This window comes from Mercenaria mercenaria, chromosome 15 (assembly GCF_021730395.1).
Source record: "Mercenaria mercenaria strain notata chromosome 15, MADL_Memer_1, whole genome shotgun sequence".
Lineage (NCBI taxonomy): Eukaryota > Metazoa > Mollusca > Bivalvia > Venerida > Veneridae > Mercenaria > Mercenaria mercenaria.
This window is the reverse complement of record NC_069375.1, coordinates 30,573,106-30,680,184: the sequence shown is the minus strand read 5'-3', so window position 1 is coordinate 30,680,184 and position 107,079 is coordinate 30,573,106. Positions and strand designations below refer to the sequence as shown.

General features: G+C 35.8%; 2 protein-coding genes and 2 long non-coding RNA genes across 4 annotated transcripts; 2 read left to right on the top strand and 2 right to left on the bottom strand.

Annotated features, from left to right (window-relative positions):
- Positions 1–11,634: 11,634 nt before the first annotated feature.
- LOC123550153 (alpha-mannosidase 2-like) lies at positions 11,635–16,321 on the bottom strand. Its single transcript, XM_045338594.2, has 2 exons — positions 15,155–16,321; positions 11,635–14,877 (listed from the first exon to the last, which is right to left on the bottom strand). The coding sequence occupies exons 1-2, from the start codon at positions 15,986–15,988 to the stop codon at positions 12,514–12,516; spliced, it is 3,198 nt and encodes a 1,065-aa protein (XP_045194529.2). The 5' UTR covers positions 15,989–16,321; the 3' UTR covers positions 11,635–12,513.
- Positions 16,322–22,955: 6,634 nt separating this feature from the next.
- Positions 22,956–25,510, bottom strand: LOC123560815 (alpha-mannosidase 2-like). Its single transcript, XM_045352975.2, has one exon. It carries the CDS (start codon positions 25,418–25,420, stop codon positions 23,183–23,185), a length of 2,238 nt encoding a protein of 745 aa, XP_045208910.2. The 5' UTR covers positions 25,421–25,510; the 3' UTR covers positions 22,956–23,182.
- A 5,396-nt stretch (positions 25,511–30,906) lies between these two features.
- On the top strand, positions 30,907–38,446 carry LOC128548686 (uncharacterized). Its single transcript, XR_008367233.1, has 3 exons — positions 30,907–31,020; positions 33,409–33,513; positions 38,304–38,446. It is a non-coding gene; the product is annotated as an uncharacterized LOC128548686 (long non-coding RNA).
- Positions 38,447–39,475: 1,029 nt separating this feature from the next.
- LOC123560807 (uncharacterized) lies at positions 39,476–97,511 on the top strand. The gene is made up of 3 exons (XR_006688284.2): positions 39,476–39,615; positions 91,668–91,844; positions 92,678–97,511. It is a non-coding gene; the product is annotated as an uncharacterized LOC123560807 (long non-coding RNA).
- Positions 97,512–107,079: the final 9,568 nt, after the last annotated feature.

Here is a 107,079-nt window from a genome sequence, read left to right as displayed (position 1 = left end):
CTACGAATATTAATGATTTCACAGTATTACCAAAATTGTGAAGCAGAAAGGACTTTGTATTTTAGTCCAGTTCATTAATTTTAACAACTTAACTTCTTTTTTTTTGGTTTTAAATGAGACAATGAAGAAAAACTATTTTATATGTTTTATACAATCATTTGAATCTCAGTTAATTGTATTTGGTGCTTTTGTTTCTGTTATCTTATTGAACAGTTTGTCTGATAAGCCTTAAAATGCACATTTTTGTTTTATTATAGCTGCTTTTCTATGCTCAAGGAGCTTTCCTTGAATAAAGTGAAACACTGCTTGCTCTGGCATCTATTACTCGAGCACGTTGGCTTACTTGAACAATTCATGTGGTCATTGCTGTTTGCCATTTATTTTCTGTATGAAATTACTGTGGCTGGGTTGAGCATCCTTGATCGCTCGAGCATGAGACTTGGTCCTAATGTATTAATCTATTCTTTGTTGCTACCTGAAAGTTGAGTACAGGTTTCAAAAATGTTAGCCCTTTCAGCAGTTATATCATGTGAAATATGCTCTGTTTGTATCTTGGTATATTTTTGAGATGGTAATGAGGCTGTTTATTGATGAAAGTTTAAGAAAATGTTCTTTGATAAATAATTGATCAGTAATCATTTGCGTGAGATTAATGTAATTGTGCAGTTACAAATATATTTATTACATCCTTTTATTCGGTGAAACATCTTGGTTGTTTTTACATGTGTATTATTAACAAATAGCATATAGAAACGTCTGTCATTGACGAGACCTATCTAACACATCCTTTGAAAATTTTGCAATGTGTTATAATTATACATCACCGTTTCTGATAATGAAAATTGGTAATCAAACTTTAGTAATCTCCTAAATTGGTCAATGTTTGAGTCATTAGAAAACATGGATAACTTATAATAAATATTTTGCCCAGTGCATTGTGTGCTTCAGGGATCCTTGTTTTACTGTATAGTCATTGATTGCTTTATGCTTTCGTTAAAATTGCAGGGTTTAAGATGTTACAGAAATTCTTGTAAATTCTGTAATTATCTAGAGCTACATGTTTGTTAACCAGAAAAAAGACACTATGTATTTGAATACTATTTATGTTGAATATTGTAAAATCATTAATTTCATGGGGGACTACTTTTTATACGCCCGTCTCTGAAAGAGCGGGGCGTATTATGTGAACACCCGTGGCGGGTGGGTGGTCGGCATCCAAAGCATATCCGCTCTCTAAGTCGAACAGTTTTCATCCGATCTTCACCAAACTTGCTGACAATATTTGTGGGCATAATATCTCGGCCAAGTTTGATAACCACCCAAATAGCCCCAGGCAATCTTGGGTTATGGCCCTTGAATTACTCAAAAAACTGCAAATTTAGCGTTGTCTGCTCTCTTAAGTTGAACAGTTTTCATCCGATCTTCACCAAACTTGCTGACAGTGTTTGTGGGCATAATATCTCGACCAGGTTCGATAACCACCCAAATTGCCCAAGGCACTCTGGGATTATGGCCCTTGAATTAGGCCAAGTTTGATGACGGGTGTATTTTGTGACAGTCTGGCACTCTTGTTGTGGATTTCTTTATACCATAATTACATGAAATTAATTCCCAGCAAACAAATAGAATTACCATTTATTTCATCTTCAGAAGTTGAAGGGGAGAAATTCACATCCCCATGAAATTAAATGATTTTACAGTAGTTCAATATTTAGAATATTTTGATGGGTTTGGTAGTAGACATTTATATTGTTACTTTTAAAGTTATTGTGGATGTAAATATCATGTTTGTTTTATTTATTATTGTATTTATTTGAATGTTATTTCATACACCAACACTGGAGCTTGATATAACTGCTATCTTTACATCCAGACTTACATAAAATGGAAAGTCTGCATACTGTAAGAATCTTTCACTGGTTGAAGGTGTGGATGGAAATATCTTTCTTGAGGGTAACTGTTTAGGTGGTAACGAGTCTCTGCCGAGTTATTGCAAAACAGTTACCAAGAGCCAGATATTTCTATCTGCACCTTCAATTAGTGATGGAATCTTTTTCTTGCATGCCGTATTCTTTAATTAGTATAAGAAATGAAGTATAACAAACGTTTTTCTTTTGAGCACTATTTGAGCCATGCCATGAGAAAACCCAACATAGTGGGTTTGCGACCAGCATGGATCCAGACCAGCCTGCGCATCCGCGCAGTCTGGTCAGGATCCATTCTGTTCGCTAACGGTTTCTCTAACTGCAGTAGGCTTTAAAAGCAACCAGCATGGATCCTGCGCAGATGCGCAGGCTGGTCTGGATCCATGCTGGTCGCAAAGCCACTATGTTGATTTTCTCATGGCACGGCTCATTTTATTATTATAATAGTAGCATATGAATTTACGCATTTATTCATAAATTGCAGTACATGAGCCATCATACACCCGTGGTGTAAGACGAGTTTTTCTTGCACTGGCAAGAATATTTAACCACACACAATAATGCCCGCATAAAACTTAACTGTGGTAAATCAGACGATGAACGACAAGAAGGCATTGTTTGTTCTCATTCTGAGAAGCTCTTTAAAACTTGATAGTAGAAATTAACCTGAACTTCTCTGTTTGACATAATTTACATCATAATGTTCTCTCACTGGTCAGGAGGTCAACTTTTGTTTATCGCAGAATAACACTGGACTTCTTTCTTGGTTTAACTGACAAAAAAATGGAGCCATGTTAAAAATTGTAATAGATTCATGATTTTTTATAATGATCAAGTAAAACAAGGAAACTGTAGAAAGTTTTTTATTGTATTTTGGTAAATCTAAGGTTGATCGATTGAACTTGTTTCTCCGACCTCTTTTTTGCATGTTATTGTGGGACCATTTTCATTACGTAGCAATGACATGTCAGTAAGTCTCGGAATAGCATTTTTATTTCACGCTTGTGTAGATTTTAATATATATGCTTGTTAAATATTTTCTTGATTCAATCAACGTATTGTGGAAATAAAGATATGTACAATGTATATACAGAATGTGATTCTTTCTACTAAAACCAGTTCATAATTGGTCCTATTTGCCAGTTAAATAATTAGCATGAAAAAAGATCACCAGCTTTAGTCAATTGTCTTTTCCCAAAATTATTTATATATAGGAAGGATAGAGGCTATGAAGAGAAATTGTCAGCATAATGAACTGGAAGGGAGGAAGCATAGTGATTAGCCGGTTTCTTAATACAAAGATATCACTACATAGCCCCTGTCTGACTTGGTGCTTTACCTGTTTTTTAGCTCGACTTTATGAAATTTTTCAAATAGTAAAGCTTTTGTTGTCACTCTGTTGTCTGGGTCTCTGTCACAAAAGTTTTGCATGTAAGCAGGTTTCTGTAGAACTACTAGGTCAGCTGCATTCAAACTTCACAAGCTTATTCAGCATCATGAGGTGATCTCTCAGGACAAGTTACATAACTCAAGTTTTTATTTTGCCAAAGTAATGCCCCTTTTTCTCTTAGAAATTTTTAATGTAAGCTGGTTTCTCAAAATAATGTCCCTTTTTCTCTTCAATGTTTTTATTCAGGTTTTGAATGTCAGCAGGTTTCTCAGAACCTACTTGGCCAAATGCTTTCAAATTTTTCACATGTCTTTGACATCATGAGGTGACCTCACAGAGGAAGTTATATAATTCTTGTTTTTATGCCCCAGAAGGGAGGCATATTAGTTTTTAACTGCCCATCCGTTCGTTCGTTCGTCACAACGTTAACTTTTTGCATGAAGGCACTTTACTCACGAACCAATGCACCCAGGACCTTCAAACTTCACATGCTGATAGTACTTATTGAGTACACGACCCCTACTGACTTTGGGGTCACCAGGTCAAAGGTCAAGGTGCTGCGGGGGCATTTGTCACCATTAGTGACAGCTCTTGTTATTTAGTGGGAGTCTACTGTTAATGAAAGGTATAAAACATTGGATGTTTGTCATGTGTGTCAAGTCTTGAAATATTCTACTCTAGCTTTCATTTTGTTAAAATTATGCCCCTTTAAAACACAGAAATTTTGTGGAAGTTTTGCATGTAAGCATGTTTCTCAGGAACCATTTCACCAAATGTTTTCAGATCTTCCATGTGTTTGGCATCAGGAGATGACCACAACTGAAATATGTGACAAGTCTGGCTTACATTTTGGCAAAATTATGCCCATTTTTCAGCGTAGAAAATTTTGCTGAAGCTTTTGTATGTAAGCTAGTATAGGTGGAAGGACTTCAGATAATTGAGCGAGCTGTCATTAAACAGCTCTTGGCATGTGTTTGGTTGGAAAGTAGGATAAATACAAAACAAATATAGTGTTAGGTGCAAGAACTGCGAAAATGATCTATGAGTGACTGTCTTTGATTGGCCTAAGCTAGTATTACCACATGTGCAGCTATTCTTAGATCATTCTCATTTATTGTGAGATATACACCTAAGTAAAAATAGAAATTTAAGCCAGTTTACTTTTAATAATTGATGATACCATTTAATACTTACAAATCCTCTAAGGGATGAGATTCTCATGTTTTGTACTGTGTAGGTCCATCAGGGATTGTAGTGAGTCATGCATCAACTTTTTTTCAAAACCCTACAACAAATTTTCATCACAATAAGATGATATGACACAAACAAGACTCATGGTCCTGAGCTCCAGTGTCACCATCTCATTTATATAATGTCCAACCTAAAACTGATTTAGCATGGAGGGATTTTGTGATCTGTGGAAGATGACATGTTGACACCAAGACCCAGGGCCTAGATCCATGTTCAAGGTCAGGCATTTATTTATTTATTTGGGTTTTACGGCGCACCAACACAGTATTGGTTATATGGCGCCAAACAGGACTACAAATTTTGGTTTTACATCTCATTTACATCGAAATAAAAACATGAGGTATGGAATCAAAATTTGTATACCTGCTGGAATCACAGAGTTACAGCAAAACCAAGTGTTAAGACCCTATTAGTCGCCTCTTACGATCATGCAAGGGTAAGGCAGTGGTTCCAGTTCTTTTCATACACAGATCGTCCCAGAACCACATGGGGCCAAGGTCAGGCATACACAGAAAAGTCATGTGTCATTCTTCATGTTTGATCACATTATATATGGAGTGATTTTTAGCTCACCTGAGCAAAAAGTGTGGACCTCTGCTTGACATTTTAGTAGCATTTTCAAGGAGATTGTTTACATTTGTAGGAATATAAACAAATCTGTTTACACCTGTGTTCATATCCACATTTTAGCTGTCAGAATGGAAGATGTTCCATAGTGTTGACCTGTCGGACAAAAAATCTCTCTTTAAAGGTACATGACACATATTTTCTGTCATTTATGAACATGAGGTTAGTAATTCTTTTTCAAAATGGGCCTGGTTATGTGTGACAGCTCTCAGAAGGTTGTTTATTTTATACAGAACATGTAGCAGATTTATTTACTACTGCCCTACCTACATGTATATTGCTTTATGGAAAACTTCAAAAATCTTCTCCTCTAAAATTACTGGTCCGATTTCGAAGTATTTGACAGCAGCATTCCTTGCGTAACCCTCCACCAAATTCCTTCAGATCATTCTGTTTCATTAGAAATATAGCTGCCTAGGTTTAGTTTTCTCTATATAGCTATAAGTGCTGGCCTGAATTCGAAATAATTTCACACAGATGTTCCTTGGGTGACTTACTACCATTCCTTCTCCTTCAGGCTGCCACACCCAAAGTACCCCCTCACCTGCCACACCCCTCTGTTTTAACTTTTATATTTTTTGTTGTCTCTTAGTGTCAAGTCATCAGCATTCTGCCCACATTACCCACCCTCACCCCTCTCCATCTCCCACATTACAGTACCCCCACCCCACCCCCGAAAAAAAAACTGCTTTTAAAGAAAAGCTTTTTATGACCCAGCACCCTAGTTCCAAGGTCAATGTCTCAAGGGTCAGAATCATCAAATTTTGTCTGTATCTGTAGTCTTGTAACTTGTGCATTTAGGGACTTTAAAGTCACTTAAAATATACACATTCCGATGAATTCTCTGTGATAATTGATAACCATCAGATTTTTTTTATATAGAAATAAGGACATGCACACATTTTACTTAATGTAGAAATACTAAACATTTAAAAATCCTTAGGTGCTTTAGGCTTATCTATGTTCAACACCTTAATCAGATACTAGTTTTAGATAAATTTTGTCATACAAAAATGCTATCTTTTCATCTTTAAATTTCTTGTACTTTCTTGACAAAATGTTTCAAAACTTTTTGTGTAAAGTTTTATTAAGGGGACGCATATTGCTACATTCACAGTTCATACAGCAATGCGGAAGGAGTGCATATTCAAGAAATCGATGGTGGGAAAATAAAAAACATATTCCTAAACTGATATAATACTGATGGACACCTGTAATATTCAGTATTTTGTGGATAAGGATGTGGTACTATGAATGTAATAGGAAAACAGAGGTCTTTGTGAAAGTACATTCAACACAAAATATTAAGCTTTTGTATAAGGAAAATACAGGTTTTTTACAATAACAGTATTCCATATAATGTTGAAGGGATGAGATTTTCTTTCTAACACACCAGGTTTGCTTAAACATGTAAAAATTTAACGCCATGTCTGTTCATCTCGGGATGGACGCCATATTTCTCATTGATAAAAAATGTAAACAAAAAAATCAGAGTGGGATTAGCATTGCAAGGGCATAACATGACATTCTACACAATGAATACCTTAGAACAGATATCTAAGATGCTACACAGGTCAGGCGGGTTAAATGCATAATGTCGATCACTTGAAATTCATCTTGAAAAGGTGGTTAATTTTAGTTTGTTTACATGGTTTTTAATTTTCCCACGACTTCTCGGCGATTCACTGCAAATGTATTACTGCGCCGGACGAAAGGTAACTCTAATAAACAACGGGAGACAGCTTAGGTGTCAGCACGTGTACGATTTTTAAAAAAACATGTCGATGATTATAATTTCTTATAAAATAATGAATCGTATTCAGATATTCGTCTTTAATATTAGAAAATTATTAATTTCTATGGACATTTGTCAAATAATATTACTTACAGTGGACTACTTTGCGCATCAAACTGGTTTCCGCTTCAGTTGTGAGGCACTTCCGTTATACTTTTTGACAACAATAACAAAACACAAAATGAATCAATAAAGTCACTTATAAACCGACTGCTACTTAAATCAGTGTAAGTAAAGTTGTTGCTACAACATTATACATGTTCGTTACGATATGAGATAAAGTTTATCTTGAACTGCATAATCCATTAATTACGTTTAGATGATACTGCATTTACAACTTATTTGACCCGTTTTTTTTACGTGAATGACAGCATTCTCGTGCAACTCGTGCAAACAGAGTTATGAAAAGTATGGTGGAGAATTCAAGGACAAATTATAAATGACATTAAAGTGAGGATAACTGTATATTCGTCCAGTTTTGATCATTGACATTCCTGCTGTTTATTAGTAACTTTTGTGAACAAGATTAGAATGTTGCTTTTGCACATATACACATTGATTGGACCTTTCAACCAAATTTCATACCTTATTTTAGGGATTTTTAAGACAATACGTTTTCAAAAGTTTGTTAAATGTGTTTTGATATTTAAGTGCATTGTAGTTCATGAATAACCAAGTTAAAGATTAATAATGGCAACATTTCTAGGGCCTTTATTGTAAGCCACTAGACTTCTGTAACGATAAATGTTTAATGTATTAAGGGGAATATACTCTTTTAGTTTTGTAATGTGGCATTCCTTGACCACCGTATCTTTTCTTATGCACTACTTTGTAAACAAACTAAATAATGTGTTTTAGCTCACATATGCGAAATGAAAAGCAAGACAGTGAACTTATTTCACATTCTTTCTTTAAATTAGAATCTGTAGGACATTGATAAATGTTTAGACAAAGTGAAGCACTATTATTTTCGCACCAAAAAGTCTTAATTGTTGACTTTGAATGTACACAAGAAGTCTTACGTAATTCAACAATAACTTTCTTGTTTCAGTTTTTCTCATTTTTATTTTAGTGAGCAATCATTTGTGTACTTATAACAGTTGAAACAGTATTCATTTCATTTACCAAAACCTTCTACTTTTTTGCAGGAAAATTTTATAATACCCCACCCACTTTTTTCTAATTTCAAAGTATGCGTCCCCTTAAAGGTATGTTACACCTAAGTTTCATATCTGAAAATGTTAACAATTACTATATATTGTTTATGTAAACATAAAATTAACAAGTTTAAATGTATTAGCTATAACAGTACTATGTATACATTAGATATGAAATACTAGTACATGTGTAGTTAAGTGCAGCATAAATTGGTACTTTCACTAAAAAAAACTAGCTGTACATACAGAAGAAGTGAAGATATTCGTCTTTTAACACTTATCATGCTGGACACGATTGATTCTGCCTTTGCGACCAGTGCAGATCATGATCAGCCTGCACATCCGTGCAGTCTGATCATGACCTGCACTGTTCGCCATTCAATCAGTATATTTTTGGTATGCACCCCTTTTAACAGTTAATGGTACTTTCCAGATTGAAAGATGGACAACTTCATTATAGAAATTTAGCAGGGTATGGGTTAATTAGATATCTTATGTATGTATTTCAGATTTACGCAAATTTTTTGGTCACATATTCTTCTAGTCTGGTCTATAACTAGTACAGTGTCATTATGCACAAAAGTATTTTGAACATTATTTATTACAAATTACCAGGGTAAGATGATGGCATGTAGACTCGATGCATTTAGGTCTAGTTTTTACCCGGACTCATAATTTCCATAAAATGTAAACACCAAATCCTATGATAGATTGTCAATGAAGTTTAGGGTTTTCTTTGGCAATATGAATTTATTTTACTTGTATAGTTCTTGCTTTGCATTGTAAAAGTTACCAAAAATTGTGTACTTGAAATATAAAAGCAAACTTTAAAAGGTTAATTATTTGTTTTTTCCTTAATCAGATGGCTTTTAGGTCTTATAAAGATACATTACAAAATGATTTGAAACATACGAAAACGTATCAGTTATCGCCATGAGATGAGAATAATATTGCGAACGATCATGTAGACCAATGCACAACGCGTCCAATCGTTACTTTGAAAAAAACCGGATCAGTAACGCATGATCTCGGATCAAATGGAGTGGTTTTGGTGATTTTGGGTAAGAAGATTGTATTTGTCTGTTATTTAGAAATCATTGTCAAGGACGGCGTACAGCGCAAGATGTGCTCCGAAGATTGTGGAATACTCGTTGCTATTCGTTTTCCGGCAAATGTAAGCACTTCTCTCATTTACTTTGCTATTTTCGCATGGTTTTCCGAAATAATTGAGAAAAGTACTTAGATTTGCTGGAAATCAAATAGCAACGAGTATTGGACGGGGATTTGTTACCGGTATCATAAACTTCAGAAGGCTTTTGCTAAATTTTACTACAGTTCGTCAAGTATAACACAAACCTTAAAACACTTCTAAAACTTGGTCTTGCACACCCCGTATACTATGGGGATGTAGTTTATAAACTACGGAAAATAAAACATAATGATTATTTCAATCTATTTTTTTGGTAAAATGTGTTAGTAAGTTTATCAAAAGAGGATACAATGCGAAAATCGTAAACACTGTGCATGAATGACTGATCCCTCTACAGTTAGTCGCTACGCTTTCCTGTTTGTTGGTGCGATGACAAAGTGATGGTTTTCTCCTAAATCCTACTAAAACGGATGGAGGGAGTGTAATGTTGTCGTGAAACTCTTAAAAGCTAGGCTCTTGGTGATCTGACTTCAGACAAGTTGTTGAGTACATAGATGTACTTACACCTGAGATTGACCCTTTTTACACAATCTGGTATCTTGTCACTAATGTTATAGCCTTTCTTAGAAAGGAGTTATTTTATTCACACTGTCTTGTCTAAATTGTTAAAAATAGGGCAAGTGCAGGGTTGCAAAATAGGGCAAGTGCAGGGTTGCATTAAACGCGTTTAAACCCCAGCTTCCTTTGTATTGGTTACTGACCGTTCCAATGCGGTGCCTTCAACTTGCATTTTGTCAGCTTCGTATTATATGTTATGTATATTGTCTTGTTTGTTGGTGGTGTTTCTTTCCTAACCCCCAAACTCGCCATCTACTTTTACGCCCCACCTCTCCCTTTGCTACGAGTGAGGTAAGGTACCCGTCATGTGCTCACTGGGGCTCCCAGCTTTTTATTTTCCACCGGCCGTCCATGAAAGGTGTCCCTATGCGTTGTTTTGTCTGGGAAAAGATCATGTGTGACCCAACTAATTATGTTTGTAAATAACCTTGTCAAATCAGTGTACAACAAACAACAGGTTGACCTGATCCTATGAGATTTTAATAAAGCATTTGATGAAGTGAGCTATGAGAAAGTCGTACTACGGTATACGTGGAAAAACCCTAAAATGAAATAAGAGCTGCCTTGACAATCGGCTTCAATCCGTAATCCTGAACGTTACAAGCTCAGAGCCCATACCTGTCTCTTCCGAGTTCCGCAGGTTTCCATGCTTGGGCCTCTGCTCTTTCAAGAATACATAAATGATCTCTCCCCCTCTCTCCCCCCAACCCCCCCCCCCCCCCCCCCCCCCCAAAAAAAAAAAGTCTAAAACTTGCCCATTAGCTGATGACAATATACATGTTATTTACTTCTATCAAACAATCAAGGTTCTAAATGACCTTAAAACAGTTGGACTGGGATATGGAATCCCCCCAAGTGTTAAGTTATCCACGTTACAAGGAAACATCCAATTCTCTCACAATACTACCTGTAGAATATATTACCAAAACCTGTCACTTCAACAAAATACGTTAGCATGAATATTTCAAACGATATCTCGTGGGGCGCCCACATAAATAGGTCAGCCGAAAACAAGGCAAATCAAACCCTAGGTTTCCTTCGCAGGTTCAAAACCAATAAAGTCCATGGCATACCAGAACCTCGTCAGACCTCAGCTGATATATAGCTCCGAAGTTTAGTCCAATACACACAAACCCAAATTGACCTAATAGAAGCTGTTCAAAGACGTGCAGCGTGTTGGCCTATGTTCAGCTTTGGCCATACTTCCAGTGTCACTGAAATGCTATACAGTCTAAAATGGCGCAGCATAAGGACTTCCGACTTCCACTCATGTACAAACTTTCAAATCGACTGGATGCAATCCCCGTAGAAGATTATCTCATCCCCTAACAAGGATATCACGCCATTATCATCCACTGGTCTGCAGGTTAATCTCTGTGACCACTGACTATTACAAATACTAGTTTTTCGCTAGGACTATAGTCCAATGAAATAGTCTCTCACCTGATATTCCCTTCCCTCCAAACACATAACCTGGCTTATCTTTTAAGGCATACAGACACTAAAAAGAAAAATGGCGCGAAAAAAAACGGTAGTCGCATAATGGCGGATACAAATAGTCCACAGTTTTTTTTGCTCTGTAGAGCTATTTTCCTTATTTTCTTGGAATTTGTTTTGCTAAAATCACATGACAGATCTATGCTTGACATGTAGGTAGCATTTTCATAATGAAATAACAATATTACAAAATTTTTCATGGAAACTTAGATCATTATTATTATACCACCAGTATAATTTGGGGTCTCATTTTTTAGCTGATTTTGCAGTTTGTGTGTTTGACTGAAATTATTTTTCTTGCATAAAACATGACCCCCACTTTTCTTTTGATTTTTAGTTAGTACTGACAATATTCTTCAAGAAAATGTAGGTTACAGACATTTAAAATGGGTCCTGATGTGTGCTGCGGTCATTGGAATTAGGTCAATTTTATATAGAATAAAGAACAACAATTATTTAGTGTGTTATAACCTATAACCCAAATGCATGAAAAAATACAAGGTTTTAGCTTGATATCAACAGTTTCCAAGTTTTTATGGCATTTTCAGTACCATAAGACAAAGCGTCAGATTTTGTCAAAAATAGCTGTCGCGACATAATTTTGAAGCAGTTACCCTAAATGCAGCCTTGTTTTGCCCTGTTCTGACATTTTCTGCTCTGATCTGCATGCAAATTACACATTTAAACTGTTAAATATGTTCACTTATACCTCTGATGGCCAGAAAATAGCAATCAGTAGGCTATAAATATACAGTTTTTGAAAAAAAATACACTCAAAACAGTGAAAATGTGATATTTTTGGGTTTTATCCTCATTTTCAACGAAATTGCAATAAATTTGTCATTTTCTATCAAATTCTAATCAAAGTAGCCCATTTCCACCATCATCTGGCCAGATTTCAATTTTTACCAATGTCATCTTAATTTAATCAGTAACGTATTTTCCTTTCCCTTTTATTTGGCCCGAGTTCATTTTATTTCAATTAACAATCTTTGTGGCTTGACGTGCACGGAAATGACTTACGTCCCGGTAAGAAGTTAGACAGTAAAGGAAGAAAGAGATAGTATTATAACTTCACATGGAAAACTGTGTACATCAATAATTTATGTAAATAGGAATGTCTTCATATCCATTTCTTCAAATGAAACGTTTTCGTTTACAGAAAGCGTTCTCTTTAATTTCAGATGTGTTAAGTACATTTCTTTGACCGTCCAATTTTTTCTTGAACTTTTCTCAAATAAGTTGTCTGGACTAAGCAAGGCATATTTCGATTGTACACCACAGTGCGTTGCTACTGTGTTACAACCTGATGTTGACCGACGAAATAAAGTTAAAGAAACGCCATCAAGTTCATATTTATCGTCAGTCAAAAATTTCATGTTGGCTATAACCATTTCACAAGGTATGTTCTTTTGTACAAAGCTGATGGCAGTCTTTTGCAAAGGGTCTTTCTCTCTGGAATAAAAGCTTTCAATAGGATGCTGAACTAGATCATTTGTTAACATGCTATCACGTGATGGTATCATGACGTCTGATTTGCTGTCCGGTTTAATATTTTCACTTTGCTCAAAATGAAGGAAAAGGTTTGTCAATGTAGGTTTGTTATCCGTTACTTTTTGATTGAGTCCCATTTCCGTTCGAAGAGCAACTCTGTCTATCATAACATCTAAAGTACCTGGTTCCCAACCAACCACACCGTGCGGTTGAACTGAGTGTATATTAAAGATTTGAGAATCGTCTTTAATGGCGGCCATAGATGAAATGGGATATACGTTAGCAGAGAATGGTAAAGACTTCCTAAATTTCCGTTTAAGAAGTTGTAAACTGTTTGAATCTGTGTAAAAAGTGTCGCCGTTCCTTACTTGAGTAACAACCCTCATGGCAAGTTCCCCGACAAAGTTCCCGGAGTTAGCAGGTGAAAGGTCGGTGTGAACATTCACTTGAAGATAACGTCCATTGACACCGGTTGTATTTTTCAACATGTATTCAACCTTTATCAATTTATGAGATACTTCGACAACACATTGCTTACTGCCTGATAGTTTACGTATGTTTAAACGAGATGTTAACAGATTTTTGCTTTCGCTGCTTAATGACAGAGTATATGCTCCTCCGGTCTGTATGAAATGACGCCAATAGATTTTCAACTTTGTGCAGAAATTTTCACTTTTGTAACATATTATTTGCGGTGACCCATCATATGAAGAAAACGTAATATTCACTTCACTATTTTCACATTTTAAATTTCCTGTGTCGCTCGTGTCACGCGTATCATAATTGCTGACATCGATTGCTTTTCCAGACACAGAATGATGTGATTTAGAAATTTTGAAAGAAGAAATACTTAGTGGTGGTAACCTGGTTTCGAAATATATTTTTGACCGTTCTCCTTGCCGAAAAAAATCAAAGCTGAAATTTGCTCCCGTCGGACCAGTTATTACTATATATGGACTAGATACTGAAAATGCTACAATTTCCGACCTTTCTTGAGTAAAATCATTGTACAAAATTAAGTTTGTATCTTTTTCTATATTCTGAGAACGGCCAACATCTGACTCTTTTTTAATCATGTTTTCAATGGAAGTAGGTACAACCGATTTGCCACGCGGGCTCTGAAGGATGTCTCTTTCAATATAGTTTTCATTGGCAGCATCACCATTCTCCGTTTCTGTATCAGTGCGGCTTCCGTAGATAATGAGCTCAACAAGAGATGCCATGACCTGCTGTGACGTAAACAAAGCAGATAATAGTCTTTTTTCGTAGTCCTTCACGACGCGTTCAGATGAAGTGCCCGTTATGGCGTCATGGTGCTGAAACAGATCTAGCTCTCTTCTAGCGTCGACTAGTTTACGTAAAACTAAAGGGGCCTTTTTCAGAGACATTTCAGGAACTTTACCGCTCAAAACAAGTAGTGCAGCAAGAATGTCTGCAGCTCGAACGGATTCCTGAAGTTTGCGGCCGAGTCTTTTTAAATATTGCCTCGTTGTGAAAAAGCCACTCCAATAGTAAAGACCCTGTGTAAACGGTACAAAATCTCCACTTATAATAGGATATTGTAACCGATATATCTCCGACCTCGTTTTTACTTCCGCAAAGTAGTCCTTAAGAGTACCAAATTCCATTCGTACGTTGTATCTTTTATTTGAATTGATGAATTGCATTAAAGCTTTCGTGTTTTTGTACTGCCAGTCCCACTCATCTGCTGTGTTATACCTAAAGTCATCACCATGTGGCAACAGTAATACATTATGCAAGTATCCAGAACTTTTAAGTTTCAGCTGCTCTACAACTCTGTCTGCAAATGTAGACAGATTGCTGTAACGGTGATGGAACAGTCGTATTGGTTTATCCATTTCCAGTGAACCCGGACCCGGAAGTTCAATATCATGACCCAGATCGAGGTCTGAACATATATCTCGAGATGGACCGCAACTGTCGGGGAAACTTAGCCACTCGTATGGTTCAATCTTTAAAGTACAAATTAATATGTTGGAAAATATAGCATGTTGTTTCCCCAAGTTTCAACTTACATTACACTGAATGAATAATTCTACATGTGTTTCAAGCATTTATTGCAGCAAGCATTGTAAAAAGCAAACGTACTTTTGAGATATAAGGTTTATGTCAAGGAAAATTAATAGAAATATTCGTTAGATGTAACTTGATTTAAAAAAGTAAAGTATATTTTGAATAGCTTCTAAATTACTCTTCATTAACCCATTAACCCAGAATAAAATATGTCACCTGTACAAATAACGTTTGATCCGAAGGGGTTTTCCAGTAGAAATTCATCAAGTGGTGTTTCATAAAATAGTCCTTCATACCTAGGTGTATTCTTTTCACGACCGCAAATTTTATGCCAGCTTCCTTCATCAAAAATCGGACCGAAGAAGATAAACTAAACTGGTCCATATCAAACGTTGCAACGGGCTTAACGCCAAAATGTCGTTTAACCCAGACGTGACCTTCTATCATCTGATCCAAGTACGCAAAATAGTGCGGCGTAGCTTCATCCGGAATAACCCATGCGCCGGAAGTCAGTTCCAGCCGACCTGACTTCACTAAATATTTAAATTTGTTCCTTATCGTCTTATTCTGATTATTCCACCACTTTTCAATGAAGCAAATTTCCGGCCAAACGAAAGTCATGTCATGGTATTTATACAGTTTTTCAACGACTAATGACAAGATTTTACTCGTTCTCCTGGTGAAGTATTCAGAGAAAGTTTTCTTATACCCGGGATCATTATGTGAATGTGGAACGACAATGACCTTCAATGGTTCTGTGCTAAAGTTGCGCTTTGCGGGATTCCTAGTGATATTTAATTTGTCAATACATTTACTACTAACAAAATGTCCATGACGTTCATGTATTATGTGATCAAGAACATCATTTACAGTAAAATCAATAGCTATTTCTGGTTTAGAATCGTTCATCAAAATTTCTTGCTTTAAAACGTCTGTCATTAATTCTGTTATATATATATGACTCATAAATATAAATAGCAATGTTAATACTCCGATATATAAAATACACAGTCGAAATAAGCACTTTCTAACTGAAATCATTTTGTTCATTAAAAAAATCTCAAACTTTATTGGAATGCTAAGGTGAGCAGATTTGTGGTATTTTTTTTACAGTTGGATGTAATGTAGACATAGAAATCAATATAATAATTGCCCAACTGTTACCGATCAACTCTGTGTTGTATTATAAACATGTTAAACATATGTTCCTTTCATTCGTACAAAGTCATTACTGCCTTTTTGATGATTTTCAATCAATAAACATCTGCGTCAGGGATTGAATGTTCAGATGACAGATTGCCTTAGCAGTCAAATACAAGTACGAAACTGCAAGATGCAGCAAAAGGAAACTCCGCGCCAAACAAAGCAGTGTATGTAGTCTGATAGAACAGAAGGTGATATAACGATGCTGGTGTCTTGGTTGTAGACCCTTCAGATAAGATAAGATATGATAAGATAAGATTTATTTTGAGTCGGCAAGACAATTACAAGTAACATATATAAGCTCTGATGAGCTTTTTTAACCGACTATATAACAAGTGTAGGTTAACAAAAGTAAATAGGCTACAAATAAGAAAGGATAATTTACATCATAAAATCTATGAGAAACATGCTAATCCTACCAAATTTGGTTTAAAACTGCTTAAAAGAAGAATTAGTTACAAGGTGACTAGGAATATGGGGCAAAGGTGCCATAGTTAAAAAATATCTTAAAAAAGCAGAATATCACTCAAATCAGACTTGGCAAACAGACAGTCTGATGGGGGTTCTTGAATGTTGGAGAAAAAACATTGCTTTTGTAGTGTGAGCAGGATTTTTATGGTTGTATTTAGTGACCTACTTATTGACTGATCATGACCCTCATATGCGAAATTGACCTTGATAAATTATTTTTAGTTTCGGTATATGGAATGAAATGTACATGTATTGTGTGCACAAGGTTGTTCTTAAATTCAGTCTTGTGACGTATTTGTTCATCCGAAATGACTGGGTTACAAACTTAGCTAAGATGTTATCAAAACCATTATTTACCAATCGTTGAGCTAATTGCAGATTGGTTATTTGCGCTGTGCAATTTACAAAACGCGCAGATTGGGTATTTGCGAAGTTACTGCCAATATTATTACGCAATTAAACGGTGATTATTATAACACACAGAACAAAACATTTGGATATGCTTACATTTAAAATGATATTGGTAAGATTGTGTGCTTGAGAAATGCACATTCACATGTTTTAGACTTTATGGAAAAACACGCTCGTCAAATCTATTTCTTTCTGGCGCATTCTTCAAACTAAAGACGAAAGGAATTTTCCACGTGATGTCCGACAAAAATTGCTTTCTTTTCTGCTCTTTGATTTCTTTCCTGGTTCTTTTCTCCTTGTGAAACTTATTTTTCTCGTTTGTGTTTTTAACTCTGATGCCATTATTATGGGCCAGGTCAGACATTAAAAATAAAAATCTGAAATTTTGCAAATCGAAAGGACAAAATCGTCATTTACGACATTGCACTCACATACTCCACGCCTGTGGGCGCGGAGAATTATATATACGAGGGCACTGTTGTCCACATGAAGATTAACGCCGCGTCTTGTATTTCTTTGATAGGTCAGCTTTGGCTCGAGATAAAGAGCACCGTACCCGCCCAACAGTATATTATGTAGCGAACGTGTTCCATATGTTGTACGTGACAGCTTGAGTTTTATTCCCGAAAACGCAGACAGTAGACAAGTACCACGTTTATGTCTAACGAAGCGTAATTTGGACGTATTTTTGTGAAATGAAGACAAATTTGACTCTCAAACATTGTTATATGTTTTCATTTTTAAGGATGTCCGACGATATTTCATTGAAAACGGAGAACATAATTAAAATGAGAACATTCGCACCTATGATTTTATTGGAGAACATCCACACTATATTTCCATTATTTCAAGTATGCCTCATAAAAGGTGTCTCTGGAATTACGCTGTTCAACGACACACATTGTCTTATACAAACAGCAGGATAGCTGTATACGTGTATTTTTAGTTTGTAAATATTTGCTTAATAACGGTCCATACGCCCTTTTAGGCGCAGTGTAGTCTTTTGCTATGCTGAGTGCGGACCGCCTACATGTCACAGGGCGTGCCGTTAAAGAGAATTTTTTAAACTAAGAGGTGAAGATGATTTACCTCAATTTATATAGAGTTTAAGCCTTTTTAAGGATTAATCGGGACATCGACGCCTGCACCCCAATTTAGTCTACATCCGTCTATGCTCTGTGCCATCTCCGTCACATGCACACTCTGGAAGTTTGGAGGAGATGTAAACGTGTAAAAATAATAGTTTCTTTTTTTCAGTTATGCGATACTTTCATAATGTAAGAGCAACTGTAACGGCCTTGGCCCGTAGGTATGTATTACATTATGTTGTCGTAACACTGACTTATTAGCCAATATGATTCCGCAGTTGCTGAATTGTCCATATTTCTAAAAATGTATAATACTTAAATTATAAAATGTGAGAAGGAATTTAGACATTTTTAACTGATTTATATTTCGCAACAGTGTTGTTTGACTGCTGGTCATGCGATATTACTTATGGTAAAATAGTCGGCTGGCAATGTACAACTGCCGGTCGTGTAACTAACAAAATAAACAACATTGGAACCTGTCGGTTTACAAAAATTGTCCGCAAAACAACAACATGCAAAATATGAAGTATCTCTGGTGGACTGACACGAAAAAGATTCAGTGTGACAGAATTTGTTCCGCAAATTATGGATGGATCGTAATTCATGACAAATCATTAGAAAGATATTTTAAATCTCTGATTTACTACACTTGTAACTCGTATCTTGTAACTTCTCACTTTTTAATAGAAATATTTGTTTATGGTGCCCGTTGTCTCAAAATGTTGTAGTTCTACACCAATGATTAGCTACGAATAGTATGCACGTTCTTCAAGAAAATCGTTAGTGTAATTATCATCAATTTAATATTCTCCGTTTTCAATGAATATCGTCGGTCATCCTTAAAAATGCAAAAGTGAAATAATGGTTGAGTATTATGCTAGTCACTGATATTAATTCAAAGTTAAATCTGTCTTTGAACATTGCACGAACACTTTTTTACACATCGTCTCCCGGTTTAGGGCAAAAACATGCCGTGTACAATATGGAACACTACTTAATGGCGGATCTTCTTCATTCCGGTCCGTCACAACGGGTCTGTAAAACGATAGAGTCGTTGTTTAAAAACAACGAAAAAACGAAGGGAGGCTTTGTATTGTTTTCGGTGTTTTTTGGTACCCAAGTGTGTTTTAGTATGATACGAAAAGCCGGGAAGCTGCCGCAAACCGAGATCTTCAGTGATTGGTTGCAGGAACAAGTGACCTGTGACGTAACTGCGCAATGCGGAAATATTGGAAGTTTTCCGATTGCAGTTGCTCTTTTGTTTGTCTATTATTAAAATGGGGGTGTACAGCATTGTAACAGCAATATGAATACAACTATAAAACGTATGTCTGTACGATAAACTGACAACTTCTCAATTTTTGACGTTTACATTATATTCATGATTGAGTTTACATTTATTCATTGTAGTAATTGTTAAAAAGATTAAACGGGCAGTTGTGAAATTTGTTAGAGAACCCCCCCCCCTCGTAAGCATGTAACCTGCCAAAAGGTGTCTCAAAAGATATTTTGCCGCCAATTTTTGACAGGACAATTATGGTTGGTTCGATTATTGTTGTAGGGGTGTTATTAAAACAAGTTAAGGAAGTAGCTCTGCAAGGTATATTAAACCAATTTTTTTCACAATACCACCGTATTTTGTATATCAGTGTTTATATTTCTGTGTTCGTATTGTAATTACTGGTGAATGCCACGGCAAATCTGGGTTGTTTTTCGTACGTGCACCCTTTTGTAAGGAATAGACCATTATGGTTGGTTCGATTATTCTTATTATTGTAGGGGTGTTATTAAAACAAGTTAAGGAAGTAGCTCTGCAAGTTAAGACTGGCGATGGGAACAGCAGTAGAAAATCGCAATCATGTTTTGCATTGAATCTTATGTAATGATCCCTACCCCCACTTGTCCAGTTATGTAGACTATGCCAAAACCAGCCAAGCCTTTCCTTTTTAAAAGGAAACTTTATTACATTTGCAAATGAATTGCCAAGCTGAGAACTAGCTATATAAAAACCCAAAGAAACTCTTTCTAAATGAAAGTTGTGTCCTTTTTGCGTAACTGGTCGATGGTATACCAGTGTATGTACTTCACAGATCTTCACAGATCTTTCAGTCTCAGTTATATTGAACATTATCATAAACGGGCCGATTAGGCAGACTAGGTTTTACAAAAAGCTCTCACTGTTTTATATAAAATTGAGATAGTTTCACTGGCTGCAGCACACATCAGGACCTATTCAAAATGTCTCTTGAAGAATATCGTCAGTGCTGAATATAAATTAAAACTAGAAATGTGTCCATGGGACACAGATGCCCCCACTACATGACATTAAAATGACAATTTTTTCCCAGGTCAGGGGCCATAACTCCTACAATACTGAATGAATGCGGACACGAAACCCCAGGTGCACAACTGCACATGCTGACCAACTTTCCTGTAAACTTTGGTGACTCTAGGTTAAATACTTTTGGAGCTACGTGCGACACAACATTAAAATGACCAATTTTTTACTAAGTCAGGGGCCATAAATCCTACATGACTGAATGAATCCGGACGCGAAACCCCAGGTGCACAACTACACATGCTGACCAACATTCCTGTAAAGTTTTGTGACTCTGTGTCATATACTTTTGGAACTAGGCGCGACACAACACTAAAATGACCAATTTGTACAAAGTCAGGGGCCATAACTTCTACATGACTGAATGAATCCGGACGCAAAACCCCAGGTGCACAACTACACATGCTGACCAACATTCCTGTAAAGTTTTGTGACTCTATGTCAAATACTTTTGGAGCTAGGCGCGACACAACATTAAAATGACCAATTTTTTACTAAGTCAGGGGCCATAACTCCTACATGACTGGATGAATCCGGACGCGAAACCCCAGGTGCACAACTACACATGCTGACCAACATTCCTGTAAAGTTTTGTGACTCTATGTCATATACTTTTGGAGCTAGGCGCGACACACTACTAAAATGACCAATTTTTACAAAGTCAGGGGCCATAACTTCTACATGACTGAATGAATCCGGACGCAAAACCCCAGGTGCACAACTACACATGCTGACCAACATTCCTGTAAAGTTTTGTGACTCTATGTCAAATACTTTTGGAGCTAGGCGCGACACAACATTCTCGGAAGGACGGACGGACGGACGGACGGAAGGACGGACGGACAAGAGCAAATCTATATGCCGCCCCCCCCCCAAAGTGGGGGCATAAAAAGTGGGGGTCATAATGATGCAAGAAACATTTTTTAGTCAAACACGTGCACAATAAAATCAGCTAAAATGATAAGACACCAATTATAGTGCATGACGTATGTTTCCGTGACAACTTCTGAAATGCAATTATTTTATCAAGAAAAAATAAACTGACAAATGTTTGAATCCGTCATTGTATACGACCACATTTTTTGCGCCATTTCCATATTTAGCCGGTTTACCTTGAAAACCCTATTTCTACTACTTGTGTTTCATCACCGCCTTCATATTTGACTAGTAAAATTTATTTTTCACACGGTAAAGATCATGTTACTATAGGCAGGCTCGATTCTTCCAGCACCGGGCTATCCCAGTCACTTGATCGGTACACCAAAATGCACCGTTTTTCGATCGGGCTATTTGGCATGTCCGCAGGTGTACCGAGTCGATGCGCGTTCAACTAGCCCGACTGACACGAGTACAAATCGGGCGAAATCGATGTACCAAGCGAAATCGGGTAAAACAATCGAGCCCACCTAATGTGATTTTTACTGGATTTATTAAAATCAACTGTATTTTTATCGGATGGCAAATTACAACTTAACGTAGACTGGCTGCTGTTTTGGCTGTTTTATCTCGAGGTTGTTAATAGATTCTCTTGTCTCATTAGAGCAACCGCAATGGGCCAGTGCTAAGACACCTGACTACATCATCCGGCAGTTTTCGGTAGGCGGCAAACATTTTCCCACTATGTAAATTGCTTCTTACTAATAAAACAAATAAATATATCAGTTAGTAATTGTTTGTCTCAGAAAAAATTATGTATTTTATATCATTACCATTTAGCACTTGAAAAAAAACGAGTATATAAACGACAAATAATGGATAGTTGCAGAGTAGGATATCTCTTATGTTACAATTCTAGGGTGAAATGGAACAGCTGTTATATAGGCTGCTCGCTAAACACTGAAGCAATTGCTGCGAAACATACGAAAGACCCGTGGTGACATTTCAACTTCATTATTTCACGATTTCTGCTTCCTGAATTCACGATTTCCACTTCATGAATTCACGATTTCACGATTTCCACTTCATGAATTCACGATTTCACGAATTCACGATTTCACGAAAAAACTTCACGATTTCTTGATTTCACGACTTCATGATTTCACGATTTCTTGATTTCACGATTTCCACTTCATGAATTCACGATTTCACGATTTCTGCTTCCTGAATTCACGATTTCCACTTCTTGAATTCACGATTTCACGATTTCTACTTCATGAATTCACGATTTCAACTTCATGAATTCACGATTTCTACTTCATGAATTCACGATTTCACGATTTCCACTTCACGAATTCCCGATTTCACGATTTCCACTTCACGAATTCACGATTTCCACTTCACGATTTCACGATTTCAACTTCATGAATTCACGATTTCCACTTCACGAATTCACGATTTCAACTTCATGATTCACGATTTCACGATTTCCTACTTACACGAGATTCAACGATATTCAACTTCACGAATTCACGATTTCCACTTCACGAATTCACGATTTCACGATTTCAACTTCATGAATTCACGATTTCACCATCGTGAAATCGTGAATTCGTGAAGTGGAAATCGAGAATTCGTGAAGTGGAAATCGTGAATTTATGAAGTGGAAATCGTGAAATCGTGAAATCATGAAGTGGAAATCATGAAATCATGAAGCAGAAATCGTGAAATAATGAAGTTGAAATGTCACCACGGGTCTTTCGTAGAAACATGTTAGAATACAGAGTAAAGCACATACTAAATGTATTAAGCATAATTATCTACCTTACATGGCAAAATTGTGTATACAATTCTTTACTCAAACAGAAATGTCTTCATATCCATTTCTTCAAATGAAACCTTTTCGTTTGGATAAATAATTTTCTTCAATCTCAGATGGGTTAAGAACATTTCTTTGACTGTCCAGCTCCTGTTTGAATTGTTCTTAAATATTTTATATGGACGTAGTAAGGTGTATTCCGACGGTACATTACAGTGTGCCGTTGCGCTGTTGGAAATTGATGCCAACCGGCGAAACAAAGTTAAGGAAACACCAGCAAGTTCAAAGTTATCGTTAGTTAAACATTTCATGTTGGCTATAAGCACATCACAAGGTATGTTCTTTTGCACAAAGCCGATATTTAATGGTACTTTCTCCACGGAAAAAAAACTTACAATTGGATGTTGAACTATATCATTTGTTAGCACGCTTTCATACGAGGGTACTAATTCTTCTTGTTTGTTGTCATTTTTTAAATTGTCACATGCTTCAAATTTAAGGAAAAGTTTGGACAGGGTAGGTTTGTTATCATTTACTTTTTCATGGAGTCCCATTTCCTCTCGAACAGCAACTCTGTCTATCATAACATCTAAAGTACCTGGTTGCCAACCAACCACACCGTGCGGTTGAACTGAGTGTATATTGAAGACGCGAGAATCGTCTTTAATGGCGGCCATTGATGTCATTGGATACACGTTAGAAGAGAACGGTAAATACTGTCTGAACTTCCGTTTAAGAAGTTGTAAACTGTTTGAATCTGTGTAAAAAGTGTCGCCGTTCCTTACTGGAGTAACAACCCTCATTGCAATTTCTCCAATAAAGTTCCCGGAGTTAGCAGGTGAAAGGTCGGTGTGAACATTCACTTGAAGATAACGTCCATTGAAACCGATTGTATTTTTCAAAATATATTCAATCTTTATCAATTTATGAGATATTTCGACAACACATTGCTTACTGCCAGATATTTGACGTATGTTTAAACGAGATGCTAACAGATTTTTACTTTCGTTACTTAATGACAGAGTATATGCTCCCCCAGTCTGTATGAAATGGCGCCAATAAATTTTCAACTTTGTGCAAAAATTTTCATTTTTGTAACATATAGTTTGCGGTGATCCGTTATATGAAGAAAACGTAATATTCACTTCACTATTTTCGCATTTTAAATTTCCTGTGTCGCTCGTGTCACGCGTATGATAATTGCTGACATCGATTGCTTTTCCAGACACAGGATGATGTGATTTAGAAATTTTGAAAGAAGAAATACTGAATGGTGGTAACCTGGTTTCGAAAAATATTTTTGAGCGTTCTCCTTGCTGAATATAATCAAAGCTGACATTTGCTCCCGTCGGACCAGTTATTACTATATATGGACTAGATACTGAAAATTCTATAATTTCCGATCTTTCTTGCGAAAAAGCATTGTACAAAATTAGGAAAGAATCTTTTTCAGTATTTTGAGCGGGCTTACTGTTTGTGACTGACACTTTTTCATTCATGTTTACATAGATAGGTAAAATAGATTTTCCACAGAGGCTCTGACGGACGTCTCTTTTAAGATGGTGTTCGTTGTCAACATCAGTATTCTCTGCAGTTTTTGTAGTGCAGGTTTTGTAGATAATGAGTTCAAGAAGAAGTGCCATGACCTTGTGTGAAGTATATATAGCAGACGATAATCTTTTCTCATAATCCTTCACGACGTAAGCATATGACGTGCCCGTTATGGCGTCATGGTGCTGAAACAGGTCTAGCTCTCGTCTAGCGTCGACTAGTTTACGTAAAATAGAAGGAATACTTTGCAGGACAGGAACTTTACCGCTCAAAACAACCAAAGCAGCAAGAATGTCTGCAGCTCGAACGGTTTCCTGCAGTTCGCGGCCGAGTCTTTTCACATATTGCCTCGTTGTGAAAAAGCCACTCCAATACTGAAGGTCAAGTGTAAATGGAACAAAGTCTCCACTTACAGTAGGGTATTGTAACCGATATTCATACGATTTCATTTTCACTTCCCGGAAGTAGTCTTTAACAGTACCGAAATCCATACGGACGTTATATTTTCCGTTTGAATTGATATACTGCATTAAACTCTTTATGTTTTTGTACTGCCTGTCCCAATCATTAGCTGTGTCATACCTAAAGTCATCGCCATGTGGCAACAGTAATACATTATGCAAGTATCCAGAACTTTTAAGTTTCAGCTGCCTCACAACTTTGTCTGCAAATGTAGAAAGGCTGCTGTAACGGTGAAACAGCAATCGTATTGGTTTATCCATTTCCGGTGTTCCAAGAACCGGAAGTTCAATATCATGACCTAAATCTAGATCTGCACATACAGCCCGTGATGGACCGCAACTATCAGGAAAGCTTAGCCACTCGTATGGTTCAACCTAGTAAGAAAGCATAAATAAAGAGGTATAATTTTTCTAAGGTACATTTAGAGGTATATGGTAAAAGATACTGTGTTGTATCTAGTAATGTCTCAAAGCAATATTCATTAATTAAAGTATCTAAGGTATTTTCTGAATAAAGTATAAATTATATACGCTACCTGTATGAATAATCCTTGATCATAACTGTCCGAAGGGACTTTCCAGTAGAAATTCATCAACTTGTGTTTCATAAAATAGTCCTTCATACCCGCGTGTAGCCTTTTCACAACCGCAGATTCTATTCCTGCTTTCTTCATCAAATATCGGACTGAAGAAGATAAACTAAACTGGTCCATATCAAACGACACAGTGGGCGCAACGCCAAGATGTCGTTTAACCCAGACGTGACCTTCTATCATCTGATCCAAGTACGCAAAATAGTGCGGAGTAGCTTCATCCGGAATAACCCATGCGCCGGAAGTCAGTTCCAGCCGACCTGACTTCACTAAATATTTAAATTTGTTCCTTGTTGTCTTATTCTGATTATTCCACCACTTTTCAATGAAGCAAATTTCCGGCCAAATAAAAGTCATGTCATGGTATTTATACAGTTTTTCAACGGCCAATGACAAGATTTTACTCGTACTTTCGTTGAAGTATTCGGAGAAAGTTTTCTTGTACCCGGGATCATTATGTGAATGTGGAACGACAATGACCTTCAATGGTTCTATTCTAAAGTTCACTTTTGTGGAATTCCGGATGAAATTTGGTAATTTGTCTGTAAAGTTGCTTTTCACAAAATCCCCATGACGTACATGTACCAGGTGGTCAAGTATATCATTTACAATAAAATCAGCAGTTATTTTCCGTTTTGAATCATTTTTAAATCTGCGATCTTTAAACAAATGTTCTTCCTTTAAAACTCGTGTCTTTGATTCTGTTTCAAACACGTGATTTATGACTATCAGTTGCAGTGTAGATACTCCGATACATAAAGCACCAAGTAGAAATAAACACTTCCTAATTGAATATTTTTTATTCATAACATAAAATATAGTAGATCTAGACATTATTGGTGTGATTGGCTAAAACAAACAAGTAAGCAGATTTTTAAATTTGATCCTCTTAGTAGGTAGAAATAAAATCCTATCAGTGTAACATTAGTAAGTATATTTTAAATGGTAATCAAATTTACGATCGATTTGGTAGGATTTCACTATTTAATATATAGTAGGTCATGAACCTTAGTCTCCCCATGCACGTTGGTAAAAATTATGGCCCATTTTATATTTAGAAAACTGGTGAATTGGTTTGCAGTGTGAAAACCCTGATTTTCTAGTAACTTCCCAATTAAGTCTCTTGTTTTCTAGTATATTCTATGTTAAATTCATACGCATTACTTTCTCTCAATTTTTCATTTGTTTATTGCATTTGTTATTTTCATACGTAATTTTATTTAATGTAAGCTGCTAGTTCTTAAAATATGAATTAAAACAAATATTTCTTTTTGTTTATTCCATTTTTTTCTTATTTGTATAACAGTCGGTGAGAGGTATTTCTTGCACTGGTTACAAATTCTTTACAACCCTGAGATTTTTTCTTGTTTCTTATTTTCTATGTGATGACAGATAAGTGTTTGACTGTGAAAGTTTTATTTGGTAAGTTTTTTTGTAAACTGTTTTCATGTCAATGTAAGTGATATATATAATAGAAATGTAGCAAATAATGTTATTCCCAGAATTAAATATTTTTTATCTTCATGTTGTCATGCCATCATTGCAAAGGACCTTGGTGGAAAGAAAAGAAGCCCTTGGTAATGGCTACATGTAAATGGAAGCAATTTGTTGATGTTTCATGAATGATGCTACACGTACCGTATAACGGGTATTTTTTACCTGCTGCTAATTTTTACTATTTTTTACGACCAAATCAGATTTGTAAATATTGGCCTCGTATAAATTCGCCACATAAATTCAAATAAACTGTAGACTTTGTGATTTCGTAAATTTTAAAATCGTATAAAATAAAATCATGTGTTTTTACCCCAAATCCGTAAACTTTTACAGCAGTATAAACAAGTGAATGAAGTATTGCCATGCAATACAAAGTCCACTACTGGAAGGCACCCAATTTTCTCTACTGCAGTATAACATGACTGATATATCATCACGGTCAATGATGCATAAACAATATTGTACTATATATACAATACGTTATAACAAAACACTTGGATTAAAATTTATATATATAAAAACCTACAGTTGTTTTCATATGGCATTTTTTGGCCGATTATCAAAAAATGTGTCATAAGTTATTTATAGTAACCAAGAAAGGGAAATTAATCCTTTAAAAAAAAAAAGAAAAAAAATCTATATAATATAAGCCCACAAGAAACTCTTTACCAGGTAGAGATAGGTCAAAATGCTCCTAAAAATTGGATGTAACATGAATGTTGTACCACAGAAAACTGGTCTCGATTTTTCCCTATGGCCAGTAATAAGTAAGTTACAATATAATCCATTTATAGTAAAACAAAGGGAAGTAATTCTAAAAACAAGGGTGCCTCACGGTGGTGAACATTTGTGCCAAGTTACTTCAAAATCCCTCCATGCATGAAGAAGAAATGCTCCGAACAAAGACATTCTTGTATCTGACCTTTGGCCTCTATGTGTGACCTTGACCTTAGACCTAGGGACCAGGTTCTTGCGCATGACACTCCGTCTCATGGTGATGAACATCTGTGCCTAGTAATATCAAAATCCCTTTACGGATTGTTGAGTTACAGACTGGACAGGAAAAAAAGCCCATTTGGCTTTTGACTTCCAAGTGTGACCTTGACCTTGCAGCTAAGTGCTCGGATGTTGCGCACAACACATTGTCTCATCCAGGGGAGTATTTGTGCAAACTGATATTTAAATCCTGTTTTGCATGTCAAAGTTATAGACCGGACAGGAAAAAGTCCCATTGACCTTTGATCTCGAAGTGTGACATTGACCTTTAAGCTAGTTCTGAGTGTTGCGCTTGACACGTCGTCTCATCATGGGGAGCATTTATGCCAAGTAATATTAAAATCCCTTGATGGATGACAGAGTTCTGGACCGGACAGGAAAAAAATCCCTATTAACCTTTGACCTCCAATTGTGACCTTGACCTTTGAGCTAGGGGTCCGGGTTTTGCGCATGTCATGTCGTCTCATCATGGGGGACATTTGTGCCAAGTGATATTAAAATCCCTAAATGAATGACGGAGTTATGGACCGGACACGAAACAGACCCTGGTCATGCTACGTAAACATTTGACTGTTAAGCGTGGCCTTGACATTTGAGCTAGGGTCTGAAAGTTGTGCACGACACATCGTCTTATTATGAGGTACATTTGTGCCAAGTAATATTAAAATCCCTTCATGGATGGCATAGTTATGGGCCGGACAGGAAAAAAAAGCCCTGTTGACCTTTGACCTCCAATTGTGACCTTGACCTTTAATTTAGGGGTCCGGGTTTTACGTATGACACGTCGTCTTATTATGGGGAACATTTGTGCCAAGTAATATTAAAATCCCTTCATGGATGACAGAGTTATGGACCGGACACGAAATTGCAGACGGACGGAATGACGGACGGAAAATTGCATTCCTACAGTCCCCGAAACTGGTTTTCAACCAGTTGGGGATTAATAACCCGTTATGACATTGACTAGTTGTTACTTCTTGTTTGTTGTACCAAAAATCTAGGTATGTCCGACAGAGATGAATAGAAGCGCCTGATTATGTTTCTTCAGCGTAACGTTGCCGACCAAAATATTTTCTGTGTCTGACTATCTAGTCCCTTGCCGAACGACAAATGATAAATGCTGTCTAGCACCGTAGACATTCACATAAAGATGTAAGTTTCGTTGCTGGAAGTGAAGTTGAGCAACAAAGAAATGAGAGAAAATAAAGCGATTTTTACTGCTTTATAACATGACACCAAAACAGACGTGCATGGTCATGTGTGCGACGTCATAACTAAAACGTTTCACTTATGACCAAGAAAATAATAAGAAATTCATGACGGCAGTAACTTCAACTTTAACACGATATCAAAATCATACGTGGTTTATTAAAAAAAAATACAAAGTGTGACGCGACTTGAGATGGCGCACAATTTGATTTAACAACAAGCACCTACACTCCGGCTTGTAGTACTGACAACGCTATTTGGCGTTATTTTACGTCCAGAACAGGAAAAAGATCCAGCTGTTTGCACTTTTTTTTAAATATTCAGTATTGCCACTTCATCATATACGAATTAATGGTCGACCGAAGCTAATTAATCTGTTCTTCGTTAACAGTATCAACTAATAGCGTCGGTGCATGTCCACTTCACCAAACCATCATATTCAAAGAATAGCGCTTTATTTGTATCATTTATTGTCAGAAGAAAAAAAATGGGTTACGAAAACTATACACTTTATTTTGCATGTAAACTTTACAAACAATCAGTTTTAAAGCAAAAAATACTCTTTGCAAGTTCTCGGTAGTGTTACGTACAGTATGGATGTATGTTGTTCATCCACCTTGACGGCCAGTTATTAATGTAAAGCTATAATGAATACTATACTGAAATGTATACCATAACGAACACGTCTTCATTAAAGAGATCACAATTATAACAACTGGTGTTTTAGCTCTTTTTAAGAGCGAACGCAGTGGACCAGTCGTAAAAATGTCCAGCTACGAAACAAGGGGTCGTGAGTTCGGGTTCCGCTCCACCAACTAAGACTGGTAACATTAGGATAAGAATCCCGGTAATGGGTGCTTTACATCTGTTAGGCTCAAGAACTAGCCTAAGGGAAGTTTCTGGAATTAGAGTGTCTTTTGTATCTTGCACTATCCCTGAACTAAAGTTTACTAACAGTTTTCTGAAGGAGTCGCCCATATGGGTTTCGGAAGTCGACTTTAAATTAGGAATTATTTGCGTCAGTATAGTATACGTAATATATGCAAAATGTATGCGAAAGGCGGATTGTATACCACATTCATGGTGAGACTATTCACTCAAGTCACATGTTGACATTATATCCGGTATCTCGATTAATCTGCCCATTATAGAATTTTTAACTGTTCTTATAGTGCGTATTTTCTGACCTGGCGAAGATATTTTTAGTACAGGCTTTACCATTAAAATCAATAGGTAACTTGGTGCTTATCGGATTTATCCGACGTAATAAAACGAAATCTAATGATATAACCGATTACCCTAAACTCAATGATAGAATGGCCCATTTATGACCTTTCTATAAATATCTCCGCCAGGTCAGAAAATATGCACTATACTGTAATTTTAACAATGAAATCACGGACTAAGAGATCACGTGACAATATTACAGTGTTGCCGCCATTTTACTGCGTAAAAAAACCCCCTGTTTTTACGTTATGGACAAAAGAAGATGGTGTTTAGGGCTTTGCAGCAAGAAATAAATAATTGAGCGTCGTAGATGTGTAATGTTCAGACTTTGAACGCCAGGTTAGTTGTTTTAAAATGATGATGCACCCTTTATTGCCTTGTTCACCGAGTAAATGCAGATCATAGAGAGTCGGGGACAGAGGTGGCAGATGGGTGGGGAAGGGGTTTGCATGGTGTACATAGTTTAGTTGGGTATGGAATGATATTTTTTTCGCATACTTTATATGAGCATTTAAAGATTTTGCTGAATTTGGTATATGAATTTATTCAACTTTTTTTCATAAAAAAAAGAAGAAAATTTTGAAGAGTAAATATTCCCAAATTAGCCTAAGTTTACTGATTGTGTTCACTAACATGTCTTTCAAACCAATACAGGCTTTCAGTGCTTCACCAAATAGGAAATTTTAATGTAGAATCATTTTTAGCTCGACTTTTAGAAGAAAAAGTAGAGCTTAGCTATTGCACTCGCCCCAGCGTCGGCGTCGCTGTTGGTTAAACAGGCTGGTAACATTGCCCGATCGGGCTTACGACACAAAAAGTAGTATTTCTTGAAAAATAATGAAGATATTTCTTTCAAACTTGGTCCATTTATCAAGCATAACAAATAATACAAATTAGAATAAAAATAACTTGGTTGCTTTCAGGTTTGGTAGAATTATTTCCCCTTTTCAGATATTTATGTCGCATAATCTTTGAAGTCCAAAAAAATATGTTCTAATCCTAAGTTTAAAACAAAAAAGGGTTCAATGGCTTTCTAATGCTCTAAATTATTGCGCTAGTAAATGAATGTATACATTTTACTCTGCTTTCATTTACAACATTATTGAGAAATGTTAGTTCTAAAAACATTGCTCATACATCTGCACTAGAAACAGAGTATTTACTCTAAATACATAGAATAAAGGTATTGGCGCACAAGTTTGGAGCAATAGAAAGCCACTGAACCTTTTCTGTTTTAAACATTGCATTAAAACATATATTGTTTGGACTTCAAAGATTATGCATCATAAAATACTGAAAAAGGGAAGTAATTCTAACAAAACTGAAGGCAACAAAGTTATTTCTATCTTGTTAAGCATTATATGGTATGCTTAATAAATGGACCAAGTTTGAAAGAAATAGCTTCATTATTTTTCAAGAAATACTACTTTTTGTGTCATAAGCCCGATCGGGCAATGTTACCAGCCTGTTAAAGTTTTTGAAAAAGTCAAATATCTCTGTTGCTATCAAAGCTATTGACTTGAAACTTAAAATAGTTATTTACTATCAAAGTCTACACCAGGAGAAACAATCCCCGTAACTCTGATTTGAATTTTGACAGAGTTATGTCCTTTTTTAACTTAGAATTTTTTGGTTAAAGTTTTTGAAAAAGTCAAATATCTCTGTTACTACGAAAGCTTTTGACTTGATACTTGGAATATTTATTTACTATCAAAGTCTCACCAGGAGAAACAATCCCAATAACTCTGACTTAATTTTGACAGAGTTATGACCCTTTTTAACTTAGAATTTTTGTTTTAAGTTTTTAATAAAGTCAAATATCTCTGTTACTATCAAAGCTTTTGACTTGAAACTTAAAATAGTTATTTACTATCAAAGTCTACACTAGGAGAAACAATCCCCATAACTCTGAATTTTGACAGAGTTGTGCCCCTTTTTAACTTAGAATTTTTTTGTTAAAGTTTTATAAAGTTTCTTCTGGCAAAGCTCTAATCCAGAGTCAAGCACTGAGAAAAGTCGAGCGCGCTGTCATCAGACAGCTCTTGTTGATGTGCCTTTGTCAATTTTTTCTAATTTTGGGTAAAAAAAATTCTGTAAAATTGTATCTACTATTCAGAATGCTGTTAATGAGCAAACTCTGATATGCATTTATCTGTTTATGAATTTCCTCTTCAAAAAGCTTTGTTTATACTAACAGTCAAGGTCATTGAAATACCTATGGTATTTTTTTTTCTAAAAGAGTGCTAACATGCAATTAAACCGTTTAAATGCCTTATAAGCTCCGATGAATGATTTGTTTAGGTTCATGGTCAGTGGTTCCTTTTTCTTTCAAGTATTTTGTTTCAAAAGTCAGGCTTGGTAGTCAGACCTGGATATATAAATAAAATCTTGTCCTTGATTACTGGAAAAAAACCAGCCGAGGTAGGATGAAATTTCTGCAGGCAAACAAGTCAAAATACTGTCCAAAGGAGTATGAATGTATGATGTACATATACCTGGCTGTACATATTCTAGAGCTGAAGACATTTATTATATTATCATACCACATTTGTATAGGACTCTTTTCATGCACATGTATACACGTTCAAAAGTGCTTTGCAGATTAATAAATAACAATAATAATTTATGCAGTTTTATAAGTTTTAAGTGAAAAGTTATGTTCTGAAGTAATACTCTTTTCTGATGTATCGAAACAAACATGTATATCATTATATCTTTGTATTTCAGGTATGATGACAAAATTTGTGTAAAAGCCAATAGTCGATGTATACCGAGACCAGAAATGATGCTAAGACAGAGGCAGATACAGTGCGGGAAGTCATGTGACAGATGGTAAGTCACAGGGTTTTAACCCTTAACCTGCTGAATTTCTATAATGGACTGATCTAGCATTCAATTTGGGCAATACCTTTATGATTTGAAGGGGTGTTCACTGAATATTTACTGACTGAATAGCGAACAGTGCAGACCATGCAGGCTGATCTAGCTTGGTCTGCACTGGTCGCAAAGGCAGAATAACTTGCTGCCAGCAGGCTAATTTAGGGTTTAAGTCATCAGCTCTGTCAGTATATAGTAAAAAATCTGAATAAATAGCAACTTTAAGAGGAATAACCAATTATTATAACTTGAAGATGGACATAATTATGCAGGTTCTCTGCTTTGCTGGTTTTCTGAGAAAAACATGGTAGTCGGCACATTTCCTGACGTTTAATTTCAGTCCTAGAACTAAATATTTCTGAAATGGATGGATTTGCCTTTGTTCATGTTGATATTGTTGCCATAGCTGTTTAGCAGGAGTCCTTTTTTGTACCCCCCCGACAGCAAAGTTGTAAGGGGGGGTATACTGGTTTCAGGTTGTCTGTCTGTCTGTCTGTTCCTCTGTCTGTCTGTCTGTAGACACAATCTTGTGCGCACCATCTCTCCTCATCCCCTTGACACAATTTAATGAAACTTCACACAAGTGATCAGTAACAACAGTAGTTGTGCATGGGGCATGTTAGGTTCTTTCAGAAAAAAAAAATTGCAGAGTTACGGGACTTTGTTTTTTGTTACTATGCTATATACATAGACACAATCTTGTGCACACCATCTCTCCTGATCCCCTTGACACAGTTTAATGAAACTTCACACAAGTGATCAGTAACAACAGTAGTTGTGCATGGGGCATGTTTAGTTCTTTCAGATTTTTTTTGCAGAGTTACAGGACTTTGTTTTTTGTAACTATACTATATACATAGACACAATCTTGTGCACACCATCTCTCCTGATCCCATTGACACAATTCAATGAAACTTCACACAAGTCATCAGTAACAACAGAAGTTGTGCATGGGGCATGTTAGGTTCTTTCAGAAAAAAAATTTGCAGAGTTACAGGACTTTGTTTTTTGTTACTTTACTATATACATAGACACAATCTTGTGCACACCATCTCTCCTGATCCCCTTGACACAATTTAATGAAACTTCACACAAGTGATCAGTAACAATAGTAGTTGTGCATGGGCATGTTAGGTTCTTTCAACAACAAAATTTGCAGAGTTAAGGGACTTTGTTTCTTATTAACATACTATGTACATACAGTCTGCATATGCAATCTTGTGCGTGCCTAATCTTCCGAACCCTTGCACACAATTTAATGAAACTTCACCCAAGTGATCAGTACCAATCCTAGTTGTGCATGGTGCATGTTACGTTCTTTTAGGTAAATATTCTGCATAGTTATGGGACTTTGTTTTTTGTTACTATACTGTATACATACAGTCTATATACATAAATTCCACATAATTATGCAATCTTGTGTGCGTCAAATTGCAATGTACTGTGTCAGTGCATGCAGGGGGTACATTCATCACCTTTAGTGATAGCTCTAGTTGCATCTTGATTTTAGAATTACATTTTTGAGCTCACCACAGCACAAAATGCTCAGGAGTGAAATATTGTGGTGATCTCCCTTTGTTTATAATCATGTGTTTGACCGTCGTTTGTTTGTCTGCTTAATAACAATGTTATATTTTTACAATGATTACTTAGGGGCCTGAACGGCTGTGTGGATAAGATCATTGATGCCAAATCTCTTGCCCCTCACAGAATTGTTGGTTGGAAATCTTGCATAGGGTGTAGAATTTTTCATGTGAAGAAGCTATCCAGCAGGTTTATGAAAGGAGGATGGTCATTCTGCTCAGATGCTCAACCATGCTTGAAACAAAGCTAATAGGGGCAGATGCACTGATTACTTCATTTCCAAGAAGATTTATGACCCTTACACTAACACCCCACAGAGTAGCAGAGTTATGACCCTTGAATTAGTCGTAATTGTCTTACTTCACTTTGTTACACATTTAAGCATTAACCCTTACCCTGCTAAATTTCTATAATGAACTTTTCCATCTTTCAATTTGGACAGTACTATTAACTGTTAAAAGGGGTGCTTTAACCAAAAAGATACTGACTGAATGGTGAACAGTGCAGACCATGATCAGACTGAATGGATGTGCAGGCGGATCTTGGTCTGCACTGGTCACAAAGGCAGAATCACTTGCTGCCAGTGGGCTAAGGGTTAATGTAGGCCCTCATGTTTAGAGTACAGTATCCAGGCTACAATAAGTCTTCGAATCCCCTGCAAAAAGTGATGGTATAATTATAAGTTTAAGCATTGGCTGTGTTTGTGTCTGTTCTTCCGCAGCCATATCTTAGTAACAATAAGTCAGATTGAATTGATATTTGGTTTATATTATACTTGTATTCACATCAAAGCTGCTTTGCTGTAAATTTTTTAAAAATCAAAGCAGTATGACCAACACCTGGTTAATTAAAAACTGCTGTGCACAGCCACATCTTGATAATAGACAATTTCACTTGATATTTGGTGTGGGTGTGTTTGTATTCAAGCATTCTAAGCTACTACTATGTGTTTAATATTAGAGTTATTGCCCCTGATTTGGTTTCTTTTCAGCAAATCAACTTCGACTTACCATATTTACACCATAGCTACTTCCCTTAAATTAATTATGAGCCAAATCTGGTCGAGTTAAAATGTGATTAGTTTTATATAGTTGCCGATACATCACAGTAGATGCCCAAAGTTCTCACTTGTCCTATATTGACAGTTATAGCCTGTGAAATCACTGCTACAGGAAAACAGCTTTTTACCTATAAGCCTGTCTTTATGTAAATAAAATACTTTTAGCTTGATTGTACAAAGTATATATGGAGAGCTGTCTTTCTTGCCCCATTTTCCATGTCGGTGTCAAATGTTGATGTACGTTTACCTTTATATCTCTGTTGTTACTTGATAGATTTGCTTCAGACTTAAAACAGTTATTTCTTATCATCACCCACATCATTTGACACAAGGGTCTTGACTCTTGCACAAAAATTATTCCCCTTTTTATCCCCCGCCAAAGGCGGAGGGATATAGTTTTGGCATTGTCCTTTCTTCCATCCGTCCGTTCGTCCGTCCGGAGCCATATCTAGGAAGTCAGGTTGGGAATATTTAAATAAAACTTCATATACATGTTCACCACTATAAGGTTATGCGGCCTGTCAAGTTTCCGTCAGATTGCCCAAGTAACACCAGAGTTATGGCCCTTAGAAGTTTCTAGTGTTAACTATATAGGGTACTTTAAATATGGCAATTTCTGCTTCATAACTTGTGATATATTTGACCTAGAACTATGAAACTTAAATTGAAATTAGATCACTATAATGTGGTTGTGCACACACAATTTCATCAGGATCTCTTTAGTAACTTCAGAGTTATTGCCCTTTAATTGTTTAAAAATCCACATATTTGTACATAACAAACTTACCATTTGGTAGAATTTCATTAAACTGCTTTCATTCTTTTCCATGAACATTTATTATAAACATGTGAAGTTGTGTACCCACACCAGGTCACTCCCTTGCCTTGGTCACACACCCCCCCCCCCCCCCCCCCCCCCCCCAAAAAAAAAAAGAAAATTTTTTTTTTTTTTTTCATTCCTTATTTTAAATTTTTTTCAAACGTTCCATGATTATTCATCAACTTGCAAAGTTGTACCCTTCCTCCACCTGGCTCCTCCACCACCCATGTTCCAGATTTCTAACGTGATTGTGCTCTCTTTAAAGGACATCTGTTCTTTTAAGTTCAGATGTACATGTTAAACAGCGACACTTGGTGCCAAACTGCTTGAACACAATATTTCAAGCTCACATTTCAAATAACTCCATATAATTCTAAAAGCAAGCTTATTACAGTAAACATATTCCATTCAAAATAATTTCATTAGTCAGGATCAAAATGTAACATACATTTATTATGTACACTTAAAACATTTGTTTTCTGTTAAATTAATCCTAATGGAATTATTTGCTTCTTTAGTAACATTCTTAACTTTTTCCAGATATATTTCTTTGCCATTCCTCACCACAAACCCATTCGGCGGGGGATACCAATTCATCGAATTTGCTTGTTTACTTCGAACTGTTCAGTTAGAGTTTTGATGCACTTTTCACTCTATCTCTGTTATTACAATTAAAACTAAATATAAATATTCCACATCATCACCCACATCATGTGACACAAGGTCCATAACTCAAATTTTGCATGAATTATAATGCTCCTCTTTACTTTAAGAATTGTGGATAATTTGATGCATTTTCACTATAACATCATTGTTATTAAAAAAGATATTTGATTCATACTTAAAAGAATTGTTCCGAATCATCGCCCACATCATATGACACAAGGGCAATAACAGTAGCACAAATGTTTCATGAATTATACCCCTTTATACCTAGAAATTCAGGATAATTTTGATGCACTTTCTCTATATCCCTCAGATGTTACTAAAAAAGATTCAATTTGATTCAGACTTAAAATATTCATTCCACATTATCACCCACATCATATGGCACAGGGCAGATAACTCTGACTGTATATTAAATAAATTATGCCCCTTTTTACTTAGAATTTAGGTTTAATGAAGTAATTTCAGTCTATCTCTGTTATTAGTGAAAAGATTTTACTCGCATACGTACCCTCATATGATTTCATGGTTTTACAAAAACTTCACAATATATGTTAGACTTACGGTAGTAATTTAGATGAAACAAAGAATCAACATTTTCACTTCTTTTTTTAGGCTTTGACGCAGAATGTTATTGTGGTGGCTTGGTCCAAGTTATGTATTCTGACATAAATGGTAAAGCAGAGGCAGACAGCTAGTGTGTGGCATTCATGTAAATTGCTTTACTAGAAGCCTTGCACAGACAGAAATAAAGCAAAGGTATGTAGAATGCAGACAATTTTGTACACATCAACAACAACTAAACATGCAGTACATACTGTCGAGACAAACATGTCCAGATTTAAGTTTTGATCAATGCCTCTTATTCTGACTTTATAGTATCACAGCTACATTATTAACCCTTAGCCTGCTAAATTTCTAAAATGGACTGGTCCATCATTCAATTTGGGCAATACCATTTATTATTTGAAGGGGTGTTTGCTGCAAATTTACTGACTGAATAGCGAACAGTGCAGACCATGATCAGACTGCACGGATGTGCAGGCTGATCTTGGTCTGCACTGGTCGCAAAGGCATAATCATCTGCCGCTAGCAGGCTAAGGATTAAAGTAGCATGGTTAATCAACTCAACAGTTTGCTTCCAGCAGAAATGAAAATATTTAATTAATCTTTTATTCTTTTTTTATTTTTCTTTAATAGATATTAAACAAGACCATTCATATTATACATCATTAAAAAGAACTCCAAGAATGGTAATAGGAACTTTTTACTTTTTCGAAATACCCTGAGAAGTTTTGAGAGATATGTGCTTATTTTCTCCTTCAAAATAAATATGTCTTAATTGTTAATATTAATTTTGTTTTCTCTTTTCAGGCATGAAGAGAAAAAGGCAGTTATAGAAGTTCAGTCCATGAAAATAGCCGAGACAGTCGGCATATAGATAGAGACAGTTGAAAAGGCCCGGGCAGAAGTAAAAGTGGAAAATGGGAGTCTAAGGGACAGAAAGCAGACAGTAAAATTAAAAGGAGACAGTAAGGACTGTATAAAACTTAATTGAAGGGAGAAATAGAAGGCTCAGCAGAAGTAAAAACAATTATGAAAAAAAGTTGCTGAAAATGACTAGAAAAACAACAGAACAATGCAAGAACAAATTAATAACCTATATCATCGAGAATAAAAACTATGAAAGAGGAAAAATATGTAATAAATTTATGAATTATGATTCTATGTAGAATTAAAACATCGGAAGAAGCGTAGCAGTAAAAGCCCAAAAGATACCACAAGTTGAAAACAGAAACATTTATCTAGAAGTGATCATTGAGTATAGCACATGTCAGAAGTAAACACATGTATAGAGTAGAGGAAAAGTCAGTATACATGGTAGAAAGCATGTTTGAAGCAGAGGAGGGCTACGTTTGAGTAAATGGTAAGTTTCATTTTTTAATATTATTGTGTATAAGAGGAATATAAAGTAATGGGTTAAATTCAAGAGAAAAATACTAAGACTAGTAGAATTAAGTAGTGTTTCGTGTATAACAGTGATTGAAACCTAAAGCATCATGAGGTTGATGTTGGGAAAAAAATTAGATAAAAAAAAAAGCCCTAAACGTTAAATCACATTTCAGATAAAAGTATTTCCCAGAAAACAAGTTAATTTCATGTACATTTTCATAAAAATATACATACTAATTATAGCTCCATTGAAGTAGCTGGTAAATTTGGTAAATATAGAGTGCATCTAACAAAAAAGTCATTTAAGTTTTCACTGCAATGTTTCTTTTAAATAGACCATATTAATCTGTTGTTTATTAGCTATTATAACAGTTAACAAAACATAACAAAATTAGCATATTTTAAGTTTGATAAGAATGTATGTGATATCAAGCCCTAAGGGCCCGTTCATACTTTTAAGGCAATCATACTTTTAAGGCAAATACTTCGCTCTCTCTCAAAAATTGATAAAAATTAATGTTGGTGTTGTGAAAGTGACCAATGGTACAAACTGATTGACATACAAATTTTGCATGATATATTAACCTTTACCCTACTAAATTTCTAAAATGGATTGGTCCATCTTTCAATTTGGGCAGTACCATAATTTATTATTTCAAGAGGTGTTGACTGAAAATTTACTGACTAAATGTTAATAAATTACCAAATTATTGTGCAGAAGGGCATTAATCTAGTAGTTTAGTCAAAACTTGAAAAGAAATATGAAAATTTATTTCTGATCTCATGTAATAAAACACTGAGAAGCGTGCCAGTCAAAAGTCAAAACTGTTTGCCCTCAGTCCTTCAGACCTCAGGTAGTAGTTTTGACTATTGACTGGCAAGATCTTCAGTAAGTGTGCTGACTAGTAAACCTTTTCATAAGTGTATTGGTTGGCAAGCCATTTGGTAAGCATATATTGATGAAGTCATGTGTTACAAATTGACAGTAAATTTTGATATTACATCAGGTGCAGAAAAATGTTCTGTGAAATATATTGAGTGATATAAATTGTGAAGAGAAGCAAATAGTCAACAATCTCATTTATAAAGTTCACACTTCCTGATCTAGGCGCATGTTGCTAACAGGTAAATTAAGCTTAAATTTTGGATAAAAACACTCTTCATATCAAAGGCTACATGTATCTAGATTTTTACTTTTAGTACCATTCTTATCTCGTGCTGATGAGGGATTATTGTTTTATTTATGTGTCTGTTAAGAAAAACTTTGTTTACTTAACCTTAAATGGCCATACAAAAAAAAGCTTTCTTAAAACATACTTTTGGAGGGCACTATTGATTTTTGTCAAGCCGGCTTGCGTATGCAAAGACATAGTTGTCCAAATGTGCGTGCGTCTGGATTTGTTTGTCCGGACCTTAACTTTGACATGCATGGAGCAATCTTGTTTATATTTGGCATGAATATTAACCTCAGTGAGATGGAGTGTCATGCACAAACCCCATATTCCTATTTCAAAGGTCAAGGTCACAGTTGGATGTCAAAGGTCATGTCAGATCTTGTTCAGCCTATAACTTTGTTATGCATTGAGGAATCTTGTTTATATTTGGCATGAATATTAACCTCAGTGAGACAGAGTGTCATGCACAAACCCCATGTTCCTATCTTAAAGGTCAAGGTCCCAGTTGGATGTCAAAGGTCATGTCAGATCTTGTTCGGCCTGTAACTTTGTTATGCATTGAGGAATCTTGTTTATATTTGGCCTGAATGTTAACCTCAGTGAGATGGAGTTTCACAAACCCCATGTTCCTATCTCAAAGGTTAAGATCACAGATGGAGGTCAAAGGTCATGTCTATTGTCAGATCTTATCCGGCCCATAACTTTGACATGCATTGAGGAATCTTGTTTATATGTGGCCTGAATGTTAACCTCAGTGAGACAGAGTGTCGTGTACAAACCCCATGTTCCTATCTCAAAGGTCAAGGTCACGGAGGTCAAAGGTCATGTCAGATCTTATCTGGCCCATAACTTTGACATGCATTGAGGAATCTTGTTTATATTTTGCATGAGTGTTTAACTCAATGAGACTGACTATCTCAAAGGTCAAGGTCACAGTTATGGGACAAAGGGTAGGATCAACATGTGGCCCGTGGGCATCTTGTATGGTTTTGTTGACTCAGCTCCATAAAAGGTGGATAATTTTTATCTAGAATTGACTTTGTTGACTGAACACTGTATTTTTTTGAATAAATAGTTGTTTATCAACTAGCATTTGATGTAATAGAAGAAAGTAGCTTTTAGCTTGTATGATTTTTGAAAAAAAAAATCTAGGAGGTATTGCTGTCACTTGATTGTCAGCATGGGTGAAAAGTTTTGTTTAGGTTCACTTTTCCTAAAAACTGTTAAGAGCTATAGCTTTCAAACTTTGCACACTTGTTTATGATCATTAGATGATTAAAAATGCCAAGAACCATAACACTTGCTTGCATTTTGTTAGAATTATGGCCCATTTTAGACTTAGAAAATTTGAACTTCCTGGTAACAATTTTTGTTTAAGTCTTCTTCTCTTGAATACTATAAGAGCTGTACCTCTGAAACTTAGCAGGATTGTTCATCAGCATTAGTTTTGTACATTGGCCAAGACCCATAACTCCAGCTTAGAAAGTTGGATGTTTTTGGTTAAAATTTTTGTTAAGGTCCACTTTACTTGAATACTGTTAGGCCTTATGCCAAACATTTACAAATAAGGGTTGGCTCCAACAGGCTCTGTTCTTGTTTCAAATAAAAGTTAACAAGTGATACCAGTTGAATTCTCTGAGTTATGATAAAGAATTTATTACCCTATGTGAAAAAATAGCTTCCATGTCAAAATCTTTACTAAAAAATAGTCAATTAAATTACTGGTCAGTATACTCTGGTCTGTAGTATCCTTAGAAGGACTCCTGTCAAGTTTGTTCAAATGGTTCTGCTTGAATGCATTTGGGGGCCAAAGCTGCTAAGGATATAAAAATCTGTAAATAACTTCTTCTCATGAATCACTTAATTGATCTTTGGCAAAATTTATCTGCAGAATCTTTGGATAATCGTTTGACTTGACTATATTTAGTGATCGGCGGAACAAACTTTTAATTGTCCATTTCTGCAAAAACTGTAAAAAGGATAATTGCCAAACTTGGTCATTAGCATCTCAGGATTGACCTTTTTCAAGCTTCTTAAAATAGTTCATCTTGACTTCACTTAAAGGCCATCAGATCTAACAACAGAAAAGTGCTAGGACTTATTTCCATCAACTGCTTGTTGGACATTCATCAAACATGGTCAGAAGCATTATTGCATGTTCCTATTTCATGTTTGCTCATATGGTCCCACTTGACTGCACCCACCTTGGGAACACCAGAGCTAAAAATTAAAAAAGAAACACTAGCTCTTAAAGACTTCTTACATAGTATATACTTAGACTAACTTAATGCCCATGTCATTTATTATGAGGGTGGGTGGTATATTGGCCAACATATTAACCATAATAAAAAGCTGTTGTGTGCAAGACTGGGATCCCTAAGCTCAAAGGTCATGATCACATGTTCAGGTAAAAATATTTTTCTGTCCTGTCTATAAATGTGTTACTTATATGTAGATTTTCAAATAAATGACATAGTAACAACATTTGCTAAAACAGTATGACATTTTGTATTGTCAAAAAAGTGGGATAACTTACAGGACACTCTAAGTTCTCATTTTGGGAGAGGGTGGACTGCAGTACACCTAGCTAAAAATAGAAAACCCTGGGGAGAAGCATCTTGCATCTGTAAGCCTTTATCAGGTCTGTTCAGATTAATTTACATTCATTGCTCAGGTGCATCCTTCAGCTAAACTTGCTCAAATGGTCAACTAGACTTTATTTGCTAAAAGCTTCTTCTTATGAAGCTCTTGATTGATCTTTATCAAACTTGGTCAAGATAGATCATTTTCAGATTTGTTCAGATGGTTCTACATGAATGTTAGAAGGTGGGTGGCATACATTAAAGTTGGTCACTCTCTAACTTGAGCAGTTCTTATCCAATGTTGACAAAACTTGGTCACAATGTTAAGGGGATGATAACTCAGTCAAGTTCAACAACAAACTGGATTGTTCCAGTGGCTTTAGAATTATGGCCATTGAATTACTATAAACTCTGAAAATAATTATTGACAGTTTCCGTTCTTTAACTTGAGTAGTTCTTTTCAGATGTTCACTATACTTGGTCACAATATTTATGGGTATAATATTTCAGTTAGATAACCAGATTGATACTCCCATCACTTTTGAGTTACAGTACAATCGCGATCCTACGAAAAGCCAAGGGACCGGCCGTTTTTTTCGTAATATCGCATTTTCGTTCGAGCGTAGCATAGGAAATTTCGCTATACAGCACCTTAATATCTACACGTCGTAACTCGTGATATTTATACATGTGATTTTCGTATCGGACTACATGTATACCAATTTTATATGTACATCTGGCTTTACTACAAATCATATTCGAATCTAAACTCAGATGGTATGTAGAATGTAGAACGCGTTTTTTTCTTCACTTTTTATTCACTGTACATAAAACATATACAGGGTACATTGTTGCACGAGAAAAAAATCGCAGTTGCATATTCAGATACCCTCAGCTACCCTTAACCGAATTGTTTGGTATAATAAACCAACAATATACAGACGATCAGGCCTTAAATGTTGTTTTATTTTCTTTATGCTGTGATTCTTTAAGACATATAGATATCGAAGCAAGTGTGTCTTGTATGCCATCCGATCTGATAGTTATAGGAGAAAAAATTAACCACTAACTTGTGTCATAGTGTACAGCGTGTGTTTTGAATTTAATTACTAAGTTTTCACGCTTTAATCACTTTTTACGCCCAGCTAAATGATAGTGACACTTTCCACTCTAAAGCATTTTCACGCCGTTATGGAAGGTGTGAAAACTTAGACTATGCATTCGTAAAATCGCAACTAAAACAAGTTGAAAACAGGCTTTAAGGGGATAACAATACATTCGTAGGAGCGCATTTTTCGTAAAATTGCATTTTTGTAAAACCGCGACTTTGTTACATAGAAATGAGAAGGAAAGCTGCCGGGACCACAACACCTTTTCGTAGTATACCGGTATTTCGTTAAATTGCGATTCGTAGCATCGCGAATGCACTGTATATAAAATTTGAAAAATTGACAGTGCCAACTTAATGCTGTGGACATATTATCTTCTCCAAGTTCCATAACTAGGCAGATAGTGGCCCTAGAATAAGTTGAAATTGAGAAAATTGAGTTATAAAATAAATTATTGTGACAGGCCTATATAATGGCATCTGGCACTTTGTTATTTATATATATGTACAGATCAAGGGGTGTGAGTTTGATCCGTCACAATTTGATAAAAGATATTGTGTCTGTACTCCTGTTGTCCTCCACCTCTCATATAGAGACGTTGGCAGTTACTTGTATTGAAGAACTGGTCAGTAGTCATGGGACTGAATCTAGAAACATGTTAGGTTCACTGCTTGCTGTTTCATAACTGAAATACTATTGAAAAAATGGCACAACCCCACTCCTCCTTCACCCAGCATTCCTACCCCACTGCCTGCAGGGACCTCAGTGGCCGAGTGGTGGTTAAGGTTGCTGACTTCAAATCACTTGCCCCTCGTCGATATGGGTTCAAGCCTCTCTCAAGGCATTGAATTCTTCATGTGAGGATGCCATCCAGCTGGCTTACGGAAGGTTGGTGGTTCTACTCAGGTGCCCGCTCGTGAGGAAATAATTTACAGAGGGGGACCTGGGATTTCCATCCACCATCAAAGCTGGAAAAATGCCATATGACCTATAATTGTGTAGGTGCGACGTTGAACCCAACAAAAAAAAATACCCCACTGCCTGCTGTTACATCACCGAAATACTGTTGAAAATACTGGTGCACTTAGACCCCCTCCCACCCTGCACCCAACCTCCACCCTCAACCTCAGTCAATCTGCCAACTGTAACATTACTGAAATACTGTTGAAAATGGCACTAACCTTCCCCACAAACCCACTCCCAACCATTACATTACTGAAATACTGTTAAAAATGGCACTAACCAATCCTCCCAAACCCACTGACAACCATACAAAACTGAAATACTGTTGAAAAATGGCACTAACCCCTACCCTAAAACCCACTTCCACCCATTAAATTACTAGAATACTGTTGAAAAACGGCACTTACCCCACCCCTTAAACCAGCTACTTAAATACTGCAGAAAAATGGCTCTAACACCTCCCTGCAAACCCACTGCCAACCATTACATTACTGAAATACTGTTGAAAAATAGCACTAACCCCTCCCCTCAAACCCATTGCCAACCCTTACGTTACTGAAATACTGTTGAAAAAAAGGCACCAACCCCTACCCTCAAACCCACTGCCAAGCATTACATTACTGAAATACTGTTGAAAAACGGCACTTACCCCTCCCATTAAACCCACTGCCAACCATTACATTACTGAAATACTGTTGAAAAAAGGCACTCACCCCTCCTTTCAAACTCACTGCCAACCATTACATTACTGAAATACTGTAGAAAAATGGAACTAACCCCTCCCCTCTAACCCGGGGCCAACCATTACATTACTGAAATACTGTTGAAAAAAGGCACTTACCCCTCCCATTAAACCAACTGCCAACCATTACTTTACTGAAATATTGTTGAAAAATGGCACTTACCCCTCCTTTCAAACTCACTGCCAACCATTACATTACTGAAATACTGTTGAAAAATGGAACTTACCCCTCCAGTCTAACCCAATGCCAACCATTACATTACTGATCGAAATACTGTTGAAAAAAAGGCACTGACTCCTACCCTCAAACCCACTGCCAACCATTACATGACTGAAATGCTGTTGTGAAGAAGGCACTAACCCCTCCTCTCAAACCCACTGCCACCCATTAAATTACTAAATTACTGTTGAAAAATGGCACTGACACCTCCCCTCAAACCTTCTTCCAACCATTACTTTACTGAAATACTGTTGGAAAATGGCACTATATTATAACCCCTCCCCTCCACCCACTGCCAACCACTACAATACTAAAATACTGTTGGATAAAAGGCACTAACCCCTCCCCTCAATCCCACTGCCAACCATTACATTACTGGAATACTTTTGAAAAATGGCACTAACCCCTCCCCTCAGACACACTGCCAACCATTATATTACTGAAATTCTGTTGGAAAATGGCACTAACCTCTCCCCTTAAACCCACTACAAACCATTACAGTACTGAAATACTGTTGGAAAAAAAGGCACTAACCCCACCCCTCCCCTCAACCCACTGCTGATCATTTCATTACTGAAATTCTGTTGAAAAATGGCCCTAACCCCTCCCCTCAGACACACTGCCTACCATTACCTTACTGAAATACTGTTGATAAAAGGCATTAAACCCTCCCCTCAAACCCACTGCTATCCATTACATTACTGAAATACTGTTGGAAAATGGTACTAACCCCTCCCCACATACACACTTCCAACCATTACATTACTGAAATACTGTTGAAAAAAGGCACTAACCCCTCCCTTCAAACCCACTGCCAACCATTACATTATTGAAATACTGTTGAAAAAAGGCATTAACTCCTCCACTCAAACCCACTGCCAACTATTACATTACTGAAATACTGTTGAAAAACGGCACTTACCCCTCCCATTAAACCCACTGCCAACCATTACATTACTGAAATACTGTTGAAAAAAGGCACTCACCCCTCCTTTCAAACTCACTGCCAACCATTACATTACTGAAATATGTGTGAAAAATGGAACTACCCTCCCTCTAAACTGGGCCAACCATTACATTACTGAAATACTGTTGAAAAAAGGCACTTACCCCTCCCATTAAACCCACTGCCAACCATTACATTACTGAAATACTGTTGAAAAAAGGCACTCACCCCTCCTTTCAAACTCACTGCCAACCATTACATTACTGAAATACTGTAGAAAAATGGAACTAACCCCTCCCCTCTAACCCGGGGCCAACCATTACATTACTGAAATACTGTTGAAAAAAGGCACTTACCCCTCCCATTAAACCAACTGCCAACCATTACTTTACTGAAATATTGTTGAAAAATGGCACTTACCCCTCCTTTCAAACTCACTGCCAACCATTACATTACTGAAATACTGTTGAAAAATGGAACTTACCCCTCCAGTCTAACCCAATGCCAACCATTACATTACTGTTGAAAAAAAGGCACTGACTCCTACCCTCAAACCCACTGCCAACCATTACATTACTGAAATGCTGTTGTGAAAAAGGCACTAACCCCTCCTCTCAAACCCACTGCCACCCATTAAATTACTAAATTACTGTTGAAAAATGGCACTGACACCTCCCCTCAAACCCACTGCCAACCATTACTTTACTGAAATACTGTTGGAAAATGGCACTATATTATAACCCCTCCCCTCCACCCACTGCCAACCACTACAATACTAAAATACTGTTTGATAAAAGGCACTAACACCTCCCCTCAATCCCACTGCCAACCATTACATTACTGGAATACTTTTGAAAAATGGCACTAACCCCTCCCCTCAGACACACTGCCAACCATTATATTACTGAAATTCTGTTGGAAAATGGCACTAACCTCTCCCCTCAAACCCGCTACAATCCATAACAGTACTGAAATACTTTTGGAAAAAAAGGGACTAGCCCCTCCCCTCAACCCACTGCCGACCATTTCATTACTGAAATTCTGTTGAAAAATGGCCCTAACCCCTCCCCTCAGACACACTGCCAACCATTACATTACTGAAATACTGTTGATAAAAGGCATTAACCCCTCCCCTCAAACCCACTGCTAACCATTACATTACTGAAATACTGTTGGAAAATGGTACTAACCCCTCCCCACAAACACACTTCCAACCATTACATTTCTGAACTACTGTTGAAAAAAGGCACTAACCTCTCCCTTCAAACCCTCTGCCAACCATTACATTATTGAAATACTGTTGAAAGAAGGCATTAACCCCTCCACTCAAACCCACTGCCAACTATTACATTACTGAAATACTCTTGGAGAAAAAGGCACTAACCCCTACCCTCAAACCCGCTGCCATCATTTACATTACTGCAATACTGTTGGAAAATGGCACTAACCCCTCCCCTCAAACCAACTGCCAACCATTATGTTACAGAAATACTGTTGAAAAGGAAACTAACACCTACCCTCAAACCCACTGCAACGATTAGTGTACTGAAATACTAACCCCTCCCCTCCAACCCACTGCGAACCATTAATAACTGAAATACTGTTGAAAAAAGGCACTTACCCTTACCGTCAAACCCACTGCCAACCATTACATTACTGAAATACTGTTGAAAAATGGCACTAACCCCTACCTTCAAACCAACTGCCAACCAATATGTTACAGAAATAGTGTTGAAAAGGAAACTAACCCCTACCCTCAAACCCGCTTATACAGTTAGTGTACTGAAATACTGTTGAAAAATGGCACTTAGACCCCTCCCCTCCAACCAACTGCCAACCATTACATTACTGAAATACTGTTGAAAAATGGCACTAACCCTTGCCGTCAAACCCACTGCCAACCATTACATTACTGAAATACTGTTGAAAAATGGCACTAACCCTTACCGTCAAACCCACTGCCAACCATTACATTACTGAAATGCTGTTGAAAAATGGCACTAACCCTTACCCTCAAACCCACTGCCAACTATTACATTACTGAAATACTGTTGAAAAATGGCACTAACCTCTCCCCTCCAACCAACTGCCAACCATTACATTACTGAAATACTGTTGAAAAATGGCACTAACACTTACCGTCAAACCCACTGCCAACCATTACATAACTGAAATATTGTTGAAAAAAGGCACTAACCCTTACCCTCAAACCCACTGCCAACTATTACATTACAGAAATACTGTTGAAAAATGGCACTGACCTCTCCCCTCCAACTGACTGCCAACCATTACAGTACTGAAATACTGTTGAAAAATGGCACTGACCTCTCCCCTCCAACTGACTGCCAACCATTACATTACTGAAATACTGTTGAAAAATGGCACTAACCCTTACCCTCAAACCCACTGCCAACCATTACATTGCTGAAATACTGTTCCAAAATGGCACTTACCCCTCCACTCAAACTGTATGCATTGCCAACCGTTACGTTACTGAAATACTGTTGAAAAATGCTCTAACCCCTCCCTCAAACCCTGTTACCCTCAAACCCACTGCCAACCATTACATTGCTGAAATACTGTTCCAAAATGGCACTAACCCCTCCACTCAAACTCTATGCATTGCTAACCGTTAGGTTACTGAAATACTGTTGAAAAATGCTCTAACCCCTCCCCTCAAAACCACTGCCAACCATTACATTACTGAAATACTGTTGAAAAAGGGCACTAATCCCTCCCCTCAAACCCAGTGCCAACCATAATGTTACTGAAATACTGTGAAAAATGGCACTAACCTCTCCCCTCCAATACTGTTGAAAAATGGCACTAACCCCTTCCCTAAAGCCCACTGCCAATTAACCATTACAATACTTAAATACTGCAAAAAAATGGCTCTGTCCCCTCCCCTCAAACCCACTGCCAACCATTACATTACTTAGATACTGTTGAAAAAGGGCACTAACCCTTACCCTCAAACCCACTGCAACCATTAATGTACTGAAATACCTTTGAAAAATTGCTCTAACTCCTCCCCTCAAACCCCCTGCCAACATTACATTACTGAAATACTGTTGAAAAAAGGCACTAACCCTTACCGTCAAACCCACTGCTAACTATTACATTACTGAAATACTGTTGAAAAAAGGCACTAACCCCTCCCCTCAAACCCATTGCCAAACATTACATTACTGAAATACTGTTGAAAAATTCATGTACCCCTACCCTGAAACCCACTGCCAACTATTATATTACTGAAATACTGTTGAAAAATGGCACTTACCCTTCCCCTCAAACTGACTTCCAACCATTACATTACTGCAATACTTTTGAAAAATGGCCCTAACCCCTACCCGCAAACCCATTGCTAAAAGATACATAACTGAAGTACTGTTGGAAAATGGTGCTAACGCCTACCCACCCCCACAGTTCCACTGCCAACTGGTACATTACTAAAATACTATTGAAAAATGGCACTAACCCTTCCCCCTCGCCAACCCATTCACACTGCCAACTGTTAAATTACTGAAAAACAGTTGAAAAATGGCAGAAACCCATCCCCCAACCCTACTGGTAACTTTGAAATTACTGAAATACTGTTGAAAAATAAAACTTATCCTTCTCATCCGCTCCTCAAAAAATCTTTCTATACTTTTAGAGCAAATAAAATGTAATAAGCATTAACTTGTCTTAAAGGCCACTTTGGTTTTCTCTTGACAGACTGTATAAGACTTAAGTTTGATTGTATATAATTAGTCTGCTACTGGTGGAACACCTGAGGGGACTGTAGGAATACCTTCCTTCCATCTGTCAGTCCATCAGTCTGAATCCTGAGATAACTCAAAAAGTATTCAAGCTAGGTTAATAAAACTTGGTATGTATAGAGGACAATATGTAGATTATGCACATACATGACTAATGCTTGTAGCTCAAAGATAAAGGTCACTATTGAAGGTCAAGTAAAGATTGTTTTTTCACTGTTAGGTGACTTCTGTATTGCCACTGTAGGGGACTTCTGTATTGCCACTGCAATACTCGGTCACTTGTTTACACTGTTTTGTAATAGGTACATAGTAGAAGTTAAAGAGTGGAGTCTAAGGCACTCAGGTAAATAGTTTAAATTCCAAAGTGGTGCTTATGCCACTGGATATTCCAAGGCAGTGCCTTGCTGTGTTCCTTCTTCATGTATGTTTGTGTTTGTTTATTGCTTCGATGTTGTTGTTGTTGCATTCATTTGTGTAAATGTGTACAATAATTGTACTCAGCTGTTGTGTATGTATAAACTTTGACACATACCCTTATTACAATGTTGAGTGCTGTATGAGTGGCTGTGTTCTTTAGATGTAGCTTTTTCTGTTGAAGTTTCATCCTCCATTTTTTCCAGAGCAGTTTTATCTCTTGAAGCTAAATTTCTATCCGTTTAGCACAAGCCAAGCAGATTTTAACCTTAGCTTCATCTCTCAAAGCTTTCTATCAGGGCAACCTCAACCTTTGCATCCTGTCTCAAAGCTTTCTGTCAGTTATGTGCTTGCCAGGGCATTTTAAACCTTGTGTTATATCTCAAAGCTTTCTGTCAGTTAAGCTCTTGCCAGGGCGACTTCAACATTTCCTTTATCTCTCAAAGCTTTCTTCACTTCAGCTCTTGCCAGGGCATCCACATCTTTAACATTTGCTTTATCTCTCAAAGCCTTCTGTGAGTTAAGCTCTTGCCAGGGCATACTCAACATTTGCTTCGTATCTCAATGCTTACTATAAGTTAATTTAAGCTCTTGCCAGGGCATCCTCAACATTTGCTTTATCTCTCAAAGTTTTCTATCAGTTCAGCTCTTGCCAGGGCATCCTCACCATTTGCTGTATCTCTCGAAGCTTTCTATCTTTAAAAAATCAAGGACAAAATTTGAAGAGGAAAAGCTACATTTAAAGAATGCAGTTGCCCATACAGCACTCTACTTGGTAATATGGGTATGTGTAAATGTATGCACATTCACATTGGCTGAGCATTATGTACACATGAACACACATTAATGCAAAGATAATAAACACAGAAGTAACAAACAGGTACAAACATACATAAAGAGGGAACACAGCAGGACATCACCTTGGAATGGTCAGTGTCAAATACAACACTGGGAAGTAACTGGTGTCAAACCTCACTCTTAAACCAATACCATGTTCCTGTTTCACAAGACAGTTTAAATGAAATAAATCCCTGCTAAATGAATCCTTTATACCCATAACAGTTTATGCTAGGTTTGCTTCATCTCTTGTAACTGTCTGTAAATTAAATCTCAATCCAGCATTATCTCAACCTTTGGTCTGTCTCCTTTTCATATTGGGTCAAAATCATGATCACTAGAGAAAAGATTGACTGATTGCAACTTAGCCTATAGGTAGCTTGCATAGAGATGGATTTTGGGTCTGCATATGTTGTCACTAGGTTCAAAGTCAAGGTCAGTGTTTATAAAAACAGAAAAAAATGGTTTCTGCTCAATAACCCAAGTTTGCATTGATGTATTGACATTTAACTTGGGCTTCAGGTAGATTTTAGAAAAAAATCAAGGTTTGGATTAACTAGGGTCAATTTCAAGGTCAGAATAACTTAATTAATCTGTATTCTTAGAAAATTCCACCACAGGCTCAGATCCAGAGCTGCCCCCCTCTCCCCCCCCCCACCACCACCACAGTTGGCTGAGATATACTCGTACTATACTCATCAAAGTTGCACCCAACTATTTTGGCAAAGGAATAATATTTTCTCAAAATTAAGACCCCAAAACACGCACTAGAGATCGCGACCACCATTTCATACCTGTATTTTAAAATTTTCCATGGGGAGAGTGCCCTAACCCCCGTGAAATGAGGATAGTACCCCCTCCAGTACCTAAAAAATTAGACAATAAAAGTGCATCAGAGACCATCATTTCATACCTGTATTTCAAAAATTTCAATTGGAAGAACCCCTGACCCCCCCCACCCCCCTAAATTGAGGGGAGTTCCCCCTCCAATACCTCATAATTTAGACCAAATAATGCACCAGAGGCCACCATTTCATACCTGTATTTAAAAAATTTCCAAGAGAGGGGATGGGACAACTTGACCCCCCCCTTCTCCCCCCCCCCCCCCCCACCCAAAACAGGCAGAGGCCCCCTTCCATACTTACCCCCTCTTTGCACTAGGTGCCTCGCCGATGACAACTTATTCTAAACTAGTGTCGCCCCAATCAAGTATTTCTGGATCCCATGCTAGTTTTTAGCTCGACTATTCGAAGAATAGTCTAGCTATTCTACTCACTCTGGCGTTGGCGTCGGCGTCACACCTTGGTTAAGTTTTTGCATGCAAGTACATACAGCTATCATTTAAAGGCATATAGCTTTGAAACTTATTTATTCTTTTTCTAGGTCAATTACCAACCTCACTGGGTCAAGTTCCATAACTCTAACATGTATTTTGAGCAAATTATGCCCCCTTTTGGACTTAGAAAATTCTGGTTAAAGTGTTACATGCAAGTTACTATCTCCAAAACTAATGCAGATATTGAATTGAAATTTCACATGTGTCTTCGGGGTTATAAAACTACGGTAGTTGATAGCACCAAGTCCCATAACTCTTGACATGTATTTTGGGCAAATTATGCCCCCTTTTGGACTTAGAAAATCCTGGTTAAAGTTTTGCGTGCAAGTACATACAGCTATTACCAAAAGGCATATAGCTTTGAAACTTATTTATTCTTTTTCTAGGTCAATTACCAACCTCACTGGGTTAAGTTCCATAACTCTTAACATGTATTTTGAGCAAATTATGTCCCCTTTTGTACTTAGAAAATTCTGGTTAAAGTTTTACATGCAAGTTACTATCCCCAAAACTAATGCAGATATTGAATTGAAACTTAACATGTTTCTTCGGGGTTATAAAACTAGTTGATAGTATCAAGTCCCATAACTCTGATATGTATTTTGGTCAAATTATGTCCCCTTTCGAACTTAAAACTCTTTTGATATTTAACATTTTGGGTAATAATTTCCTGCTTCTGTGACAATATTTCGAATAGTCGAGCTTGGCTGTCTTACGGACAGCTCTTGTTATGATAAAACACTGTCCATTGTGACTTCAGTCCATGCAGGTTTCCGTAGTAATGTGCAAAACCCAGGTGACCTCAGTCCATGCTCGTCTTTTGCTGGTTTCTATAATAATGCTAGCCTACCAACTAAGTTCAATATGAGGAGTGCAGATCAACAGATCATAGAGTCCAAAGTTCAGTCCCCAAGGGAAGCCAGGGGAAGGCGAATGTTTTGATAAAAGACATTGCTTCTGAAGTTATTTAATCCTTTACCTTTGATTGAAACTAAAACCAAAACAAAAGAAAAGCCATGAATATATTTTGGGCAGGGTTACCAAAATCTAAGTTAAAATTTGCATCTCCTGTTAATAATGCTTGGGGTCCAGTCAGTGCTGCAATGCATTTGTGGTTTTCTGTAAATAATACTCTAGGTAGGAAAACTCCAGTCCTGTGACTTTATATGAAATAAGTTCATCAGCCGTTGCTGCTTTCTAAACTTTAATCTCATGAAAGATGGCCATAGCCTCTGCTAAATCACTTGTAGCATTCTAGAAGTTAAGTTAATGTTAGGAATCATGAACCCTTGCTTCATCCCTTATAGCCAGTTGTACAGCTGGACCTCATCCATGACCTCAACCATGGCTTTATCCAAGCAAACCTAAACGTTAACAGCTCCATGTTTTTTTTATACATGTGTGATCACCTGCAATGTGCAGTCGGCAGAGTCCTTTCAAGTTGACTTGAGCAGTTCTTATCCTGATCACTTAAGTTGGCCACAGTGTTATGGTTATAACGTCTCAGTCATTTCTATAACCATGATAACTTAAGCTAAATTGTCCTTGGGGCTCAGGAAAAATGCATGGCCGTTGAATTACCAAACATTGTGAAAATGGACAGTTTATACTGCATAATTTTTGTAGTTATTATCTTATCTTTATGAAACTTAGTAACAATGTTTATGATTAATATATCAAGTTCAGAATGCACAATGATCAAGATAGTCCTAATTGATCTGGAATTATTGCATTTGAATTACTAAAATTGTGAAATTTAACAGTGTTCACTCTCTTCTTGAGTAGTTCTTATTCAGTGTTTACCAAACTTGGTCATAATATATATGGGCATAATATCTCGGCCAAGGTTGATAACCAGCTTAACTTTCTGTCTTTTTTGGAGTTTCCCAAAGTTGTAAAAATTGGCAGTGTCCTTTCTCTATCTTAAGCAGTCCTTAACCAATGCTCACCAAGTAGGAATGGTTATGGCTGTAATATCTTGGCCAAGTTCCATAATTGTTGAGTTTGTTTTTGTCATTATACAAGTTAAAACCCTTGAATAAAGTCAAAATTTAGAAATTGGACAAAAAGTTTGTTCAGTCAACAGTTAAATTGCAGTGACAGGTCTATATTATGACAGTTTAGAACACTTGTTATTGATATAATTTTTACATGAGCATATTTGTGTTTTACAATGTTTTCAGAAGAGGTCATTCAGAGGTTTATCAATTTTAGCAGCCCCTAAATACAGTCAAGTGAAACCAAGTTCCATAATTATTGAGGTAGTCTTTGTCATACACAAGTTAAGGCCCTTGAATAAAGTCAATATTGAGAAAAATGACAGAAAGTTTGCACAGTACAAGTGAAGCTATGTTTAAAAGTCAACAGTAAATTGCTGTGACAGAACTGTATTATAACCATTTAGAACACTTGTTATTTATATAATTTTTACACGAACATATTTGTGTTAAATTTTACACTGTTTTCAGGAGAAGGTTTTTCTTCTTTGGCAGCCCCTAAATACAGTCAAGTAAAACATTTCAGTACACTTTTAGAAAGGGTTGTTCAAGGATATACATTCAAACATCTAAAATTGAAGTAAGTCATATAAAGGATTTTTATTTCAATCTTTGGCCAAATATAGTCAAGCAAAACTAGCTGAACAAGCTTGAGAAAGGTTCATCCAAGGATGTTTCAGACCAGGTTTGGTTTGGATCCACCAAGCATTAGTTTACAGGTAATTCTAATTTTAGTGACTCCTAAATACTGGGATAATCATATGTTACACAGTCTTGTAACAGAAACATGGTAGGGATTAAAGGGTAGGGATTGGTGCTGGTGCACTATATATATAGCTTAAACTCCCCAGTGGTGTTTTTGCCACTGACTGTTCCATGGCAGTGCCTTGCTGCTTTCCTTCTTCATGTATGTTTGTATCAGTTTGTTGCTTCTGTGTTATTGTTGTTGCATTCATTTGTGTTAATGTGTATATATACACTCAGTTGGTATGTATATGTATACATTTACATATACCCCTATTTCCATGTGAAGTGCTGTATGAATGACTGTATTCATTAAATGGGGCATTTCCTTTTGGACAGTTGCCTTATTCCTGGAAGCTTTCTGAGCATTAAGCTCCTTCCGTTGCAACCTAAACTTTCAGCTTTCTACCACTTTAAGCTCTTGCCAGGGCAACCTAAACCTTTGCTTTATCTGTTGAAGCTACCTGTCCTTTAAGCTCTTGCCAGGGTGACCAAAACCTTTGTGCTATCTCTCAAAGTTTTCTGTCTATTAAGCTCTTGCCAGGGCAGCCTAAACCTTTGCACTATCTCTCAATGCTTCCTGTCCATTAAGCTTTTACCAGGATGGCCTTAACCTTTGCTTTATCTCTCAAAGCAAGGACAAAAGTCAACAGGATCAGCCATGTTCAAAGGATACTGCTGCCCTTACAGCACTTCATATGGAAGTAGGGATATCTTGAATGTATACACATACACTGTGGCTAAGCAAATGTACAAATCAATACAAATAAGTGCAGTTATAATAACATAGAAGTAATAAACAGGCACAAACATACACGAAGAAGGAACACAACAGGGCACTGGTTTGGAATGGTCAGTGGCAAAAACATCACTGGGGAGTTTAAGCTAGTGTGCAAGCACCAAACCACACTCTTTCATCCCTACCATGTTTTTGTAGCAAAAAGGTGTAACTACTTTCTGCATTTGTGGGTCACTAGAGCTAAAGTTAGAGCTATCTGTAAACAAATGTTTGGTGGATCTTCACCAAACCTGGTCTGAAACTCTGAAACATCCTTGGGTGTACCTTTCACAAGCTTGCTCAGCTAGTTCTGCTTGACTGCATTTAGCCAGAGCTTGAAATAGAAATCCTTCGAATGACTTCTTTTGATTTTAGATTTTTTAATGATTAATCCTTGAATGGCTGTTTCTTAAGTTTTCTGAAATGTTCACCAAAATTGGTCGGTATCAATATCAAAGGTCAGGAGAGGGAATTGGTCAAATATGGGCTTTTTGTATTTATTTAGCTTTCTGAAACTCGAGGCCCATCTCGCATTTTATTATCTTAAGTTGAAGGTTACTCTTAGAAGTGAAAGGTAATATTATGGAGTTAATGTCTGGGATGTAATTTTGACATGCATGAAACTGTCTTTTTTTTTTCAGAAATGTTTGCTTTAATGAGAGGGAACATCACATACCTCGAGGCACGTGTTTCAAAGGTCAAGGTCATACTTGAAGGTCAAAGGTTATTTTAGACCTTGTCTCAGGTGTAACTTTAACATTCATGGAGCAATCCTTACTAAGTTGGCAGCTTTGCCTTAATTGCAAACCAGTTAAGCCAAGGTCACACTAACTCTTACCATGTTATATTTCTATAATGAACTGTTCCATCTTCCAATTTGGACAGTACCATTAACTGTTAAAAGGGGTGCTTACCAAAAATATCCTGACTGAATAGCGAACAGTGCAGATAATGATCAGACTGCACAAATGTGCAGGCGTATCATGATCTACACTGGTCGCTAAGGCAGAATCATTCGTGTCCAGCATGGTAAGGGCTAAGGGTTCAGTGGTTTAAGATCTTGTCTGGCCATAATTCTGATATGCATGGAACATTTCTTTATTATTATTTGGCAGAAATATATCACCTCAGTTTAGACAGAGAGTTGTGTGAATTATCAAAATTCGTACTTTAAGGTCAGTATCAGACTTTGGGTTCAAAGGTAATTTAAGAGCTTGTCCTGGCCATATCTTTGACAAGTATGGAGCAATTTGTAGATTGAATTTATAATCAGTTTTAAGCAAAGGAATTAAAATTTGATTCTTTTATGGTGTAATTATTCCTAAACAAGTTGTTAAACCTAAACAATCAATATTTTCTTAAACTTTTGTGAGAAAGTGTTTAATCAAGTATGTTTTTGTTCAAGAAGTGTGAATACACAGTAAAAGTTTTGCCAAGTATTGTATAATATATAATTATATAAGATAAATGTTATCAAAAACTTCAAAGTGGAGAAAGTAAATGGTCTATTTAGACCACAATAATCCATAAATAGCCAATTGCAAAGCAGACTTATACCCGTCTATTTCATACACAACAGTAGTGTTGTATATATATCAGCGGAAACTTGGGCAAAAAACGCGTGAATTACGTGTCAATTTACCATCTAACAATACAGGCTCACGCCGGAGTTAAATGACCTTGCAATATTCTCACCACCCGCCCGCTTAGCTCAGTAGGTAAGAGCGTTGGTCTACGGATCGCGGGGACAGGTGAAGAACAGGTTTGTACTGGTACAGAATGCAGGAACACTGGTTAGGTTAACTGCCCGCCATTACATGACTGAAATACTGTTGAAAAAATGGCGTTAAACCCAAAACAAAACAAAAAAACACCAGTTATCAATGGGATAAAAAATAAGATTGAGTTGGAGGTAAATTCAGTTGACAACATCTAAATATCAATATAGTAAAAATGACCCTATGTTATTGGATATCAATATAAAAGGGTTCACATGACTGATATACAAGAGTGGAATAACTATACATATAAAATCAAATTGAATTATAAGAAACTCCATACTTGTAATGTAGAACCAACTGAGTAAATACGTAATATACACATTCACTGAAACGTTCCAGCTGTTGTAACTTTCTATGTTCACTTCTTATAAAATAGACATGTCAGCACGATCCTTACATTTGCAAACAACTGGATCCATTGTTCGAAACTTTAACAGTCGATTGAGCTAACGGTCAATTAACTTTATTAGCATATTTCGACAGTTTAGAAAACTTAGAAAAACAAATGTACTTGTTAAGGATTATAAACACTAAATCATCTTTACAGTAAAATTAAAACATCATACTAGTGTTTCCCACTCACCAAGACTAGTATATTGAATAGAAATTTAACAGGCGGTTAGTTTAACAGCTTAATGCAGGGGTCGTGGGTTCAAGCATCATTGGGGTTACGACCATGACTACTCATATGACCCCAGTACTAGTTTTCCCAGGAAACAGACTCGAGAGTGGTTACAACAAGCTTAAGGTATAGGTCCATGTTTCGGAGAAAAAAGTTCGAACGTCATCAAATCATAGAAAGAAAGCACTGTTTTACTTGAAAATTTAACAGCGTATAAAACATTTATATTATTCTACAAAACCATTGTCAATTTACTGATATATGTATTGAATTCCGGAAAGGGACTGCATGAAGGGGCCACACTTCTGGGCAGTTCAGCGCCTTTAAAAACTCGCCATTTTTTAAAAGCTGTTACACGTCTTTGTTTTGATGCATTTGCAACATCGTGCGAGTGTTTAAACTTTACATAACTGGGTAAAACATCGTTTCTGACAATTGTTTACATTTATTTCTTTACAAATGGCATTCTTATTTAAAGGGGGACAACTCATTAAGAATATTTTAAGTATCCAACTCTGTGGGACAGAACAGTAAAACATGTATTGGACAGATAAGTTGTGTGTCAAGATGCTGTTCATTCGTTAAAAAAATCTGTTGTTTTGTGATATACTGCTAAACCTTAAAGCTTTCATCACAATCAAGCTAAAACAAATTAGTATAAACTAAACTAAACTAAACTAAACTAACAGCCCGAAAAAGTTTCGAACAACTGGGCCCATGCATGGAGAGATTTTGATGTAACTTGGCACAAATGTTCACCACCATAAGACGGAGTGTCTTGCGCAAGAAACAGGTCCCTAAGTCTAAGGTCAAGGTCACACTTAGAGGTCAAAAGTCAGATACAAGAATGACTTTGTCTGGAGCATTTCTTTTTGATGCATAGGGGGATTTTGATGTAACTTGACACAATTGTTCATCACCATGTGATGGAGTGTCATGCGCAAGATCCTGTAATTACTTCCCTTTGTTGTTACAATAAATAGCTTATATTTGTAACTTTTATTATTACTGGTCGTAGGGAAAAATCAAGACCACTTTTCTGTAGTACAACATGCATGTTACATCCAATTTTCAGGTGTATTTTGACCTAGACTCTACTGTTGTGGTTTTTTGTGTGGACTTAGAATTTTTTTAATTTCATTTTTTTGAGTCGGCTAAAGGCTGAAAGCCTTTTGACGAGTCCTTGCTGTTCAGTGATTCTCTAAATGGACCGAATAACACGTGAAGGGATGTAGTTCCATTAGATTTCTCAAACTTCAAACAGTTCACTGCATGAATAAAGTTAAGTTGTGTCAATTCCCTTTGCTATGACCAATATATGATGTAATCTGTCATATTTATGACTTGTAATTGTGCAATACTCGAATGTAACTCATTAAGCATAAATGTGCATTTTAAGAATTGCGCAGGCTTACAAAGCTTGGGTAACATCCAGCGAAAGACAAAAAATAGTTCCACAGGGCTCCAGATAAGATGCGTAATAGCGTAAATTACGTATAGAAATAATGCAAATACGCATGTCTAATAATTTCTAAGCATTTAAAAATAAAATCTGAATCGTCTGGATGCGTTAGGTAACATAGCTGATCAGCCTTAATTCTCCCACATTGAACGTAAACACGCATCGTATGATTTCTATAAACTTTGCGTGGGTTGAATTTTGCAGTCAGTAAACGGATAAATTATCGGAAGAAGAACCTCTTACTGGTTTGTTTAGTTACTGCTGATATTAAAAATGATTTTAATTTTTATTTTTCGAGAAATAAACAAATCGGCGAAACATTAAATTGTATTTTCTTGTAGTTTTTGAAATCGAAAGTAGATCGTCTATGTTTGGCTGCTTTCACGATACGAAACAACTTTATGAAAAGATTTAAATAAGAGGTAATTTAACCGTAAACTTCAATGTCAGATACTGCCAATTGCTGCTAAATGTCTTCGTATCATCACAATTTGTAAAATATATTGTTGAAAACTGGAGAAAAGTGTAATCGTATCCGGATATAATATTTTGGGTAAATATCGAGCTGTGTTATGAAATTTTAAGAAAAAAAACTAAAAACAAACTGAAACTGGTAGACTTTACTGTCAGTACATCAATCATTAGCCGACTCAGGCCCTTCAGGCCTTTGATTTAGATTTACATTCCTTTGTTATACGCCCGAAGGGAAGTTTTATGTTATGACGATGGTATCTGTCCGTCCGTCCGTCCGTCCGTCTGTCCATTAGCAATTTTGTGTCTGCTCTGTAACTCTTGAACCCCTTGAAGGATTTCAAGGAAACTTTACACAAGTGTTCACCACACTGAGACGATGTGCAGAGGCCATGTTTTGGATGTCCCGCTTCAAGGTCAAGGTCACACTTAGGAGTTAAAGGTCATATCAGTTTGTTTCGTGTCCGCTTTGTGACTCTTGAACCTCTTGAAGGATTTCAAAGAAACTTGACACAAATGTTCACCACACCAAGACGACGTGCAGGGCGCATGTTCCGAATAACTTGCTTCAAGTTCAAGGTCACACTTAGGGGTCGAAAGTCATATCAGTTTGTTTCGTGTCCGCTCTGTAACTCTTGAACTGCTGGAAGGATTTCAAAGAAACTTGGCAGAAATGTTCACCACATTGTAACGATGTGCAGAGCTCATGTTCAGGATGACTCGTTTCAAGGTCAAGGTCACACTTAAGGGTCAAAGGTCATATATGACTTTGCTTTGTGTATATTGCTCTGCATTGCAGTGCTCTTGTTTTTATCTGGCAGATCTCTTTTTAGCTCATCTGATTTTTTGAAAAAAAAATGATGAGTTATTGTCATCACTTGAGCGGTTGTCGGCGTCGGCGTCGGCATCTGCGTCGGCGTTGCCTGGTTAAGTTTTATGTTTAGGTCAGCTTTTCTCCTAAACTATCAAAGCTATTGCTTTGAAACTTGGAATACTTGTTCACCATCATAAGCTGACCCTGTATAGCAAGAAACATAACTCCATCTTGCTTTTTGCAAGATTTATGGCCCCTTTTGTACTTAGAAAATATCAGATTTCTTGGTTAAGTTTTATGTTTAGGTCAACTTTTCTCCTAAACTATCAAAGCTATTGCTTTGAAACTTGGAATACTTGTTCACCATCATAAGCAGACCATGTACATCAAGAAACATAACTCCATCTTGCTTTTTGCAAGAATTATTGCCCCTTTTGTACTTAGAAAATCAGTTTTTTTGGTTAAGTTTTATGTTTAGGTCAGCTTATATCCTAAACTATCAAAGCTATTGCTTTAAAACTTGCAACACTTGTTCACCATCATAAGTTGACCCTGTACAGCAAGAAACATAACTCCATCCTGCTTTTTGCAAGATTTATGACCCCTTTTGGACTTAGAAAATATCAGATTTCTTGGTTAAGTTTTATGTTTAGGTCAACTTTTTCTCTTAAACTATCAAAGCTATTGCTTTGAAACTTGCAACACTTGTTCACCATCATAAGCTGACCCTGTACAGCAAGCAACGTAACCCCATCCTGCTTTTTGTAATAATTATTGCCCCTTTTGGACTTAGAAAATCATTTTCTTGGTTGAGTATTATGTTTAAGTCAACTTTTCTCATAAACTATCAAAGCTATTGCTTTAAAACTTGCAACAGTTTTTCACCATCATAAGTGGACACTGTACATCAAGAAACATAACTCTATCTTGCTTTTTGCAAGAATGATGGCCCTTTTTAGACTTAGAAAATCATGGGTAGGACAATATTTCTATTATACAAAAAAATCAGATTAGCATCAGCACCCACAAGGCGGTGCTCTTGTTTGTACTTACAATAATATTTTTTTTGAATTACTTCCCTTTTATGTTACTATAAATAGCTTATATTGAAACTTATGGGCCGTAGGGAAAAACCGAGACCACTTTTCTGTGGTACAACGTGGATGGTACCTCCAATTTTAAGGTGTATTTTTGCATACCTGTACCAGATAAGGATTTTTTTGTAGACTTTAAGTATTGTTTTTTTGGACTTAGATTTGTTTTTTGAAGTTTTCCTTTTGTTGTTCCAGTCCTTTGGGGCTACGACAGTCAAGTTCTTAAAATTTGGCTCCCATCCTATGATGTAAGCCTTCGGGCGTATATTGCCCCGCATGGCGGCGCTCTTGTTGTTACTTTAAATAACTTATATTATAACTTTTTGCAATCTCTTTTTTATTTGGCATAAATGTTTGCCTCAGTGAGACAAGGAGTGTCATGTACAACTCCCAGTCCTTTTGACAGCTGGCGGGCTCGACATATTGCCCGTGGGCATCTAATTTGGCAGCCCCTTAATGCAGTCAAGTGGAACCATTTCAGTACACTTTTAGAAAGGGCTGTTCAAGGATATACATTCAAAAATCTAGAATCAAAATAAGTCATTTAAAGGATTACTATTTCAGTCATTGGCAACACCCTGTCAAGCAGAACTAGCTGAACAAACTTGAGAAAGGTACATTCTTGGATGTTTAAGGCTAGGTTTGGTGAAGATCCACCAAGCATTTGTTTACAGATAATTCTAATTTTAGTTCTAGCGCCTCTTAAATATAGGGAGTAATCATATGTTATACTGTCTTGTAACAGAAACATGGTAGGGATTAAAGAGTAGGGGTTGGTGCTGGTGCACTAGCTTAAACTCCCCAGTGGTGTTTTTGCTACTGAGTGTTCTGAGGCAGTGCCATGCTGCTTTCCTTCTTTATGTATGTTTGTATCTGTTTGTTGCTTCTGTGTTATTGTTGTTGCATTCATTTGTGTTAATGTGTACATATACTCAGCTGGTATGCATATGTATACATTTATGCATACCCCTATTTCCATGTTGAGTGTTGTATGGCTGGCTGTATTCATTAAGTGGGGAATTTCCTTTTGGATGGTTGCCTTATTCCTGGAAGCTTTCTGTACATTAAGCTCCTTCCAGGGTGACCTAAACTTTTGGCTTTCTACCAATTTAAGCTCTTGCCAGGGCAACCTAAACCTTTGCTTTATCTGTTGAAGCTACCTGTCCTTTAAGCTCTTGCCAGGGCAACCAAAACCTTTTCTTTATCTCTCAAAGCTCTCTGTCCTTTAAGCTCTTGCCAGGGCAACCAAAACCATTTCTTTATCTCTCAAAGTTTTCTGTCCATTAAGCTCTTGCCAGGGCGACCAAAACCTTTGTGCTATCTCTCAAAGTTTTCAGTCTGTTAAGCTCTTGCCAGGGCAGCCTAAACCTTTGCACTATCTCTCAATGCTTCCTGTCCATTAAGCTTTTACCAGGATGGCCTTAACCTTTGCTTTATCTCTCAAAGCAAGGACAAAAGTCCAACAAGATCAGCCATGTTGAAAGGATGCATCTGCCCTTACAACGCTTCATATGGAAGTAGGGATATCTTGAATGTATACACATACACAGTGGCTAAGCAAATATACAAATCAATGCAAATAAGTGCAATACTAATAACATAGAAGTAATAAACAGGCACAAACATACATGAAGAAGGAACACAGCAGGACACTGACTTGGAGCAGTCAGTGGCAAAAACATCACTGGGGAGTTAAGCTAATGTACAAGCCCCAAACCACACTCTTACATCCCTACCATGTTTTTATTACAAGTCAGTGTAACATATAACATTTCCCTGCATTTTGAGGTCACTAGAGCTAAAGTTAGAGATATCTGTAAACAAATGCTTGGTGGATCTTCACCAAACTTGGTCTGAAACATCCCTGGATGAACCTTTCTCAAACTTGCTCAGCTAGTTTTGCTTGACTGCATTTGGCCACAGCTTGAAATAGAAATCCTTTAAATGACTTCTTTTGATTTTAGATTTTTGAATGTTTAATCCTTGAATGGCCCTTTCTTATGTGTACTGAAATGTTCACCAAAATTGGTTAGTATCTATGACTGTCAAAGGTCAGGCGAGGGAATTGGTCAAATTTGGGCTTATTGTAATTATTTAGCTTTCTGAACTCAAGGCCCCTTTCTCAGTTTATTATCTTAAGTCCAAAGGTTACACTTAGATATGAAAGGTTATTATGGGGCTTGTTTGGGATGTAATTTTGACATGCATGAAATAGTCTTTTTTAGCAGAAATGTTTGCCTCAATGAGAGGGAACATCACACACACCCAGGCACCTGTTTCAAAGGTCAAGGTCATACTTGAGGGTCAAAGGTTATTTTTGAGTTTGTCTCAGTTGTAACTTTGACATTCAGGAAAATCCTTACTATTTAATTTGGCAGCTTTGCCTAAATTGCAAACCAGTTAAGCCAAGGTCATACTAACCATTACCATGCTAAATTTCTGTAATGAACAGTTCCATCTTCCAATTTGGACAGTACCATTAACTGTTAAAAGGGGTGCTTACAAAAAATATACTGTCTGGTCGCAAAGGCAGAATCAGTCGTGTCCAGCATGGTAAGGACTACAAGGGTTCAGTGATTTAAGATCTTGTCTGGCCATAATTCTGATATGCATGGAACATTTCTTTATTATTCTTTGGCAGAAATATATCACCTCAGTTTAGACAGAGAGTTGTGTGAATTATCAAAATTCATACTTTAATGTCAGTGTCAGACTTTGGGTTCAAAGGTAATTTAAGAGCTTGTCCTGGCCATATCTTTGACAAGTATGGAGCAATTTGTAATTTAGAATTGACAGATTGAATTTATAATCACATTTAAGTAAAGGAATTAAAATTTGATTCTTTGATGGTGTAATTATTTCTAAACAAGTTATTAAACCTCAACAATAAATATTTTCTTAAACTCTGACTTTTACAATTAAAATGCAGTCACTGTGAGAAGCATTTAATGATGGAGTAGGTTTTTGTTTGAACTAATGGGATCAGGAAGTGTGAATATACAGTAAAAGTTTTGCCAAATATTATATTTATAAGTTAGATTAATGTTATCAAAAACTTCAAACAGGAGAAAGTTAGTGGTCTATTTCATTTTATTTCTTATTATGTAAGTCTAGTGCAGTATTTTAAGTAAGAATTTATGTAAGGCAAAAAACTATACACTTACTGTAACTGAAACTGAATAATTTGATTAAATGCCTATTTCTATACAATGACATATTCAATGGTGTTGTACATAATAATAATAATATTAACAGTAATAGTAACTACAATAATAATAATAACAGTCATAACAGCCTTATTTAAACAAAATGTCAGGACCGCACCCTTCCCCCTGAGGTTATTTTACCTCTATTGCGTCAATACCTGAGTGCTTAAAGCCTTACTTGGTATGCCCAGACGGGCTGCATATAGAGGTTCAAATCCCCTGGTTAATGGTGCCATCACAAATTATTCGAAAAAAAAAAAAAAAAAAAAGAAATACTGCACACTACCCTACCCATACAGCCTGTACCAACAATTACGTTTAATTAAACAGACCTTGAAAATATAAATGTTGAAATGTAAAACCTTTTACAAAAATTTAAAAACTATCATCTGCTGCTGTAGCATATAAAAAAGTTATAATTTTTTTTTAGAACAATTATATGAAGTCTCTGATAGACAGTGTCTTAAGATTTTTTTTTGAATGTGTCAAATGATTTACTTTTGCTTAGTTCTAACGGCAGTTCATTCCACAGTTTTAGACCAATAGTACAGACACTTCTTTCATTGAATGGTTTTTGGTCAATAGTCAGCACTATTACCTGAGGGCCAAAGAACCAAGTGCAGAAAGGTTTGACTATAAACCTGCAAGCCATTCAGTAGCTGTTTTATTACATGACAACAGAAAAAAACAACAACATAATTATTGTTTTCTTCAAGTTTTGACTGAAGCCCAGCAAAATTTAGTATTGAACTATAGACCAGTCAATAGCATTAACCATAGACCAGAGATTTATATCAGGAGTCATGTAATAATGAGAGTTAATGGGAGCAAATCCTTTAATGTGTCTGTTAGCTCCATGGATAAATTGGGCAAGTTTCAGGCTAATTTTGCAGCTTCGTATAATTAATATAATCTGTAAAGGCTAAATGGCAGCTAGTTTGTAATATTTTATCTGTATTTTCTCCATATTGAATAAGCCTTTAAATTACCTCAAGTTAATGACAATCATTTAAGCATTTATTTAACAATCTGCAGTCAGTTTTAATAGTTTTAAAATTGACTGGCAAACTAACATAAGGACTGATAATTAAATTTGTTCTAGGGTTTATTTTTGTCAACTTGATAAAGCTTTTTACTTGAAACTTTCAAATGGGAAATTCCATCCCTCCCTTGCACATCACACTTTCCTGTACACCTTTCACTGCACTAACATGATCATTTCCCATTTGAAAATTTTCTAAGGAAAAAGCTTATTAAGCAAATATCGACTGGGGTTCAAATATTTTTCCTTTTAAAAACATTAAAGAATTAATATAAATATCTAACCATTTGAATATAATTTTGGTAATTCTTCTTAACAACTAGTTTGAATATTTAACATACATTTTCAGTGTAGTTAAAAGATTATAGAGTTCCAAACTGTTACTATGGAGAAAATACAGATGAATGTAATTATTCAGGATAATACTGACAGAGGTCTGGTATATATTGACCCTTCAGTATATATATTGAAAAAGTATATTGTGAAAGAATTAAGTCCAATATATGTTGACAGAAGTCCATGCAGTACTTTTGACAGTGGTCCGGTAAACATTGACCTCTCAGTATATATTGATGGAGGTCCAGTATAATTATATTGACCTCTAAGTATATATTGACAGAGGTCCAGTATATGTTGACAGAGGTCTCATATATTGACAGAGGTTGATCATATATATTGACCTTCCAGTATATATTGACCTCTCAGTATATATTGACAGAAGTCCATTATATATTGACAGCTTAAAGGTGTATGCTAGAATTCCCTGTATATGAGGGAAATGCCGTTTTCAAGGGCAGATAACTCTTTTTCAGTACCGGTGACCTATGATTTTTACTGCATATTTTTGTTTCTTAGATGATTGTCCTTCAATATCCAAAGTTTGAAGAAATTCTGTTATTGGGAAAAATTTCGCCCCAAATTCTAGCATTGTCCTTAAAGTGTCTCTTCCGGTAAACATGTATATTGACAGAAGACCAGTATGTACTGACAGAGGATCAGTATATATTGACAGAGGTCAAACATATTAAATCATGTAGTATAAAGTAATGCATTTTATTTTCAAGGAATTTAAGCAGATGGGCATGTTAAGCCTTTTAACCAGGTTTTCAGAGTTATTAGATTGGGGTATGTCGTTGGTCGGGCAGGCGGCGGGCGGCGTCAAACTGGTGTTTCCGGTCAATAACTTTTGTTTCGGTAAAGATACTTGAATAAAACTTGGTATGTATGTAGCTTATATCAAGACAAAGGCTGGGATTGATTTTGGGGTTTCTGGGATCAAGGTCAAGGTCACTGTTAATTAAAATAGAAAGAGGGTTTCCGGTCAATAACTTAACTTAGGAATGAGCTATCATGATGAAACTTGGTGTATAGAAAACTTATATAAAGTTGTAGCTTGGAATTGATTTTGGGGTTTCTGGGATCAAGGTCAAGGTCATTGTTACTATAACAGGGTTAGGGTTAGGGTTGTGCTTTAAAGTGGTGCACTGTGATTCAGTATACTTTTTTATTCTTATGAAAAGTGTTGAAAACCTGGTTTCGTGGCATTGCCGCGTTTCTTGTTATATGCATTTTCCTCATTATCTTTCCTGTAACAATATAATAATGTAAGGTCAACGAAAACCTTTATTCCAGTACTCAAGACATTGCAAGACTTTCAGAGCATTTTATTTCTAAGTAATAAATTGTGAAATGATGTGCTATACACAGAATATTTGACATAATGGAATTCATATGACATCCAGTTAATAATACATTTATTAATAATATTAGCATTTCTTCTGCTTAAGTCATGAAATACATAGATTTATTAACCCTTAGCCTGCTAAATTTCTAAAATGGACTTGTCCTTCATTTAATTTTGGCAATACCATTTATTATCCAAAGGGGTGTTCTTGATAATTTACTGAATGAATAGCGAACAGACCATGATCCTGGCCGCAGCCCTGGTCGCATTTTTATGCCCCGGAAGGGAGGCATATAGTTTTTGAACCGACTGTTGGTCTGTCAGTCTGTCCGCAATTTTCGTGTCCGGTCCATATCTTTGTCATCGATGGATGGATTTTCAAATAACTTTGCATGAATGTGTACCACAGTAAGACGACGTGTCGCACGCAAGACCCAGGTCGGTAGCTCAAAGGTCAAGGTCACACTTAGACGTTAAAGGTCATTTTTTATGATAGTGCTTTCGTGTCTGGTCCATATCTTTGTCATCCATGGATGGATTTTCAAATAACTTGGCATGAATGTATACAACAGTAAGACGACGTGTCGCACGCAAGACCCAGGTCCGTAGCTCAAAGGTCAAGGTCACACTTAGACGTTAAAGATCATATTTCATGATAGTGCGTTGATGGGCGTGTCCGGTCCATATCTTTGTCATTCATGCATGGATTTTAAAATTATTGGGCATGAATATGTAAGACATAAGAAGTAAGATGACGTGTCGCGCGCAAGACCCAGGTCTGTAGGTCAAAGGTCCTAAACTCTAACATCGGCCATAACTATTCATTCAAAGTGACATCAGGGGCATATGTCATCCTATGGAGACAGCTCTTGTTGAGGCAGAATGGCTTGCTGCCAGCATGCTAAAGGTTAAATAACTTTTATAACTAGAACAAGTTCAGACAATACCAGGATAAATAAGTCCTCTTTTTCAAAAAAAAAAAAAAATGGGCATACAAGGCGAATAATTTATGATAGTAATGTCAAGAATTATTTTTCAAATAGTCTGAAATGAGCAGTTATATTTATTTATGGATTTGCCATTTAGAAATGACATGATAATGTTGTACTGTTAGTTTTTGTATCATATTACATCATCAGTACTTTCAGTAATGCTATATTAGTACATATTACACATGTCTCTTTATGGAGGGTAATAAGGAGTCTATCTACTTTCTGATTTGTTAAGGTATCTTGATTATTACTAGCAAATTTTAATTGACTTAAAAACACCTTTTGTTTTAAAGAAAAGATCTGAAATTACCACTGTCTGTAACAGTGGTCCTCCTAAGGTACAGCTCTACTATACATTATTTATTTAACAAAATAAAATTTAAAAAGAAATAGCAATTAATATTTCCATGAATAATTTCAATAGATGCATTTTTATATAGAAGTCTATTTAACACTGGTTACAGCTTAATTGGTGTACATATTAAGGCAGTGCTAATCAACAACATGATATAATTATGTCTCCCAAAGATTAAAGGAGAAACATTTTGTTTTTAGCTCAAATATTTGAAATAGCTCTTGCAGGCATTAGCATCCATGTCAGAAAAGTTTTGCATGTAAGCAGGTTTCTCTAAACTACAGCTAAAATTTAATGCTTTCAAAATTCACAATATATTTGGCATCATGAGATAAACACATAGGACAAGTTACATAACTCTAGCTTTATTTTGTCAAAATTATATCCCTTTTTTTTTAACTTAGAATTTCAATTAAAGTTTCACATGTAAAAAGGTAACTCAAAAACTACTAGGCCCATCAATGGTCAAGACTGCATAGTAACAAGGATTGATTCTTATATAGTCTTAGACTGCTAAATTTCAAGGTTCACTTCCTAAAGGAAGTGCAAGTTAAAAATTAGAAAAAAACTTTTAACAGCTCCTTTCATAAACCATTTAATGACTGTTGCAATAATGAAACAGTATGCAGAACATAACTTTTGGTCATGCAGGGTCAAGGCCACAAATAAGGAATATTCTGTATCATTTTTCCACTGAAAGGATTTATAAATTACTTCTGTTGATAAATTATTTTTAACAAGTTTTAGGCATAGGATATTTTATGGGACAGTATGGGGAACTCAACTTGCATCATATCAGTCAAGGTCACAAGGTGAGAAAAAGGTCAAATAGTTAATTTTCTGTATCTTTTTACTTTCTAGTTCCTACAAGAAACAACATACAGAACAAAACTTTCTGTTGTGTCATTCAAGATCAAGGTAGCACTGTGAGATCAAAGGTTAACATTGCATCTTTTACCCTTGAAAGGATTTTTAATAACTTGCCATAATTGTTAACTATTGTGAGAAAACAAGTCATGCAGAAAGCAACTTTTTGTTACCTTGATCCAAGGCCAAGGTTACATTTTGGAGTTTGATTATCAGATGGTTGCTCTTTTTACATCCTGCAAGGATTTTCAGCTTATATGCCATTATTTTTAACTATAATGAGACAGCTAGAAGTCTAGCAGAACACCACTTTCTGAGGTAAAAGGTTAAAAGCTAAAATAGGAATTATGAGTTAGACCATTCTTAATTTTCATTCATCTGCATGTTGCTTAAAGTAGTACAACTATTAAAGAATTTCTTCTCATGACTGGCATGATGGAGATTTATTAAAATTTCAAAAAAGTAAACATTAATGGAACAATGTACAGAACACATCTTTTGATCATGTCATATTAATGTCATAAATTGCAAGCAAAAGTCAAATAGGGAATATTCTGAAGGTTTTAACCCCTGGAAGGACTTTCAAATGACTTTCCGCAACAGATAATTAAAAGAAAACAGGGGACAATATTCAGAATGCAACTTTTTGCCAAGAAGGGTAAAGTTCAAGGTCACATGATGTGATGAAAAATCAAATTGCGGGTAGTTTTTTTTTTCTTCCGTAAAGGATTTTAGACAACTTGACACAACTGTTAATCTTAATGGGAGGATGTCAAGAATGTTGCATTTGGATAATATATTTTCAAGGTCAAAGTCACACAGTGAGATCAAAAGTCAAATAGGGATTATGAGACAGACCTTAGGTTAAACTTGACTGCACTTTGAAAGCGCCAGAGTTAAAAATGGGACAAGCCTTTTTTGGATTTTTTTTTCCATAAAATGCTGTATAGATTTTTATTCTCAAGATAGTTTATATAGCTGTGCTTGACTGTAGTAAGGGGCCACTAAAGCTAAAAATAGAAAACAAAGTAATTACTCATTCTAATGAAACTTGGTCAGAAGCATTCTTATACAGACCTTCTTCAGTGTAGTTCAAATGGTTCAGGTTTACTGCACTAAGGGGTCACCAAGTTTACTTTAAACATCCTGTCTTAATCAAACTAGTCAGAAGCATATTTTTATTGACCTTTCTCAATTTCATTAAAAAGAATGCACTAAAGGGTCACCTGAGCTAAAAATAGGAAGGGCTCTTACCAGCTTCTTATGTGTTCCCAAAGTTAAGAAGCATGCTTTCATGGGGGCTATTTACGTCTGTCTTGCCTCCTTCTTGTCTGTTTTTAGCTCACCTGAGCAATGCTCAGGTGAGTTTTTCTGATCGCTCGATGTCCGGCGTCCGGCGTCTGTCTGTCGTCTGTCTGTCTGTCAACATTTAGCTTGTGTATGCGATAGAGGCTGTATTTTTCAACTGATCTGCATGAAACTTGGTCAGAATGATGACCTTGATGAATTCTAGGCCGAGTTCGAAAATGGGTCATCTCGGGTCAAAAACTAGGTCACTAGGTCAAATCAAAGACAAATCTTGTGTATGCGATAGAGGCTGTATTTTTCAATTGATCTTCATGAATATTGGTCAGAATGATTGCCTTGATGAAATCTAAGCCGAGTTCGAAAATGGGTCATCACGGATCAAAAACTAGGTCACTAGGTCAAATCAAAGAAAAACCTTGTGTATGCGATAGAGGCGGTATTTTTCAATTAATCTTCATGAATATTGGTCAGAATGATAGCCTAGATGAAATTTAGGCCGAGTTCGAAAATGGGTCATCTCATGTCAAAAACTAGGTCACTAGGTCAAATCAAAGAAAAACCTTGTGTATGCGATAGAGGCTGTACTTTTCAATTGATCTTCATGAATATTGGTCAGAATGATTGCCTTGATGAAGCCTAGGCCGAGTTCGAAAATGGGTCATCTCGGATCATAAACTAGGTCACTAGGTCAAATCAAAGAAAAACCTTGTGTATGCGATAGAGGCAGTATTTTTCAATTGATCTTCATGAATTTTGGTCAGAATGATAACCTTGATGAAATCTAGGCCAAGTTCAAAAATGGGTCATCTGGGGTCAAAAACTAGGTCACTAGGTCAAATCAAGGAAAAACCTTGTGTATGCGATAGAGGCAGTATTTTTCAATTGATCTTCATGAATTTTGGTCATAATGATTAGCTTGATGAAATTTAGACCAAGTTCGAAAATGGGTCATATGGGGTTAAAAACTAGGTCACTAGGTCAAATCAAAGAAAAACCTTGTGTATGCAATAGAGGCTGTATTTTTCAACTGATCTTCATGAAATTTAGCCAGAATGATTACCTTGATAAAATCTAGGCCGAGTTCGAAAATGGGTCATCTGGGTTAAAAAACTAGGTCACTAGGTCAAATCGAAGAAAAACATTGTGTATGCAATAGAGGATGTATTTTTCAATTGATCTTCATGAAATTTGGTCAGAGTGATTGCCTTGATGAAATCTAGGTCGAGTTTGAATATGGGTTATCTGAGGTCAAAAACTAGGTCACTAGGTCAAATTAAAGAAAAATCTTGTGTATGCGATAGAGACTGTTTTTTTTCAATTGATTTTTATGAAATTTGGTCAGGATGATTGCCTTAATGAATTCTAGGTCAAATTTGAATATGGGTCATCTGAGGTCAAAATCAGGTCACTTGGTCAAATCAAAGAAAAAACTTGTGTATGTGATAGAGGCTGTATTTTTCAATTGATCTTCATGAATTTTTGTCAGAATGATTGCCTTGATGAAATCTAGGTCGAGTTTGAACATGGGTTATCTAGGATCAAAAACTAGGTCATAACTAAGAAAATGCTTGTTTTATCGCAAGAGACCAATTTTTTGGTTCAATCTTAATGAAAATTGGTCAGAATATTTGTTTCCATGAAATCACAAGGTCAAACATGTTTTACACTGTTATGGTGTGTTTCTTAGGTGAGCGACCTAGGGCCATCTTGGCCCTCTTGTTTATCTTTTCCATTTTAAAATGAATGTTTCTCCTAAGACCTCTCTGCAAGCAGTATCGTTGGGGAACATTCATGTTTTAATACTCGGTATCTCTATAATTACTCAATTGTTTTGCTTGAGGCTTATTCCTCATCATCACCACATCATATATTTAAAGGTCAATAACTTTAATGTTAATATTTTCTAAATTATATCCATTTTTGCTTGAAGTTTCAAGATGGCGTATATTCATGCTATTTTGTCCCATGTGGTTTTGGGAAAAGAATTGGAACCACTGTCTTACCTTTGCATGATTGTAAGAGGCAACTAATAGGGTCTGAACATTTAGTTTTACTGTATCTCTGTGATCCTGAACCTTATTTTTATGCCACCATCCCTTGAAGAAGTGAGGGTATATTGCTTTTCACTTGTCAGTCACGCCAGTTGGTAGGTAGAGTGAACAGTTTCAACCCAACAACTTGAGAACCACTTGACCCAGAACAGTAAAACTTAGGAGCATGATTTGGTTTATGAAGTAGATGACACATAATGTTTTAAGGGTCAGTAGGTCAAAGGTCAAGGTCACAGCAGTGCCAAATTTGAAGACAGTTTCTGCCCCAAAACTTGAGAACCACTTTACTCAGGATCTTCAAACTTGACAGCATGATTGGGTTATAAATTAGATGACCCCTACTTTGTTTTTTGGTCAGTATAGTCAAAGGTTAAGGTCACAGGGGCCTGATTCTGGGAAATGGTTTCCACCCAATAACTTGAGAACCATTTGACGCAGGACACATGATTGGGCTTAGGACGTAGGTGACCCCTATTGTTTTTAGGCTCAGTAGGTCAAAGGTCAAGGTCACAGTGGGCTGAACTTTGAAAGTGGTTTAGTCCTAATAAATTGAGAACCACTTTATATGCAGGACCTTTGAACTTTTAATATGATTGGGCTTAGGAAGTAGATAATCCTTAACATTTCTTGGGGTCAGTAGGTTAAAGGTCAAGGTCAAAACTATATTCTCTATTAATTCAAAGACCTTGGGATCTTAGCTCATCTGCAACAAAAATGTGTCAGTTAATGACCCTGGCATCTGACTATATCTGCAGTTGAAATCTGTATATGTAAGAGACACCAGTATTTTACTGTATCTGCAACAAACATCTCTTAAAGTTAAAGACCCTGACATCTTACTATATCTACAACTACCGTCTTACTTCATCTGCAACTAACGTATCAGAAAGTTAAAGATACTGGCGTCATAGTATATCTACAGCTGACACCTCTTTAAGTTAAAGACCATGGCATCTTATGATATCTGTATCTAAAATCTCTGTCTGTTAAAAGCCCTGGCATCTTAACTATATCTGCAGCTAAAATCTGTCTTGGATTAAGTCCCTGTCATCAAACACTATTTGCAACTTAAATTTCTTATTAGATAAAGACCTAAAAATTGCATAATTTACTATCTATTAAAAATATGGACATCAAAGTATATCTGCAGTAAAAATCTCTGTTAGTTAAAGACCCTAGCTTCTTACAATATCTGCAACTAAAATTTCTATTAGACTCTGACATCCCACATCAGCAAGTAAATCATTTGTTGAATAATGTTTACATAAAAGGACCTAGCTGGCATCTTGTGATATATGCAACTAATATCTCTGTCAGTTAAATACACTAGCACCTACATTATCTGCAACTAAAACTCCCTATCAGTTAAAGACCCTTGGAGTTTTCAATATCTGAACAGTTAAAGACCCTAGCATCTTTTAATATTTGAAACTAAAATATCTGTCTGTTAAAGACCCTGCAACTAAAATCTCATCTGTTTGTTAAAGACCATGCAACATAACAATGTCTGCCAATAAAATCTCTCTCAGTAAATAATTCTGGCATCTTTCAATATCTGCAACTAAAATCTTTATCTGTTAAAGACCCTTGGATCTTTCAACAACTAAAATTTCCATTAGTTAAAACCCTTGCATCTTACAATGTCAGGAACTAAATTCTCTGTTAGTTAAATGCTCTTGCATCTTACAATATCTGAAATCTGCGTAAGTCTTTTTCAGTTAAAGACCCTGGCATCCTACAATATCTGTAAAATCTCTGTCAGTAAGGGACCCTGAGATCTTTCAATATCTGCAATTAAAATCTGTTTTAGTTAAAGCCCCTGACATCTTTCAGTATCTTCATCTGAATTCTAAGTCAGTTAAAGACCCTGACAGCTAAATATATCAGCAACTAAATTCTCTGATAAAGACCCTGGCACATCTTACAATATGTAGCTGCATCTAAAACTCCTTTCCTCAGTTGAAGACCCTGAGATCTTTCAGTATCTGCAGTTAAAATCTCTATAAGTGAAAGACCCTGGCATCTTTCAATACATGCAACTACAATTCCTCTTAAAGACCCTGGCATCTTACATAAACAACTGAATATATCTTACAATATCTGCAACTGAAATCTCTTTGTCAGTTAAAAACCATGGCATCGAGCAATATCTGCAACTAAATGTCTCTCTTTCTGTAGCTAATATCTCTTGTCAGGTAAAGACCTTGGCATCTAAAAATATCTGCAACTAAAATCTGTGTTATTTAATAACCCTGACATCTTTCATTATCTACAACTAAAATCTCTGTTAGTTAAAGACCCTTTCATCTTACAGTATCAGCTGCATCTAAAACTCCTTTCCTCAGTTGAAGACCCTGAGATCTTTCAGTATCTGCGGTTAAAATCTCTATAAGTGATAGACCCTGGCATCTTTCATTAAATGCAACTACAATTCCTCTTAAAGACCCAGGCATCTTACATAAGCAACTGAATAATATCTTACAATATCTGCAACTGAAATCTCTTGTCAGTAAAAAACCATGGCATCTTTCAGTATCTGCATCTAAATCTCTCTCTTTCTGTAGCTAATATCTCTTGTCAGGTAAAGACCCTGGCATCTAAAATATCTGCAACTAAAATCTGTGTTATTTAATAACCCTGACATCTTTCATTATCTACAACTAAAATCTCTGTTCGTTAAAGACCCTTTCATCTATCGGCAACTAAATTTTCTGTAAGTTAAAGACCCTGGCATCCTATTTTATCTGCAACTAAAATCCCTGACAGTTAAAGACCCTTGAATCTTATAATATGTGCAACTAGAACTCCCAGTCAGTGAAAGACCCTGCAACTTAAGTCTCACAGTTAAAATCCCTTGCATCTTATAAAATCCCTTACAACTAAAATCTCTCTCTGTTAAAGACCCTAGCATCTTACATCAGCAACTAAATGTCTGTTAGTTTAAGACCTAGGCATATTAACTGCAGTTAATGGCAATGAGATCCTTCATTCTCTGCAACTTAAATCTCTATAAGTTAAAGACCCTGGCATCTTACATCAGCAACTTTATTGTCTGTTAGTTTAGTTAAAGACCCAGGCATCTTATGATATTTACAACTAATATCTCTGTTAATTAAAAGACCCAGGCATTGTATAATAACTGCATCTAACGTCTCTGTCTGTTAAAGACCCTGGTATATATCTTACAGAAGCAACTGAATAATATGTTAGTTAAAGACCCTTGCATCTTATAATATCTGCAACTAAGATCTCTGTCAGTTGAGAACCCAGGCATCTATTTGAATATCTGCAACCAAAATCTCTCTCTGTTAAAGACCCTGGTATCTTTCAATATATGCAACTAATATCTCATTTAGTTAAAGTCCCTGGCATCTTTCAGTATCTGCAGCTAAAATCTCTCTGTTAAAAACCATTGCATCTTTCAATATATGCTACTAAAATCTCTGTCAGTTAAAGACCCTGGCATCTTTCAGTATCTGCAACTAAAATGTCTTTTAGTTAAAGACGCAGGCATGCTACATTATCTGCAACTAAAATTTCTGTCAGTGAAAGACCCTTGTACCTTATAATATCAACTCCCTGTCAGTTACAGACACTTAGATCTTTTAATATCTGCAACTAAAGTCTCTCTCAGTTAAACACCCTGGCATCTGGCAATATCTGCAACTGAAATCCTTGTCAGTTAACAGCCTGGCATCTTACAATATCTGCAACTAAAATCTCTGTCAGTAAAGGACCCTGAGATCTTTCAATATCTTCAATAAAAAAACCATATTAGTTGAAGACCCTGGCATCTTTCAGTATCTTCATCTGAACTCTAGGTCAGTTAAAGACACTGGCATCTAAATATATCAGCAACTAAATTCTCTGTTAGTTAAAGACCCTGGCATCTTACAATATCTGCAACTAAAACTCCCTATCAGTTGGAGACACAGAGATCTTTCTGTATCTGTAATTAAATTGTCTGTCTGTTAAAGACCCTAGCATCTTTCAATATATGCAGCTACAATCTCTATTAAAGACCCTGGTATCTTGCATGAGCAACTGAATAATAATATTATGTTAGGTAACGACCCTTGCTAACTACAATATCTGCAACTAAAACCTCTGTCATTTAAAGACTCTGAGATCTTCCAGTATCTACAATTAAAATATCTGTTTAAGACCCTGGCAGCTTACATAAGCAACTGAATATTATTTTTTTGTAAGTTAAAGTCCCTTGCATCTTTCAGTATCTGCAACTGAAATCTTTGTTAATTGAAAACCCAGCCATCTTACAATATCTGCAACTTAAATGTTTGTCAGTTAAAGACCCTGGCATCTTTCAGTATCTGCAACTAAAATCTTTATCAGTTAAAACCCTTGGCATTGAACAGTATCTGCAACTAAAATCTCTGTCAGTTAAAGTCCCTGGCATCTTTTAGTATCTGCAATTAAAATTTCTGCCTGTTAAAGACCCTTGCATTTTTAGCTCATCTGATTTTTTGAAAAAAAATGATGAGTTATTGTCATCACTTGAGCGGTTGTCGGCGTCGGCGTCGGCGTCTGCGTCGGCGTTGCCTGGTTAAGTTTTATGTTTAGGTCAGCTTTTCTCCTAAACTATCAAAGCTATTGCTTTGAAACTTGGAATACTTGTTCACCATCATAAGCTGACCCTGTGTAGCAAGAAACATAACTCCATCTTGCTTGTTGCAAGATTTATGGCCCCTTTTGTACTTAGAAAATATCAGATTTCTTGGTTAAGTTTTATGTTTAGGTCAACTTTTCTCCTAAACTATCAAAGCTATTGCTTTGAAACTTGGAATACTTGTTCACCATCATAAGCTGACCCTGTACATCAAGAAACATAACTCCATCTTGCTTTTTGCAAGAATTATTGCCCCTTTTGGACTTAGAAAATCAGTTTTCTTGGTTAAATTTTATGTTTAGGTCAGCTTTTATCCTAAACTATCAAAGCTATTCCTTTAAAACTTGCAACACTTGTTCACCATCATAAGCTGACCCTGTACAGCAAGAAACATAACTCCATCCTGCTTTTTGCAAGATTTATGGCCCCTTTTGGACTTAGAAAATATCAGATTTCTTGGTTAAGTTTTATGTTTAGGTCAACTTTTTCTCTTAAACTATCAAAGCTATTGCTTTAAAACTTGCAACACTTGTTCACCATCATAAGCTGACCCTGTACAGCAAGCAACATGACTCCATCCTACTTTTTGCAATAATTATTGCCCCTTTTGGACTTAGAAAAATCATTTTCTTGGTTGAATATTATGTTTAAGTCAGCTTTTCTCATAAACTATCAAAGCTATTGCTTTAAAACTTGCAACAGTTTTTCACCATCATAAGTGGACACTGTACATCAAGAAACATATCTCTATCCTGCTTTTTGCAAGAGTGATGGCCCTTTTTAGACTTAGAAAATCATGGGTAGGACAATATTTCTATTATACAAAAAAAATCAGATGAGCGTCAGCACCCGCAAGGCGGTGCTCTTGTTCAATATATGCAACTAAAATCTCTGTCAGTTAAAGACCATGGCATCTTTCAGTATCTGCAACATAAAACTCTCTCTGTTAAAGACCCTTGCATATTTCAATATTTGCAGCTTTAATCTCTGTCTGTTAAAGACCCTGGCATCTTTCAGTATCTGCAACTAAAATCTCTCTCTCTTTAAGACCCTGGCATCTTATATCAGCAACTTTATTGTCTGTGTGTTTAGTTTAAGATCCAGGTATCTTATGATATCTGTAACTAATATCTCTGTCAGTTAAAGACCTAGGCATTATATAATAACTGTATCTAAAGTCTCTTTCTGTTAAAGACCCTGACATCTTACAATATCTGCAACTAAAACTCCCTATCAGTTGAAGACCCTGATACCTTTCAGTATCTGCAATTAAAATCTTTGTAAGTTAAAGACCCTGGCATCTTTCAGAAGAAACTGAATAAAATGTTAGTTAAAGACCCTTGCATCTTATAATATTTGCAACTAATATCTCTGTAAGTTGAAAACCCAGGCATCTTACAATATCTGCAACCTACATATCTTTCAGTTAAAAACCCTGGCATCTTCGATCAGTGTTTGCAAGTGAAATCTCTGTCTGTTAAAGACCCTGGCATCTTTCAATATATGCAGCTAAAGTCTCGTTTAGTTAAAATCCCTGGCATCTTTCAGTATCTGCAACTAAAATCTCTCTCTGTTAATTGTCCCTTGCATCTTTCAATATACAGTACTGTATGCAACTAAAATCTCTGTTAGTTAAAGACCCTGGCATGCTACATTTTCTGCAACTAACATTCCTGTCAGTTAAAGACCCTTGCATCTTATAATATCAACTCCAGGCTGTCAGTTAAAGGCCCTTGAATCTTATAATATCAACTCCCTGTTAGTTACAGACACTTAGATCTTTCAATATCTGCAACTAAATTCTCTATTAGTTTAAGACCCTTTCATCTTACACTATCAGCAACTAAAACCTACAATATTTGCAACTAAAATCTCTGACAGTAACAGACCTTGAGATGTTTCCAAATTTGCAATTAAAAGCTGTATTAGTTAAAGCCTCTGACATGTTTCAGTATCTTCATCTAAACTCTTAGTCAATTAAAGACATTGGCATCTAAATATATCAGCAATTAAATTCTCTGTTAGTTAAATACTTTGGCATCTTACAATATCTGCTACTAAAACTCCCAGTAAATTGAAGACCCTGAGATCTTTCTTTATCTGCAATTAAAATGTCTGTCTGTCTGTTAAAGACCCTGGCCTTGGTAGCCTGGTTGTGGGTTCGATCCCCGGCCGCGTAATACCAAAGACGTAAAAAATGGTACTAGTAGCTTCCTCGCTTGGTGCTCAGCATTAAGAGGGTAGTGCTAGGACTTGTCAGCCCGGTGTCAGTATAATGTGACAGGGTGGGGTATCATGTCAGGTGTCTACATTGTGATATTCCAGTGAGGCAGCACTATAAAGTTGGCATTGTGCTCACTGCTACAAGTAGACACCGTCATTTATATGACTGAAAAATTGTTGAAAAAGACGTTAAACCCTAACACACACACTCTTTCAATATATGCAGCTACAATCTCTATTAAAGACCCTGGTATCTTTCATAAGCAATTGAATAATAACATGTTAAAGATTTCAGAATAAAAAAGCTGGCATCTTACAATATATTCAACTACAATTTCTGTTAGTTAAAGACCCTGGCATCTTCAGTATCTTCATCTGAGCTCGAAGTCAGTTGAAGACCCTGGCTAGATATATAAATATGTCAGCATCTAAATTCTCTGGTAGTTAAAGACCCTGGCATCTTAAAATATCCGCATCTAAAACTCCCTATCAGTTGAAGACCCTGAGATCTTTCAATATCTGCAGTTAAAATCTGTAAGTTAAAGACCCTAGCATCTTTCAGTATATGCAACTACAATCTGGCATTTTACAAAATCACAACTAAAATCTCTATCATTTAGAAACCTTGACATTTTCAGTATCTGCAACTTAAATCTCTCTTTGATAAAGACCCTTGCAACTTTCAATATGTGCAGCTTAAATCTCTATCCTTAGTAGTTAAAGATCCAGGCATTTTACATCAGAAACCTTAATATTCTCTGTTAGTTTAGGACCCAGTTATCTCAAGATATCTGCAGCTAATATCTCTTGTCAGTTAAAGACCCTGGCATTATACAATATTTGCATCTAAAGGCTCTGTCTGTTTAAGACCCTGGTATCTTACAATATCTGCAACTTAAATCTTTGTCAATTAACAACATGGCAACTTACAATATCTTCAAGTAAAATCTTTGTCTGTAAAGAGCCCTGAGATCTTTGAATATCTGCAAATAAAATCTGTATTAGTTAAAGCACCTGACATCTTCCAGTATCTTTATCTGAACTCAGTCATTTAATTACAAACCTTGGTAGCAATTAAATTCTCTGTTAGTTAAAGACCCTGGCATCTTACAATATCTTCAACTGAAACTCTCTGTCAGTTGAAGACCCTGAGATCTTTTAGTATCTGCAATTGAAAATTCTGTCAGGTTAATACCCTGGCAACTGCATAATATGTTTGTTAAAGACCCGGGCATCTTTAAACAGTGTCTGCAACTTAAATCTCTCTGTCTTTGTTAAAGACCCTGGCATAGTTCAATATATGAAACTTAAATCTATTAGTTAAAGACCCTTGTATCTTACATCAGAAAAGTTTAAGTCACCTAGATATCTTGTGATAATTTGTAACAAATATCTCTGTCAGTTAAAGTCCCTGGCATTTTAAAATATGTGCAGTTAATGACGTTGTGAGATCCTTCATATCTACAACTAAAATCTCTGTTTGTAAAAGACCCTTGCATCTTTGCATCTTACGCTTTCAGCAACTTCATTCATTGCTTCTTAAAGGCGCTGGCATCTTCTATTATCTGCAGCTAAGATGTCTGACAGTTAAAGACCCTGGCATCTTTCAGTATCTGCATCTAAATCTCTCTCTTTTAAAGACCCTGGCATCTTTTAATATAAGCAACTTAAATCTCTATAACTTAAAGAGTCAGGCATATTACATCAGCAACTTAATTCTCTGTTAGTTTAAGACCCAGGTATCTTATGCTATCTGCAACTAATATCTCTGTAAGCTAAAGACCCTGGCATCTTTCAGTATATGCAACTAAAATCTCTGTCTGTTAAAGACCCTGGCATCTTAAAATATCTGCTACTAAAATCTCTGTCGGTTAATAACCCTGATATCTTCCATTATCTACAACTAAAATCTCTGTTACTTAAATTAAAGACCCTTCCATCTTACACTATCAGCAACTAAATTTTCTGTTTGTTAAAGTCACCCTGGCATCGTACTTTATCTGCAGCTTGTATCCGTGTCAGTTAAAGATCCGGGCATCTAGCAATATCTGCAACTGAAATATTTGTCAGTTAACAGCCCTGCATCTTTCAATATTTACAACTAAAATCTCTGTCAGTAGTGGACCCTGAGACCTTTCAATATAGTAAAATCTTGATTAGTTGAAGCTTCAAGCATCTTTCAATCTCTTTATAATTTAATGAGCTCTTAATCAGTTAAAGACCTTAGCATCTAAATATATCAGCAATTAAATTCTCTGTTAGTTCAAGACTCTGGCATCTTACAATATCTGCAACTAAAACTCCCTGTTATGACCCAGAGATCTTTCTGTATCTGCAATTAAAGTGTCTATCTATTAAAGAACCTGTCATCTTTCAATATGGTTTATGCAACTATAATCTCATCTTACATAAGCAACTGAATAATGTGTTAGGTAAAGACCCTTGCTTATTACAATATCTGAAACTAAAATCTCTGTCAGTTAAAGACCCTGACATTTTGCAATATCTTAGCTTAAATTTGCTGTAAGTTAAAGACCCACCCTTGCATCTTTCAGTGTCTGCAATTCAAATTTCTATCTGTTAAATGCTCTGGCAATCTTTCAAAATATGGAACTTAAATCTCTATTAGTTAAAGACCCAGCATCTTAAATCAGCAACTTAATTCTGTGTTAGTTAAATACCAAAGCACCTTATGATATCTGCAACTAATGTCTCTGTCAGTTAAGGACCCTGGCATCTTGAAATATCTGCAACAGAAACCTCTATCAGTGAATGACTTGAGATCTTCCAGTATCTACAACTACAATCACTGTTATTTAATGACCCTGGCATCTGACATTATCTGCAACTAAACTCCCTATCATTAAAGACCCTTTCATCTTACAATATATGCAAATAAAACTCTCTGTCAGTTAAAGACACTGACATCTTCTAATATTTGCATCTAAAATTTCTTTCAGTTAAAGACCCTGGCATCTTATAATATCTGCAACTTAAAATTTTTGTCAGTTTAGACCCTGTCATCTTACAATATCTGCAACTTAAGTCTCTGTCAATAAAGGACCCTAAAGGACCCTATAATAGTTAAAGCCTCTGACATATTTCAGTCTCTTTATCTGTACTCTTAGTCTGTTAAAGACTCTGGCATCTTATAGTATCAACAGCTAAATTATCTGTCAGTTAAAGACCCTGGCATCTAAATAAATTAGTTACTAAATTGTCTGTTATTTAAAGACTTTGGCATTATACAGTAACTGTTACTATAACTCATTGTCAGTTAAAGACAATGAGATCTTTCAGTATCTGCAATTAGAATCTCTGTCAGTTAAAGACTCTGGAAATTTTCAATATCTGCAACTAAAATCAGTATTAATTCAAACCCCTAAAATCTTTCAATATCTGCATCTAAATTCTCTATGTCAGTTAAGACCCTGGCATTTACAATATATATAATTAAATGCTCTAGCTATTAATTACACAACCTGACAATATCAACAACTAAATTCTTTGTTAGTTAAAGACACTAGTACCTTACTATATATTCAGTTAAAATCTGTATTAGCTAAATGCCCTGATATGTTAATATATCAACAACTAAGTTCTCTGTCAGTTAAAGACCCTGTCTCTTCTGTCGGTTAAAGACCCTGTCTCTTACAATACCTGCAACCAAAACCTCGATAAGTTAAACACACTGGGATATTTTAATGTCTGCAACTAAAATTTCTTGTAGTTAAAGACCTTAGCATTCTACAATATCTGCAACAAAAATCTTTATTAGTAAAGCCCCCGACATCTTTCAATATCTGCATCTAAACTCTCAGTAAGTTTAAGACCCTGTCATGTTAAAATATCAGCAATTGAAATATCTAATTGTTTAAAAACTGGCATCTTAAAATATCAGCAACTAAATTCTCTGTTTCTTAAAGTCCCTGTCATCTTTCAGTATCTGCAACTAAAACTCTTGGTGAGTTAAAGGCACCGACATCTTTCATTATCTGGAACTAAGCTCTCTTTTAGTTAAAGACTGTGACATCTTACAATATCTGCAACTAAAATCTCTTAAAGGCCTAGATTCACTACTATATAAGTGTCCCCCCCCCACACCCCCCACAATCCAATATACAACTCCCATCTTATCTGCTGCTTATCAGCGATTATATAACAGTAACTGATTAGAGGGCAATTAAATTAGCACAGCAGGGACCCCAACTAGACCATGAAGATGTGTGCAGTGGAGTTGAAAGAAATTATTTTTTCTTCAGTGAATGTGGAATGATAATAATAATAATTATTATTATTATTATTTTGATATTATATAGATAATAATAACTACTACTTTAATGTTATAATAATAATAATAATAAAAATAATCATAATCATTATTATTAATTATCATTATTATTATTATTATTATTATTATTATTATTATTATTATATTACATATAGGATGATAAAAGATACAGTATTAATATTGAAAATAATAATGATAATAAAACACAAGTATAGTGAAAACTTCATGAGTTCTTTGTGTTGACTAACAATTTTTTTCGAATTGGAAATTGATTTTATTGTATTCATGCAATTAACATTATTTGAATACAAAATTATTGTGTTCCATCTATACTCAATTTTCCTTTTCAGTATGTTGCCAAAAGTGACTTTATTAGCTCACCTGTCACATAGTGACAAGGTGAGCTTTTGTGATCACCCTTCGTCCGTCGTCTGTTGTCTGTGCGTCCGTCCGTGCATCCGTCCGTGCATCAACAATTTCGTGTCTGCACAATAGTGGTTTCGTTTATGATTTTATTTTAACCAAACTTGCACACAACTTGTATCACCGTAAGATCTCGGTTCCTTTCTTGAACTGGTCAGATCCCGTTATTGGTTCCAGAGTTATGGCCCCTGAAAGGGCTAAAATCAGCTATTTTGACCTTGTCTGCACAATAGCAGCTTTATTTATTATTTTATTTTTACCAAACTGGCACACAACTTGTATCACCATAAGATCTTGGTTCCTTTCTTGAACTGGTCAGATTCCATTATGGGTTCCAGAGTTATGGCCCCTGAAAGGGCCAGAATTAGCTATTTTGACCTTGTCTGCACAATAGCAGCTTCATTTATGATTTTATTTTAACCAAACTTGCATACAACTTATATCGCTATAACATCTTGTTTCCTTTCTTGAACTGGCTAGATTCCATTATGGGTTCCAGAGTTATGGCCCCTGAAAGGGCCAGAATTAGCTATTTTGACCTTTTCTGCACAATAGCAGCTTCATTTATGATTTGAATTTAATCAAACTTGCACAAAACTTGTGTTGCCATAAGATCTCAGTTCCTTTGTTGAACCGGCCAGATTCCCTAATGGGTTCCAGAGTTATGGCCCCTGAAAGGACCAAAATTAGCTGTTTTGACCTTGTCTGCACAATAGCGACTTCATTTATGATTTGATTTTAACCAAACTTGCACACAACTTGTATCACCACAAGATCTTGGTTCCTTTCTTGAACTGGCCAGATAAAGACCCTGGCATCTTCATATATCTGCAGTTAAAATCTATGTTAGTTAAAGACCCCGGCATGTTACTATATCTGCAGTTAAAATCTATATTAGTTAAAGACCCAGGCATCTTATTATATCTGCAACTAAAATATCTATTACTTAAGGAACCAGGCATCTTACAATACCAGTGCAACCGAAATCTGTATAAGTTAAAGACACTGGGATGTTTCAGTATCTGCAACTTAGTAAAATCTCTTTTAATTGAAGACTAGCTTTTTACAATATATGCAGCTAAAATCTTTGTCTGTCCACATTCATCTGGTCTTGTGGTCTGGTACTCCTTGCAAGATTGTAATAAAAATTGTATAGGAGTGATAAGTATTAAGCCTTGCTGGGGATATAGCTTTATTAATGGCATAGGTATGGCCCAAACTGGTAACAATTTTGGTAAAGATTTTTAATAAGACAGCCATTATGGCCCTAAATTGCTCACTTGAGTTTTAGTCAGCACAAACAAGTAACAATTTTTGTAGAGCATTCCAAATATATTGGTAAAACACCGCGGCAACCAGAAGCATAGCAAACTGAATTGGAAGTGGACTTAACTCTTACCCTTCTAAATTTCTATAATGAACTTGTCCATCTTCCAATTTGGACAGTAGCAATAACTGTTAAAAGGGGTGCATACCAAAAAGATACTGGCTGAATAGCGGACAGTGAAGATCATGATCAGACTGCATGGATGTGCAGGCTGATTATGATCTACACTAGTCGCAAAGGCAAAATCAATCATGTCCAGCATGGTAAGGGTTAAGATGTAATTCATCACAGGCTGTGAAATAGTGTAGTTTGGGGATGAGGGATGTGGTGGAGCCTCCCCTCCTGCAAGGGGGTACCAGTAATCTTTTTCAGAAAAAAGAATATGTTTTGTGTAGTTTGCATATTTGGGAGAATTATATATTCATCAATGCATGTTCATTTTACCATAATATTATCCTGTTAAGGGGTGTTTTCCAAACATGATTTGGTGCTACTTTTTACAGCCGAATACAGGCTGTTTCCCCTGGCCAAAAATAGCTTAGCCTATGTTTTCTCCTAAAATTGTTATATATTTTTCCCCTAAAGAAGGTCATGTTTTCTCCTTGGAATTTAAAGAAAATGTTCCGTAATATACATAATGAATAATTTTACAAAAGTCGGTGTCTATATATTTTTCAAGCCCAGTTACCCCCATGTTGCTTCAAAGTTACAACTTGCACAGCTGTTATGGACTGATAATTATGTCACACTATGTTTACTTCTCATCAGCTGCCAAATTCATAAGAACGTTGGCATCAGTTCTTGCAAATTCCGTGCCAGTATTCTCATGAAAGTCAAATGATTTCCCTTTTTGGGGTGTATCGCGCTATATTTTCCCCTTCAGAAAGACAGTATGTTTTGAAAAATCAAACAGACAAAAAATCACTGCATATTTAGATTGCCCATTCAATTGATTTAAACATTATACTTCTGTGACATTTTATTTTCTGCCTTCATTTATCTTAAAAAGTTCATGAGTTTACTGCATTTACAAAATTCCAGTATGGAGGGCACCTGCATTTTATTTGGACAAAATATTGTGAATGCAACCACATACTAGCAGAAAGGCACACAATGATCAGTTATAACAGTTTTTAATAATGAAATTCCCTATGAATACTTTTCAGTATAGTTCATCCATTCTCTAAAATCTTGTCCTGTTCAAGATTTAAATGCATGGGTAGACACGATGCTTTTTGTAAAAAAATAAAAACAACACAACTTAAAATGAGATTCTTCAGTTCAAAAAGTATAAAGTCCATCAGTAAGTCCAGATGGTCAATATGACAGTCAGTTACTAAAAAAGGAAAGTTTTAAAAAATTAACAGAAACAGTAGACCTAACATATATGTTTTCTCAAAGAAAAAAAAGTAGAAATGCCTTAGTTTTTAATGGGCGATATCGGTCAGTTAATTCCCCTGATAAAACAGGTGCGCGTATAGGTGGCGCTACATGCGAATAGGTCCTAGGAAAGTTTGTATACTTACATCGTTATACAGTCGTTGTCACTTCAAAATGTTAGTAGATTTGGAAAATATCCGAAAATGTCATCAAAGTTCAGCTTTTTATCACTTGAGCAAAATTTTAAGTAAAGAGCTTTATTCATATCTGTTGATATTCTATGCTTTGAAAAATAACAGACTAGCTGTAAGGACTGTTTTAAAGGCATTTTCTGTGTGTCAGTTTATTCATGGACTGTATTGATTGTCATACTTGTTAATTGTGGCAATAAATGCTTTATTTAGCTTTTAAGTAGTTTTTCAATATTAAATGCCCTCCTTGGAAAATCCTTTTATCATTTTGCAAGTATTCAGACTATATTCTTTAAATAAAGGATCAGTATGGACAGTATATATTCCTAAAGTTACAATTTAATCGGAAAGATCTGCATACACAGCTTAATGCAATGAAGTCTTGAATAATATAGAAATTATAATGATAATTACTGTAAAATGTTAAAATATATGCCCTTGTGATAAGATGTCCCTACAAATATCCATCAGCACAGTTAATTATTGCATCTGTTTTCTCATATATTTTATGAAAATATCATCCATGAGGCATAAAAGATCTCTATTGACAAATTAACATATCTCGTGTTAATTTTAGTTTTATGGTGCTGCCTCTTTAATTTTCAGTCAATTCAAATTCACAGCAACTTGCCCACATACAGTGAAATACAAACTTCCAATAAAATGGTCATTAACTGGTTCAATCTGAAAAATTTGTCGGGCCTAAAGCATCGTCTCTTGAGATAACACCCCAACAATTAGTTGAAATGTTTTTAATCAACAAAAAAAAGGCCAAAAAAAAAAACAAACAAAAAAAAAAAAACCCTGCTGACATGTTTGTTTCTTAACTATAGAAAACAAAGTAGAAATATCACAAGAATGTCAAAATATGAATTTTTACATATTATAAAAATACCCGGAGGATTTTTAATATACAGACCACAAATTTGTAGAGCTTTGGAAATAAGAAAAACCCAAATGTGAGACATATTAGACATTATGTCAAATCAGTGTTAAAAGTATTAAGAAACCTTATTATACACATTAGACTGCCCAATATGTAACACCCACGTGGGAGCAGGAAATGTTAAATCTGATTCAAGGACATATTCTTTAACCCCCTAGAGTTAACAGGACACATGGCATGCACATTTTTATGATAACAATCAGTACGCAGCCAGTGGATAGGACATGTTATGCAAACTTAATATATCCAGAGAAATCATTGTCTATGTGAAACAAAGCATCCATACAGGGGTAAATTTAGCAATATTTTTAACTAGCTAAATAAGCTAACCCCGCCTTGCTCACAAATTAAATAGAAATGTGACTCGCTTAAAAATACTAAAGTTATATATTACTGGCCAGTATTTTGAAGTGAGGTTATAAATTTCATGTTAAAAACAGAAGAAACAGCTATCTAAATAGATGATATTGATAAATTACATGATTCTGTCTTTTCAAATAATTGAATCACTTTTTAACACTGTGATAAAAGCCGAGAGTACACCGCATGATAGGACCTATTCGCCCGTAACGACACCTGTTAAATCATTTGGGAAGATAACTCGCCGAATGCTGCTATTGTTGTGAGTTTTACCTGGTTAGGAAAAATATTGAATACATAGTCAAAATATGATTTGATGATAGTATAAAAAGAAGTTGCAAGTGGAAGCACAAATCAGCAGTCAAGCTTGTTTTATACCAAAAAGAAATCTGAAATTAGTCTATTACATCACATTGTCATAAAAGTTTTAGCACTTTCTAATAAAATTCTGTTGCCACAGTATATCGAGGGCTGAGCGCAAAACTATTGTATCTTGTTTTTTATTCATATACAGTTACAATAGTTTCGCACTCAGCCCACGATATGTGGAAATAAAGACAGTTGGCTCATTCTACTTACTAAAAACAAACAAAATAAACAAAGCATGAACGATATATATAGATTCCTTGTTTCCTCCATAAAAAGACTGACGTATTATGTACATACATGTGTACAAACAGGATTATATTTCTTAAAATAATATAAAAAAGTCTACCATAAATAAAATAAACCGTTATAGGTTAATGCTGGATCTTCTGTTGAAACGTTTTACTGCAGTAATTAAATGCAATGTGTAACCATTTCATAAGATGCATTCAATTGAGAAATCGGTACTGTTCAACAAAAGTGCTCATATTTGCTAGTTTTCAAAGCACAATAATTCAACTTGCATAGTTAAATTTCAGAAACAGTAGTTAATTATGAACAGGCAGCTTCAGTTTATACTGGTGGTGTTTGAGCAAATGCAAGGTTCAGCCAGGAGGATGAGATATTCAAGTTCCTGAAAAATGCAGGGTTTTAAGGAATGGACAACACAACAATGGGCCCAGTCTACAGGTTGTACCTACAGGAATAATAATTATGTAAGTTTTATAAATCTAATTTATAGAAATTCAATCTTAATACATCCCTAGACAAAAAGTAAATACATTGGTTTAATGATGCTTTTAAATGTAAGGTTTTCCTTTGAAGTTACACTTTTTCTGAATCTCAAGCTGAGATTCTCTAATGTATTACTGTAAAATTATGGTTTCTGTTTAGTTGTTTATTATACGCTCGTCTCTGGAAGAGCGGGGCCTATTATGTGAACATCTGTAGCGTAGGGGGCGGTCGGCGTCCAAAGCATATCCACTCTCTAAGTGGAACAGTTTTCATCCGCCAATCTGCATAAACTTGCTGACAATGTTTGTGGGCATAATATCTCGGCCAAGTTTGATAACCAGCCTAATCGCTCCAGGCACTCTTGGATTATGGCCTTTGAATTACTCGAAAAACTGTGAATTTAGTCTTGTCTGCTCTCTTAAGTCGAACAGTTTTCATCTGATCTGCACTAAACTTGCTGACAATATTTGCGGGCATAATATCTCAGCCAAGTTCGATAACCAGCCAAATCGCCCCAGGCACTCTTGGATTATGGCCCTTGAATTACTAAAAAAAACTGCGAATTAGCCTTGTCTGCTCTCAAAGTCGAACAATTTTCATCCGATCTTCACCAAACATGCTAATGTTTGTGGGCATAATATCTTGGCCAAGTTCAATAACCACCCAAATCGCCACAGGCACTCTGGGATTATGGCCCTTGAATTAGGCCAAGTTTATTGATAGGCGTATTTTGTGACACTGGCATCCTTGTTTCATTATAAAAATGGACTGGGTGTCATACAATTGTAACCTAATAATAAATGTTTTATTTCAGGACAAGAAAGATGGTTCTCTATCTGTTGTTCAACAAGCAACATCAACAGGTCACGTTCTGAGAAAATGATCCAAAACTCGTTGGCTGATTTAATGTCTTTAAATATGCAGCATTGGGATTGAATAGAGACAGACTTACAGTATAAAGTGTTTGCTTTGAAAAATAGACAGTCAGGCAGAATCAGCGGCAGATTGTTGGTTTGAAGATTGAACATTTCTGGAGAACATGTGAATATTTCAGACTCAACATTAATTTGTACATCAGTAAGCTTAAATTTTTTATTTATAACATGAGATTGTGTGAAAGTCATATAATATACTGATCAAAACAGCCTACTGCTACTTCTTTTATAACTGAACTATTTTCACTTAAAGTATACTGTATTTGCATAATTTCCCAAATACTAGATGATTTCTGTTTCATATAATTATGGCTTTATGCAGAAAGAACATAGTATAGGATAAGAAAGACAGAATATTTAATTTGCAAAGTCTGTAATGACAGTAACTGGTAGGTGAATTAGCTGTTTGATTAGTATATTGGGTGTGTGCAGTTTCTCTAATTCTTATTGTTAGTTTTTGATGATATAGTGCTTTATCCAGTACATGGATGTGAGTTTTTTTGACAAAACAGCATTGAAATGTTCAGAGTGAAAAAAATGACAGAAAAAAAATTGTTATTTTTAAAAGCTAAGTTAGCAAGGTTTGACACATTTTCTGAGTATAAGGTAGATGTATTTTATAGGCATTTATATTGACTTAAAAATAAGAGTAAGGATTCCATGACATAAGTAAAATAAATGACTGCTTGAACCTCAGCTCCTAAGAAGTGGTTGGATCTAAAAACTTGTCCAAGGTACCGAAAACAAAAACAAACATCCACCCATTCTAGATTCAGCTCAGATTTGCAAAAAAGTAAACACCATTGCCTGCTACAGGTATTTTCATTTATACAGTCTTCCATGCAGTGATCTCCCTTACCTATAGGTAGAGATTTCTGAAGTTGATGGGAAGCAACTCCTGCATGCAGTTTGACTTTAATTTCCTAAAAAGACTGCCCCAGTCAAAATAAGAAAAGTCGTATTTGGAAACTTATTATTTCGTACTGGTAACTGAAAGAGTTTGGTATATTTGGTTAAAAGCTATAATTTCCTCCACCCTTTTTACACATACATCTATTTCAACTGGATTTTTCCCTGAAAAATGCGAATAATTCCACTTTAAACTGTTACGTATGTAGGATGAACCAGATTCATTTCCTTAGTAAGATTCCTGTAAAGTTAAAGACTCCAGGTAAACTACATTTCGAGAGTACAAGTCTTACGCAGCTAAACCAGCAGTGCATAATGTTATAAAATAAAGTTTGATTACTCTAGGTTGAATACTTTCTGAGATACATGCCACATAACTTTTAGGTCCTTTATACATAATTTTGACTAAACCAAGGGAGGGAAAATAATGAATAAGATCAGAATTTAAGATTTTTATATGATCTTCTGTCTCATTTTAAAACCATTCTTATCGATTATTTAATGGATGTTTTCATTGAACAGTAAGATAGAATCTACATCTATTGATTATTCACTAATATTCGTAAATAGGAAATGTATGGGAATGTACAATATTTAACTGAGAAGCTTGCTTTAAATATATTGCCCCTTGTCTTAGTAGAACCACAGTTGTACAACTTTACATGCTGAATAATATTATTATAATGTTTGATGACCTTTTGAAATGCAAATGGCAGAAATTTTGTTGGATGGACAAAGAAAAATGTGCCCAGGTGGTAGGAGAGAGACAGAAAAATAACATTCTGTAAAGATAATGCTAACTGTTCCAATAATACTAACTGTTCCGATATTGCTAACTGGATAATGATATCTGCGAGGATAATAATGAATAAATGTTCAGATAATGCTAACTGTTTCAATAATGCTAACTGTTCCGATATTGCTAACAGGATAATGATATCTGTGAGGAAAATGATGAATAAATGTTTGGATAATGCCAACTGTTGTGATAATGATAACTAACTGGGTAAAGATAACTGTTTGGATTTTATTATTTGAATAATGTTAAAAAAATTGGACCATGATAAATAACATGTTTGGATGTGAACTGGTTACAGATAATGCTAACTGTTCGGACAGTAATAACTGTAAAGATAACGATAATAGAAACTGTTAGCTATTTTGCAAACATGTCAGTCAGGATTTTGAGTTATTAATTCCTGGGCTTTATTTATCTCTTATGTGAATGCTCAGCATCTGAGCTACAAAGTATAATATATTGGCGCTGTATTGGAGTCATGCGTGTCTGACCAATTGTATATCAGTTATGTCCACTCAGTGTCTTCTTCCCTAAATTTTCGTAAAACTTGCATCAGTTTTTGTTATCCTCATCAAGACAATGTGCAGAGCCTTAATCCAAGTCACTAGGTTAAAGGTCAAGGTCAGTCTTTGGCGGTCAAAATTTTAATGTTATGGTCGCAAAAATTTTCTTTCCATGTATCAGAACGGCATCAAGGGGTATTAATCGCCTTTAGTGATAGCTCTAGATTTCAAAGGTTAGTTTAATCCCCAAGAATTTTGCAGACTATTTACCAATTTGAATGTTCTTTATTGGAAACTTGACTCATCTGGTCCAGGTAGACATCAGAGGTATAGGATTCAAATTATGGCTATGATTTCTAAAATTCAAATCTCTTCTTTAGCCACATGATGTTATTTAATGCGGAATCAACTGGATATAAAACAGTACACTTTCCTAAGTTCCCAACACTGTGAATAGTACTTGGGTATATTTGAAACATTATTTTAGGACATTTTATTCTAGATATTTGTGCTAAGACATTTGTATTGAAATATTTTGGTAAAGTAATAGAAGTTTGTGTTCTATTCTGAAAAGTGTTTGCCACAGTTTTCTTTCATGAAATAATAATTTAAGAGTTACAAAAGGGACTTTCATGTTAAAACATTTGATGTCAGTGGTGGTTAATATATAAATTCCTTTGATAACCTTGTGGTGTTATTTTTATGCTCCCCGAAGGGTGAGCATATAGTTGCGGCAAAATTGTCCGTCCGCCCATCACACTTTTGTCTGGAGTATAGCTTGAAAAGTATTAAAGGCATTTGATTGAAACTTCACATAATCATAGAGGCCATTGAGACAAAGTGCAGTGTCAAAGAATCATAACTCTACCTTACCTAGTTTTTGAATTATCTCCCTTTATTATGCAAAATAAGGCTTGTCCGTAGTATTACTTGAAATGTATTAATGGCATTTCATTTAAACTTCAAAAAATGACAGAAGCCATTGACGGGAAGTACATTGTCAAAGAACCATAACTCTACTTTACCTAGTTTTTGAATTATCTCCCTTTATTATACAAAACAAGGCTTGTCCGGAGTATAACTTGAAAAGTACTAATGGCATTTGATTGAAACTTCACATAATCATAGAAGCCATTGAGACAAAGTGCGTGTTAAAGAATCGTAACTGAGCTACCTTACCTAGTTTTTTAATTATCTCGTTTTATTATACAAAATAAGGCTTGTCAGGAGCATTACTTGAAAAGTATTAATGGCATTTCATTGAAACTTCACAAAATGATAGAGGCAATTGACGGGAAGTGCAGTGTCAAAGAACCATAACTCTACTTTACCTAGTTTTTTTAATTATCTCCCCTTATTATACAAAATAAGGCTTGTCTGGAGTATAACTTGATATTGATGGCATTTGATTGAAATGTCACATAATCATAGAGGCCATTGAGACAAAGTCAGTTTCAAAGAATCATAACTACTTTACCTAGTTTTTGTATTATCTCCCTTTATTATACAAAATAACGCTTGTCTGGAGCAGTACTTGAAATGTATTAATGGCATTTCATTGAAACTTCACAAAATGATAGAGGCCATTGAAGGGAAGTGCGGTGTTAAAGAAAGAACCATAACTCTACCTTAACTAGTTTTTGAATTATCTCCCTTTATTCAATATTCTTCTTTTTATTATCAATATTTTTTGTTTGTTTCTAATACATTATTCCGCATATTGGGACAAGCACATGCATCGAGGAGCATCATTCAGTTTTACAGATTCCTTGTTATAAACTGCAAGGGTGATTTCGAGGATAAGTACAATTCTTTAATAAGTTTACATTACTGACCACTCCACAATTATTTAATACAAACATTTTCATGTAAATCAAGAGTAGAAACTGCTGTCTATTGATATAACATATTTCTGTAAACCATAATTAGTGGGTGCATTATATGACAGAATTATTTTAAATTTAATTCTTATGTTAGATCAGTGATAAAATTTATGTGCTCTCCCAAAAATTTTTATATCATACCTGTTTTTTGGTTGGCTACTTTACTTATAGGCAGCCATTCTACTTGGTGTCATACACAGAAACTTCATAGAAAGACTTCTTTTTTAACTGAACAGCATCTGAAGTGTGTGAATCGGCCTTTACCCTGCTAAATTTCTAAAATGGACCGGTCCTTCATTCAGTTTGAGCAGTACAATATATTATTTGAAGAGGTGTTCACTGAACATTTACTGACTGAATAAAGAACAGTGCAGACTATGATCTGTGCAGGCTGATCTTGGTCTGTACTGGCCGCAAAGGCAGAATAACTTGCCGCCAGCAGACTAAAAGTTAAGCTAAGTGTAGAATATATATGTAACTAGGCATGTGATGCATAATAAATACAAAATTATATGTATTAATACATTCACAATTATGCAAAATTTACTATTTTAGTTGTAGAAACAGTACCATTTTGACTATGCAAAAGTTCTTTGCACTAAAACAAAGAACACTGAAATCAAACAAAAAATAGTTAAATTGATTGTTTTTAAGAGTCTAATTCGTCACCTCAGTGCAAGAAGTGGATAACTGCATTGACTTAAAGAAGGACTTATTCACTTGTTGCGCTAAGGTGACGAATTATTGTTTTTGATGAAAATGGAACTGAATAATTTTGTCTTGAAGAGAAACAATAAACAAAAAATAGCACAAGTATTACCAGCAAAATATAAACTGGTGAAGGTGTGGATGCAGAATTGTTAGAAATAGAGTGGCCTAACTGCAGGTCAGCGCACACTGTTAAAAGTGCTACTGCAGCTAGACTATTATATTCTCTAGCATAAGTTAGCATCAATCCAAGATGTTTCGGAGAAACAAGTTCGAACATCACCAGATCATAGAAAGAAAGAAAAGTTTTACATGAAAATTAAACAGCATTTAAAACATTTATATTATTCTACAAAAGCAATGTCAATTTATACATGTATAATATTGAATTCTGGAAAAGGGCTGCATCATGGGGCCACACTTCTAGACAGTTCAATGCCTTTAAAAACACCATTTTAAAAAAGCTGTTACATGTCTTTGTTCTGATGCATTTGCAACAATGTCCCAGAGCTTAAGGTTAAACATTGTTTTTGACAATTGCTTACTTATATTTCTTTACAAATGGCATTCTTTTTTTAAAGGGGGATAACTCTAAAATTTTTAGAGTATTTTAAATATCCAATTCTTCAGGACAGAACAGTAAAAATGTATTGGACAGATAGGTTGTTTGTAAAGATGTTGTTCATTTACTAAAAAATTCTGGCTGCCACATTTTTCACTATGAACATAAAATACATTAATTTCTTGTTAAATCCTATTTCTGATAATTAATTTCCTTAACATTTGTTAAAGGTTTGAATATTGCTGAATATACTAGAATGTTTTATTGAATCTATTGTGTATTTCCTCCCTTTATGGCTCTAACTGTAACAGTTCATGTGCAATATTAAAATGAGCTGTGCCATGGGAAAACCAGCATAGTGGCTTTGCGACCAGCATGGATCCAGACCAGCGCAGTCTGGTCAGGATCCATGCTGTTCGCTAACGGTTTCTCTAATTGCAATAGGCTTTGAAAGCAGATGTGCAGGTTTGTCTGGATCCATGCTGTTCGCAAACCCACTATGTTGGTTTTCTTGTGGTGCAGCTCAAATAGTGCTTTTCTAACCATATAAGTATGCATAACATTTATCTTGAAATCTGTTTCGTCTGTTTTTAAGATAAAAAATTAGCGCATTATGGACCTTTAAGCATAATTTTCAGTGTAAGGGAAGATGCAAAGAAAAGGTGGAGCTGTATCCATGATTTGCTCAACTGAATTTTTTAATGTTGTTTCTAATTAAGGACCAAATATTATATTTGATACAAATAATAAAATCTTTGAAAAGATCTTTTGGAAGAAATATAGAATGCATTTCCAAGCAACATTATAGCAGACAGTTTAATTGAGAATAAAATGTGGAACGTCCCTCACGTCACCCCCAGGCAAACACCTGCTTAAGTTGAATGTTGTTACAGTAAAATTGAATGCTCTTTTGATCCTAAAGGACCAGAACAACACTGAGTTGAAGTACCGGGAAACTTTTTACAGCAGCCACACAGCATTTAAAGACTGTTCTTATGTCAGTTAATAAAATGTGAATGAAGAAGAAGAAGATAGTTAATAAAAGAATAAAATCAAGTTATATTACTGGATCATAGCTCAAGAACTACACCAGAATTAACACATTTCTGTTCATATTCTTAATATTTAATGAAGACAATTTAACACTATAATGAGTTACCTTTCATAAGATACCATTTGAGTTTTTCAGAGGTTATACTTATTCATTATATTTTTTATGAATATTTGATAAAATTTAGTTGAACTAGTTAACAAGGATTGTGTCGGAGGGGAAGTGCTGATTTTGTATTGCTTACAAATTAAATGCTATATTTCCAGTTAATAGACTGCCACATTTAGCCACTTTAGAGTGTTGATTAATTTTAAGATTTATTTGACTAGGATTCCATATTTTGAAACAACTAGCACCTACTGTCTGAAATATGCATTGTGAAAACATCATTACAAAGAGGCTGTTTTATTAAGTCTTAATATTTGTATTCTAAAGCTTGAATAACTAAAACATGTGTCTGATAGAAATATTTATAGTCCAGATGTGTTTTCTTATTTGGAGCTATACAACTGATGCAAATGGTTTTGCTATCCTAGGAGTCACCATTAGTTTTCAGAGATCTGTTAGTAGTATATAGTAAAAGTTTTCAACATTTAATCATATAGACAGAATATAAAGAATAAATTGTATTTATGTAATGACCATCTGAATTAAAAATTCATTTGGTTGAAGTGACACTGTGCATAAATGCCTTCAATGGCCACTGTTAGCAAACTTCAGACTGCTAAATATATTTTATATCCATATGCAGATGGTAGCTACATAACCATAGTTTATTAGTTTATTAGTTTAATAACTGAGGGACCAGGTACTGGTATATATCTGACTTGCAAACATTTTTTCCTAAATTATTATATTAGAGACATTTATCAATATGGTGGAGATGGGGATCTGATTGTTTCACTTTAAAGCTGGTCCAAATTTGACAGCTGTCTCTGTACTTCTTGATAAAGAATTAATTGGAACTTCTACACTTTTGCAGTACAGAATTATGAATTTTGGAATAATATTATGCACTTCTGATACCTACAGTATAATTTAACTACATTATTATATTTCATGATATTTTTAGCAGAATTAATTCAATGTGCTGATTAATGAGATTTCTTTCACATTTTAATTTTATAGTTTTAGAAGATTTTTGGAAAGTGGTAAGATGTTATGTTGTATCTGCATTTTTCTGTTCACAAACTCCATGGAAACTTTCACCATATCATTGATAGGAACATTGATTTCAATCTTCATCAGGATTGTTTAGTGTAAAAAGAGCTATATAGTTCTTGTCTAGTAGTTATTACCTCCCTTTATGGTTTTTTGGTGACTTCCGGTTGGCCCACCAACCAAGGTTTTGATTTGTCAGGTTTGCTGCACTTTCAGTATTGTTGTAAATTGTTCTCAATTATCTTCTTTTTTGAAATCACCATTCGGTTGTAGTTAAGGTACTTTCACGTTGTAGTTTTAGGTGTTTTCTGTATATTGGAAGCACTTCATCTGTAGATTAGATGCTGTCAGGGTGATGTTTGACATAATGTGGTAGATTTGTGGTCTCATTTCCAAGTAGTGACACTGCCTGACCTGATGAAGACGAAATCAGAATGTTCTTATACTTGAATCATGGGGATTAAAATGAAATATTATTAAATGTGTATTGACTAAGGCTTTTAAATAAACTGGAATTTTGAGACCCATAAAAATTTCAGTTCACTTAATAGTCATAGACCCTGCAAACTGGAATTTTTATGGGTCTCAAAATTCTATAGTCTGCATGGAGTATATGACTGTTTACACATGTGGATAATAACAGCAAAGTTAAGCAAACATTATTAACTGGAAGAGAAGATCTTACCTGCTTGTTAGTCCCCTACTGGTTGAAAACCAGTTTTGGGGACTATAGGAATGCACTTTTCCGTCATTCTGTCATTCCGTCCGTCCACAATTTCGTGTCCGGTCCATAACTCTTTTATCCATGAAGGGATTTTATTATTACTTGGCACAAATGTTCCCCATGATGAGACGACTTGTCATGTGCAAAACCCGGACCCCTAGCTTAAAGGTCAAGGTCACAATTGGAGGTCAAAGGTCAACAGGGCTTTTTTCCTGTCCGGTCCATAACTCTCCCATCCATGAAGGGATTTTAATATCACTTTGCACAATTGTACCTCATAATAAGACAATGTGTCATGCACAACTTTCAGACCCCTAGCTCAAAGGTCAAGGTCACACTTAGTAGTCAAATGTTAACATGGCATGAACAGGGTCTGTTTCGTGTCCAGGCCATAACTCTTTCATCCATGAAGGGATTTTATTATTACTTGACACAAATGTTCCCCATGATGTGACGACATGTCTTGCGCAAAACCCGCACCCCTAACTCAAAGGTCAAGGTCACAGTTGGAAGTCAAAGGTCAACAGGGCTTTTTTCCTGTCCAGTCCATAACTCTCTCATCCATGAAGGGATTTTAATATCAATTGGCAAAATTGTACGTCATAATAAGATGATGTGTCATGCACAACTTTCAGACCACTAACTCAAAGGTCAAGGTCACACTTAGTAGACAGATGTTAACATGGCATGAACAGGGTCTGTTTCGTGTCTGGTCCATAACTCTGTCATTCATTAAGGGATTTCAATATAACTTGGCACAGATGTTCTCCATGATGAGACAACATGTCATGCGCAAATCCTGGAGCCCTTGCTCAAAGGTCAAGGTCATACTTAGAGGTCAAAGGTCTAATTCAAGAATGACTTTGTCTGGAGCATTTTTCTTTATGCATGGAGGGATTTTAATGTAACTTGGCACAAATGTTTACCACCATGAGACAAATTGTCATGCGCCAGAACCAGGTCGCTAGGTCTAAGGTCAAGGTCATACTTAGAGGTCAAAGGTCAAATTCAAGAATGACTTTGTCCAGAGCATTTCTTCTTCATGCATGGAGAGATTTTGATGTAAACTTGGCACAAATGTTCACCACCATGAGGCACACTTTTTTAGAATTACGTCCCTTTGTTGTTACTATAAATAGATTACATTGTAACTTTTTAATTACTGGCCATAGGGAAAAATTGAGACCACTTTTTTGTGGTACAACATGCATGTTACATCCAATATTTAGGTGTATTTTGATCTATCTCTACCTGGTAAAGATTTCCTTGTGGACTTATATTTTATAGATTTTTTTTTTTTTAGGATTAATTTCACTTTGTTGTTACTATAAATAACTTTTATGATAACTTTTTGTATAATAGGCCAAAAAAATTCCAAATGAAAACAACTGTACGTTTTTATATATGCAAATTTTAATCCAAGTGCTTTGTTATATTATATTGTATATATAGTACAATATTGTTTATACATCATTGACAGATATCAGTTAAATATGTTATACTGCAGTAGAGAAAATTAGGTGCCTTCCAGTAGGGGACTTTGTATTGCATGGCAATACTTCATTCACTTGTTTATTTTCAGAATGGTCTTCAGCATTCAGATTGTCTGTAATTAAGGGCTGAGCATGAACAGTCTCTCTTTGCAAAATTTGTTTGTTCTTAATTATAATCAAATAACATTTATTTTGTGAGTTTTGTATTCAAAATTGATTCTATTAGTTCTGTCTTGACTTAAACTATGATGTTGAAGCAGCAGTTTGAACACTGTTGTTTATTATCTTATATAAAACTAGTAGGACTCAGGTGTCATGTAAAAGAGGTATGCAGTATGGTACGCAGTAAGGTTTAAACACATGACCTTCAAAACAATAATTAAGCTACTGTCAAATTTAAAATTTAATAAGTTGTAGGAATATACAAAAAGTGAGATATATATAAAATGATACAATGTTTATTAACAAGATCATAATAGAGACTAAAGTATAAAGAAGGCCATAAGTTGTCTTTTAACTCTAACTTTATTTGTGCTTCTATTTTAATTTATTAGAAGCTATAGGCTTACTGCAAATTCAGGCCAAAACTTAGTCTTATATTTCATTACATTATAAGGTAAAGACTGCTGTATTGAGACAAAACACACAATATCAAAATTTAGATATGTTGCTTAAATGTGTTCATTTTGAAAATATATAGACATGTAGACGACAAGTCTAGTAGAACAGGCTGAAAAGATAGTTAACGTTTGTATTCTTTTAGACAAACAGAACTATAGACAGTTATTAGACAGACACACAATATCAAGATTTAGAAATGCTAGCATGATACGCTATGTAACTTATATAAATATGTTCATTTTGAAAATATATATGGACATGCAGAAGACAAGTCCATATAGTAGAACATGCAGTCTGAAAAGATACTGTGAAATCATTAATTTTCGTGGGGGACTAATTTTCATTGATTTCGTGGTTGAGTCAATCCACGAAATTTATTCCCAACAAACAAGTAAAATTCCCATTAATTTCATGTTCAAAAGATGAAATCCACGAATTCATATCCCCATGAAATGGCTGTTTTGACCAAAACCACGAAATTTTATGCCCACGAAATTAAATTATTTTACAGTAGTTAAACTTTATCAAAATGATTTTGGAATTATTCTTTATCCAAGTGAAAAAATAATTTTACATTTCAATATATATAATTAGAATTAAGCAGGTTGTTTTAGGCACAATGCATATTTCAAATGCTAGGGCTTTTAAACAATATGGGAAGCAATTCACTTTAACGGATACTGATATGAAACCCAGCTGCTACTGTCAACAAGGAGCAAAATACTGGTCAGTTTCCATAAGTAGAACTTAGACATTATTTTCTCATAATAAGTAAACAGTGCAGGATGCCCGCTGCAAGCTTGCGAAGCAAGACTTATCCGCAAACTTAATTTCTATCGCAAGCAATTACATGGCTGCAATCTTTTTCTCATTAGCCTATGTTCATAAAAACTTTATTGGTCACAGTTGTTTAAAGAGTTAAGGAACAAGATAAGGATTGGAAATGAATCAAGTTGCTTGGTAATTGTATAACAATTTATGTAATGTAGCAGAATTGATATTCCGCTGAAAAAAAATTTCTAAGCCAAAAATCCCTCCTTACCAAATTTTTACTCAGGTTCAGAGGTCATTCGGTTAAGATGGGTTTCTCTGCTACTTGAAAAAAAGCCCCCAAAAACTGTCACTGTTAAGAATTGATAATGGCATAGTTTACCTCATCTGGCATAATTATAATAACCCTGGGTAACCGAAAGGTTTGCATGAAATTCTGATGTTGACATTTAAGCAACATGACAGTATTTCAGGTGTGAGGTTTCTGAAAGATTGGATGAAAGAGTAAAAAGTAATGTCATTGATATGCATTATTAGTAAGTTGAAAATATGAATTGTGGAAATAAAAGGGTGTAAATGATATATATAATAGATAGGTTTATATAAATGGTTGGGGTGTGCCTTCTGGCAGTAATGGCATGCTGGTCTCGTTATGGCCAGAAGGCACACCATAGCCATAAATATTCCTGTTAATAAGAATTTTGTGGACAAAAATAGGTGAAAAAGAATGGTGTACATTTTTTCCACATTTTTTCGGTTATTAATAAAACCCGGCCCGGCCCAAACCATGGAAATAGCCAATTCCGATTGTATGGAAACCACCGGAAACTTACGGACGGAGCTAATATAATTACGAATGATATCGTATCGATATCAACTTACGTATTTAGAATTTAGTAAAAAAAACACTGAACTTTATGATGCCCGCGAGGAACTTCTTTGATGAATGGGTTAAGACTGCGTGTTCTTTCTGGTTGCAAAAACGTCTTAATATAATTTGTAAACTTGTACACAGGCATAGCGTTGTTTTGTCGAACCTTCTAATTAGTTCCCGAAATTTTGTATCGTTATCATTATATACTATTTTATAATCACGTTTGTCCAAAAAGTTGTTATATTTCGAAGAAAGGAATTCCTCTCTGGCCTCAAAGAGTTTTGTTTCACCTGTGCATTCCCAAAGCCTAAATAATTCTTTGTGTCCGGTAACATGCCTAAAAAATAGGTAGTAAATAGGCAGGTTTTTTATGCCCCCGAAGGGAGGCATATAGTTTTTGAACCGTCTGTCGGTCTGTCAGTCTGTCGGTCTGTCAGTCTGTCCGCAATTTTCGTGTCCGGTCCATATCTTTGTCATCGATGGATGGATTTTCAAATAACTTGGCATGAATGTGTACCACAGTAAGACGACGTGTCGCGCGCCAGACCCAGGTCCGTAGCTCAAAGGTCAAGGTCACACTTAGACATTAAAGGATAGTGCATTGATGGGCGTGTCCGGTCCATATCTTTGTCATCGATGGATGGATTTTCAAATAACTTGGCATGAATGTGTACCATAGTAAGACGACGTGTCGCGCGCAAGACTCAGGTCCGTAGCTCAAAGGTCAAGGTCACACTTAGACTTTAAAGGATAGTGCATTGATGGGCGTGTCCAGTCCATATCTTTGTCATCCATGGATGGATTTTCAAATAACTTGGCATGAATGTGTACCACAGTAAGACGACATGTCATGCGCAAGACCCAGGTCCGTAGCTCAAAGGTCAAGGTCACACTTAGACGTTAAAGGTCATTTTTCATGATAGTGCATTGATGGGCGTGTCCGGTCCATATCTTTGTCATTCATGCATGGATTTTAAAATAACTACGCATGAATGTGTGACACAGTAAGACAACGTGTCGCGCGCAAGACCCAGCTCCGTAGGTCAAAGGTCCTAAACTCTAACATCGGCCATAACTATTCATTCAAAGTGCCATCGGGGGCATGTTTCATCCTATGGAGACAGCTCTTGTTTATTATACAATTCGCCGACCATCATTTTTAAAGATATTTCTTGTTTTTGCTATTGGGGAGCCAATTTTCAGCACTTTATTACATATTAATATTACCTGGGCTTTAGTACAGCATGTCAGCTTTTAATCCATGAAAAAAAAGATGCTCTGGATAAACACTAATCCCACAGGGGTCCGCAACGGACCAAGCGTACATTGATAATTTTGAAACTTCATCAAATCGCTCAAAATGTCATTTTTGATGTTGTCTGAGAGTGTCAGTATATGCCTTAGATGTAAGATATAACCGTATTTGAGAGCTGCAGACCTAGACATTTCAGAAATATTTTCAAAATAAGTTTCGTGTAATAAATGTTGTTTCTACGGAAGCGTGAAAGGGCCATCAGACGCTAATACGTTTTAGTACGTTAAGGCTGCGGAAAGGATATGTAGGAACTGAATTGCATGAAGAGCACACACTTTTGGACAGTTCAACGTCTTTACTTACAAGCTCACCATTTTTAAAATGCTGTTAGATATCTACATGCCATCATTTTGATGCATTTGCAGCAATATCTAAGTGCTATAACTTAACATAAGTAGGTTAAAAATACTTTTAGACAGTTGTTTACTTTAATTTTTTTACAAATGTCATTCTTTTTTTCAAAGCGGGACAGATCTTTAGAATATTGTAAGTATCCAATTCTGATAGAATGTTGGAAATGTTACTTGTTAATTTCATTGGTTTTGTGATATACTGATAAACCTAGAAGTGTAAAAAAGCCACCAATCTTGCTAGTGGGAGGTCGATGATTTTATCCAGGCTGGTGTGGATCCATGCTGGTCGCAAACCCACTATGTTGGTTTTCTCATGGCGCGGCTCATTTCTTTATGTTGTTTTCTCATGGCACTGCTCATTTCTTAAAATGAGCCGTGCCATGAGAAAACCAACATAGTGGTTTTGCGACCAGCATGGATCCAGACCAGCCTGCGCATCCTGCTCATTTTTATGCCCCCGAAGGGAGGCATATAGTTTTTGAACCGTCTGTCCGTCTGTTGGTCTGTCGGTCTGTCAGTCTGTCTGTCTGTTGGTCTGTCAGTCTGTCAGTCTG

Coding starts and splice junctions, on each gene's coding strand:
- LOC123550153 (XM_045338594.2), bottom strand. CDS start 15,988: ATGAACAAAATGATTTCAGTTAGAAAGTGCTTATTTCGACTGTGTATT. Junction 14,878..15,154: donor ATCAAACGTTATTTGTACAG/GTGACATATTTT, acceptor TGTACTTTAAAG/ATTGAACCATACGAGTGGCT.
- LOC123560815 (XM_045352975.2), bottom strand. CDS start 25,420: ATGGATAAACCAATACGATTGCTGTTTCACCGTTACAGCAGCCTTTCT.